This window comes from Nycticebus coucang, chromosome 10, assembly GCF_027406575.1.
Source record: "Nycticebus coucang isolate mNycCou1 chromosome 10, mNycCou1.pri, whole genome shotgun sequence".
In the NCBI taxonomy this organism is placed as follows: Eukaryota; Metazoa; Chordata; class Mammalia; order Primates; family Lorisidae; genus Nycticebus; species Nycticebus coucang.
Window position 1 is genome coordinate 61,817,644 of NC_069789.1, and position 144,179 is coordinate 61,961,822.

The following is a 144,179-nucleotide window of genomic DNA, read 5'->3' on the forward strand; positions in this document are numbered from 1 at the left end:
AGCTCTCTCTCGGTTTTTATGTGTGCTAAGTTGCTGAGTTGTGTGTTTGATTTCAAGGGAATTAGGATGAGGCAACTATTAAGGTCCCAGTGTGCTGTAGCAAAGGTGCATTTGGAGGCTGAACTCAAAAAGCATTAGCACAGTACTTATTGTACACTGCAGGACTTAAACAGGTTAGTAATAATTACTACAGAAAAGCAGAGTTTTTAAACCAGAATCTAATTTTTAAAAAGTTTAAATTTTGTGAGTCTAGTTAAAAAGTGAAATGATCAGAACAATCTTTTAGATAGCTTTGAGTATCTGAATTTACAGGAAACTATATTTCAGTAAAAATGTATAAGGTTACAATGTAACCTCACTGGTTGGCTTAATTTGTTGGCAGCATGGTTTCTGTTCTCTCACTGTACTCACAGTAATCTTTCAGTGGTCTCTTGACCTTCTCAAAACCACATGTCCTGCCAGTGCTCATTTTAAATTTTATCGCATTGGGCATGGTTTGAAATCACCCTCTTTCAAACTCTTACTTCCTTAAAGCGGCAGGTGAATAAGATTGTGGTGGGGTAAAGAACCCTTAACTCACAGGCTCACTATGAGAATTAAGTGTAATTTCATATATGACATATCCATCAGGGTAGAAGCCAGGGTTAGTTCCTTGCCTTATTTCCTCCTCACTATACACTGAAACTCCTATTTTTTTTTTAACTGTGGGGGATTCATCAAGGATACGAAGAACCAGGTTACACTGATTCCATTTCTTAGGTAAAGTCCCTCTTATAATTGTGTCCCTCCCCCAAAGGGTATGTCACACACTGTAACCCCCCACACTCAAGCTCCTCTTACTTATTTTCTCTAAATCTTGACTCCTGGCCCCCGGCTTCTCATTCCTTAAGATCCTTCCCTTGGGGGCCTCTTCCTTGTCTCACATTTTTGTTCCTCTGTTATCTGGGGGGTACTGCAGTGCAGTGGTTTCCTTAATTACATATTTTACAGCCCAGAACATTAAACTTAAAAAAAAAAAAATTGGTCCCAGTGTTGCTAGTGTTTTTTTTTTTTCCCAATGAAAGATGTTACTCTTAAAAAGCTACCATTGAGGGTGGCGCCTGTGGCTCAAAGGAGTAGGGCGTGGGCCCCATATGCCGGAGGTGGTGGGTTCAAACCCAGCCCCCACCAAAAAAAAAAAAAAAAGCTACCATTGAATATCATTAGTTCAAGAAAGAAGAACATGTAATACAGAACAAGAAGGACATAGTTGCTGAAAAAGGACAGTTCTTTTTTTTTTTTTCAGTTTTTGGCCAGGGCTGGGTTTGAACCCACCACCTCCGGCATATGGGGCTGGTGCCCTACCCCTTTGAGCCACAGGCACCGCCCAGGGACAGTTCTTACTAAGAAAGGACACCAATGTACTGTGTAGTATTATAAAGTTTTTTTTTTCTTTGTAGAGACAGAGTCTCACTTTATGGCCCTCGGTAGAGTGCTGTGGCCTCACACAGCTCACAGCAACCTCCAACTCCTGGGCTTAAGCGATTCTCTTGCCTCAGCCTCCCGAGTAGCTGGGACTACAGGCGCCCGCCACAACGCCCAGCTATTTTTTGGTTGCAGTTTGGCCGGGGCCGGGTTTGAACCCGCCACCCTCGGTATATGCTGTGCCTTACCGACTGAGCCACAGGCGCCGCCCGTAAGTTTTAAACATAGATGTTTCTGAAAAATTATTATACAAGTCAAAGTTTTAATTGGCTCAAATAACTAATTATACATACTCTCATTTTGATCTACCGGTAATTGTATTTACAAGACAAAAGTCCTGAATTAGCTTTTTGATTATTTATTGAAGCAAACACCTTTTATATATCAAATACCTTAATTATAAGAGTCTTTTAAATTCTGGAATATTCAGTACTTAAAATACTTTTACTAGGGCTTGGCGCCTGCACAGTGGTTACAGTGCCAAGGCTGGCAGGTTCGAACCCAGCCTCGGCCAGCTAAAACAGTGACAACTGCAACAAAAAATAGCCAGGCATTGTGGCAGGCACCTGTAGTCCCAGCTACTTGGGAGGCTGAGGCAAGAGAATCTCTTAAGCCCAGGAGTTTGAGGTTGCTCTAAGCTGTGATGCCATGGCACTCTACCGAGGGTGACATAGTGAGACTCTATCTCAAAAAAAAAAAAGATACTTTTGATGCCATTCTATTAGAATTTCTAATACCAAGCACATTTTTTAAGAAACAACTTTCTTTAAACAATTCAAGGTGTTTTTTGTGTGTTTTTATAACATCTTTAGAGAACATTACCACATACTTAAACTATGACTCACTGATGAATTTAATAAATCTAAGCTGGATCTATGAACTGTCATATTTTCTGATAAAAGTGTTTTCTTCTGGCAGCTGAATATTATTCAAGGTTTGACCTATGGAATTAATACTAATCACACCTTACTGCCTCATTATATATTCTGCCCACCACAATCAATACAAAATTTGTTCCATAAACATAGGAATGGTACAAGAGGTAATGTGTCATCCAAGGTGACTTTCCTGGCAGCCACACGTAAACTGACTCCAGACAGATAGGACTGTTGTTTTCTCCAAGGCATACTTAAAATGATCCCAGAGGCTCGATGGCCAAAGTGTGAAAGCCATCCGATGATAATTAAGTAAACACAGTTCTCTTGTTCTGCTGTTAGTATTAAGAACCTATTTTTTAGTTATGTTTTATAATGGGTGCCATGTGTGGTGTTATTGGACAAAATTACAAATAAAGCAAACAAGTGTTTGCTTTTGCAATATGTTTTAACATAATTTATAAAATGTTTGCAAACAGTAATGTTTTAAAAATGAATTTTAGCTTTGAAAATTTTGCACATTGCCTTCATTTGTCTCATTTCATCTCAGAAAGATAAAGATTTGGCAAAGCTGTTTGCAAATAACTAGGGTCCAGGTATATCTCCATCAGTTTTGTTTTTAATTAGGGCAGATTAATTACTACTCTAATCTTTAGCTTGGCTCATCTGTAAAATAGGTCTAAGGTTCTCTGCGTTCTTCCCAAATCTACCATTTCCAAGCTTTGTACTTTTATTTTTATTTATTTATTTATTTATTTTTCGGCCGGGGCTAGGTTTGATCCTGCCACCTCCGGCATATGGGACCAGCGCCCTACTCCTTGAGCCACAGGCGCCGCCCTTTACTTTTATTTATTTTTTTCTTTTTTTTGAGAAAGATTATCACTTTGTCGCCCTTGGTAGAGTGAGGTGGCATCATAGCTCACAGCAACCTCAAACTCTTAGGCTCCAAGCCTCAGCCTCCCAGGACTATAGGCGCCTGCCACAATGCCTGGCTATTTTTAGAGATGACTTCTCCTCTGGCTCAGGCTGGTCTCTAACCTGTGAGCTCAGGTAATCCACCCGCCTTGGCCTCCAAGAGTGCCAGGATTATAGGTGTGAGCCACCACACCTGGCCCCATGCTTCATACTTTTTAATCCCTATCTTCGTGTCTGGAATTTGCTTCAGAATAATACGGGGTTTGGAGTATGAATGACACAAGATTGGCGAAGAGTTGAAAATTATTGAAATCAGTTGATGGGCACATGCTGACCAGCTATTTTTCGGTTGCAGTTGTTATTGTTTAGCAGGCCCTGGCCAGGCTCAAACCCACCACGTTTGGTATATGTGGCCGGCACCCTACTCACTGAGCTATGGACGCTGAGCCACTATTCGGTTTTCCTTTTCCTTTTTTTTTTTTGCAGTTTTTGGCCAGGGCTGGGTTTGAACCCACCACCTCCTGCCACCTCCCCCACCATCTACTCCTTTGAGCCACAGGTGCCCCAGCACTATTTGGTTTTCATTTAATATATTTGAAATATGTCATAAAAACTTTTATAATCTCTGATTCCATCCTTTCGCTTGTGCCCTAGCTACATATCTTTAACTTTTCCACAGAACTTTGTCTGAATTCAACTCTAAAGCCAAATTTATCATCTTCCTTGTGGAAAGCCTAATTTCTCCTTCCTGACTTCCGTATTGCCTATGGAGCTGCCAGCTCCCACTCAAAGTGTGTCATTGTTGACTCATTTCTCTCTCTAATCTCTGTATTTGCTTACACACCAAATTCTATCTCTTTTTTTCTTTTAAAATGTCCACGTTTTCAAGCTGGCACTGAAGCCCAGGACTCTTATCAAAAATCTAAATTATATTTGTAGCCTCTGAGTTTGCTGCTCTAATTCTAGATCCTTCTGCCACTCAATATCCTCCAATCTAAAGCACAAGTATGTATGTGTGTGTATTGTATATATAGATTTTTTTGAGACAGAGTCTCATTCTGTCGCCTTGGGTAGAGTGCCGTAGCATCATAGCTCACAGCAACCTCAAAACTCTTGGGCTCAAGTAATCCTCCTGCCTCAGCCTCCCCAGTAGCTGGGACTACCGGCACCTACTACCATGCTCCACTAGTTTTTCTATTTTTAGTGGAAATGAGATGGTAGGGGGAATGTCTCACTCCAAGTTCAACCAATCCACCCACCTCAGCCTCCCAGAGTGCTAGGATTACAGGCACTCAGCTGAAAATATTTTTAGAGTATAGTTTCACTGTAGTAAGTCCTCACTTTCTCTCCTTGATAGGTTCTCAGAAACTGCAAGTTTAAGCAAAATGATGTGTAACAAAGCCATTTTTACCATGGGCTAATTGATAGAATAATAGTTAAGTTCCTGCAGCATATTTCTGGTCACAAAAACATTACCAAACTTCTAAATAAAGACCAAAATACTCCTAATATTCAACATTAAAATCAATGTGAGCTATACATAACATTTAAAAATGCTTGACAAAAGTAAGGTAATTACTTACCAGTAATTCCAGTTCTGGGATGGGCTATTAGCCCATCCCAGAAGCTAAAGGGGAAAGTGGGAACCCACCCAAGACAGGATGCCATCCCATCCCAGGAACACTCAAACACACGCACACCTTCATTTACTCAGGACTAGGACCCCATTGAGACAGGCCAATGAATCTAACCTCCTCATCTTTGGGATGTGAGAGGAAACCACAGTACCTGGAGAAAACCCAAGCTGACAGATATAGGGAAATGTATAAACCCCACACAGTGGCCCCAAGCTGAATATGTCATAACAAAACCATGTTATTCAAGGTTCTATTGTACTTCTCTGATGTTTCCTTACTCAGAAAATTTTAGCTACTCCCTGTGGACAGCTTCATCATCAAATCTGAGTTCTGCTTGAGGTTTGAATCCCTCCTTCACCTGCGTCCACTTTACAGCTTTCTTCCCACTGCTCTCTAGCTGGAACCATCTGCCATGGAACAATGCAGAACATCATTACTGATGGATATTAGACGGTTCATTAGCACTTCCATGAAGACATTCACAATACAAATAACTGCGGGCAATCAGGAACTGAGGTGTCACTGATGAGCTCTCAGACACCCAACACAACTAAAAGAAAACAAAGAATCTGCTAATAGAAGGATAATTTTAATTAGGGAAGGATTGTTTTTAACTTTTTTTCTATTTAGAATCTTGGTGACATTTGCATTGGAATTACAGAGGCTGTTAAGTGCTAGCAGTCAGGAAATGATAGTAAAGTGGACTCTGAAATGAGGGCAGCATTTTAGGTATGACAGATCTGAAGTGATATGTGAATTAGGCAACTGAGTGTATTTGATTAAATGTAGTGCTTTAGGGAAAGGAGATTAGGGCATTTATAAACAATTGTTATGATTTTGGAGACATTTTACATCTTTTACAATGGTTTATGACTTTTATGAATGCAAAATATAAAAATGCAGAAAATTCCTGGCTGAAAACATTTTACATAAATGTGTATATGTATATGTACACACTCACACACAGAAATGTCTTTAGAAGGATAGTAAAAAGCCAAATGGAGAGAGCTGGGAGACTTTTACTACATATCCTTTTAAAATAATGTTCATAATTCATATTTATGACAAATGGTTGCTCAATTTTCTTTAAATTCTTTTGGATTTGGGGGTGGAGGGAAAGTGTAGAATTTTGTGTGTCTGTTTTATAAATAATACATTTTAGTTTTATTTGGCGGGGGGAGAGAACTTTGCTTTAAGAAATTAGTTTTGTATACCTGAATTCTCATTAATAGGTATTAAACAGTACATATAAAATTATAATTTCTCACATCTCTAGAAAATTAAAATAATTTAATACTAGTGGAGAGGTATTGGGTAGGGAAGCATTTGGACTTTTTTTTTTTTTTTTGAGACAGAGCCTCAGGCTGTCACCCTGGGTAAAGTGCTGTGACATCACAGCTCACAGCAACCTCCAACTCCTGGTCTCAAGCGAGTCTCCTGCTTCCGCCTCCGCAGTAGCTGGGACTACAGGCGCCCGCCACAATGCCTGGCTATTTTTTGGTTGCAGCATCATTGTTGTTTGGTGGGCCCGGGCTGGATTTGAACCCACCAGCTCAGGTGTATGTGGCTGGCTCTTTAGCCACTTGAGCCACAGGTGCTGAGCCAGCATTTGGACTTTTTTTTTTTTGCAGTCTTGGCTGGGACTAGGTTTGAACACACCACCCTCAGTATATGGGGCTGGTGCCCTACTCACCCAGCCACAGGCTCCATCCCCAACATTTGGACTTTTTCAAAAGTGCTATAGCTTGAGTGCTATAGCTCAAGTGGCTAAGGCACCAGTCACATACACCAGAGCTGGCAGGTTCGAATCCAGCCCAGGCCAGCCAAACAACGATGACAACTACAACCAAAATAAAAATAGCTGGGCATTGTGGCGGGGACCTGTAGTCCCAGCTGCTTAGGAGGCTGAGGCAAGAGAATCACTTAAGCCCAGGAGTTGGAGGTTGCTGTGATCTGTGATGCCAAGGCCCTCTACCCAGGGTGACAGCCTAAGGCTCTGTCTCAAAAAAAAAGAAGAGATCATTGTAAATGATTCAAGGAAAATTCATATGAGTTTTAAGGGCCTGTGGCTCAGTCGGTAAGGTGCCGGCCCCATATACCGAGGGTGACGGGTTCAAGCCCGGCCCTGGCCAAACTGCAACCAAAAGATAGCCGGGTGTTGTGGCGGGCGCCTGTAGTCCCAGCTACTCGGGAGGCTGAGGCAAGAGAATCGATTAAGCCCAGGAGCTGGAGGTTGCTGTGAGCTGTGTGAGGCCACGGCACTCTACCGAGGGCAGTACAGTGAGACTCTGTCTCTACAAAAAAAAAAAAAAAGAAATACTCAGAATAAGATGTTCCTGGGTGTAGTGGCTCCCAGGTGAAGAAGGATTAATAGGTTTGACTTTTTATATCATCTTCTCCTAGCATTCATGTGTCCTGAAGATGATAGTAAAATCTTGAGCTGTATGCTTTTGTTAATCTAGAGAAGGGGATTTTCAGGATTTCTATTTGTTTTATGTGTATTTGAACCTTCCATAATTTTTTTTTTTCAGGCAGAGTCCCTGTTGCCCAGGGTAGAATGCTGTGGCATCATAGCTCACAGCAACCTCAGGCTTGTGGGCTCAAGCTATCTTGCTTAGCCTCCCTAGTAGGTGGGACTACAGGTGCCTGCCACAACACCCAGCTAGTTTTTCTGCTTTTAGTAAAGACGGAGTCTCTTGCTCAGGCTGGTTTTGAATTCCTGAACTCAAGCAATCCACCTGTCTTGGTCTCTCAGGGTGTTAGGATAACAGGTGTGAGCCACTGCGCCTGGCCCATAGCTTTTCTTGATTGATTTTTAAGTGTGTTTTCGATCTTTTTTTTTTCTTTTGTAGAGACAGAGTCTCACTTTATCACCCTCAATAGAGTGCTATGGTGTCACAGCTCACAGCAACCTCCAGCTCTTTGGCTTAGGCCATTCTCTTGTCTCAGCTCCTGAGCAGCTGGGACTACAGGCGCCCTCCACAATGCCTGGCTATTTTTTTGTTGCAGTTTGTCCAGGACCGGGTTTGAACCCACCACCCTTGGTATATGGTGCCAGTGCCCTACCCATTAAGCCACAGGCGCCACCCAGATACATAGTATTCTTAAAGAACGAATTAAGTTATTAATTTTCATTTTGTTTTTGTTTTTCCAGTTTCTTCACTAACCAAAGGCCTAGATAGGCTTTGCAAGATTAATAAACTCAATATATTTATGTTTTATTAAACTACAGTATCTGCTCATAGATATAGTCTTAGGATAGCTACTTTTTCCAAAACCAAAATATAGACACAATCTTATAGAAATTTTCCCTGATATATAAATGGATTTATATGGTCAGTCTTGCGCAGGTTTAAAATCAATCGTATTTGTTGTTTATTTATTAGATTGCCAGAAATCTAGGCCATATTATTGCTGCACAGGACTTGTATGTTGATGGGCTCTGAAGGTGCATCTTGTGATATTCCAGATCTTTTGACCCTTGGTGGCCATGGTTAACATATGCAAATATCGTCTACAAAAAGTCAGGCTTCTTGGATCTGAAAGCTTCCAACAGCTTTTGAAAGCAGAGGCTACATCTCTGAGGTTATCTTCAGCTTTCATTCTTAGCTTTCCAAATCTTGAGAAAGTGCTGGTCACTAGAGGGTTCTAGTTAATTGCATTCCTTTTTTTAGTCTCTCCAAAAACTAACCAGGAAGATGTAGAAGCAGAAGGGCTAAGGAGAGATACATGATGAACAAATGAGAGCGAGTTTGTAGAGCTGCTGGGCAGCATGATTATGTGAATGGCGCCCCCTTGAGTTGTGCAATGAAGTGTCTGCAAGTTTTAGGGTATTTGTGAGATCTGGAGGGGTGAATGTTAGCCGAACCACATTAACCCTCCACAGCATTTGACATAGTTGGTAGCAAAGGTGATGGCAGGAGGCTGGGGAAGCTGTAATTGGTCTTTAGCCTCCTGTGGCCTCTTTAAACTCCTTGGTTACAGTTCTGTAAACCCTGACCGTTTAGTATTCAGGGTGCATCCTGCCATGCTAAACGCAGCACAGAACACTGTGATTCCCTGTGGTCAGTGGTGGGTATGGAAGGGGCAGAACCGGACAATAGCTAAAGAGAAAAATGTAGTTTTTCATGATTTTGTGAGCATCAAGACTTGATTGTGTGCTCAATATTTCTATTTTATGAAAGGAAGCAAAGCCCTCATAATTAAATATAAAGACTTTTATTTGGCTGAAAGAGCAACAAAATAGCCACATACTATAAAATTTTAGGCTGTGATGGAGGAATAGTATCCTATTACATGATTACATTTAAAATAAACATGCTACAAAGTAAAGTGGTAATTATGAAAATGCAACTGTGAATTTAATAAAATGTTAATAATAGCAAATAATCATTGGTTAAAAGTTTGGTGACCAGGTTCTGAGTTTTGAATAATATGTAATAAAAGCAATTATATAATTATTTTTGTACTGGTTTAGTCGATGAAAGTAGAAGGTAAGGGCGGCGCCTGTGGCTCAGCGGGTGGGGCGCTGGCCCCATATGCCGAGGGTGGTGGGTTCAAACCCAGCCCCGGCCAAACTGCAAAAACAACAAAAAAAATAGTCGGGCGTTGTGGCGGGCACCTGTAGTCCCAGCTGCTCGGGAGGCTGAGACAAGAAAATCGCTTAAGCCCAGGAGTTGGAGGTTGCTGTGAGCTGTGTGACGCCACGGCACTCTACCAAGGGCGATAAAGTGAGACTCTGTCTCTACAAAAAAAAAAAAGAAAAAAAAGAAAGTAGAAGGTAAATGAAGAAATAATCAGAGGTCAAGGAAGGTAACACTATAAAGCAATGAAACCAATGAAATGAAGATGACTGATAATCTTTTTATTGCTTTTTCTCACTTGCACTAATAGAGAGGGGAAAACAAAAATATAAGCCTAGAAGGAGCTGCAATGGGCTGAAGAAGGTTGAGGTAAATTGCACTCTCTTAAATAGACTGGTTATTATTCACAATTTAAAGCTACTGGGGATGTTAATGATTAAATTACTCCTAAGATAATAGAATTTTTTTCTTACTAGATAATATGTACTGTTTCTCTGACAAATGAAAAGGAACTATTGTAGATCAGAAATTTTTAGTGACTCTTTAAGGAACAAAATAATAGCCGCAACATTTAAACAGTTTAACAAAGGCAATGAGTAACTAACAGTGCTGTAGCACTTCCTGAGTATAAGTCAGTTTTCTAACCACTTTTGATGAGTAACTCATTTAATCCTGACAAGAGCCCTGTGAGATAGGTACTATTTCTGATTATCATTTAACACATTTCAGAGGAGTTACCGAAGGTGCTCAAGGTAAGTGGCAGAGCCAGGATTCAAACCTAGGCAGTCTGGGTCTCGCATCTATGTACAGAACCACTTCTCAGGGCTGCATTTTGATACAGGTAAAAGAATATACAAGTTCCTTCCTCTGCACCTTGTGTATTCCCATTTCTATTCAAAACCGTAACCATATCCTCTATTTAGAAATAAAATATTTCTCAACTTCCATGGCTCATTGGAGAGCTGGGACAGCCCAGGCCTTTTGACTTCTTCTATCCCATCATTCTGCCTACTTTACTAGTACCTCCAGAACATTCTGTGCTAGGCTCTCAGTGAATGCTCAGACAGTATTTAGTGTACAAATAAAATAAAATAAAATAAAACATGTAAAACATTTATATATTAATAAAACTTATGGAGTTTGAACACAGGGTCTCACACCTGTAATCTCAGTACTTTGGGTGGCTAAGAAAGGAATATTGCTTGATCCCAGGAGTTTGAGACCAGCTTGGGCAACATAGCAAGACTCCACTTCTACAAAAAATAAGAAAAAATTAGCTGGATGTGGTGGTGTGTGTTGGTAGTCTCAGCTACTCTAGCGGCTGTGGCAGGAAGATTGCTTGAGTCCAGTTTGAGGCTTCAGTGAGCTATGATTGTACCACTGCCTCCCAGCCTGAGTGAAAGAGCAAGACTCTGTCTCAAAAATAAATTAATAAAATTAAATAGGCTGGGCGTGGTGGTTCACGCCTGTGATCCTAGCACTCTGGGAGGCCAAGGCGGGTAGATTGCTTGAGCTCACTCACGAGTTCAAGACCAGCCTGAGCAAAAGCAAGACCCTGTCTCTAATAAAAATAGAAAAACTGAGGTAAGAGGATCGCTTGAACCCAATAGTTAGAGGTTGCCTCAAGCTATCACGCCAAGGCTCTCTACACATGACAACAACTTGAGACTCTGTCTAAAAAAACATAAATTAAATTAAATTAAACTTACATAAAGTAACTTACACTAAAATATTATAAATAATTTATAGTATTTTTAATTATGAAATTATGTCATTAAAAGGAAAGCAAAAATCTGCAATATTTGGCAATATATAGAGATCACCCATAAAACTGAATTCAGGATTATTTTTCCCTAAAATATTAGGAAGAGGACAGGTATGGAAACTTAGTCTAGGTTTTCTAATTCTCTGTATTTGTTGAAATACATGTATAATTCAGAAATTTATGAAAGTTAAATTCTCAGATTAAATTTGACTACTATTCAGCAAATGGCCATTTTAATTCACCTACACCCTGGAGGAAATATACATTTCTGCCCCACTGATTTGGGGCTTGGCCTTGTGACTTGCTTCAGCCAATGGGATGAGAGCAGATGGGACAAGAGCAGAGGTTTTCTTTTCTTTCTTTCTTTTTTTTTTTTTTTTGAGACAGAGTCTCACTCTGTGGCCGTGGGTACAATGGTATAGCACCATTGATCACAGCAACCTCAAACTCATGGGCTCAAGTGATCCTCTTGCCTCAGCCTCCCAAGTAGCTGGGACTACAGACACCTGCCATAATGCCTGGCTATTTTTAGAGATGGGGGTCTCGCTCTTGCTCAGTCTGGTCTCTAACTCCTAAGCTCAAGCGATCCACCTGCTTTGGCCTCCCAGAGTGCTAGGATTACAGGTGTGAGCCCCTGTGTCCAGCCCCAAAGCAGAGATTTTAAAGGAGCCTAACCTGGGTAGCCTTTGCCTCTTCAACCTGCTTCCAGAGAGACACAAGAAGTTGATCTGAACCTCACCAGCAGCCTAAAGTAGAGCTGTCCCAGCCTATCACAGACCTAGGACTGAGGAAGTGAATACTTGTAAGTCACTGAAATTGTGGACTTTTGTAATGGAGCATTATTATAAGAGAAACCTGACTGCCATGGACATTTTTATAGTGGTAGAAAAAGAAAATCACATTACTAACAACCTAATATGTGTCAACTGGTCTGTATTTATTAAACCATATAGTCCTTACAACAACCCCCTGTGGTAGGAATTTTCCCAAGAGCCCATTGCTAGTATAGTGAAGCATGGATTTAAACCCAAGTCTATGTGGTTATAAAACTTGTGCTGTTTTTTCACTACTACTTCATATATTATTGCATGATTCTTTAAGTCCCAGCTATAGAATGAGAATTTTTAAATTAAAAAAATTTAAAATAGGGTGGCGCCTGTGGCTCAGTCAGTAAGGCGCCAGCCCCATATACCGAGGGTGGCGGGTTCAAACCCGGCCCCGGCCAAACTGCAACCAAAAAATAGCCGGGCGTTGTGGCGGGCGCCTGTAGTCCCAGCTACTTGGGAGGCTGAGGCAAGAGAATCGCGTAAGCCCAGGAGTTGGAGGTTGCTGTGAGCTGTGTGACGCCATGGCATTCTACCGAGGGCCATAAAGTGAGACTCTGTCTCTACAAAAAAAAAATAATAATAAAATAAATAAATAAATTTAAAATAAGCCTTGAGCAGTGGTTCATGCCTTATAATCTTAGCACTTTGGGAGGCTGAGGTAGGTGGATTACTTGAGCTTAGGAGTTTGAGACCAGCCTGAGCAAGAGTGAGACCTGTCTCTACTAAAAATAGAAAAATTAGCCAGTCATGGTGGAAGGCACTTGTGGTCCTAGCTACTCAGAAGACTGAGGGAGGAAGATTGCTTGAGCCTAAGAGTTTGAGGTTCCCATGAGCTAGACTGAAGCTATGGCACTCTAGCCTGGGCAACAGTCTCAAAAAAAAAAACGTATTTTTTATTTTTATTTATTTATTTATTTATTTGGCAGTTTTTGGCTGGGGCAGGGTTTGAACCCACCACCTCCAGTATGTGGGGCTGGTGCCCTACTCATTAAGCCACAGGCGCCACCCTAAAAATTTTTTTTTAAAATAATAGACAAAACAGTATTATTATTCCTCAAACAATAAAATTTTTTGGAAAGGAAAATACTCAAGAGAAGATAGAATATTTAATTCTAAATGTTTAATTTTGATATTAAACATTAATTATGAGAATAGAGACTCACGGAAGGTGGAACAAGCTGTTAAAATTCAGATACCAGTAGCTATATCCAAAGAGAGAAAATGCTTCTTCACAGGCATTAGTAAAAACCAAACACTGAGCAAGAGTGAGAACCTGTCTCTACAAAAATTAGAAAAAGTATTAGTTGGGTGTGGTGCTATGTGCCTGCGGTCCCAGCTGCTCTAAAGTCTGAGGCAGAAGGAACTTGAACCCAGAAGTTTGAGGTCACAGTGACCTGTGATGACACCATGGCACTCTAACTCTGTCCCAGGCAACAATGCAAGACCCTGTCTCAAGGCGGCGCCTGTGGCTCAAAGGGGAAGGGCACCTGTCCCAAATGCTGGAGGTGGCGGGTTCAAGCCCAGCCCTGGCCAAAAACTGCAAAAATAAATAAAATAAATAAATAAAATAAGGGCAGCGCCTGTGACTCAAGGAATAGGGCGCCGGTCCCGTATGCCGGAGGTGGTGAGTTCAAACCCAGCCCCGGCCAAAAACCACACACACACAAAAATAATAAATAAATAAATAAAATAAAATCTAAAAAAACAAAACAAAACAAAAAAACCCCTGTCTCAAAAGAAAAAGCCTAGGGGGACTGTTTTGAAGTTTCTAGGAACAAGGAGCAAAGCAGTTATTCTATTCTGTATTATTGTGACAAACTGTACGTACTTGTCTTGAGAGTTATTCATTCTCTTACTCATCCAAAGAAGCCTTAGGTCAGAGCCCACTCCAGCAACGACCCTTATGGCTGCTGTGGCAGGGAAAGTCTGTGACATGTGGTTTCTGCCCTCAAAAGACTTAGCATTTCATTGGGAACCCCCAAAGTGGATTGAAGCATATGGAGTAGCTCTTCCACCTGCTCCTGTTTACTTCTGGTGGAGGGTGATGATGGAGGCAGAAGGCCCAAGCCACGGGGGTGCTGGCCACAGGGCCCTTTATTCCATTTTCTCTCAGCTGCCCCTGCTGATCTTCCTCACTCTCTTTAGAGAACAGGTCTGGTTGCACTCCTTGCTGCCCCGTTACCTTACCTCCTGGGAGAGCGAAAGGAGGAGGACGGGGCAGCAGAGACCTGTGACCACTTCTGCCGGGACCTTCTTATGAGGGTGGGGAGGTGCGGAGGAAGCTGAGGTAACCTTGGCGACACCCCTCCTCCTTCTAAGCCCATCTCTCCCTCAGGCAGTACCACCTTCTCTGCCCCTTTCCTGAAGAGGCTGGGGTCCTGCTACTGTGGCCTGACTGCCCAAATCCAAGCCCCTTCCCCAGGGCCTGCTTCCTCAGCAGCACCCATCTCTCCAGCCTCCATGTCACTGAAGTTTGCTCTAGCTTGCATCAGACCAACTCTGATGAGTTCATTTGTACCCTGAGTGTAGCAAAATGGCTTACTTTTATTTTCCCTGTATTTTATTTTTTTCTTGAAGAAACAATTAATGTACTGTTTAGAGAAACTATTAATGGTGGGATTTTAGGAACCAAGAAATATGAAATGATAATAGCTAAGTGCATCGTAAGCTATGTTTCAGGCAAATGCACTATCTCATTTAAGCCTCATAACAACCCAGTGAGGTAGATACTAAAGTTAACTCTGTTTTACATATGTCTGTCAGACATCTGACAACTTGTTCTGTGATCTTAAAGTGTCAGCCCATCACTTCCCACTTCTTCACTCTCTACTACAAAATCAGTGGCCAAGTTATAATTATCCTCAACCTCAAACTGTCTATCACATTAATTGTCTCGTTTCTGCCCCTGATTCCAGTTGGGTTGCTCATTACCTCATACTTGAACCAATACCTTATCTGGCCTCTCCGCTTCAGACACTTTATCTGCCCCCATTTCTCAGAATCTTGCACACATGTCTGTAATCTTCCTCGAAGCTTGGCTTTTATTATGAGTGCAAACGTGGGAGGTAAACATCTGGATTCAAATTCCAGTTTAACATTCTATCAGTGAACAGACTCAGCAATGGTAGTTAAACACAAAAACAGGGGAGTAAAAATGGTGAGGGGTTTAAAAGCTCCCCTTGTGGCAATAAATAGGGCAAAGGCACCAAGCTACAGTTCTGGGCCAATATTGGCAACCTTACTAAGTCAAAATCAGTATGAGAGACATAACCAGTTATTAAACTCTGTACTTTTGTCTTTGCTCTGAGCAGGCAGGGTGTGAGGAGAAAGAGAAATACATAAGGGCTTGGGTGGGATGGGGAGGAGGAAGGGAATCCCCACTTCCGCTCTCTGCCTATTTAATTTCTCAATGACAATGTCTGCTCTCTCTAGAAATGGAAGCAGAAATGAAACCTTAGGCAGAGTCAGACCCACGAAGACTGGGATTAGGAGAAAATCCTGTTTTCGAATACGAAAACCAGTCTCCTCTTCTTACAAATCCAAGGCACAGAGTTGAGAGCACCAGGGAGCATGGATCAGAGAGGCAGGACCAGACGCCCCACCTTCAGATGCAAACCCAGTCCCCTAGAAAAACAGGACCCCTGCCCTCAGTGTGCCACTGCAATAACTCCATGTTAGTTACCTTTAACACAAAGGGAGAATTGAGTTCGTTGTGTCCTCAGGTGAGAAGCTAAGTTTTCAGATGAGTCGGTGAACAAAGAGTATCAGTTGCTACATTCCAGGAATGGACCAGATTACCAAAGATTTCAGCAGTTTAGGGAAATGGGCAGAAACAAGGCTAATGAAATTCAGTCTCACAAAGCTGGAAGGTCATGCATCCAAGTAGAACTCATAACACACTTAAATAGAGCCTTAATAGGTAGAATTACAGAAAATAATGAGGAAAGCGCCCTAGGGCTAGATAACAATGCCATCAGGAGTCTAATTGCAAATGGGGGATTTCCTTTTAGAGCAGGGGAAATAATGGTTCCTCTCTGTAAATGGTTTCTCACACCTCATTTAGAGTCCTGGGTATAATTCTGGCCTTGTACCTACCCAGAAATTAAGAATTGTGTTAAAAAGGGAGAAAGAGGGGATAAAGGTCTGAGGTTCAGAAACATGCAATAATATTTTTTAAAGCCGTCTCTTATCCTTTTCCTGAGTTGAGTACAAGAAGAATCATTCTTAAAAAAAAAAGGCCGGTTCCTGTGGCTCAAGGAGTAGGCACCAAAACACGGCCTGGCCAAAAAACTGCAAAAAAAAAAAAAAAAAAAGAAAATTAGAAGAATCATTCTTTAAACTCTGGCTGAGGAGTCATGAGTATAGGATATAGATCCCACAATTTTTATGCTTTTGTTCTCATCCTTTTGCTGACTTGGCACTTTTCATGGACAGATATTTCCGAGATAAGGCTTCTAAATTAATTATAGGGAAAGAGCAGGGGATTTATTTATTTTACTTTGTCACCCTCAGTAGAGTGCCTTGGTGTCATAGCTCACAGCAACCTCAAACTTTTGGGCTCAAGTGATTCTCTTGCCTCAGCCTCCCTAGTAGCTGGGACTTGCTGGGTCTTGCTCTTGCTCAGGTTGGTCTCGAACTCCTGAGCTCAGGCAATCCACCTGCCCCAGCCTCCCAGAGTGCTAGGTTATAGGCGTGAGCCATCATGCTGGCCAAGACCAGGGGATTTAAACTAAGAAAAAGGAAATGAAATAATTTTGCAGTTAGCGTTGATTTGGGTATAGTCAGGTCCATACATGATCACATTATTGTAGAACCAGCCGTTTAGGGTTGGTTCCAACTTTGTGAAATTAGAAGCAGCCTTGGGCGGCGCCTGTGGCTCAGTCAGTAAGGTGCCGGCCCCATACACCAAGGGTGACGGGTTCAAACCCAGCCCCGGCCAAACTGCAACCAAAAAATAGCCGGCGTTGTGGCGAGTGCCTGTAGTCCCAGCTATTCGGGAGGCTGAGGCAAGAGAATCGCTTAAGCCCAGGAGTTGGAGGTTGCTGTGAGCTGTGTGAGGCCACGGCACTCTACTGAGGGCCATAAAGTGAGACTCTGTCTCTTAAAAAAAAAAAGAAGCAGCCTTAAACCACAGACCTTCATTAGCAGAAAGCAACGAAAGCCCAGATTATCAGAGAGGTAATGAAGTTTGTGGCCAGAGAAAGAGAGAGGGATCAGGAGCTGTAGAATTCCATCCTTTTTATCCAGTTAGAATGCAATTCTCTTATGATTGACTTAATACATTTTGAACCCATATCCTAGGACCCCGTTTTTCATTTCTATATGCAATGAGAGACGGCGACAGAGAGAGATCCCTTCGACCAGTGCTGTCTAATATTGTAGCCATTAGGCACTTAAAACGTGGCTGGTTCTGTAAATGCTGTACGTATAAAAATATATACTAGATGCTTAAAACATGCAAATTATCTCAATAATTTTATGTTGATTATATATTAAAATGATGTTTCCAATATATTGGGTTAAATAAAATACGTTGTTAAAATAGACTGCTGCTTTTTGTTGTACTTTAATGTGGCTACAAGAAGATTTAAAATCACATGTAGCTCACATTATCTAAAGCCCTGCTTTAGGCTTCCAAATAGTTGAACAGATTTCCAGGGTAGCAGGTGCCATTCCTCTAGTTAAACTTCAGGGAAGGAGGACTAAACTCATAAACTCAGAGTTTGTTTTCATTTTCTTTTCTTAGGACTATAATCTCAAACTGCTCAAGGCCAACTGTTGTCAGTAAGAGTGGGTAGTTGGGTTCAATGAAGACTTGTGGTACAGAAACTTAATAATATTTTAAGAAATACAGCTGGGAGAAGTAAGGAATACAATGAACAGACTAATTATTCGGGCACAATTTCATATGAATTAAATTAAATTTATAAAATCAAAAAAACCCAGCACCAAGGCTTGTGAAAACACTGTTCATCACAGAAGATAGAAAAGTGCCATCCTTTATTCATCTTTGTGTACTAGAGGAAACTGAGAAAATGTTAGTCCAAATAGAACACTCATCTCTCTGTTGCACCCAGGCTGTTGTATCTGGGAGAAAAAAAAGCAGAGCACTTTCTGATGGTGCATTTTTTTTTTTTTTTGAGTGAGTCAGAGAACAGGCTATGGTTTAAAAAAAAAAAAAAGCCTTATGTAAACGGGTAAAGGCATGTGGATGGGTGTGGAATTATTCATGAAGCTTACAAGACTGAAGAAGTACTCCCTTTTCTCCCCTCTGAAAAGAGTGATATGATGTATAATTCTCGAAATCCAGGTGGCTGCTTACTTGACAGCTGGCTTTTTACAAGAAGCAGTTTCTTGGCACAATCATTTTTTTAATGCTGTTTTTTTAAATTATAAAACTTACGTGACTACGCAAACTAAAAAAATGATTATAAAAACACGAAATAAGTATAATTCTAGGCATCCTACACTTAGTATTGATGTTTACCAGTAAAAAGAAATGAGATTATAAACTATTGGGGGGTTAATACAACTGAGTGATCTGTACGCACTCAACATTCTTACTGAGATCACCTAATATTTCTTTTTAAATCTGTTGAAAGGTGAGTGACTCAAGATTTTTCATTCTCTGCTGTAGAAGGAAACAACTACAATTCTAACTGGAGGAGTCAGCAACATTTTCAACAGAATATAAGAAATGACCCTGGGCCATGTTGGCAAAGCACAGTGGGAAGAAGATACATAATTGAAGGTTAAACTTGGCCTTAAAAAAAATTGTTCTTCCTAATTGAACCTTTGTGTAAGGCTCAGAACTTCCGTTATTTAAAAATGTTACCCAGTAGGCTTTGGGGCTGACAGTGGTTTTTAAATCTTACTAATCTTCCCTGGAATGAAACTAGCATGATTCAAAGAGAAAAAGAGCTGTCTGTAATATTTACTAATCCCTGGGTTCTTTTCCTTATATATTAAAAAGGATTACTAGCTTAACATAATTGTTTCTTTTAAAATTACTGGCAGTACGCTAAATGTATTTGGATTATTTTACTGAGTGCCTGAAACTGAATTCATAAAGATTTTATTCATCAGATCAGATCAAAAAGTATAAACATATAATAGTGCATATGTGAAAGACTCTTAGTTTAATATACATTAGAAATTAAAAGAAAAGTATAAAATATGTCAGATTAAAACAAATTATTTTTAGGGCTCAGCGCCTGTAGCTCAAGCAGCTAAGGCACCAGCACATACACCTGAGCTGGCGGGTTGGAATCCAGCCCGGGCCCGCCAAATAACAATGACGGCTGCAACCAAAAAATAGCGAGGCGTTGTGGTGGGCGCCTGTAGTCCCAGCTACTTGGGAGGTGGAGGCAGGAGAATCGCTTGAGTCCAGGAGTTTGAGGTTGCTGTGAGCTGTGATGTCACAGCACTCTACCCAGGGTGACAGCTTGAGGCTCTCAAACAAAAAATAAAAAAATAAAATAAAAAAATTATTTTTAGGTTCATGGAGTTTTGCTCTTTCTTTTTCCTTTTTTTAAAATCTGAGTTTGTTTAACTCAGAACTCTTGCTATAAAGTCATGGAAATTTGAGAGCCAGAAAGACTCTTTGTGAAACCAGTTGTACAGGGTAGTGGTACAGAGCACAGGCAATGGCACTTACTTTCTTGGGTTTTAAACCTGACTCTGCAACTTACCAGGCATCTATCAGGCAAGTTATTTAACTCCCTGGAAATTCAGTTTACCTCATGTGTAAAACAGCAATAATCATTACAGTGGTACCTATATTACAAAGTTATGAAATTAAATGAGATGATGCAGGTATCTTATGCTAAGAAGACATGATTATTTAATCCAGTAATTTCAATTCCCAAGTGAGGGGATGGCAGTAAGATTTGTCTGTGGTCTCACCATTGTCGTGGCAGCTGCAGCAGGAATTCAAGTGTGACATTCTTATCACTTCTCCACAACTTCTGCTTTGTCTTTTGGACTTTAAAATTATTAATTTCCATAGTCCTATTGCTCCCTTTTGTTACAGCTCCCAATGCAACTAAATAACAAATCCTACAAAGCAGTAAAATACATCCCACATGTTAATACTTAAAAAATGTAAACTGACTAATTAATAACAGATCCGTATCTTAAGAGACCATTAACTAGCATGAGTTAGTCATTCTTTTAAAATTTACATAATCTAGGGCGGCGCCTGTGGCTCAGTCGGTAAAGCGCCGGCCCCATATACCGAGGGTGGCGGGTTCAAACCCAGCCCCGGCCAAACTGCAACCAAAAAATAGCCGGGCGTTGTGGCGGGCGCCTGTAGTCCCAGCTGCTCGGGAGGCTGAGGCAAGAGAATCGCTTAAGCCCAGGAGTTGGAAGTTGCTGTGAGCTGTGTGAAGCCACAGCACTCTACCGAGGGCCATAAAGTGAGACTCTGTCTCTACAAAAAAAAAAAAAAAATTTACATAATCTAGGCTTCAAAAGTGCTGGCTTTACTTTTGAACCCCTTCCACGTTTCCTTTCAGTTTGTCTCCCTCTGGTGGATTTAAAAAAAATCCTTGCTTTTATTTTCAGAATCACTCTATCGATTATTTGTGATAGGTTTTGTTCCAGTTAAGAAGAGTTCATCTATTGTCAGCCTGGTTGAGACTGCAGAACTTCTTGAAAACTGTTGTTTTGCCTGAATGGGAGTCTTTGCAGAGGCTCAGTTCAGGGAGTATAGAAATAGGCCCAGGGCATCTGCTCCCTAGCAGCCATGTGAGCACCAAGAAGCACATGTAAAGACATAGATGGTACAGTTGGAGAATTATGAATCCTTTTAAGTGGTTGAGCATAAAGTATAAGAGCTTAGGGGGAAAGGCTTTGAGAGAAGATAGTGTATAAAGGTAAGCAGGGGCCAAATCATGGGGCCTTTTAAATTCTATTTGAATTTTCTTTTTTAGGTAGATAATGGGAGTTGTATTAGTTAAGATTAGGCGAAGAGAAAAAAAATAGAAAACCAAAATAAGTGGCTTTTTAAAAAGAGAGATGTTTATTTCTGTCTTATGTAAAAGAAATCAGGAAGTAGAAAGTCTAGATTTTAATTTTTATTATTATTATTTTTTTATGTAAGCTTCATTAGGATAGGAATTTGTCCTTTTTCCTTTGTTTTTCAGTTTGACCAGGGCCGGGCTTGAACCCGCCACCCTTGGTATATGGGGCCGGTGCCTTACCCAGTGAGCCACAGGCAACTCCCTGAAAGTCTAGATTTTTATTTAGAGCTCCCTGTCATCAGGGATCCAGGTTCTTCCATCACTAGGGTATGAGCCCTTTGTCCTCATGATCCAAACTAGTTGCCAGAGTTCCAGCTATCACATACATTTATCCAGGTGGATGTCTATTTTGGCATTTCAAATTCAAATTTTTTCTGAAAATAAATTTACTTATTTCTACCTCCAAACCAGTTCTTCCCCTTTGTTCTCTAGGTCCTCCTTTCCCTGGAAGAAAGAGCAATGAAATGAAACTGAAAAGGAAATACAGGAGACTCGGGAGCTGAGAAGAGTAAGGGCCTCAGAAAACAATAGAAGAGTGCTTGAAATGCTGCAGAAAGGTCAAGCCATATAAGGTCTGAAGGTCAGTCTTTATTAGAGCTAGTGAGTTTTTTTGGGACCTTGGTGAGGATGTGTCTGCACTATTCTTGTGGAGCAGGACCCTGTTTAATGTGGAAGCTCATGGACTAGAATTGCACCTTTCTTGTCTCTCACTGTTATGGTAATGGTGGAATGGCAGGCGAAGAAGTTAGCTGGCAGTGAACTGAGAAGAGAAGGGAGGCAAAAGGGAGCAGAGAGGGTGTTGGCCTTCAACAATTCTGAATGAAGAGAGCAGTGTCTGGTTCTTACCCTGTCATGTTCTCAACCCAGCCACACACCAGTATGAAAGAGCTGTGAACATCTCAGTTGCGTTCATAGGAAAAGTCCCAGATTCTTTTATCCATTTGTGCCTTAGTGCTTCTCTTTTAGCTTCATTCCTGTGTATACTGGAATCCTGCTTATATTCTGGGCCTTACTGGCCCCTGCTTTCCTCTTGGTTTTAATGATAACCTTTGCTTCTCAGCATTTTCTTTAGGACATAGTATTGTGTTTTCCTTCTGGCTTCTATCGCTTCCAGCTGTCCAGGTTAGTATCCCTGACCAAGCCATTCCTGCACAAATCCATATTGCCTCACACCCCCTCTAGACTTGGCATACCCTTCTCTAAGGGGACCTTGAACATGAAGCAAAATAGTGCAGGAAATAGGAGAAAGAAAGGGGCAGCTATTCCTTTCTTATTTTTTTTCAGATAAGTGAGATGCTAAAGAAGGAGGGAAGATAGGATATTTGAAGGTGCAAAATGTGAATCCAGGACACAGGTGTGGGACTGGCCCTAAGTCTCAAGAGGGACATCTATTTTTCTGGGACCAGAACTAAACAAAGGCTAAATGAAGGTAAGTTTGCAGATCAGGTGAATAAGACAGGAAAAAAGGTAAAAAACAAGTTATCTTAGGTGACTGAAGATTCAAATGATTCTGATTGATGGAGTTCCTTTCAATGTGGTTGGATGGAGTATAAGAACATTGTTATATACATTACCTGTCTTCATATAGATTATTTTAATTCTCACAAATATTTGAGAGTTAGCTCTATGTAGTCAAGACGTATTGACTTAAATTTTTTAAATTGTTTCACATATATTATCTAATTTAATTTTTCTAATTTAATTGTTGATATATCATCTTTTCATTTTACAGGTAAAGAAACCAAGAGTCAGAGAGGTAAAGTAATTTGAGTGGCAATCATGTATTTTGACTTTAATCCCCCCAAAGAACTATTATTTCCTTATAATAACATAAGGACTCATAATAGTTTAAAATGAGTCAAGTTTGACAGCAATTTTGAATATACAGGACGCTTAAAACAGTTGCTATGTTGGCAGTAACAAAGCACTCTCTCTGCCTAACCTGGAGAGCAGAGCTCTGATACTGCAAGCTGCTTTCAGGTGAGTCAGGTGGGATGCGAGCCACCGACTCAGAGGAACTAGGCCTTGAAATGCAATCAAGAAGCATTAAGTGTCCTAGGAACTTTGTGTTGATTAAATCTTTATTTTCCAGATTCCTTTTTCTTGTATCTCTTTAAAAAGCATACAAGATATGAATTTCTAAAAAATTTAATTAAATTGGAGCAAAATAGGGCGGCGCCTGTGGCTCAGTGAGTAGGGCGCCAGCCCCATATGCCCAGGGTGGCGGGTTCAAACCCAGCCCCGGCCAAACTGCAACCAAAAAATAGCCGGGCGTTGTGGCGGGCGCTGCTCGGGAGGCTGAGGCAAGAGAATCGCGTAAGCCCAGGAGTTGGAGGTTGCTGTGAGCAGTGTGATGCCACGGCACTTTACCCGAGGGCGGTACAGTGAGACTCTGTCTCTACAAAAAAAAAAAATAATACTAAAATAAAATAAAATAAATAAATTGGAGCAAAATAGAGATTAGTACTACTCTCCCTTAGAGATAGTGTTTCATTGTTCTCGCTTGGTTTTTAATAGAGTACAGCGAGTCCATTACAGAAGGACTCACTATTGCATCTTAATGGTTATTTCTAGGGATTAAAGCATAATCCTTATCCTTCATAAAATAAGATGTGTCATTATCATTATAACAGAGAGCCTGTAAAATGCACCATTCCAGTTCCTCAGCTTGAATAGGGCTTTTCAGTGCTTTGGAGAGTTATTATATATTAGAACTGTGAAATTCAGTAGTTAACATTTATTGAGCATTAATCCTGTGCCAGGTTCTATGCTAAGCACTTTGCATACATTATCTAATTTAATCCTCATTACAGCTCTTCAGAGTAGATAGTATTGTCTTCTTCAATTTCCATATGGGGAAGAGTCACCCAGAGGTTGAGTGATTTTTCTCGGCTTGTCAGCTGCAGACAGGATTTGGAGAGAGAAGCACCATCTCACTGTAATGAAGAAAAGATCAAAATCCCTCTGTACAACTAGGAGGTGGCTCATAGGTTGCCCTGATTCTATGGAATATTAATCCTGTGGTTAGAACTAAACTGGGAGTTGGGCGGCACCTGTGGCTCAAAGGGGTAGGGCGCTGGTCCCATATGCCGTAGGTGGTGGGTTCAAACCCAGCCCTCGGCCAAAAAAAAAAAAAAAAAAAAAAGAACTAAACTGGGAGTGTCTAACAGAAAAAAAAAAAAGAAGAGGGAAGTGTGGCTAATGTTATATAGTGAATCCTCTGGTGATTCCGTGCCAGGCACTGGGAAAACAAGGGTGAGACAGACAAGGTCCTGCTCCCTCTTCGGCTCATACTCTGGTGGGGCAGATTATGGTTTGGTTTATAGGCCAGGCATTCTCTGGTCCTATTTAATTCATAATTATAACTTTAATGGACACTTCATAGTTTGTTTTTTATTGTTTTTTTTTTTTTTGAGACAGAGTCTAATTTTGTCACCCTGAGTAGAGTGTCGTGGCATCACAGCTCACAGCAACCTCCAGATCTTGGACTCAGGCGATTCTCTTGCCTCATCCTCCCGAGTAGCTGGGACTACAGGTGCTCGCCACAATGCTCAGCTATTTTTTTGTTGCAATTTGGCTGGGGCCAGGTTCCAACCCACCACCCTCAGTATGTGGGACCAGCGCCCTACCCACTGAGCCACAGGTGCCGCCCGACAATTCATAGTGTTAACATAATTTATTATTTCTTCTTCATGTTTAAACATATAAAGCATTCCGTCACAGTTGGGTGGGTAGTTAAGATTTTTTCCAGTTTGGGGCTAATATGGATAGATGACATTCCTGCATACTTTTTGGTTTCTACAGAAGTATTTTCTTTTTTTTTTTTTTTTGTAGAGACAGAGTTTCACTTTATTGCCCTGGGTAGAGTGCCGTGACATCACACAGCTCACAGCAACCTCCAACTCCTGGGCTTAGGCGATTCTCCTGCCTTAGCCTCCCAAGTAGCTGGGACTACAGGTGCCCGCCACAACGCCTGGCTATTTTTTTTTTTTTTTTTTAACGCCCGGCTATTTTTTTGTTGTAGTTTGGCCGGGGCTGGGTTTGAACCTGCCACCCTCGGTATACGGGGCCGGCGCCCTGCTCACTGATCCACAGGCGCCGCCCTCTACAGAAGTATTTTCTTAGAATAAATTTCTATAGTGTGGTTACTAGGTCAAAGGGTATGAATACCTTTATGATTCTTGTGATATATTTTCACTTTGCTTGTTAGAAATGTTTGTTATTTATTCAATAAATATTTAAGTTGGAGGCAGTTGTGTGGGACCAGAGTCTCAACCACTTAGGAGTCTGAGATTGGGAGGGAAGGTGCGACACCTTGAGTTCGGGATTTCAAGTCTAGCCTGAGCAATATGGTAAGACCTTGTCTCTAAAAAATAATTAAGTAAACCCCCCCCCACAAATATTAATGGAGCGTCTACTATATAATCAGGGCTTATACTAAGCATGATGGATATGGTATAAACAGATATTGTCCCAGTCCTCAAGAAGCATACCAATTTATAACGCTAGAAATATATGCTTTTGGGCGGCGCCTGTGGCTCAAGGAGTAGGGCGCCGGTGCCATATGCTGGAGGTGGCAGGTTCAAACCTAGCCCCGGCCAAAAAAAAAAAAACAACAACAACAAAAAAAGAAATATATGCTTTTGGGCGGCACCTGTGGCACAGTGGGTAGGGCACCAGCCCCATATACTGAGGGTGGCGGGTTTGAACCCGCTCCGGCCAAACTGCAACAAAAAAGCTGGGCTTTGTGGCGAGCACCTGTAGTCCCAGCTACTCCGAAGGCTGAGGCAAGAGAATCGCCTAAACCTAAGGGCTGGAGATTGCTGTGAGCTGTGGTGCTACAGCACTCTATCGGGGCGACAAAGTGAGACTGTCTCTAAAAAAAAATTGAAAATGGTCTTATTTATTTATTTATTTTTGTAGAGACAGGGTCTCACTGTACCGCCCTCGGGTAGAGTGCCGTGGCGTCACACGGCTCACAGCAACCTCTAACTCTTGGGCTTACGCGATTCTCTTGCCTCAGCCTCTGAGCAGCTGGGACTACAGGCGCCTGCCACAACGCCCGGCTATTTTTTTGTTGCAGTTTGGCCGGGGCTGGGTTTGAACCCACCACCCTCGGCATATGGGGTCGGCGCCCTACTCATTGAGCCACAGGCGCCGCCCCTGAAAATGGTCTTTATATCTGTCATTTTAAATGTATTTTTCTAGTAATCTTACATTTTGTTTTATTATTTTGAATTACACATAAATTTAAAATTTTTATGTATTTAAGTTTGTCATCTTTTCCTTGGCCGTATTTTGCTTTGCTTCTAAATTGAGTGATGACTTTCCCATAAAGCTGATAAATATTAAATCTTATTTTTCTGTAACTTAATTTTAATCGAATTTTAGAATGAATTTAATTAATTAATTAATTTATTGAGACAGAGTCTCACTGTGTCACCCTCGGTAACTCACAGCTCAGCGCCCGCCACAATGCCCGCCTATTTTTTGGTTGCAGTTGTCATTGTTGTTTAGCTGGCCCTGGCCGGGCTTGAACCCACCACCATTGGTGTATGTGGCTGGAGCCCTATTCACTGAGCTACGGGCGCCGCCTAGAATGAATTTTTTTTTTTTTTTAATAACTCTTTATTTTATTTTTATTTTTTTTTTGGATTTTGGCCAGGGCTAGGTTTGAACCCGCCACCTCTGGCATATGGGACCTGTGCCCTACTCCTTGAGCCACAGGCGCCGCCCGCCTAGAATGAATTTTAAAGTAAGTTTTAAAATAACTACTTTATCACACATTGAGTTTGTCTACATAGTTGGACGCACTTCTAGTTTCTTTCCATTGGAATGTGTATTTCCATTATCTCAGATAATGTGATTTCTATTACTGTAACTTTGTGTCTATTTAAAAAAATTGTTTCTTTATAAAATTTACTTGGTGAGAGTCTTTATTTAATCTGATTATTTTTCAGAATGTATTTTTGTTAATTTTTTTCACGTTTCAAAATATCATTGAAACATTTATTGAAACGGAGTCAAATCTTACGGCAACTTTGGAGTTGTAGTTGTCAGATCTTTCACAAGTTTATTGACTCAAAACCTGTTCCTCATCTGTAACGGAGAATAATATTAATACCTATCCCACAGGATTAAACTTTAAAAATTTGATGTAAGACATTTAGTACATTTCCTACCTCCATGACTTGCATAGGAAAACTATTATGCAAGTGGTATGATTTTTATGATTAACTTGGGGGCAAACAGCCATGTACAATGTGAGGCCTTCCATGTCAGCGGGATAGACTATGCTTTTATACTGAAGATCGACAAGGGCCTCTCCTTTAACACTCATTTCAGTGCAGTGCGGACTTGAACTCCAGAGCGCGCCCTCCTCTGGTGGGATTTAAAGGCGTCCCAGTTTTACCCTTCGGCTGAGCCGAGAGGCCTGGGCGGGAGCGTTGCCTGGGAGATGAGGATGGGGCGGGTCTAGAGTTTAGACGCAGCAGCCAGAACCCAGCAGCCCACGCTTCCGGGGGGCGGGGGGAAGCGAAGACGCGGCGCCGGTCGCGACGTTCTGCAGCCAATCAGAGGGCGGGGCGCCCATTCAAATTGCGGCCGTAGCAGTAGCCGGTGCAGGCGGAGGTGAGTGGCGTGGGGGTGGTGTCTGGGGGGTCTCGGAGGCGGCTGGCCCTGTGGAGTAGCTAAGCGTTGGTGCGGGAGGGGGCGTGCAGTCGCTTCGCCTGCGAGCGACCGCTGTAGTGCCGGCCGGTGGTCTTAATTATGGTCACCCCTTCCATTCCCCAGAATTTTGGGTGAGCGGCGAACGCGGGTCCCCGAAGGAAGGGTGTCAGGCGGTGCCTCTGCTGGGACTCACAAGCCGGACTTCAGGACCACTTGGCCCACAGCCCTCCTCCACCGTGCCTCGCCGAGTCGGTTGGCATTAAGAGGTACATTCTCTGTCACAGCCCCTCATAGTGACTTGCTGAGGAAAAGCGGAATCACCGGATGTTTTGGTTCGGGTTGTGACTTAACTTTCCTCGACTCTCTCCAGTCCTCTTTAAAATCTGATGGTGAAATTACCCAAACGGACAAAACCTGTATTGATTTGTGTAAGTAGCAAATAGTTTTTAGTTGCAGTAGAGTTTCCAGAATCTTTTCTTGCCTGTAAATACATTCTATAAGAGGAAGATTCAATACTTTATTCATTTATTTATTTTTGAGACAGAGTCTCACTATGTCGCCCTGGGTAGAGTGCCGTGGCGTCACAGCTCACAGCAACCTTAAACTCTTGGGCTTAAGCGATTCTCTTGCCTCAGCCTCCCAAGTAGCTGGAACTACAGGCACCCGCCACAACGCCTCGCTATTTTTTGTTGCGGTTGTCCTTGTTTAGCAGGCCCCAGGCCGGGTTCAACCCGCCACCCTCGGTATATGTGGCTGACATCGTAACCACTGTGCTACGGGCACTGAGCCTATACTTTTAGTTAAAAGGTTGATAGGAGATACTTACAACCCCACAGGTTTTTTTTTTTTTTTGTAATGATGACTTATTTATGGTGAAATATGAAAGACTCGCTTAAAGGTTAACTGCTATTGATTATTTCCTGGATAGCAATAATCTCTGCAATAGTTTGAGCCAGTGTCATTTTACAAGTTAGAACCAAGCATGCACATTTGAGGACTTGTTTACTTGTAAGGAGTTTCTTGCAAACTTGACAAGAAACCAGATCTCTTAGCTTTTACTACTGTTTTTCTTTTAAACGTTAATGCCTATTAGATATTGTTGACATATATTTACATACCCCCTGTATAATTTTTTGTCTGATTGCTATAGTGTCTACTTATCTAATCTTCCATTGTTTTTCTCAACTCACTCAATTAAATCATGGGGTTTATCATACTTACTGTCTGTGGTACTTATTTGGGAGTGATCTCCCAGTGACTCCAATCAATTTAATCTCCTCTACAGGCATTCCTGTATCCAACATATATTTAGCAGCTATTTCTAAAAATATATGCTCCATACTCTGATGTGGGTACTAGGATTTCCTTTAATCCTCTCACTTCCCAAAATGAAGATACTTTAAAAAAAAAATCTATGCTGACATGCACTTTTTTTTTTTGAGACAGAGTCTCAAGTTGTTGCCCTGGGTAGAGTGCTGTGGTGTCATAGCTCACAGAAACCTCATACTTGGGTTCAAGTGATCCTCTTGCCTCAGTTTTTCCATTTTTTAGTACAGACAGGGGTCTCACTTTTGCTCAGGCTGGTCTTGAACTTGTGAGCTCATGCAGTCCACCTGCCTGGGCCTCCCAGGGTGCTAGGATTACAGGTGTGAGCTACCCCACCCAGCCTGACATGCACTTTTCACATCTTTTAAGTCATTTGACAAATTTGATTTCATGTATGGGTTATTTGTGTATTTCTTCTAGACTAGACTAAGGAAATGAGAAAACAGTTCTTTTTTTTTTTTTTTTTTTTTTTTGTAGAGACAGAGTCTCACTTTATGGCCCTTGGTAGAGTGCTGTGGCATCACACAGCTCACAGCAACCTCCAATTCCTCCAACTCCTGGGCTTAAGCGATTCTCTTGTCTCAGCCTCCCAAGTAGCTGGGACTACAGGCGCCCACCACAACGCCCAGCTATTTTTTGGTTGCAGTTCAGCCGGGGCCCGGGTTTGAACCCGCCACCCTCGGTATATGGGGCTGGCACCCTACCAACTGAGCCACAGGTGCCGCCCGAGAAAACAGTTCTTGTCTTTGAAGTCTGTAATATCTACTAGCAGGCCTGGTACATGTGGAGACTTAAATACTTATTGAATAAAGATTGTAAGCTCTTTGAGGGAAGAGATGTGTCTGAAGTTGCTTGGAGGCAACATCTGAACTGCAGATTGTGATTTTTTCTAATGTATGTCTCTAGAAATTATACAATGGGATGTTCTCTGTATTATTAAAGCTTGTATAGTCTGTGCATTCTAAATCCTTCTTTTTTTTTCCAGTTTAGTGGATATTTTTAGAAACAGATGCATGAGAAATGGCTGGAAATCAAATGATTATCTAAAGAAGAGCTTAGATACTTCAGCAACATTCTTTTTAAAAATAACTTTCTGCCAAAATGTCAGAACACACTGTTCGTAGTAGAAATAACAGCAAGATCCTTGGTATTCCTTCTTCTCCAAAGAGTTCCTCACTCAGTACCCTCACCCTTAATAGCAGACGTAAGCTGCATTTGGAGTCAGATATATCAGAATGTGAGAATGATGATCCATTATTGAGATCTGCAAGTAAAAATAGAGATATAAATAGCACTTATGTTATCTCTGCCTGTAAAGCAACAAAAGATATATCTCTTACCTCTACCCCTGAAGGTAAATTGGCACTTCAGAGAAGAACTACAAGGAACAAAGAATCATCTTTGCTTGGTAGTGAACTGGGAGATACAATTGAAAAAACGGGTGAAAAATGTCTTACATTACAACGTCGTACTAAAACAGATTCTTCAGAAAAGAGGAAAACAGCTAAAACAGATTATGTCCAGAAGTGGAAAACAGTGCAGGATGTGGGAGGCAAAACAGAAAATAATTGTGCTTCCAAGGAAACTAGTGCGAATGTAAAGGTTGTAAATAATGATAAAAAATCTTTTGTTGCATCTTCTGCACCATTAACTAAAGATCCACCAGACATTGAAATGATGGCTGATGAGAAATACAAAGAAACTTTTTCTGCCCTCAGTGAGGCAAATGAAAATGTTACTCTTAAGTATTCAAGTACTAGAGCACCCATTGGTTCCCTGAGCCAAATCGAAGTTGTTACATCAGGACACTTGGCTGCAAAACCTATTCAGAGCAAACTGGATATGAAAGTGTTAGGAACAGGAAATGTACATCATAGAAGTATTGGGAAGGATGCTATAAAAACTTCAAATAAATTTGGAAGCTTAGAAAAAACAACACCTGTGAAATGTGTAATAGAACACAAATCGATACCAAAGTGTGGCATGCCTCCACTTAAGAGTCCATCTGCCTCAACACTGAAGAATAGGATGCCTAATCCTCAAGTTAAACAAAGGCCAAAAAGTTCTTTTCTTGCAAATACAAGGGAAATGTCACAAGAAAATACACTCCCTCTGGAAGAAGAAACTGCAGTTCAGATCACTTCTACAGAAACAGACCCCTTAAAAATAGAAAACAGTCAAGTGACAGTGGCAGTACGTGTAAGGCCTTTCACCAAGAGGTATGTTACACCTTTAAAGTCTAAAGCCAAGACAGTAAGGTGTAGTCTGTCTTTAATTCCTCTCTGCCTTTGGAAAGTCAGCATATTTATGTACTTTCAAACTTGTTGACAATATTTTTTATGTAGAAAGAACTTTTAGTTGTAGTATGTTGACAATTTTTGGTGATTGACTGTAAAATAAAAAAACCCCAAATCACCATATATGACATGTGTAAGTTTCTCTAGGTATACTACTTTTAAAAAGCCTGAATATTTTCTTGTTTTTGGAATTACTGAAAACTAAAAAAAAATAAAGAAATGAAAAAGGAAAAAAAAAAAAAAGCCTGAATAAGTCATTTAAGTCTCTAAAGCAGTCTGCTTTCAGATCTGCAGTATATGCTGGGATCTTTTACCTTTCCCTTAGAGAGAGCCATGATGGGTTACTTGTTCCCCAGAGAGGTCCTTTCAAAACACTTTCCAGAGTGGTGATGGTCATCATCATCTCTGATTAAAATATAGTGGTTATATACATGCAGTGATTTACTAGATTTGATATATGGCAAAAAAGCCACTGTGGGTAGGACAGACATAGAGTAGGGATAGCGTTGAAAAGGATGTGCATGACGCAATGTGAAACCCAATTAACTTAAAATATTTTAAGGGAGTAGAGTGAAAAACTTTTGAGAGGGTCAATAGTGTTTAACTTGATGCTGTGTGTTCAGGTAGTAAAAGAGGATGTGATGACCACTGCACTGGAGAAGGAGCCTCCAGTTTATAAGTTATAAGACATTTCTAGTGAAGGTGGGTTAGTAATAAGTGGAGAGAATTGAGGATGGGTTAATTTGAGAGAGTTGGGAAGTCAAATAGCAAAGTCTAAAGCACCATAATAGTAACAGAAGGAACAGAGATGGTAGCAACAAAAGCCAGGATGGATGACTACCCAAAAAGAACTTGCCCACGTGCCTGATTCCAGACTCATCAGACAAGCATTGAGAGCAGAGCTGGGGTGGATTGGCACTTGTCAGATTGCTGAGGGAAATGATAGGATATATTCTAATGTACAGCAGAGTCTTAGAGTAGGGGGCGCAGGGGAAAGGGAATGGGTATTGTTTTACTACAGATCTAGAGTAGGTGAAAGATTTCCACCTAACTCTGAGGTGGAAGAATAGACATGAACATTCACAATTTTAAAAGAGAAAAGATAGAGCGGTGGTTCTCAACCTTCCTAATGCTGCGATGTATTTTCATTATTACAAAGGGGTTGTGACCCACAGGTTGAGAACTGCTAATGTAGAGGAAGGAGAAACTATTGGAATAACAGTGACAACAACTAATAGCCAAAGAAACTTGTGATTCAAACTTATGAGTTTGTTGATATTTATATTTTATTCCAGCTTTATATAGATTGGTGCCCCCAAATTTGTATAATAATGATGTTTTTAGCTCTGAAGTGAAGAACTTGGATAGATTATAGTAGATGGCATGGGAAAAGGAAAAGAAGAAAAATCTTATAAAAGTAGGATAGGTTTTCTGGAGAAGAAATCTGGAAATATATTTTGCCTTTGAGTAGTGGCACTGGAATCCTAGGAAATATATTTTGGAAACCCACTAAAATTATGTTTGCTGGTCTGCATTTTCCACATAAAAAAACTAACTTGCTTTGGAAGAATATTATGTTTAACTAGTTCTCAGGTCCTTATATTCTGTGGGAATAATACCTATAATAATTGCAATAAATTGATTTTTTTCTTGGAGTTTCTTTCTTTATTTGTATTAATTTAAACTTAAAGCTCTTATCTTTGTTCTTGTTTAAAGAGAGAAGATTGAAAAAGCATCCCAGGTAGTCTTCATGAATGGGGAAGAAATAACTGTAGAACATCCCGACATGAAACAAGTTTATAATTTTATTTATGATGCTTCATTCTGGTCTTTTGATGAATGTCATCCTTACTATGCTAGCCAGACAACTGTCTATGAGATGCTAGCAGCACCACTCCTAGAAAGAGCCTTTGAAGGCTATAATACCTGTCTTTTTGCCTATGGTCAGACTGGCTCTGGAAAATCATATACGTAAGTTGTATTGCAAATTCATTTATCCAGAAATATATAGGTCTTCTTTTGTGAGAAGCAGCATGATGTAATAGAAAGAAGATAGTTTTGAAACCACAAGAGTTCTGGACTCAGATCTCATCCATTTTATATACTAGTTCTGCAAACTTGGGCAAGTTATTTAACTCAGTGCTTCAGTTTACGAATGAGACACAATTTATCTTGTATCAATGGCTTTATTTCTATAATTTATTTTTCTTGTGTAAACTGAAGCAAAGAGAATTTATCTTGCAAGTATTAAGGGATTTAAAAGTAAGGGAATAAAAAGCAAAGCATCTGATAAATAGTAGCTATGGTAATAATACCTATCTTACAAGGAAATACTCAGAATATTAATAGTTAGCCATTTATTGAGTTCTAGGTTCTGTGCTAAAGCTTAGCTTATATTCTCTCACAACAATTCTCTAAGTTAGGTACTTTTATTATTCCCCTTTTATAGAATAGGAAATAGAGGTTTGGTAAAGTCAAGTATCTTTTTTTTTTTTTTTTTTTTTTGTAGAGACAGAGTCTCACTTTATGGCCCCCGGTAGAGTGCCATGGCCTCACACAGCTCACAGCAACCTCCAACTCCTGGGCTTAAGCGATTCTCTTGCCTCAGCCTCCCGAGTAGCTGGGACTACAGGCACCCGCCACAACGCCCGGCTATTTTTTGGTTGCAGTTTGGCCGGGGCCGGGTTTGAACCCGTCACCCTCGGTATATGGGGCCGGCGCCTTCCCGACTGAGCCACAGGCGCCGCCCCAAAGTCAAGTATCTTGTCCAAGGTCACAGAGCTAGTAAGTGGTGGGATCTACATTTGGACTAAGACAGATTTGGCTCCAAAGTCCAGATTCTTATTAGATTTAGTTAACTTGCTCCTCACTCCTTCTCCTATCTATTTACCCCCAAATAATTAAAATCAAAAAACTAATTGGTTTTACCTTCCCCTTATTCCTAATGTGGTTTCCAGGATGATGGGATTTAGTGAAGAACCAGGAATAATTCCAAGATTTTGTGAAGATCTTTTTGCCCAAGTAGTGAAAAAACAAACCCAAGAGGTATGTTTTCATGATATCTGAAAGCTTCATATCAGACTAGCAAATGTCAAATCAAGTTCAAATCAGAGTCATGCAATTAAGGGCATATTTAATGGAAGATAGAATTCTAATTTCTAGATTGCTCTTCTTTGGAACAGTGGTATGGAGAGAGGGAGGTTGGAGACTCAGAATCAATTCCACCTGGGGGACAGTGGCATCATCTCTTCTTTTCTACTTTTCTTTGCTGTATTTCTTTTGTGTATACAGTAGCTTACGGTGTGGTAGTTATGTGCCATTATATGCGTCTTTGTGGTCAGACAGGTGCACCGACTTAACTAAGGACAGCAGGCATAAACTTTTGACAATGTGAAGCAGAAAGAGCAGTAAAGCTGGAGTTTGAACCTGTATTTGACTTTTAAAGTCCTGCTTTCTCCACTATTCTATACCTGAACAGGCTGTGTGGGCTTGCCTTTTTACTTACTAATTTATATAACATATTCAGCAAGTATTTACTGAGTATGTGCTGTTGCCAGGTTCTTAGACTAATTTTTTCTACCTCAAATTTGCTAATCCTAAGAATCACCAGCAATGTGGTGTGTGTGTGTGTACGTGTGTGCATGTTCATATGCACTTGCTAAAAATCTCTTCTGGAGATTGAGTCAGTTGGTTTGGGGTAGAGCTTGGGATTTTAAAAGTCTTATGCTTTTCCTCTCCTAATTCTTATGATAAGGGAAATTGGGGAACTACTGCACTAGATTAGGGGCATAGAGTTAAAAGGCCTAGTCCTTATAGTCAGGAGAGTATCACATGCTTTTTGGCCATTTGTGTATTCTTTGGAGAAATGTCTATTTTAGTTCTTTGCCTGTTTTTTTTTTTTTTTGCAGTTTTTTGGCCAGGGCTGGGTTTGAACCCGCCACCTTCAGCATATGGGGCTGGCGCCCTACTACTTTGAGGAACAGGCTCCACCCAAGTTGTTTTTTTTTTTTTGTAGTTTTTGGCTGGGGTGGGGTTTGAACCTGCCACCTCCGGTATACGGGGCTGGTGCCCTACTCCTTGAGCTACAGGCACCGCCTTCTTTGCGTATTTTTTAATTAGGCTGTCTTCACTGTTGGTTGTAAAAATTCTTTTTTTTTGCAGTTTTGGCCAGGGCTGGGCTTGAACCTGTCACCCTTGGTATATAGGGCTGGCGCCCTACTCCTTGAGCCACAGGTGCCGCCCAGAATATATTTTGGATTCCAGACCCATATTAGATATATGATATATCAGATATATGATTTGCAAAACGTGAAGAATTTTAAAATAAATTACATTCTATTTTTATTCCTACTAGGTCACGTATCACCTTGAAATGAGCTTCTTTGAAGTATATAATGAAAAAATTTATGACCTTCTGGTTTGTAAAGGTGTACATGGGCAGAGAAAGCAACCGGTAAGATTAAAACAATCTGTTATTTGTTATTTTCTGTTCTTATAAATGCATATTAATTATGAGTTCTTTGGGTGTTAATAGCTTAAATTGTTTTTTTTTTTTTTGGCCAGGGCTGGATTTGAACCCGCCACCTCCGGCATATGGGACCGGCGCCTTACTCCTTGAGCCACAGGCGCCGCCAATAGCTTAAATTTTTATAAAATTCTATTGTATGGTGGCAAATGCTTGGGATCTGTAGGGTAACTATATCACTATTTAGAAAAAAGGCTGAACATTATCATTAGTGGAAATTAAACAGGTTATTAAAATCCAACCCCTCCGTGGCGGCACCTCTGGCTCAAAAGAGTAGGGCGCCAGCCCTATGTGCCGGAGGTGGTGGGTTCAAACCCAGCCCTGGCCAGAAACTGCAAAAAAAAAAAAAAATACAACCTCTTTGTTTTAATCAAGAATTGTATAAAAGTTAAAATATTTGTTCCAAGGTTTACTTGGACCATATATGTCAAACATCAAATCCCTAATAGTCTGTAAGCCAAAAAACAGTATAAATTTTAAAAATTGTATTTTTATTATAGAATATTTCAGTGGACTATTTAGCAAATTGATATTTTATAAATCTGTGAAATAAATATTTTACAATTATGTAGCTTAAAAAAATTTTTAGAGGGAGGCACCTGTGGCTCAGTGGGTGACTTGCCTAAGCCCAGGAGTTGGAGGTTGCTGTGAGTTGTGACTCTATGGCACTCTACTGAGGGCAATAAAGTAAGACTCTGTCTCTAAAAAAAATGAAAAAAATTGCTATTATAATTTAAAATTTGTAATTTTGCAAAGGACCTTGAAGCACAAAAAAACAAAAAAAAAACTAATGAAGTAAATCGCCAGTTTTACTTTCTGAACATGGTGCAGTTTGCTATATAACATCAAGAAACTGAAGTAAGATTTGACATTTTCTTTGATGGCTTCTATATGCTTTAGAATTTCTGGTCACAGAGTTGAAGATGTGTAATAATAAAACAATGAAGAAAAATGTAAATATCTCAAATTTAATGGATGTGTTTTAGAGAGATTTAAAAGTGAATAAATAATAGCTGCTGCAAGATTTAAGAATAAAAAACAAGGGCGGTGCCTGTGGCTCAAAGGGTAGGACGCTGGTCCCATATGCCAGAGGTGGCGGGTTCAAACCCAGCCCTGGCCATAAAAAAAAAAAAAATAAAATAAAAATAAAGAATAAAAAACAAGGCTGGATGCCCGTAGCTCAGTGCTTAGGGTGCTAGCCACGTGCTCTGGGGCTGGTGGGTTTGAACCTGGCCTGGGCCTGCTAAACAAAATAAAACAACAACAACAACAAAAATAGCTGTAGTCCCACCTACGACCGGGGAGGCTGAGGCAAGAGTATCACTTGACCCCAAGAATTTGAGGTTGCTATGAGCTATGATACCATGACACTCTACTGAGGGTAGTGAAACTGTCTCAATTAAAAAAAAAAAAAAGAACGAGGCCTGGCGCAGTAGCTCACACTTCCGGAGGCTGAGGAGGGATGATCTTTTGAGCCAGGAGTTGGAGAGCGACTTGGGCAACATAGCAAGATGTGTCTCTTAAAAAAAAAAAAAGAATAAAAAAGTAGTAAGACCTATGATGCTACAATGTATGGTTGCATATTGTGTAACTATATATAGTTTTTGGTACTGAAGCAATTTCTTTTTTTTTTTTTTTTTGAGACAGAATCTCACTATGTTGCCCTGGGTAGAGTGCTGTGACATCACAGCTCACAGCAACCTCCAACTCCTGGGCTCAAGCAATTCTCCTGCCTCCGCCTCCCAAGCAGCTGGGACTACAGGTGCCCGCCACAACGCCTGGCTATTTTTTGTTTTTTTTTTGGTTGCAGCCGTCATTGTTTGGTGGGCCTGAGTTGGATATGAACCCACCAGCTCAGATGTATGTAGCTGGTGCCTTAGCCGCTTGAGCCACAGGTGCCGAGCCCTGAAGCAGTTTCTTAATGCCTTACATATTTCTTTTTTGTGAGTCTTTTTTTTTTCCTGAATAAAGTAAATATAAATCTCTTTACTTTAAACTCAAAATATAGAAAAAAATGATCATTTAAGATTGTATTTTATATGAAATGTCTGTCATACTCCTAATGATGCAGGTGTTTGCTTCTATCTAGCTGAGAGTAAGGGAGCACCCCATTTCTGGACCATACGTTGAAGCACTGTCCATGTAAGTGTTTGGCTCAGCAAGAGCAAGGAAAAGAAAACAAATGAATAGAATGAGTGCTGTTCTGCTATAATCCTTATTGTGTTCCCATGGGCCTCTCCAACTTTGAAACCCTGGATAACTGTTTAGCCTTCTACCCTTAATACTATCTGATTAAGTTTTCCCTCCCTTTCCATATAGCATTATCTCCTTGTTTTTAAATTTGTTCATATCTTTAGCAGTACCTATAAGGTATCTAGCATAGAGTATGATACTCAGTATGAAATAAATATTTGATTTCTTTCCTTTCACTCTTTTCTCTCCCCATTAACTTAAGTCTCCTTTTTCAACCTGCTTTTTATACCTATTATTTTAAGTTGAAGAGGGAAGAAGGTGCTAAAATGAATTAAAAGTTTAACAAATGCCAGGAGACATTTACTTTCTCTTTCATTCCAAATGCTTTTCTTAAAGAAAAGGAAAAGTGAAAGATATGAGTTCAGACCCACTTAATAAATCTAGGATTATTTTGGGGTCTATACACAGCAACACATACCTGTATCTATTCATTATACATATGTGTTAAAGTATATCTTTTGGTGTCATGATTTGGATTTAAATATTATAATATTAAAATGATAAGGGGATTATTATACATTATACACGTATTAAGAAAAATCATACTTTTTTGGTAAAATTAAACATTATTTCCTGGCTTTAAGAATGGGAAAATAAAAGATTCTGGGAGAATCAGTGTAATAATATCTGTGAATTAGCCCATTATGGCCTTCACACAGTAAGTAGGAGTAATTATGTAATTAAAAGGTTATTGTTTTATGAGAACAAAAGTATAATCATTAGTAAAATTGATTTTGTCTTTTTACTTGTTAAAAATAGGAATGTTGTCAGTTCGTACTCTGATATCCAGGTAAGATGGATTGTATTTTGTCTTCTTTTCACTTCAGTTCTTTAGGGGCTAAACCTAAATTTTCATTTGAATATTTCCTTAACTTAAAGTTTAATCAGTTAATTTATTATGAACTGATTTTTAGTTTAAGCTTAATCACAAGAATTATTCTTTTGACTAAACAATAAGTATTGACCATCATACATCTATCAGCTTTGAGTTATAGAAATAGTCTTTTTTTTTTGTAGAGACAGAGTCTCAATGTACTGCCCTTGGGTAGAGTGCCGTGGCGTCACACGGCTCACAGCAATCTCTAACTCTTGGGCTTACACGATTCTCCTGCCTCAGCCTCCCAAGCAGCTGGGACTACAGGCGCCCGCCACACGCCCGGCTATTTTTTTGTTGCAGTTTGGCCAGGGCTGGGTTTGAACCCGCCACCCTCGGCATATGGGGCCGGCAACCCTACTCACTGAGCCACAGGCGCTGCCCCTATAGAAATAGTCTTAAAGTTATTTCCTAATTCAGATTTCTGTAATGGGGGAAAAAATAGGCAAGAGAAATAGTTATTCATTTCATTTTATAAATTGATTATAAGGTGTGTATGCTACCAAATGTGCTATCTTAACTTTGTTGTCTCTTAATTTTTATTGCAGTGAATTAGAGTCTGCTGATTTGACCTTCCTTCCTTTTTTCTTGTTAGAGTTGGCTAGAATTGGGAAATAAACAAAGAGCAACAGCTGCTACTGGTATGAATGATAAAAGTTCCCGATCTCATTCAGTTTTTACCCTGATAATGACCCAGACCAAGGTATTTTTTGTTGTTGATGATTATTTTTGTAGACATGATAGTAAATACCTTAAGTTTCATGTTTTTCTTATTTTCTTCTTTACACCAGAATGTAAATGTATAGTCATAAATATATAAACTTAATTGGATTTTAGGAAATGCAATGATTTTGAATGACTTTTGGTATGCCAAACATTTTAAAAATTTATTAATTTTTAAAATCAATAATAGATGATTATTATGATACCATTGATATGATCATATCAGTATATGACAATATATTATCAATGACATGGCAGCCAAGTGTGGTTGTGCATGCCCTATAGTCTCAGATCCTTAAGAGGCTGAGAAGGAAGGGTTGCTTGACTCCAGGAGTTTGAAGCTATAATGAGCTATGATAGTACCACTGTACTTCATTTCAGCCTGGGTGACAGGAGGAGAATTTGTCTCAAAAAAAAAAAAAAAAAAACAGAAAGAAAGAAAGAAATAGAGAGTATCAGAAAAACATCAGAAAGTAAAAGATTTAAAAAAAATTTAGCCGTAATTTCTGCTACTCAGAGAAACTCCCCTAAACATTTGGTATATCATCTTTCAGTTGTTTTACAGTCCCACTTAAATTCACCATATCTGGAGAATTTCATGTTATTGAAATTCTTTTTTTTTTTTTTTTTTTTTTTTTTGTAGAGACAGAGTCTCACTTTATGGCCCTCGGTAGAGTGCCGTGGCCTCACACAGCTCACAGCAACCTCCAACTCCTGGGCTTAAGCGATTCTCTTGCCTCAGCCTCCCGAGTAGCTGGGACTACAGGCGCCCGCCACAACGCCCAGCTATTTTTTGGTTGCAGTTTGGCCGGGGCCGGGTTTGAACCCGCCACCCTCGGTATATGGGGCCGGCGCCTTACCGACTGAGCCACAGGCGCCGCCCGTTATTGAAATTCTTTGTAAAATAATTAAATAGCTATATAGTATTTCATTAACTGTTACAATTCTTCAAGTTTTTCTCCACTGCTGGGCATTTCTATTGTTTTGCTGTCATAATGCTAGGGTAAGCAATGTGTTCGTACAGTAAGCTTTTCCTTTGTTTATTGTTGTTTCTTTATTATAACTGAGTAGTTATGGATTTTAATTTTCTTTTTTTTTGGTTTTTGCTCAGGGCTGGGTTTGAACCTGCCACCTCTGGCATATGGGACCGGCGCCCTACTCCTTGAGCCACAGGCGCCGCCCGATTTTAATTTTCTTAAAGTTGTTTCTTTTATTTTACCACAATCCAATCCATATCAATGTATTCTTTTTAGTACACTTGAATTTTTGCTTTATAAATTATCATAGATTAAAGAAAGGATGGTTTTAAAAATAATTGCATGATTTGTAATTTTGTAAACTTTCCTGTTTTTAAAGAATTATATTGATGGGGAGCCCTAGATGAACTTAATTTACTTTAATATTATTTTGTTCCAGACAGAATTTGTAGAAGGGGAAGAACATGATCACAGAATAACGAGCCGAATAAACCTGATAGACTTGGCAGGCAGTGAACGCTGCTCTACAGCTCACAGTAGTGGAGATCGACTGAAGGTAAAGGGGACGCTTTTCTCCTTTTGATGAACTTTATCTCTGAGGGCATTATTTTAGGAGTACACAAACAGAATATACTTAATTTAAAAAAGTGTCCTTATCTTCAGGTTATAGATTGCATTGCTGTGGTTTAAAGAGAGATACGTACTTTTTGGTTATAATTACTTTTTAAAGAAAATAAATTTTGAGCCATAAGAAAGTTGGTGGTTTATAGAAGAAAGTATTCATAAGAATATGAGGGGAAGAAATATGTTTTGTGAAATAAATTTTTTGCTGAGAAGTTATTTTAGGTAAAAAATAATTTTTTTAAATCTTACAGGAAGGTGTGAGTATTAACAAGTCTTTGCTAACTTTGGGAAAAGTTATATCTGCACTCTCTGAACAAGCAAACCAAAAGAGGGTTTTTATTCCTTATCGTGAATCTGTTCTAACATGGTAAGTATCCTTTAAAGTTTAAAGAATTGTATAAAATATAGTGAATATTGTGGGGAAAAGAATGATAGATTGACTTCATATAACTTTGGGATAAAGAAGAAGTGATTAGCAAACAGTATGAATTCTAGAGCTAAACTACCTGGATTTGAATCTCAGCTCTGCATCTTATAAACTCTGAGACTTTGGGTAAGTCACTTAGTATTCTATCCTGCTTCCTCATTTGTAAAATAGGGATAATACCATTATCTATCTTTAGAGTTATGATGAAGATTAAATTATTAATGTAATACTTTTAATATGTAGTATGTGTTATATGAATATAACAACCATTGTTAACTATTATTTGTGCTTGATGTTTGAACAATACACACAGTAGTATGTTTGATAATACATATAAAGTGAAATTGAATAATTTTATTTGCTTAGGATACAGTGGCCAGTACATGGGTGGTCAGTAAGTATTTTCATTAGTGAATATATATTGAATTTCCAATGCATTTAATTCAAACAACATCTGAATGGATTTAACATTCAGTTCTGGTAGCACTAACATATAGTTATGATAAGGACTGAATCTCTACTTATCAGTTATTTATCCTTATAATTGGTTTATTACAATGTGGTTGCCCTCTTGAAACTTAAAAAGAGAAAAATCTGATTTTTTAATGTCCTTCGAAGGTTAAGAATAGTGAAATTCATTCTGGACTAATAAAAGATATGTTTTAAGTCTTATACCGTTTTCTTCCTCTAAAATAAAGATTTTACATATATTATAATACAGAATTTTTGTTTACATGTCCATTCATCATCTCAACATTTTCTGAGCTAAGCACTTACTTTAAGACATTGTGGTTGCACTGGAAATACAGAGATGACCAAGACACATAATTTCTTCCCTAAAGTAGCTCACAGTCTTATAAGGAGAGAGGGATCTTACTAATATTTTAAAACCTCTGTATGTGGCGGGTAAGGTGGTTCACACCTATAATCCTAACAACACGGCGCGGGGGAGAGGGGTAGGAAGGGCTGAAGTGAGAGGATTCCTCAAGCTCAGATGTTTGAGACCTTGTTTCTATTAAAATTAGAAAAAAATTAGGCGTCATGGCACATCTGTAGTCCCAGCTACTTAGGAGGCTGAGGTAGGAAGATCGCTTGAATGTGAGAGTTTTAGGTTACAGCAATCTGTGATGGGGGCACTATACTCTGCCTGGGGTAACAGAATGAGACTATCAAAGCAAACAAAACAACCCCCTACCAAACCCTCTTCTATACAGATTATTGCTTCATGACACACTGTAACAAGTATGAGAGAAGACTGGGTACAGTGACTCAGACTCAGCACATTGTGAGGCTGAGGCAGGATGACTGCTTGAGGCCAGGAGTTGGAGATCAGCGTAAGCTGACCAAGATAGCAAGACCCCATCGCTACAAAAAATAAAAAATAGGCCAGGTGTAGTGGCACATGCCTGTAGTCCCAGCTACTCAGGAGGCTGAGGTGGGAGGTAGTTTGAGCCCAGGCATTCAAGGTTACAGTGAGGTAAAATGAGCTGTGATCCCACTATTGTACTCCAGCCTGGGAGATAGAGTAAGACCCTGTCTGTAATATATATATATGAAAATAAAATGTTCATGGGATCTAAAAATAGCCACAAATACCAAAAACAGTTTTAAATGGTATTTGAGTCATTGAGTATAATACTATATTTTATAATTCTGTTGGTTTGTTTTGTTCTTTCTAAGTAATTACTGTTATTTGGTTGTTGTAGAAGCAAAGTCTAATTATGACTTTTTCCCTTGAAGGCTGTTAAAAGAAAGTCTGGGTGGAAATTCAAAAACTGCAATGATTGCTACAATTAGTCCTGCCGCCAGCAACATAGAAGAAACACTGAGCACACTTAGATATGCTAGCCAAGCCCGTTTGATAGTCAATGTCGCCAAAGTAAATGAAGATACGAGTGCTAAGTTAATTAGAGGTGAATATTTTTCTCAGAATTTAAAATTTATTTTGCCACAGTGTAGACTCAAATATTAATTCCAGTCTTAAAATATAATTTTTAAGAAAATCAAAGATTTGTTTTTCTCAAACCTATTTTTAATAGATTCTAGTCATCCTGTAGTCACGGAAGAAGGTAGGTAGGACAATGGGAAAGAGAACACGTAATAAGGGAGAAAACAATCAGAAAAAGAGCAAGCACAGTGTTGGTAAAGGAGAAACAGCAAGCATAAAGATTTATAGACTGAGTCATAGATGTGTGCAGCAAAATAGCAATAAAATTATTTATTATTTTTCTCTTAAGTCCTTTCCTCCATTGTCATTTTATTTATTTAGTTCACTCCTACTTAGTTCATTGATCCAAAAGCTGTTTGAGCTTGAATTTTTTAGCATAGGCCTAACTTGATTTATGCTAAATACAGCTTTCTACTTACCTCTCAGTAATCATCCATTTAGGATAGACTTTAATATGTGCAAGGAATCTTGATATGTATAATTTTATCTTTAACAATATGGCACTATCTTCTCTTCATACCCCTTTGTCCTCTGGCCCTTTTTTTTTTTTTTTTTTTGAGACAGAGCCTCAAGCTGTTGCCCTGGGTAGAGTTGCTGTGGCATCACAGCTCACAGCAACCTCCAACTTCTGGACTCAAGCGAGTCTCCTGCCTCAGCCTCCCAAGTAGCTGGGACTACACGCGCCCATCACAACACCCGGCTATTTTTTGGTTGTAGTTGTCATTGTTGTTTGGCAGGCCTGGGCAGGATTTGAACCCGCCAACCTTGGTGTATGTGGCTGGCACCTTAGCCTCTTGAGCTACAGGCACCGAGCTACTCTGGCCCTTTTTTTTAGCAGAAGAGGGTGATAAGACACTTTAGAGGTGTGAGAGCAGAATTTGTTTTTTCTGTCTTGGTCCAGCCTTTCCCTTTTGTGTCCCTTCTATGTTACAAATGGGACTGTTTTCTTTAAAAGCAAGTATTCTGAATTCCAGCTTGAAAATTTTTGATGATTAATGTACATGTCTATATGAGTGAGTTTTTTTTCTTTTTTTTTTTGAGACTGGGTTTCAAGCTGTTGCCTTGTATAGAGTGCTATGGCATCATAGCTCACAGCAACCTCAAACTCCTGGCTTTAAGTGATTCTCCTGCCTCCACCTCCCAAGTAGCTAGGACTACAGGTGCCTGCCACAATGCCTGGCTATTTTTTTTGGTGCAGTTGTCATCGTTGTTTTAGCTGGCCCGGGCTGGGTTCAAGCCCGCCAGCCTTGGTGTATGTGGCTGGTGCCCTATTGGGAGCCTCCATGTATGAGTGAGATTTACCTGTGACAATCCCAGTTCATGTCTGTTGTCTTAATGTAATTTAATCTCTCAAAACTATTCTACTATGGACAATACGTGATGGGGCCATTCTACTTAAGGAGGTATGGGAGTACTTTTTCAGGTTAAGGCATTTAGACTTTAATCTGAAAAAAATCTAAAGTTAAAAAAAAAAAATCTATAAATAAAGTAAATCTAATGTCACCAAATATTTTATTTAGTAATACTATATTTAAAACTTCAAATGAAATAGAAGATTGGAGGATTACTATTATGGGAATTATTATATGTTAAAAATGCTATTAATCATGTATATTTTTGTACATCTTCAGAATTGAAAGCAGAAATTGAAAAGCTAAAAGCTGCTCAGAGAAATATTCAGAATATTGACCCTGAACGATATAGGCTGTGTCGGCAAGAAATAACATCCCTGAGAATGAAGCTGCATCAACAAGAGAGAGACATGGCAGAAATGCAGAGGTGGAATGTGGTTAATATTTTAAATATTAAATGTGTTGCTGTGGAATCATAGCGGTAGTAGGGGTTATAAGAGGATAGTAAGTCTATCTTTTCCCCTACCTGTCATATGAATTGAACAACCCAATTCCAGAATAATTTGTATTTTAAATATTACAAAGTAGTTCCCTAATTCTCATTGATTGTCTCTTGATTCTCATTCTTATATATACAGATGTTTTTAATTCTATTATTTGTTTGTCTTTGGGTAGGGTTTGGAAAGAAAAGTTCGAACAAGCTGAAAAAAGAAAACTTCAAGAAACAAAGGAGTTACAGGTATCATTTCAACTTTCTAAACTGATTTGAAAATAAAAGAAACATGACAATAAATAAATTCTGCTAGTATGCCAGTTATGTAAATTTTACTTTTTTAAATACTTACTATTTATTAATTCTATAGAAACCAATTCCATATGGAGAATTAATACCAAGAAATATTGAGATCAAGATTGTGATCACATAGAGCCCATAAACCAGATGGAAAGTTAAAGTATAAACAACCTATCTTATTATATTCACTTTGATTCCACAAATATTTATTAAATGTTTATGTTGTGTAAGAAACAGGGAAGGCCAAAGAGATTAAATATAGTTTCATCCCTTAGAGATTTTGAGATCCACAGGGAGGTTTACAAATTCAATAAGTAAAAGACTGAAATGCAGTGTGATTTGATTAGTTTGAACCATATGAAACTACCATTTTTGTAGGTAAAAAAATGTTGAACACTGGTGGTTTCATGTGGTTCAACATAATGCAAAGTATCAAAAAGGTAGAGAGGCTCAGCACCTGTGGCTCATGTGGCTAAGGTGCCAGCCACATATACCTGAGCTGGCGGGTTTGAATCCAGCCTGGGCCCGCCAAAAACAATGACAGCTGCAACCAAAAAATAGCCGGGCATTGTGGCGGGCGCCTGTGGTCCCAGCTACTTGGGACGCCAAGGCAGGAGAATTGCTTGAGCGTAGGAGTTGGAGGTGAGCTGTGATGCCATAGCACTTTACCCACGGCGACAGCTTGAGACTCTGTCTCAAAAAAACAAACAAACAAACAAACAAAAAAAACAAAGGTAGAGAAGCAGGAGAGAGGAGGAAATAATTAACATTGGGGAAACTCATCATCAAGGAAGGCATTGAAGAGGAAGACAACTAAGCAGAGTTTTATACAAGGAACAGGAATTGGCTAGGCTAACAAAGGCAGAATTTGCTAAGCAGAGAAATACCAAGTGCCAAGGCATGGAGGCGCAACACAGTTGGGATGTCTAAAGAATTAAGTTTTGTATGGTTGGAAATTAAAGTTGGTGACAGAGATTAGACCAGAGAGAAGTGCAAGATTCACATTGTGACATAGTGAGGAACTTGAACTTAGGTAATTGGAAGCCTCTGAAGGTTTTTAATGGAAGAGGAGTGACATTAACAGACTTCTGGGTTTTTAAAATTTTTATTTTATTTATTTTTATTTTTTTGACATAGAGTCTCACTCTGTTGCCTAGGGTAGAGTGCCAGGATGTCATAGCTCGCAATAACCTCAAACTCCTGGGCTAAAGAGATCTTCTTGCTTCAGCCTGCCAAGTAGCTGGGACTACAGGCATGCTCCACAATGCCCGACTGATTTTTCTACTTTTTTGGTAGAGAAGGGAGTCTCACTCTTGCTCAGGCTGGTCTTAAACTACTGAGCTCAAACGAAACAACTGCCTCGGCCTCCCAGAGTGTGAAAATTACAGGCATGAGCCACTGCACCAGGCCTAGACTTCTGTTTTGAATAGAATCTTCTGGTGATAGTTTGAAAGATGGATTTGAGAGAGGAAAGGTACTCATTTAAAAAGCTGTTGCTGTGGTTAAGGTAAGAGTTGATGAGAACTTGGAGTATGGCAGTGATGATAGAAATGAATAGTGGAAGAGTTGGATTTAAGAAATAGAAAGGAGGTGAAATTGATAGGGTTGGGAGTTTTTATTTCAGATGTGGTTGTGGAGAGAAATGGAAGAGTTAAGAATGACTCCTAGGTTTCAGCAATGTGTGCATTTCATTGTGCAAGTGTAAGGTCACTGAGGCCAGAAAGAAACCAGATGGCAGTGGGTTGAGGAATGACTAAGAGGTAAGGAACTAGAGCCACAGAGGGACTTTTTCAAAGTGAGAATTGTAGAAGTCAGGGCTGGGGGGAGGCTTTAAGTTTGAGAGAACATTTGGTTTTCTGGTTTGTTTTTGTTTCTTTAAAGGATAGAACATTTTTTAGAGAAATCAAAATTCCTTAATATCCTAAAGAATATTGGAGAGGATGAATCAAGACAAAGGAAGTGGCTGCGGAAGCAATATTTCAAATGAGTTGAGGGGGGGAGTGCTGTAAGAATTCAGAAGGTGGGAAAACTCCTTGGTGATGGCCAGTCCTACTTCACAGAGGAGGTGGGATTTAAGTTGGGTGTTGAACCTTCTAGGATGGGGAAAATTGTATAAGTAAAGAGGAAAAACTTTAAGGTGTCCTCAGAAAAGGGTGTGTGGGGCGTCCCTTGTGGCTCAATGAGTAGGGCACCGGCCCCATATACCGAGGGTGGCGGATTTAAACCTGGCCCTGGCCAACCTGCAACAACAACAACAACAAAAATAGCCGGGCGTTGTGGGGAGCACCTCTAGTTCCAGCTACTTGGGAGGCTGAGGCAAGAGAATCACCTAAGCCCAGGAGTTGGAGGTTGCTGTGAGCCGTGATGCCACGGCACTCTACCAAGGGTAATAAAGTGAGACTCTGTCTCTAAAAAAATAAAAATAAAAAATACTCTGGGCGGTGCCTGTGGCTCAAAGGAGTAGGGCACTGGCCCTTTATGCCGGAGGTAGTGGGTTCAAACCCAGCCCCGGCCAAAAACTGCAAAAAACCCCACAAACTTTAAAATAAAATAGAAAAAGAAAAAGGTGTGTGGATCAATTTTTTTGGAACAAGCTGTCACAGGAAATGAAATGATAAAGAGATGCTATGATTAGTTTATGAAGAGCTTGATTTCTAGGCCAGAGAAATTCAGTTTTGTTCTGTAGGAATTGAGAAGCCATTGAATGTTTGACCAGGAAATTAACATTTTGAGAATACCCTTCAAGAGAATCTGGTAGAGGATGTGAAATGGATTGAAAATAGAAGTTGTTGACAGGGCAATCAGGAGGCTGCTGCAGTTCTTCCTGTGTGAGTTGATAGGGACCTGAACTAAGATGATGACAATGAAGATGCAGCAGAAGGAATTGATCCAGTCTGAAGATAATCAGCCATAATTTAGTGATGATGAATTGGTGTGTAAGTGGTCTGAGGATGTCGAAGGACAGCGAAAGATCAACGTAACTCTAGGAGTCTAAGAGTTTGATGATAGCAGTCATGGGGAAGCCACAAAGGAGAGATTCTAAAAGGAGAGATTCTAAGAAACTTTTATTGAATTTACATACAAAATTCAATGATTCTAATGTTTAATACAGAACATTCATTTTTAGGTGAATTTAACTATTTCATGTTGTGGTTAAGGTTAATTTTTTCTTCTTATTTCCTATCAGAAAGCAGGAATTACATTTCAAATGGACAATCATTTGCCAAACCTTGTTAATCTCAGTGAAGATCCACAACTATCAGAGATGCTGCTATATATGATAAAAGAAGGAACTACTACAGTTGGGAAGTATAAACCCACCTCAAGCCATGATATTCAGTTATCTGGGGTGCTGATTGCTGATGATCATTGGTATGTTAATCTTCTTTAAAAAAAAAACCTGTTCATTTTCAGTAGGAATTCCTAACTTGCTAATAGATGGTTTCCTTCATGTAAGATGTTCATTTATATTGATTCTTTGATACAGTTCTTCAAACTCATCTTTTACTCAGGAAAAACACAAATTCTGAGTATTTTATAAGGACCATAAGGTCAGTTGCTCTCAATATAAGGTACAATATAATGCTGTCAATATTGTTTGGTGTTTCAGTCTTTTTATTGAAGGATAATTACTTTTCTTGGAATTAGAATGATGGGCATAAAAGTAAATTTCTAGCTATCTTATACGGCAGGATTTTTGGTTAGATTGACAAATTTAAAAATCTTAACTATGTGAATTTTGTTCACATGAATGGAATGAAATTTGTATATATTCTTGGAATGATAGTATATATAAATGTTTTTGGCTCTGCCTGTGTTTTCAAGACTTATCCATGTTTATTTTGTTTCATTTTCACTGCTATGAAATATCCTATTGTATGAATTTATCTCTTATTCTCTATTAAAATCTACCTACTTTGTTGATAGACATTTGGGTTGTTTGTAATTTTTTGTTTCTATAATATTGCTGTGAGTTATCTTGTACGTGTCTCCTGGTACAAATATGAAGAATTTCTTAAGATAAGTTTCATAAGTGTAAGCTGAGATACTGATCCTAAGAGCTCTTAGGGTAGCTGGTAGTAACTTGGGAGGCTTGAGCTGCCAGATCCTAAGTGATAATCTTCTATATAATAATAATTTTTAAAGTGTAGGAAACACTCTTAAATTATGTGTATAAGATTAGGTTGAAAGATTCTGATTCTTCAGAATTTTTTAACTTTAGTAGGTAATTTCAAGTTGTTTTCTAAAATAATTGTTGATTTCTGCTCTCATTAGCATTGAGGGTGCTTAATACTGCACATCTTTGCTACCACTTAGTACTGTCAGATTTTAATTTATGCCGATCTGGTGAACATAAAGTAGTATCTGATTATGGATTCATTTTGCATTTCTTTGATTAATAATGAGGTTGAACATCTTTGCATGTAGCCATTGGCCATTTTTGTTTACTCTTACATGACTTGCCTGTTCATGTCTTTTATTCACTTTCAATCGAACTGTTTGTTTTTTTCTTAATAATTTGCAGGTGTTCTTTATACTATATTACGGTTGCCAATCCTTTGTGGGTTTATATGTATAGCTCATCTTTTCACTCTCTGGTACCTTTTGATTGATTAAAGTTCTTAACTTTATTGTAGTAAACTGGCATCAATCTTTTCCTTTATGGCTGTTTTTGTGTCTTGTTTAAGAAAGAATATTCTACAATCTACATAGAGATGTAGGTGTTTTCTTAATTTTCTTCTAGATCATTGGTTCTCAACCTTCCTAATGCCGCGACCCTTTAATACAGTTCCTCATGTTGTGGGGACCCTCAACCATATGCTACTTCATAACTGTAATTTTGCTACTGTTATGAATCGTAATCATAATGTAAATATCTGATATACAGGATGTATTTAGGTGACCCCTGTGAAAGGGTGGTTCAACCCCCAAAGGTGTTGCAACCCATAGGTTAAGAACTGCTGTTCTAGATGTTTTGAAGTTTTGTTTTTACCTCTAATCCTTAAAGTAGTTAAGAATTTTTTTATCTCGTGTAAATCACTGATAAGTTCATTTATTTCTATATGAATAACCAGTTCTCCCAGTACCATATATTAAATTGTTAATTGCTTTCTTTGTGATCTGAAATGTTCCTACAAAAAATTTCTAAAAATATAGGAATCTTCTTTTCACTGATACCTGATAATCTTAATTACTTAAGCTTCATAGTGAGTCTTTATATCTGGTAGGATAAATCCTCTTGTTCTTTAGGTCCTTTTGCTCTTTTATTCCTTAATTGTTTCTTTAATAAATAAATATAGTGTTATGTATACCAGTGGCATAGATATAGAACATGCTTCCAAGTAGTGAAGAGTCCAGTAGGGGACTAGGAAGCTCCCTGTTTTCCTTGAACTTGTACTTTCCCTTTAAAATATTAGTTAGTGTTTGTCTTATTCACTAGACTATGAACCTCATGAGAACTTGTTTCATGTCTGTTCACACATATTTGGCTCTTGAGGGCTCAATGAATAAAGGAATTTCAGTACTTATTAATTTTTATTGAAGTGTTAGATGAGTATTGCATACTTAGTGCTTAAAAGTAAAGAGAAGGGGGCGGCGCCTGTGGCTCAGCGAGTAGGGCGCTGGCCCCATATGCCGAGGGTGGCGGGTTCAAACCCAGCCCCGGCCAAATTGCAACAAAAAAATAGCCGGGCGTTGTGGCAGGCGCCTGTAGTCCCAGCTGCTCGGGAGGCTGAGGCAAGAGAATCGCGTAAGCCCAAGAGTTAGAGGTTGCTGTGAGCTGTGTGACGCCACGGCACTCTACCTGAGGGTGGTATGTGAGACTCTGTCTCTACAAAAAAGAAAAAAAAAAAAAAAGTAAAGAGAAGGAAAAGCTTCTTGAGGACTCAAACATTTAAATTGAGCCTTGAAAGATGGTAGAAACAAGGAAAGAATGTCCTATGTCAAAAGAATGACTCAAAGAAAGGAGGGAAGCTGATATTAGGCAAATTCAGGGTACTGATAATGATTGTTGGTGAGGTGTCGGTCTTAGGGGGCAATAGTGGCAGATGAGGGAGATTACCAGATTGTGGAGGGTTCAGAATGGTAGGCTGTGGATTTTTGATAACAAAATAGGCAGAAATAGAGTGAAAGGATCAGAACAAAAAGACATTGGGTAATCCTTCATCTGGTTAAGACACTAAACTGGTGAAAGGAGAGATACATTGCCTAACAGTAAACTATTTTTTCCAGATACTTTTTTCTAGGTGCTTTAATTGAACTATTATTCTCTAATTACATATCTTGGAACCTCATCAATAGCTAGACATCTTTGGTTAGGACTCAGCTTTTCCTGCAGTTTTTTCTTTTTTTCTATCCAGTCAATCCAAAGATGAATTGGACTTTGGAGTTTCTTTACTATTATCTGAATAAAAAGACTCAAAGGAATATGTAGCATTTATTGCTGATTTTCCACAGTATCATCTTATAGTTAAGGTCTAGTTAATTACATAACTAAGGGGTGTGCTTTATCATGCTTTTCTTTCCTCTGTGTTTCTCTGCTTTTTTTTGAGACAGAGTCTCATTATGTCGCCCTTGGTAGAGTGCTGTGCTATCACAGCTCACAGCAACCTCTAACTCTTGGGCTTAAGTGATACTCTTGCCTCGGCCTCCCAAGTAGCTGGGTCTTCAGGCACCTACCACAATGCCCAGCTATTTTTTTGTTGAAGTTGTCGTTGTTTAGCAGGCCCATTCCAGGTTCAAACCCACCAGCCCTGGTGCATGTGGCTGGCACCCTAACCACTGAGCTACAGGCTCTGAGCTGGTACTCTGCTTTTTATGAGGGTAAAAATGTTTGATGTTCTTTCCATTATTAAAGCTCATTTATAAAATCAGAACTTTAGAAAAAGTTTTTAAAAGCACTTAATACTGTTCCTTTTATAGGAAACTATTATCAATATTTTAGTGTTTTTTTTCCTTGAATTTGTTTTTTTTTCTTTCTTTCTTTCTTTTTTTTTTGAGACAGAGCTTCAAGCTGTTGCCCTGGGTAGAGTGCTGTGGCATCACAGCTCACAGCAACCTCTAACTCCTGGGCTCAAGCAATTCTCCTGCCTCGGCCTCCCAAGTAGCTGGGACTACAGGCACCTGCCACAATGCCCTGCTATTTTTTGGTTGCAGCTGTCATTATTTGGCTGACCTGGGCTGGATTCGAACCCATCAACTCAGGTGTATGTGGCTGGTGCTTTAGCCGCTTGAGTCACAGGCGCTGAGCCTGTTTTCATTTTTTTTTTTTTATTTTTGGGGAAGGGCTTTTTTTTTTGTTTGTTTAAAGAAATTATAGGGCAGCGCCTGTGGCTCAATCGGTAAGGCACCGGCCCCATATACTGAGGGTGGCGGGTTCAAACCCGGCCCCGGCCAAACTGCAACCAAAAAATAGCCGGGCGTTGTGGCAGGCGCCTATAGTCCAAGCTACTCGGGAGGCTGAGGCAAGAGAATCGCTTAAGCCCAGGAGTTGGAGGTTGCTGTGAGCTGTGTGAGGCCACGGCACTCTACCGAGGGCCATAAAGTGAGACTCTGTCTCTACAAAAAAAAAAAAAAAAAGAAATTATAATCAAAATAAATATATTAAAATTTTTTTCAACCCCTGGTGGATAGAATTGCTAGAGAGGCCAGACTTTTTTTACTATAGTTAAAAATTTATTTTAAGGAAAATAAAATAATTTTAAGTTCTTTTTATGTATTGATATGAACTTTAACACCAAAGGAATAACCCAAGCAGGATTATCCTGTTTTACCTTTTTCTTACATTTTAGTGTGTCCTGTAATTGTAACAATGTGCTTCTTATTTTGACAGTTCACTTAAAAATTTTGGTGGGACAGTGAGTATCACACCAGTTGGGGAAGCAAAGACTTATGTAAATGGAAAATGTATTATGGAACCCACAATATTACATCATGTAAGTTGATGGATGCTGCAATATAAGAATCTATTTTGATTTGGGGCAAGTCATTTGATTTCTTTGAGTCTCACTTTTCTCCTCTGTAAGTTAAGGGAGTTGAACTAGATTAAGGAGTTTTCCATTTCAAAAATTCTTTTTCCCATTAATTGCCTTCCTTTGTACAAGGATAAAATTTACATTATTATGAACTAGCACTTGAAGAACTGACCACTGACAGCATTGTTTTTTTTTTTTTTTTTTTTGCTGTTTTTGGCCAGGGCTGGGTTTGAACCTGCCACTTCCGGCATATGGGGCCAGCGCCCTACTCCTTTGAGCCACAGGTACTGCCCAGAGTTAGTCCAGAGTTGAAACCCTGGTTCTGCCATTGGCTTTGTGACCTTTGGCAAGTTATTTAACTAGGTGATTGAATAGTATTACCCAAGTCAGGGCACTTTTGGGAGCATTATTAATAATTACGACAGATGGGTGGTGCCTGTGGCTTCGTGAGTAGGGCATCGGCCGCATATTCCAAGGGTGGTGGGTTTGAACCCGACCCCGGCCAAACTGCAACAAAAAAAATGGCAGGGCATTGTGGTGGGCGCCTGCAGTCCAGCTACTTGGGAGGCTGAGGCAAGAGAATCGCCTAAAGGCAAGAGCTGGAGGTTGCTGTGAGCTGTGACACCACGGAATTCTACTGAGGGTGGCAAAGTGAGACTCTGTCTAAAAAAAAAAAAAAAATAATAATTATAACAGGAGAATAGACATTAACCAATATGTTGCAAGCAAACTTACACGTATCATCATTCGCTATATCTTACTTTTCTACAATAGTGGAGGATTAAACGAAATAGTAATTTGTGTATAGTTGTTAGAAATGTATCTGCAAATAGTAAATTATTATGCTTTGTGCTCTTTAGTTTCCTCATTCCTAAAATTGGGATAATAATATGTATCTTATTTGTGACCCATAGATAAGATAATACATGGTCATGCACCATATAATGATGTTTCGGTCAATGATGGACCACATATATAACAGAGGTTGCATAAGATTACAATACCATATTTTTACTGCACCTTTTCTATATTTAGGTATATTTAGATGCATAAACATTTGCGTTTGTGTTACAATTGTATATGGAATTCAGTATAATAACATGCTGTACAGTTTTGTAGCCTAAAAGCAATAGGCTATAGTGTAGTGTAGTTGTAGAGTAGGCTGTACTATCTAAGTTTATATAAGTATATGCTGATATTTGTACATACCAAATTAGGTCAATTAAGTTTGAGAACTCATCCTAGAAAAAGTGCTACATACTTTATAGCTGAATCTATCTTATAGTCACTTTCAAAATAGTGACACTAGTGCACTGACACTAGTGCACAGTTCACCCTTCAAAGCACTTTTTCTAGGATGCGTTTGCTAACTTAATTGTCAGACCTCATATGACAGCAGTTCTGATGGCCATTCCAGAAAAAGAGTTCCAAAATTGCTTTGAAGGGTGGACTAGGTGCTGGCATCAGTGCATCGCTTTCCAAGGGGTATACTTAAAGGAGATTGCAGTGATATTCAGCAATAAGGTATGTAGCACTTTTTTTAGGATGAATTCAAGAACTTAATTGTCTGACCTTGTATGATTATATGTAAAGCAACTAACATTTATTACTTTCCATACGTCAAACACTATGTTAATTGCTGTGATTTTTATGTTTATCATTAGTAATATTAGACTATTTCGATCACAATTATTTTTCACACATCATTTTGGTTCACATTTACCTCATGTAGTAACTTTTGTGTGTGTTTTAGGGTGATCGGGTAATTCTTGGTGGAGACCATTATTTTAGATTTAATCATCCAGTAGAAGTTCAGAAAGGGAAAAGACCATCCAGTAGAGATACTCTTATAAGTGAAGGTCCAAAAGACTTTGAATTTGCAAAAAACGAGTTGCTCATGGCACAGAGATCACAGTAAGTATTATTGTGGGTATGAAAATAGTAAGCATATGACAGAGGTCTGGAACAATAAGTTAATCACATTGTGCCAGTCCCTAGTAATTAGCTCTGGGTGCTGGTTTCTAGTGATGTGTTATCTTGGAATGTCCATTCATTCAGCAAACATTTATTATGCATCTGTTATGTGTCTGTCACTGTACCAAGTACCACCTCGTCCACCCTTCAAAGCAATTTTGGAAGGGATAAGAGGAATAATAATGGAAATTTAGCTCTTATGCTAAAGGAATTCATCATCTTATGGGACTGACAGGCAGACATTTATGACAGTGCTCTGACAGTGCACTGTGTGGTGTAGAAGCTTATGGGGTGACACTTGGCCCCCACCAGTGATCAGCAAAGGCTGCTAGAGGGTGAGACTATGTCTCCTAGAGCAGAGTCCCAAGAGATGATTAGAAGTTAGCGGAGGAAGTTAGTAAGGAAGTGTACTTTTGTTTTTCCTTTTCTTTTTTTGCCCCAATTCATGCAATATTGTAGTATTTCTGGCTTAAGCAGTATCTTTCTTGTAAACTAAGTGCTAAAATCTACATAAACAAAATGCTGAATAGTTTAGACTTTATCTTAAAGGATAAGGGAACCATTAAAAAAAATTACATAGAAATGAGACACTCAGGATCAGAATCACATTTTTGGAGAGATCACCATGACCCAAGTCTAGAGAATGGATTAGAAGTAGAGCAAGGTTACAGGCTGCAAATGCAATTAAGAAGGTATTGAAGTGAGGTAAGAATAGTAGGAGAGAAACATAAAGGAGATAAAATCAACAAGCCTTGATGACTAAAGAGAATGAGGGAGGAGGAATCAAGAATAACTAGTATGGTCTGGACTGACCTTGCTTTGCCACTTATGAAAAAAGCCCCAAATTTCTTTTGGCCTCTTTAAAAAGAAAAAAAAAAAAAATATATATATATATACATATATATATATATATACCAAGTACCACCTCGTCCTATATATATATATATAGGACCTCGTGGAATGTCCATTCATTCAGCAAACATTTATTATGCATCTGTTATGTGTCTGTCACTGTACCAAGTACCACCTCGTCCACCCTTCAAAGCAATTTTGGAAGGGATAAGAGGAATAATAATGGAAATTTAGCTCTTATGCTAAAGGAATTCATCATCTTATGGGACTGACAGGCAGACATTTATGACAGTGCTCTGACAGTGCACTGTGTGGTGTAGAAGCTTATGGGGTGACATATGCATCTGTTATGTGTCTGTCACTGTACCAAGTACCACCTCGTCCACCCTTCAAAAAAAAAAAAAAAATTTTTTTTTTTTTGAGACAGAGTCTCATTATGTTGCCCTTGATAGAGTGCTGTGGTGTCACAGTTCACAGCAACCTCAAACTCTTGGGCTTAAACCTTTCTCTTGCCTCAGCCTCCCAAGTAACTGGGACTACATGCATCCACCACAACGCCTGGTTATTTTTTTTTGTTGTTGCAGTTGTCATCGTTGTTTAGTAGGCCTTGGTTGGGTTCGAGCTCGCCTGCCTCAGTGTATGTGTCTGGTGCCCTAACCACTGAGCTACGGGTGCCGAGCCTTAAAAAATTTTTTATTGTAGTACAATATACAAAGCATAAAACTTAGCATTTTAACTGTTTTTAAGTTTATAATTTAGTGGCATGAAGTACCTTCATAATGCTCTGCGACTGTGCAACCATCACCACTTCCTCCAGAAATTTTTCATCATCCCAAACTGAAACTCTGTATTAATTAAATAATAACTCTCATTCTGCTTTCTTCCTAGCCCTGGTAACCACTGGCCCTTTTTCTTTTGCCATTCATGTTCTTTTTTTTCCAGTAAAATTGGGACTGGAAATTTCTATATAGTGCAATTCCTAATGCATTCATTTTGGGGGGAAGAAAGAAGCTTTTTAGCTTTCTATTATCATTGATGCTTTTTCTCCTGCATGTTGAAAAGTAACACATTGAGAAGTAAGCTAATTTTGACTTATCAAAATATCAAGTTATTGCAAATGGTTGAATATATGTGATACAATCTCTGATTTATCAGCTCTTACATGTTTTTAGAATCATTTCAGTATTTTCCTACTCTATGATGTAAACCTAAACTAAAAGTTATTCATATATGAAATATAATTTTTGCTCTAATGGTTGTTAGTTTAACATAAAATACCTGTATTTTGCGTTTACCCTAATATTTACTGCAGTGTTTAATATGCCATCATATTTTAAGCATTTGAAAAGTGTATTTAAATATTAGGTATCTGATAGTAACTAAGTTAGAAATAAGCACATTTTCATCCCCTTTTTGTGCATGTAAACTATTTCAGAGCCAACGAAAATTCTAATAACACTATTGGTTGTAAGAATGTAAGAAGTTAAGTTTTAAGGCTTAAATTTTCGTTTAATGGAAAAAATTTTAATATGATTATGAACTGTTATGGTATAGAAAGAATTCTTAACCTGTAAATATCTTACTACTTTGTAGACTTGAAGCAGAAATAAAAGAGGCACAGTTGAAAGCAAAGGAAGAAATGATGCAAGGAATCCAAATTGCAAAAGAAATGGCTCAACAAGAGCTTTCTTCTCAAAAAGCTGCATATGAGAGCAAAATAAAAGCGCTGGAAGCGGAACTGGTAAAAGGCAGACTGGGTTTTTTTTTCTTCCTTGCAGTATACCCCAAGTGATGAGTTAACTGCAAAATTGCTCATCCTGTAGGGAACTGGGGGAATATTGGAGATTAGAAAGTCAAAGCCACAGTGAATCTTGGCCCTGTTTAATTTTACTTTAGGAAGTAAGTTGTTAGTAGACAATGGCTACTAAAAGAAAAAAATAGCCTTCTGTCACCCAGCCACTTGAGTTGTGGCTCTCTGCGTGGTCTACTGGCTATCTTGTATTACCAGAAATCCATTTGGGAGAAGAGTACTCTAAAAAGCTTGACTAGTAGTATTTATCTTTAGTTAGATTAGTTAACCTGAATGAAATGGAGAAGCTATTGGGGAACTTACTAACTTATTAGTAAGTTATTTCTTGCACATTGATTAAAGAAAGGGAGTTGTACTCTTTTATAAGAAAGCTCTGATTTTTTTCTGAGATATTTTTTATTCTTTAAAGAAAGAAGAGTCTCAAAGGAAGAAAATGCAGGAAATAAATAACGAAAAGGCTAATCACAAAATTGAGGAATTAGAAAAGGCAAAGCAGCATCTTGAACAAGAAATATATGTCAACAAAAAGCGATTACAAATGGAGACTTTGGCTACAAAGCAGGTAACTTCATTTTATAGCTATTTTGCTGTTGTATTCTGAGGAAAAGCTGGATTTGTTTTTTTAAGAGGTTATGGTTTTGTTTTTTTTTTTTTTTTGAGACAGCATCTCACTTTGTCACCCTGGGTAGAGTCCATGGCATAGCTCAAAGCAACCTCAAACTCCTGGCTTAAGAGATTCTTTTGCCTCAGCCTCCCAAGTAGCTGGGACTACGGGTGCCCGCCACAAAGCCTGGCTTGTTTTAGAGACGAGGTCTGGCTCTGGCTCAGGCTAGTGTCAAACCTGTGAGCTCAGGCAATCCACCCACCTTGGCCCCCCCACATGCTGGGATTACAGGCGTGAGCCACTGCGCCCAGTGCCAAAATATCCCTTTTCTTCTGTCACCTTGGTATGACTAGAAGTGTCTGAGCAAAAAGCTTCTTGAGTATTAATTGTCACTTCTGTGATTTGTGTCTTGGCCTAATTGGGGGTCTTCTCTGATGTCTTGCTCTTGGACTGTTTTGATGGTTCCATGTTCTGTTTGTGTTAAAGATATAAATACCTTAGAGCAATAAAAGTAAAAAGTAAATCCATCCAATTAATGTAGTTAGTTAATGAAATAGTTTAGTTAGAAAAGTGCAAGCACAGCAAGTGCAAACAATGTAATTGTTTGCCTTTCCCTTACAAAATTTATGATTAGAACAATGGTGTATGAAATGAAAGTGGAGGGTGTTCAGTGGGTAGGGTACTGGCCCCATATACCGAGGTTGGCTGGTTCGAACCTGGCGCTGGCCAAACTGCAACAAAAAATAGCTCGGCGTTGTGGTGGATGCCTGTAGTCTCAGCTACTTGGGAGGCTGAGGCAAGAGAATCACCTAAGCCCTGGAGTTGGAGATTGCTGTGATGTTACGGCACTCTACTGAGGGCAATAAAGTGAGACTCTGTCTCTACAAAAAAAAAAAAAAAAAAAAAGAAAGAAAATAAAAATGGAGCTAGCCTGGAACAAGACACTGCATGTGTGCATGTGTGTTAAGCCTCATGAAGAAGAGCATGCAGACCTCCTGGCCCAGCTACTTCTTAAACTTTCTCTTTGTGTCTTATTTTTTCATTTCTTTTTTATCCTTTTGCTTCTGCCTAGCCACTGGGAGGGAATCCACAGCATACTTGGGGCTGGTACCCAATAGTTATGCATCTACAACTATCTGATCATCAGTCATGCGAAATAATGTAAATAAATGAAATAGTTTTACGGCATGATATTTAGAAGGAAGAAAAAAGGTACAGCTTTTATAATAGGTCACATCTTGATATCAGAATGAAATATTATCTGCCCATGGAAAGAGCAGCAACAGGCTATCTCCTAAGAGATCTCACAGGTAGGGCATTCCTTACTTTAGCCTTATGAACTTTATTTTGTCTCCTTTTGGGGACTCAGGTATCTTTCAGAGCTCAACTTACGTTAGCCAATTTCATAATACTGAAGGATCCAACCAGAATGTTAACATGTTAATACTTTCAGCCACCTTACTGTGAAAATTTTTGGCCATTGTTTCTCTTTATATTAGTGGTTCTCAAAGTGTAGTCTCTAGACCAGTAGCAACTGCATCATCTGAGAACTTGTTAGAAATGCAAATGATTAGCTGAGTGCAGTGGCTCATGCCTATAAACCCAGCATTCTGGAAGGCCAAGGTGGGTGGGCTTGAGCTTAGGAGTTGAGACCAGAATGAGCAAGAGTGAGACTCCATGTCTCCTAAAAAAAAAGAAAAAAAGAGAGAGAGAGAGAGAGGAAGGAAAGGAAGGAAGGAAAGGAAGAAAGGAAGGAAGGAAGGGAGAGAGAGAGAGAGAGAAAGAGAGAAAGAAAAAAAAGAAAGAAAGAAAAAGACTACTAGTCAAGCATTGTGGCAGGTGCCTGTAGTCCCAGCTCCTTGGGAAGGTGAAACAAGACGATTGCTTAAGTCCAAGAGTTTGAGATTATTGGGAGCTGTAATGCCAGAATACCCCAGGGAAACAGAGTGAGACTCTGTCTCAAACCCCCTACCCCCCCCAAAAAAACCCCACATATTCTTAGGCCAATTCTAGAACTGCTGAATCAGAAACTCTGGGAGGAGGGCCTAAAATCTATTTCACCAAGCTATTCAGGAGATCTCAATGAATACTAACATTTGAAAGTCACTATTTTGATTTCTTGTATCTTAATCTTAAGGTTTTACTCAAACAGCAATTTTATTTCTCTTTTTTTCCCCAAGTTTATAGGGTTGGGGAGATCAGAGAATGGGGCTGGAGGCAGAAGCAAATGCACCTAGTAATCCCAAAGTACTGGTACAGTGATTTAGTGAAAGGCACAAAGTATAATCCCAGAGTACAGGTACTCTAATATAGTGAAAGGCACCAAGTGTAATCTCAGAATTCTGGTACTCTGATACGGTGAAAGGCACACAGTGTAATCCCAGAGTACTGGTACTCTGATACAGTGAAAGGGCATACAGTGTAATCCCAGAGTACTGGTACTCTGATACAGAGAAAGGCATATAGTGTAATCCCAGAGTACTGGTACTCTGATACAGAAAAGGGCATACAGTGTAATCCCAGAGTACTGGTACTCTGATACAGAGAAAGGCACAAAGTGTAATCCCAGAGTACTGGTACTCTGATACAGCGAAAGGCACAAAGTGTAATCCCAGAGTACTGGTACTCTGATACAGCGAAAGGCACAAAGTGTAATCCCAGAGTACTGGTACTCTGATACAGTGAAAGGCACAAAGTGTAATCCCAGAGTACTGGTACTCTGATACAGTGAAAGGCACAAAGTGTAATCCCAGAGTACTGGTACTCTGATACAGAGAAAGGCATACAGTGTAATCCCAGAGTACTGGTACTCTGATACAGTGAAAGGCACAAAGTGTAATCCCAGAGTACTGGTATTCTAATACAGTGAAAGGCACAAAGTGGCTAGTGAACCACCTCAGAGAGTTTTAGGAGAAAAACATTATTGTTTAAATCTTGAAAAACAATATTAGTGGGCTATTATAAGATTTATTTATGCCAAACTAAGTTCCTTGTATCTTTTAAATTTAATTCCTTTATTTAGTCAACAAATGTTCTTGAATGTGGCTTTTTTGGAGCAGTTTTTCCTTTGTTTTTCCTAAAGATTTCTTACTTCCTATCAATGGGAAGCAATAGATTATGTCATTAAAAATTCCCAATGATTTTGTTGTGGGAAAAAATCATTTTATAAGGAAATTTTATAAATCATTTATAAAAGCCTTTTATGTTTAATAAAGCACATAAAACATGTTAACCATATATACTAAGTAAAACATGTATTATAAAATGAAGTTTAGTTATGGTGTGTTATTATCTGTTTTTTTAAAAAATAGAATTATGTATTTTTAAAACATACAATGTGATGTTATGGGACACATATAAGTAGTAAAACGGTCACTGTAGTGAAGCAAATTAATATATCCGTTATCTCAATCAGGCTTTATAAACTCTTTCTTTGCATGTTCTCACGTGTGGGTCTTTATGAATGAATGTCAATTAGGCTTTAGAAGACCATCACATCCGCCATGCAAGAATTCTAGATGCTTTAGAAACTGAAAAACAAAAAATTGCTAAAGAAGTAGAAATTCTACAACAGAATCGGAATATTAGGGATAAAACTTTTACAAGTGAGTATATGCTGATTTTAGGAAACATTTTCTAAAATGTAATTACTAAAATGTTATAGTTGCCTTTATATATTCAAAATGTTTTATTCTAGAAGTCATTGATTTTTCTGAATCTAAATAAATTTTTAGGAATGGCTGTCTTTAGAATATTCAGTTTTTAGTATATTTAATTATATTAGTGGTACTAAATGTTTATGTCTCCCCATAATATGTAGAAAATAGGTCACCAGGGCACAGCCCTCTTAAGTGAAATTAGTTCATTTATAAAAGGAATCCCAGAGAGTACCTACATCCCTTCTACCAAGTGAAGACACAGCAAGAAGATGGCAGTGTGCATCCCAGAAGGGCCCCTCACTAGAACTCAGCAGTGCTGGCACTCTGATCTCAGACTCCCAGCCCCCAGAACTGTGAGAAATAAATCTCTGTTGCTTATAAGCCACCCAGTCTATATAATTTGTTATAGCACTCCAACTAAGCAAAGGGTGAACAAAATTAAGTGTTATTTTGATGTACAACATGTTTTTGAAAATTTGTTTTATTTTAATCCTTAATCCTTCATTTATATTCATTCAGTTGTGCTTCATCATGGAGTGTTTTATTTTCTTTTTCACTTGGGCTTCTTTTTCTTTAGGAGACATCTTTTTCTAGCGTTATTGAGGTATAACTGACAAATAAAAATTATATATATTTAAGGTATACATGTTTTTATATACATTGTGAAATAATTACCATGAGCAAGCTGATATCCATCACCTCACAGTTACCTTTTTTCCTTTCTTATTATATTTCAAGTATATAATATAGTATTATTTATTATTAACTATAGTCAACTTGCCATACATCTGACCTCCAGAATCTGTTCATCCTGCGTAACTGAAACTTTCTATTTTTTCATGTTTTTTTTTGTTCTTTTTCTTTTTTTATTTTTATTTTTGCCTTTTTTTATTTTTTATTTTTTATTTTATTATTAAGAAACTTTCTATCTTTTGATTGGCACCTTCCTATTTCTCCCATCCTACAGCCCCTAGTAACCATTATTCTATTCTCTGCTTCTGTGAGTTCAACTGTTTTAGATTCTACATGTAAGTGAACCATGCAGTATTTATCTTTCTGTGTCTGGCTTATTTAACTTAACATAATGTCCTCTGGGTGTATCTATGCTGTTGCAAATGATGAGATTTACTTCTTTTATGGCTGAATAATATTTCATATATATAGATAGCATATTTTCTTCATCTATTCATCTGTCAGCAGGCACTTGGATTGTTTTGAATAAAACTGCAACAAAGATGAAAGTGAAGATATTTCTTTGAGAAACTGATTTCATTTTCCTCGAATATATATATATATACACACACATACATACATACACAGACACACACACACACACACACACACACACCCACAAGTGGTACTGCTGGATTATATGATAGTTGTATTTTTAATTTTTTGAACAACCTCTCTATACTGTTTTTCATAATAGCTGTACCAATTTACATTTCCACCAACAGTGTACAAGGGCCCCCTTTTATTCTACATCCTTGCCAACACTTATCTCTTGTCTTTTTGGAAATAATTATCCTACTATGTATGATGTATTACTTGATTGTGGTTGTGATTTGCACTTCCTTGATGATTAGTGATGTTGAACACCTTTTCACATACCCGTTAGCCATTTGTGTGTCTAATTTTGAGGAATGTCTGTTTAGGTCCTTTGCCCATTTTTTAACTAGGTTATTTTCTTGCTTTTGAGTTGTTTATGTTTCTTATGTATTTTTTATATTAATCCTTCAACAGATGTGTGGCTTACACATATTTTCTCCTGTTTCATCTGTGCTCTGTGAATTGTTTGTTATGCAGAAACTTTTAGTTTGATGTAATCTCATTCGTCTATTTTGCTTTTTTTGCCCATGTTTTTGGGATATTTCCAAAAATACCATTGCTCAGACCAATGTCAAGAAGCATTTCCTTTCTGTTTTCTCTTAGAAATTTTACAGGTTCTGGTCTTATGTTCTGGGCTCATGTGGCTCTCCTGCCCCAGCTTCTTGAGCAGCCAGGACCACAGGTGCATACCACCATACTCAGCTAATTTTCCATAGAGACCAGGTCTTGCTGTATTGCTCAGGTTAGTCTCAAACTCCTGGACTCAAGTGATTCTCTGTCTTGGCCTCCCAAAGTACTAAAATTATATGCGTGAGCCACTGTGCCTGGCCCTTTTTTTTTTTCCTTTGTATCTATTTTTTTCTGGAGACCAGGTCTCGCTGTGCCAACACCATTTATTGAGAGACTGCTCTTTCCCCATTGTGTAGTGTATTTTGGGCAACCTTGTCAAAGAGCAGTTGACCATAAATGTGTGTATATTATTTTGGGGCCCTCTATTCTGTTCTATTGGTGTATTTGTTTTTATGCCAGTACAATGCTCTTTTGATTACTATAGCTTTGTAGTGTATGGTATTTTGGAATCAAACAGGGTGATACTTTTAGTTTAGTTTTTTTTTTTTCCTCAAGATTGCTTTGATTCTTTGAGTTCTTTTGTGGCTCCATGTGAATTTTAGGATTGCTTTTTCTATTTCTGTAAGGTATGGTAGGGGAATTTTGATAGGGATTGCACCAAATCTGCAGATAGCTTTGGGGAGTATGGATAATTAATATTAATTCTTCAGTCTATGTACATGGGATATCTTTCCATTTATTCCTGTCTTTAATTTCTTTCACTATGTTTATAGTTTTTAGTGTACTAATTTATTTTACCTTCTTGGTTAAAGCTATTTCTTAGTATTTTATTGTTTTTTATGCAATTGTAAATGGGATTGTTTTCATTTCTTTTTTGGATAGTTCACTGTTAGTATATAGAAATAAAACTGATTTTTGTAGGTTGATTTTTATGTCCTAAAACTTAACTGAATTTATTTATTAGTTATAACAGTTTTTTTGTTGGCATTATTAGGGATTTCCATATATAAGATCATGTTACCTGTAAACACAATTTTACTTCTTCTTTCCTAATTTGGATGCCTTTTATTTCTTTTTCTTCTCCTATTGCTTTTGCTAGAATGTCCAGTACTATGTTGCATAGAAGTAGCAAGAGTGGCCATCCTTGTGTTCCTGATCTTAGAGGAAAAGCTTTCAGCTATTTGTTGGTGAAGATAGTAGCTGTGCACTTATCCTATGTGGCCTTATTATGTATGTTGAGGTACATTCCTTCTATACCTAATTTGTGAGAGTCTTTATCATAAAAGGACATGTGTTTTGTCAAATGCTTTTTCTGCACCTATTGAAGAGATCGTATAATTTTTATCCTTATTCTGTTAATATGATGTATGAGAAGGATTCGCGTTAGTTTTTTTTTTTTTTTGAGATAAGGTCTCATCTGTTGCCCAGGCTTAGAGTGCCAAGATGTCAGCCTAGCTCATAGCAACTTCAAACTCCTGGGCTCAAGTGATTCTCCTGCCTCAGCCTCCTGAGTAGATGGGGATACCATGATTCACTAATTTTTTCTATTTTTTAGTAGAGACAGGGTCTTATTCTTGCTCAGGCTGGTCTCAAATTCCTGAGCTCAAGAAACGCTCCCAGAGTACTAGGATGACAGGTGTGAGCAACTGCGCCTAGACAGCATTAATTCATTCATTGTGCCTTTTCTTTTCTTTCTTTTTTTTTTTTTTTTTTTTGGTACATTTCTGTGTAGAACTCAGCATTTTTTTAAGTGTAAACTTTTTTCATTATGGAAAATTTTAAACTATAGAAGTAGATATATTGCTACAATAAACCCTTATGTACTTTATTGAACAATTATCAACACATGTTCAACTTATTGCTGGTATACTTAATCCTCCTGCTTTTCTACTCTATTTTGAAGCAAATCCAAGATACCATGTCATTTGAGAGGTATATATTTCCTTGTGTAGCTCTAAATTAGATAAGGAATCTCTTTTCTCTCTTTTTCTGTCACTTTTTAAAGCATTACCATGATATTATCACATTTAAAATATTAATTTCTTAAACTCATCAAATATCTACTCCATATTCAAATTTCCTGGAGTGTTACATACATTTTCTTTTGAACACTTGATTTGTTTGTATCAGGATAAGACATGATCCAAACATTATGTTTGGTAGATGCGCCTTTTATTTTTTTATTTTTGAGACAGTCTCACTTTGTCGCCTTGCATAGAGTGCTGTGGCATCACAACTCACAGCAACCTCAAACTCTTGAGCTTAAGCTATTCTCTTGCCTCAGCCTCCCGAGTAGCTGGGACTACAGACACCCGCCCCCCACAGCGCCCGGCTATTTTTAGAGATGAGGTCTCGCTCTGGCTCAGGCTAGTGTCGAACTTTTATCTCAGGCAATCCACCTGCCTCGGCCTCCCAAGTGCTGGGATTACAGGCATGAGCCAACATGCCCGGCCTTAGATGTGCCTTTTAAGTCTCTTTTAAGCTGTGAATTTGCTATCCTCTTCTCTCTCTCCCTTCTTGTAATTCATTTCTTGAAGAAATCAGATTTTTTTTTTTTTTGAGTTTCCAGGATTCTGGATTTTGCTGATTATGTCTCCATGGTGCTGCTTAACAAGTTCTTCCATTTCTATATTCTCTAGAAAGTGGTAGTTAAATTTACAGGCCTGTCAGGTTCAGATTAAATATTTTAGCAAGAATACTTGATAGGTATAGTATGTCCTTCCTATAACTTGTATCTTAAGATATTTTTGAAAACATTAATACTCTTTATATCTGTTCCAAGAAATAAATATATTAGTAAATCTTTTTATTTCTCTGTTCACCTGAACAGCATTGTAAGGTGCTGTTCAGGGTATTTGTACCCCCCTGAACAGCACCTTACAATGATTACTTGATTTTTTTTTTTTTTTAAGTCATGTGAAGAGATTTATCCTTCAAGAAAATTATTTTTAATGGACTACTGGTTATAGGTTTGAGCAATAAAGGAAATATTCATGATAAAATATTAAATTTAAATTAGGAAAATGAAATTGTGAACTAAATTGTTTTCCTCTTTTATTTTAATGTTTTGATGTATGTGTGTGTATATGAAGATATAAAAGTAAACTTCATATATACTTTTTTTTAATTTTTGGGAAAATACAAAAGGGATGTAGTTCTATGTAAGTAAGGCTATAGTTTACCTGATAGCTAAATTAGAAGTTAGGAAAAAAAAAAAGAAATTAGAAAAAAAATCATTACAGATGTTAGAAGGAAAAACATTGTCTTTGGTGTTTCCTTTTATAAGTCCTTATCCTTTCTATGTCAACTTCAGTTTTCTTCCTTCTCTTTCACAGGCAAAAGACTTCATTTTATATGAAAAATATTTCATTTTACCAGTGAGGATTGAAGAAAAGTGATTCAAATGTTATTGTTCTACTGCAATATAGAGTTAAAAACCATTCATTTAAAATCAGTAATTTTTTTCAGGAATTTTTCTGCCTAGTGCAATATGTTACTACTCATACATGTATTTTGAATCTTCTCTGTGTGCTTTATATTAGTTCAGACAAATTGGAGCTCCATGAAACTCTCAATGATGATTCAGGAAGCCAATGCTATCAGCAGCAAATTAAAAACATATTATGTTTTTGGCAGGTGAGTAATTATCCTGATTATAAAAGTTTTTTTTTTTTGTTTTTAACTAGTAGACCTTCCTATAATTTAGTTTCTCTGAAGTGTATTCTACAGTGCCTGTCCAGGAAAGAGGTGTTATCAGAATCCCCTGTGACACTTTCAGACTCTTAATTAAGAGCTCACCCTGGCGGGGAGAGGAGAAGGGACAGGTGAAAACCTATGGGTACAGTGAACACTGTCTGGGTCATGGGCATACATACTTATTACCATGACTCAAGCATTATAAAAGCAATCCATGTAACCGAAAATATTTGTACCCCCTGAAATATTGAAATACAATAAAATGAAATTTTAAAAAAGAGCTCACTCTAGAGTGAAAGAAGATTTAGCAGTTAGCACAGTAGCATATTTATAAGCAGAACAATTTTAGTTGTAGGAATTTGCTAATTTTCTGTTAAGTTAAAAATTTATCAGTATTCCACTTTTTCAAAAGGCATGTACCTTATTAGAATTGTTGCGATTTTAAAAATTTTTATGAAAGTTATTTTTATATAGCATCTATTAGACATGATTATTATAATAAAAATATTTAGCTATGGAAAGATTAAATAAGTGGACTGAATTTTTGTTGTTGTTGTTTGGAAGGGCTGGGCTGGGTTCAAACCCACCAGCCCCAGTGTATGTGGCCGGCACCCTAGCTGCTGAGCTATAGGCACTGAGCCAGTGGACTGAATTTTTATGAAAATTATTCTGTTCCAGAAAACTCTTAGTGTAAATGGGTATTGTGTTTTAGGATAAGCATTTTTTTCTTTATTTGGTTTTTCTTTCAGACACGATGTATCAGATAAAGGTACTGCTGACACTTCTATTAGGGTTCGTAACCTGAAACTGGGAATCTCAACTTTCTGGAGTCTGGAAAAGTTTGAATCTAAACTTGCAGCACTGAAAGAACTTTATGAGGTTTGGAAGGTTATTAAATCTCTATAAACTTCTCAAAATAAAAAAATGTAAAACTGACGTATTCTCAGTAAAGAAAATTGGAAAAGGCAATCAATCAATTACCCAAACCAATCAATATTAACAATTATGTATATTTATTTTACTTTGCATTTAAATGGAATTTTATTGATTTAATGTAGTTATAAGCATAATAGAGAATTTTATTATTTTTATTTTTCAAAATAATTCTCTTAAACTACTTTATTATTATTATTATTATTATTATTATTTTTGAGACACAGCCTCAAGCTGTTGCCCTGGGTAGAGTGCTGTAGCATCACAGCTCACAGCAACGTCCAACTCCTGGGCTCAAGTGATTCTCCTGCCTCTGCCTCCCAAGTAGCTGGGACTACAGGTGCCTGCCACAACGCCCAGCTATTTTTTGTTGCAGTTGTTTAGCTGGCTGAGGCGGGGTTCGAACCCAGCACCTTCAGTGTGTGTGGCTGGCGCTGCAACCACTGTTCTATGGGTGCCGAGCCAATGTTCATGTTTAATATTTTATTGTCTTCTATTTTTTCAAATGAAACTCAAAATATGAACTTTTTATGACACTTTAATGCTTACTGACAAATTGCTTGCCAGAAATATTGCCATTTACCAATGTTACCAGTTTGCATTAATTTGTATTTTAGTAACTAGTGAACGTGAGGGTTTGACTCTGTTATCCTTCTGGGTAAAGTATGTTCGTGCACTTTAAAATTTTTGTTAAGTAGGCTCAGCGCTTGTAGCTCTGTGGCGAGGGCGCAGGCCACATACACCAGGCTGGCTGGTTCGAACCTGCCAAACGACGACAACTACAACCAAAAAAAAAAAAAAAAATAGCCAGGCATTGTGGCAGACGCCTGCAGTCCCAGCTACTTAGGAGGCTGAGGTAAGAGAATTGCTTAAGCCCAAGAGTTTGAGGTTGCTGTGAGCTGTGACACTACAGCACTCTACCGAGGGCAACATAGTGAGACTCTGTCTCAAAAAAAAAAGAAGAAAAAGAAATTTTTGTTATGTAGGGGGTAGGGGAGAGGAAAAAAATTTTTGTTAAGTGACATGTGGGTAGTACATTAATATATCTGTATAAGTTCTTTATATATTTTGATAATAAGCTTTATTTTGTATATAACATAACATTTTTTGATTACACAATCTTTCTTGGATTCATTTTGATATATAGGCATTTTTAATTTGGTATATTTGAATCTATCTGTTAACCCAGAGATCTCACTAAAATATTGTCCAACCTCTGAGTTTTCTTTTAATTTATAAAGAAAGTGCTTACAACTTTGAATCACATTGGATTTATTATGGTGTTTTGTGAGGGGTATGAATTTGAAGTCAATTTTTCTTATTATCTAATTATCCCTAAAATAGTTGCAGCACATATTAAATTGTTGCATTGGTACTTATTGTCAAATATACTACCTTTAAGTAAGGTGACTCTATATGGAATTATATTCTGTACTACTTAATTACAGTGATGAAGATAGTTTGTGTAAAAACTTAAGAAGATGCTGCCAAGTTATAGCCTAATGTTTGAATTGTTTAATAGAAAAATGATAATAAATATTTAATTCAATCCAGAAAATATTAAAATAAAACTAAAGAAAGCAATTGAATGAATCATTATACAATAAAAACAACAATAAATTAGAAATTAACAAATCTAAGCTCTGGATATTTGAAGAGATAAACGTGATTTTAAGAATGAAAAATGGGGCTCCTGGATCTGTGAGACCCGAAGATTGACAGTGTCTTCGCACCCCAGAGGCAGCGCCAGGCCACTCTGCAACTGTTATCATGCCAGAAAATGAATATATTGAATTACATGTAAAAGCTATGGATATCGTTTGGATTACCATGAGAAAAAGAGAAAAAAAGAAAGTTGAGAGTCTCATAAATGGTCAAAGAAGGCAAAGATGATTGGTGTGAAGGCTAAGCTCTACCATGAACAGCGCCATGCTGAGAAAATACACATGAAAAAGACTATCAAGATGCATGAAAAGAGAAACACCAAATGAAAGAATGATGAAAAGACTCCACAGGGAGCAGTACCTGTCTGTCTATTGGACAGAGAGGGATAGTCCTGATCTCTCCTGTATGATTAAACAAAAGCGAAAAGAGAAAGTGGGAAAATGGGAAGTCCCTCTGCCTGAAGTTTGTGCCCAGGGAGAAAAAGAAGTATTAAAAGTTATTCCAACAGGAAAGTGAAAGAAGAAGGCATGGAAGAGGATGGTTACTGAAGTCTGCTTTGTTGGAGATGGCTTTACGAGAAAACCACCTAAATATGAAAGATTCATCAGGCCAGTGGGCTTGTGTTTCAAGAAGGCCCATGTAGCACATCCTGAACCGAAAGCCACCTTTTGCCTGCCAATACTTGGTGTAAAGAAGAATCCCTCAACCCTACCATTTACAGCTTTGGGTGTTATTACCAAGGGGACTGTCATTGAGGTCAATGTGAGCAAGCTGGGCCTTGTGACACAAGAGGGCAAGGTTATTTTGGGGAAAAATGCCCAGGTTGCCAACAATCCTGAAAATGATGGATGCATAAATGCTGTCTTACTGGTTTGATAACCATTTCACACAAGTGACTTCTTGTTGAAGATTATACACCAATTGAGAAAACCAGCATTACTGTGATGTTTCTGAATGCAACCAAACAGCCTTACATGTCTGCAGTCATTAAGAGAACTATTTATTAAATTGTACAAAACATTAAAAAAAAAAAAAGAAAAATGGAGAAGATGGGGGATCATGGTATGTGACATACCTTTTGGGGGAGGGACACAACTAAAAGAGGGACTTTACCTAACAAATACAATCAATGTAACCTGATTCCTTGTACTCTTAATGAATCCCCAACAATTAAAAAAGAAAAGAAAAAGAATGAAAGATGGTATTTAAATAAAGATAAGAGGCTTGATGCCTGTAGATCAGTGATCAGGGCATCGGCCATATACATCAAGGCAGGTGGGTTCGAACCTGGCACAGGCCTGCTACACAATGACAACTGTAACAGAAAAATAGCTGGGCATTGTGGCGAGTGCCAGTAGTCCCAACTACTTGGGAGGCTGAGGCAAGAGAATCGCTTAAGCCCAAGAGTTTGAGGTTGCTGTGAGCTGTGACACCATGGCATTCTACCAAGGGTGACATAGTGAGACTCTGTCTTTAAATAAATAAATAAATTTGACAAATTTTTACAAAGAAAAGACTTCCTAGAAAAAGATAAATTATGAAGGCTGACTTACTAAATGAATAGCCTTGCAATAATTAGAAAAGTTTATTTGCAAACTGGCCTCAAGAAAAAAAAGTGGAGTTAAAAAAAGGTGCTGGTCAGGCAGCGCCTGTGGCTCAAAGGAGTAGGGCACCCGCCCCATATGCCGGAGGTGGCGGGTTCAAAACCAGCCCCTGCCAAAAACTACAAAAAAAGAAAAAAAAAAAGGTGCTGGTCTCAGTTTTATTGGTAAGCTCTTTTAAACTTCCAAAGAGCAGCTAAATCTTATTCTATTCTAGAATGTAACAAAAAATAGAAGGTGTCACAGTTTATCTTTTGATGCTAGAATAACTGATTAAAAACAAAACAAACAAAACCCACAAAAACTGAAAAGATGATTCAGAAGAGAATTACCAACCAATGTTAATATCAGTATAGCTTTAAAAATCCTTAATGAAATGTTGGTAAATCAAATCCAAAACTATATTTAAAGAATACTTATACCACGACAGATAAGGTTTATTTCAGGAATGGAAGGTATTTTCATAATAGAAAATACAAAAAGACTAAGAAGAATCTTATCAAAGCATTGATAGTGTTTATGTCGAAATGATGGTTTATGAGTGGTTTTTAATTTTTTTTCTATGTTCTTATATATATTAATAATTTCTAAATTCCCCAATGAATCCCCAACAATAATAAAAAAAAAATAATTTCTAAATTCCCTACAGTGAATGTGAATATGTATTTTTAAAGTTTTATTTTATGAGGTGGGGTCTCACTCTGTTGCCCAGGCTGGAATGCAGTGGCATGATCAGATCTCACTGCAGCCTCAAACCCCTGAACTCAAGGGATCCTCCTGTCTTGGCCTCTCAAGTAGCTGGGGCTGCACATATATGCCACCATGCCCGGCTAATTTTTAAAAATTTTTTTAGATGTGAGGTCTTGTTATGTTGACTAGGCTGCTCATGAACTCCTAGCCTCAAGCTGTGTTCCTGCCTCAGTCTCCCAAGTTGCTGGGATTAGAGGCATAAGCCACCGCACTTGGCTGCTTGTGTATTTAGAACAAACAAACAAAAATAGTACTGAGGTCATCTGACAATTCTTATCTGAACATGTACTTTAAAACTTAGTCGTTTAATTACTCTCACTGTTTACTTCCTACTTTCAGCTATTCTTTATAATTCTTTACTTATTTTTCTATAAATTACACTGTCTTTGAATCAAGCTCTATATAATATTTGCTAGAATTTTAATTAGTAATATTTTAAATATGTAAAATATTATAAATTGTTATCATTATCAATACATAGGTCACTATGAACGTTTTGACACAGACCATGTTACGGTCCACTATTTCACTTCAAGAAACAAGCATCCTTTGATAGCATCCTTTCTGATTCACCTATGCAAGCTTCATCTTGCTTGACTAATCAGTGTTGCTGGGAGGGCTTCATTTGTTTTAAATTTCATGATTTTTGTATACCTCAAAACTTTTGTAATGACCCCATATTTATTGTCAGGTTATTCTTTAATTTCTTTCCTGAGAAATGTATTGTTTTTATTTATAGTATATCGTCTAAGTCCCAAATTTATTATTTTTGGATTATTTAATGATTTCTGTTGATTTTAAAAATGGATCTCTTTTAATGCTACACTCCCTAACATCTTATGATTGGTTTTTAATTTTATCAAGAATGTGATTTTTGGCTCAGCACCTGTGGTCAAGTGGCTAAGGCACCAGCCACATACACCTGAGCTGGTGGGTTCAAATCCAGCCCGGGCCCGCCAAACAACAATGATGGCTGCAACCAAAATATAGCCAGGCCTTATGGCGGGTGCCTGTAGTCTCAGTTACTTGGGAGGTGGAGGCAGGAGACTCGCTTGAGCCCAGGAGTTGGAGGTTGCTGTGCTGTGATGCCACAGCACTCTCCCCATGGCGACAGCTTGAGGCTCTGTCTCAAAAAAAAAGACAGACTGGGCGGCGCCTGTGGCTCAGTGAGTAGGGCGCTGGCCCCATATGCCAAGGGTGGTGGGTTCAAACCCAGCCCCGGCCAAACTGCAACAAAAAAATAGCCGGGCGTTGTTGCGGGCGCCTGTAGTCCCAGCTGCTAGGGAGGCTGAGGCAAGAGAATCGCGTAAGCCCAAGAGTAGAGGTTGCTGTGAGCCGTGTGATGCCATGGCACTCTACCCGAGGGCGGTACAGTGAGACTCTGTCTCTACAAAAAAAAAAGAAAAGACAGACTTTTTTAGACTTTTATTAGATGACCTGTAATTTAAACAATTTTATGGTGTAAATGAAACAAAATATTTAAACATTTTTTTCTTAGTTGCTAAACCTTTTTTTACCCCTAATTAATGAAACTGTATATGATATTTTTTCTTAGAGTAATGGTAGTAACAGGAGTGAAGATGTCATTTGTGATCCTGAGGATGAATGGGAACCTGACATTACAAGTGCACCCGTTTCTTCATTTTCTAGAAGGAGGTAAAGGTGTTTTTGTCACTGGCTTTCTTATTTTAGAGAGAGAAATGTATACTATAATTTCCTTATTTTACAAAGATTGCCTGTTGTCATAATGGATATGTCTATGAAGGGAACTCAGAAATTTAAAAAGAATAGTATGTTAGTGATTAAATTACAGCATTTAGGACATTAAATTGTTTATTAGTCAGAAGAGGAACCAAAATGTTTAGTATTTCATCCTTAAGTGCAATTTAGAGTAGCATAAATCTGATTTCCTATAAAAAAAAAGAACAGTATTTTTTTACTTTTAAATTACCTTTTCTCAAGAACTTGGCACATTCTATGATATTTTATTGTAAGTTATGGAATTTTAAATGTGGTCAAGTTAGTATGAACACCACGAAAGAATAAATCTTGGTGCTAGAGAACGTCTATATATGACAAATATTGTTTATTAACTCAAAACATAAATTTCCAAAGTGAATAATAGATGCTTTTCAAAGAACAAATAGTTCTGCTTAGACCTCAGATGCTTACATTATAGACAGCAAAATGGTATCATGGAAAGGCTTTGGTCTTGGAAGGAATTTAGCCCCTTACTTTTTTTTTTTTTGAGATAGAGTCTCACTATGTTGCCCTCGGTAGAGTGCTATGACATCACAGCTCACAGCAACCTCCAGCTCTTGGGCATAAGCTATTCTCTTGTCTCAGCCTCCCAAGTAGCTGGGACTATAGGCGCCCGCCACAACGCCCAGCTATTTTTTTTTTTTTTTGTAGTTATCATTGTTGTTTAGTGGGCTCAGGCCAGGTTCGAACCCACCAGCCCTGGTGTATGTGGCCAGCACCCTAGCTGCTGAGCTACAGGTGCCAAGCCCTTATTTTGGTTTTAAAACAAATATTTCTGGGGATGATTGCTATCTGGCTATGCTCTGAGAATACAAAGATAAATAAAAATACTCCCTGTCCTCAAGGACCAGAATTGAGGAAAGTAGAAGCAGGAGCAGTTGACAAAGACTTGAATGAAGGCCAGGCAGAAGGACCCGAGAGGAGAGTCAGATTTTATGTATATAAAAGTCCAGATGCAGAGTCACCTGGACTTGGTTAGTAGTTATGGGATTGAAGGTATGAAAGGAGGGAAAGATGACTCCTACTTTTAAGTTTGGTGACCGATGAGAGGAAAGGTGGTATTCACTGAGATAGAAGGTAATAGTTTACTTTTGAACATGAGGAGTTTGAGCTTCCCAGGGGACATCTAGTTGTTTATTTAGATCTAGAACTTTAAAAGAGGGAGTTGGAATTTTCAGGATGTAAGGGTCAATAGTATTCATCCATCAACAGAAGCAGCATCATTTTCAAGAACACTGATTGAATGCTTGCATCATCTTATTTACTCGCCACAAAACTGTGAATAATAATAAGGTATAATTATTATTTCCATTTTATAGATGAATAAACTGAGAGGTTAGAGAGGTTAAGTAATTTGCCTAAGGTTACAGGGCTGATAAGATGAAGAGCTGTATTAACTAGGCGTTAAGATGCACATCTGTAGGCCAAGATATTCAAGAGGCTGAGGCAGGAGGATCACCTGAGCCTAGGCTGTGGCAAGCTACGATGATGCCACTGCACTCTAGCCTGTGCTACAGAGTGAAACCCTGTCTCAAAAAAAAAAAAAAAGAAAAGAAAAAGAACTGGTACTCAAATCTTGGTTTGGGTTACTACAAAGCTTGTGATTTTCTTAACTGCTATGCCATATTGCCTTTCTATTTCATATGAAATAATAGTAGCTTTTTGTTTAAACTAATCTTTTTTTGGGTAAACTTCATTGTGTTTGGCTGCAGGTCAGAATCCAGTTGGATTTCCATACCTTTTTAGGCCTCTCTTGTTGTTTTTGAGTCAGCTTATTTTAAACTCATTTTTTTTTTTTTTTTTTTGAGACAGAGTCTCACTATGCCACCCTTGGTACAGTGCTGTGGCATCACAGCTCACAGCAACCTCAAAGTCTTGGGCTTAAGCGATTCTCTTGCTTCAGCCTTCCAAGTAGCTGGGAGTACAGGCGCCTGCCGCAATGCCCAGCTATTATTTTTGTTGCAGTTGTCATTATTGTTTTAGCTGGCTTGGGCTGGGTTCTAACCCACCATCCTCGGTGTATGTGGCCCATGCCGTAACCACTGTGCTATGGGCGCTGAGCCTTTAAACTCATAATTTTCCTTGAAGAGATAGATAGAATAATTTATAGTGACATTTTCTCTATGATTTCTGCTTTATTTACTTTGTGCTAATTGCTAAGCTACAACAAGAAATTACTAAGACACAGCAACCATTATCCTGAATGAAATACAAAATGTATTATCATTATTATTATTATTTTTTTTTTTGGCCGGGCCTGGGTTTGAACCTGCCACCTCCGGCATAGGGGCCGGCGCCCTACCCACTTGACCACAGGTGCCGCCTACAAAATGTATTATTTAACAGAAATGAACTCCTAGAGGGTAGGGAACATATCTGTATTCTTCACAGTGTAGTATAGTGAAAAGGTCACAGCCTCTGTTGTTAAGAGTCCTGAGTTCTAATCTATGCTCAGTATGGTCATGGGAAAGTGACCTTACATCTATCTCTAGGCTTCCGTTTTCTCATCTGTAAAATGGAGTCAGACATATATACCTAGTATATACTTAGTATATAAATCCCCTACAGGGATTTATTGTTAAAATTATATGGTGTAGCTACTGCTCCTGCTGCTTCTACTGTGAATACAATGATCTACAACATGGGACTGATGATGATGTTGCAGAGTTGTTAGAGGGCTTAGAGATAGTATATATAAAGTTCCTACTGCAGTGGGTGGAAACTGCATTAAGTCACAGCTCTGATTATTATTACATACTTAATATGTAATGAGTAAGATTAAATCTTAGAATACAGAGAAGGGATGGCTTCTGGTCTAATACAATAAACAGGTAATGATATCTTCAGGTGATGTGTCTTAAGGACTCATGATAGAGTTTGGTGCTGGTACTAAAGAAAGCCAAAGATGGGTAGAGCTTAGGGTACGTAAGGCAATGTAGAGTAACATAAATCTCCCCCAAATTTAAATCAGACTATTAAGTTCGTTAGGGAATGATATATGAATGCTTTTGGATTTTAGGATTACTGGTTTCTTAATATTTTTATTATAAACAGCTTTGTGTACTTAGAGTTTAGATCGCAATATAAGCATTAATGATTAATGAACCCTAAGATCTTTGCCTATTAAATGATAATTTACATCTTATTTCCTGCCGATTTTTAGGTTACTAATAAAGGAATCAACAGAAGTTTAAAATGTTAACAAAAATCAAAACATCTCTTAGTATTTTCTAGGATTTTGAAATTGGGTGTTTTCATTTGGTAGAGATATTTGGGGGAACATCTATAATTTAAAAGTATCATATTTTTAAAAAATGAATTGCTCGTAGTCGGAGACCTTGTGTATGAAGTCTCAGCCTTGTAAGAATGTTTATGACAGAATTGCAAACTCTGAGAATGCCTTCAGGTAATGGAAACACTGACAGATTCTTAATTATAGAACTTCTACTGGGCAATGATATGCCACAGTTATTCTGTAATAAAATGGACTGGTTTGGCTGCCTATAAATTTTGATATGTGCGGTTGATAGTTAAAAATAAATTTTCCCCTGAGTTTGAGTAAAAGCTCTTTAAAAGGAATGTGACAAGCATTTTCTTTATTTGGGTTTAAACATTGTTTAACCATGATAGTGTTGAAATAATAAGTTTTCCAGTTTAGACTTACTATAATAATGTACCCTTTTTCTCACCCCTGAGTAGAAAAACCATAATATTTGAAAACTGATATTTTTTTCCCTTTTTATCAGTAATATTTCTGTGTTTTTCTTGTAGGAATTCATGGGGAGAAATTTTATATTTGAAACATTTAGGCTACTACTGATACTACATAGAATGCTTTTGCTTAACAATCTTCAACAAATAGTATTTTTCTTTGGCCAACAGCAGTAGAGAGTTCTGATATGGAAAAACTTCAAAAGATGCACTAAATTTAGATCTAGATCACTGCTTGATTGGTTTTATTGACATAAAGACCTGGAGTTAGAGTTTAGAAAGTTGATAGATGAATGGCAATAAGTAAGTAGGTTGCTTTTTCCAGTAGGCTTCTTGTTCAAGAAGCAGTTGTTACAGAAAGAAAGCGTTAACAGCTGAACAGCCACTCCAGGCAGAGATTTGAGCGTTTAGTAGGCTGAGGGAAAAGACTCAGTAAATAGAGTAATTGGAGAGAGAATGATTTCTTCCATATATGCTGCTGCTAAACTTCACATGTATTATGCTTCGCATACACTGTAGCAATACTTAGTGAAGTATTTAACTACATCACTTCACTGTTTAAAACTCTTTCTAGATAATTTGGTCAGCGAGAAATCCAGGCTTCCTTATTTAGCACATAAGGTCAGTCCCAAGCTGGCCCCTCGACACCTCCCAGTCCCATCCCTTGCTTGTGTCTGAGACACTATTCTCTGGTTCCCAAGCCTGCCCCCTATTTGGCTAACTTGTATTCATGCTTCAGGGTCATTGCTCTAGGAAACTCTCCTGACTACTTGGCCAGGTCAAGTTCTACCACAACACTCATCACTTTATTGTAAATAATCGCCTAATTGCCCTCTTTTGTTCTGAATTTTAAGCACAGTGAACTCCCAAAATATGTTTGCCATATTTCATCACAGTATCCAGAGCCTGTAAGTAATACTCAAGAAGTATTTATTGTGTTTAATTAAACATATGCTTAGAACAATGCTTGTAAAAAGTAACATTCTTACTCAGAGAAATTAATCTAGTCCTTGATAAAAATTTCTCATGGAATACAAACATAGCTTTCCGTTTTCTTTACCGGATTTAAAAATAAATATTCTTAATAATATTCCACATATAACTATTAATCTTATGATTGGTCTTTTTTCAGGAGCAGGAGTTTGATGAAGAATAGAAGAATATCTGGTTGTTTACATGACATACAGGTCTATCCAATTCAGAATTTGCATTCTTCACAGTCATCAGGTACTTTTCTTAGCAAATTTTCTGTATTATGAGAAAAGCAGCAAGTCCTGGCTATTCCATTACTTTGTTTCATGTCCTTGCGCAAATCATTTCATTTCCTAAAAGCTTCATTTCCTCTGTAAAATGAGGAAGATGGAGTGGATGGCCCCCTCTACTTCTAAAATTCTTTGTTCTGAGGTTTATTTCAAAGCCTTTTAGTAGAATGGCTAATTCAAATGAGGAAGACATGTATTATGTTCAGAAATGTATGCAAATATTCTAAGTGGGAAAAAAAGCAAAATGTGGGAGATTATGTATTATATCATTTGTATGAGGAGGAGAAAAAAGAAGATGTGTATGAGATAGATGCTTGTAAATGAGTAAGATATCTCCAGAGAATTACACCATAACCCACAAGTACTAGTTGTACATGGGAGCATGGGAGATGGGGACAGCCCTGGAAGGAAGCCTTCCTTTTCATAGCATACCCTTTTTTTCTTCTGAATTTTATATGATTCATGTATCATCTATTCCACAATAACTTTAATAAAAACAGTTTAAAAGAAAAAGCTATAGGAATTATTCCTTTGAGTAATTATTTTGTACAAATATTTGTGATCATAACGTTAATTTACCTAGAGAAGGGGAGAATATACTGTTAATTTGTATGTGTAACTATAATAATTAAAATTTAAAAATTACCACTTGCTAAAGAAAGAATGACTGATGTACATATCAGCTCGGATGAATCCCCAAAACATAATGTTGAGTGAAAGAAGTCAGATACAAAAAAGTACAGACTACATGATTCTGTGTATATGAAGTTATGCAAAACTAATCTATGGTAACAGAAGCCAGAGTAGTTCAGAATTGAACACCTCTTTTGGGTGTTATCAACTGAGAAGAGGAAATCTTTTGGGATTCGATGATGGAAATGCAGTATGTATATAGTACGTTCAGCTAAGTGGAGGATACACATACACGTGTGTGTACATACAAAACAAATCATATACTTAAGATATGGCCTTTTATAGTATATAAATCATGCCTTAGTAATCAAAAAGTTTTACAAAAAAAAAAAAAAGTTTTACAATAATTATATAATAATCTATTTGATAAAGATCCTAATGGACTATAAACAGCCATAAAAAAGGAATTATATCTCATCTTGACTTTATTATTTTTTTAATTTATACTTTAATTTGATTTTGACTAAAGTATATAATTTGAACAATAATTTTTTGAGCTTATGATTTCATGTATCTTTTATTTTTTTATTAAGTCTTTTGTACATAGATCATAAATATATTTATGCCATTTTCAGTGTGTTGATTATTTGTACAAATTGGAGTGCTTACATCATACTAATTAACATAGCTTTCACCTCATTTATCCAATTATAGCATTAGGACATTTGTGTTCTACACATGATCGATCCAACTTGTACTTGCAATGTGCTCCATAGTTGTGGTCCCCCTAAATATCCCCTACTATCCCTCTCACCCCATCCCCTTCCCTCTCCCTCCCTTTCCCTCCTTCATCCTAGGCTAAAGTTGTATTTCATTTTTCATATGCAAGTGTGAGTTATTATAAATTGGTTTCACAGTAGTGCTGAGTACATTGGATACTTTTTTTTTCCATTCCTGAGATACTTTACTAAGAAGAATATTTTCCAGCTCCATCCGTATAAACATAAAAGAGGTAAAGTCTCCATTTTTTTTTTACTGCTGCATAGTATTCCATGGTATACATATACCACAATTTATTAATCCATTCATGGGTCAAAGGGCACTTGAGCTTCTTCCATAACTTGGCAATTATGAATTGAGCTGCAATGAACAATCAGGTGCAAATATCTTTATTGCCAAATGATTTTTGGTCTTTTGGATATACACCCAGAAGAGGAATTGTAGGATCAAACAGCAGGTCTACATTTAGATCCCTGAGTGTTCTCCAAACTTCCTTCCAAAAGGAACGTACGAGCTTGCATTCCCACCAGCAGTGTAGAAGAGTTTCCCTTTCTCCACATCCACGCCAACATCTGTAGTTTTGGGATTTTTTTCCTTTTTATTTATTTATTTATATTGTTAAATCATAGCTGTGTACATTAGTGCAATCAAGGGGTACAATCTGCTGGTTTCATATACAATCTGAAATATTCTCATCAAACTGTTCAACGTAGCCTTCATGGCATTTTCTTAGTTATTGTATGTAGATGTTTGTATTCTGCCTTTAGTAAGTTTTGCCTGTACCTGTAGTTTTGAGATTTTGTGATGCGGGCTACTCTTACTGGAGTTAGATGGTGTCTCAGAATGGTTTTGGTTTGCATTTCTCTGATGATTAAAGATGATGAGCAGTTTTTCATGTGTCTGTAGGCCATGTGCCTGTCTTCTTCAGAGAAGCTTCTGTTCATGTCTCTTGCCCACAATGAAATGGGATCACTTGTTTTTTGCTTAGTAATAAGTTTGAGTTCTCTGTGGATTCTGGTTATTAGACCTTTGTCAGAAATATAACTTGCAAAAATCCTCTCCCATTCTGAGGGCTGTCTATTTGCTTTACTTAGTGTGTTCTTGGCAGTGCAGAAGCTTTTTAATTTGATCAAATCCCAGTAATGTATTTTTGATGTTGCTTCAATTGCCCGGAGTGTCTTCCTCATGAAGTATTTTCTCAGACCAGTTTTTTCAAGCGTTTCCCCTGCTTTCTCTCTAAGAATATTTATAGTTTCATGTCTTAAGTTTAAGTCCTTTAACCAGTGAGAGTCAATTTTTGTTAGAGAAGAAAGGTGTGGATCCAGTTTCAGTCTTCTACAAGTTGCCAGCCAATTTATCCAGCACCATTTATTGAATAGGGAATCTTTCCCCCAATTTATATTTTTAATAGGCTTGTCAAAAATCAAATGACAATAAGTGTCTGGGTTCACCTCTTGGTCTTCAATTCTGTTCTATACATCTACCTCTCTATTTGTGTGCCAGTATGATGCTGTTTTGATCACTATCGATTTATAGTATAGTCTGAAGTCAATAGGTGTGATTCCTCCCGATTTGTTTTTATTTCTAAGTAATGTCTTGGTTATTCGAGGTTTTTTCTGTTTCCATATAAAATGAAGTACTAGTTTTTCCAGGTCTTTAAAATATGACAGAGGTGCTTTAATAGGGATCACGTTAAATCTGTAAATTGCTTTAGGTAGTATAGACATTTTAACAATGCTGATTCTTCCCAGCCATGAACATGGTATATTTTTCCATTTGTTAACATCTTTGGCTATTTCTTTTCTCAGAGTTTCATAGTTCTCTTTATAGAGATCTTTCACATCCTTAGTTAGATACACTCCCAGATATTTCATCTTCTTTGGCACTGTTGTAAAGGGAATAGAATCTTTGATGGTTTTTTCCCCTTGACTGTTGTTGGTGTATATAAAGGCTACAGATTTATGAGTGTTAATTTTGTATCCTGAGACCTTACTATAATTCTTGATCACTTCTAGGAGTTTTGAAGTTGATTCCCTGGGGTTTTCCAGATATATAATCATATCATCTGTGAAGAGTGACAGTTTGATCTCCTCTGGTCCTATTTGGATCCCCTTGATTGCCTTCTCTTGCCTGATTGCAGTGGCTAAGACTTCCATTACAATGTTAAAAAGCAGTGGAGACAGTGGGCATCCTTGCCTGGTTCCTGATCTGAGTGGAAATGATTTCAATTTTACTCCATTCACTATAATATTGGCTGAGAGTTTGCTGTAGATGGCCTCTATCAGTTTAAGAAATGTTCCTTCTATACCTATTTTCTTAAGCGTTCTGATCAAGAAAGGATGCTAGATATTGTCAAAAGCTTTTTCTGCAGCAATTGAGAGAATCATATGGTCTTTGTTTTTTAATTTGTTTATGTGATGTATTATATTTATGGATTTACGTATATCGAACCATCCTTGAGACCTTGGGATGAAACCCACCTGGTTGTGGTGTATAATTTGTTTGATGTGTTGTTGGATTCTGTTTGCTAGGATCTTATTGAATATTTTTGCATCAATATTCATTAGAGATATTGGTCTATAATTTTCTTTTCTTGTTGGATCTTTTCCTAGTTTGGGTATCAGGGTGATATTTGTTTCATAGAATGTGTTGGGAAGTATTCCTTCTTTTTCTATGTTTTGGAAAAGATTAAGTAATATAGGTACTAGTTCCTCTTTAAATGTTTGGTAGAATTCTGATGTGAAGCCATCTGGTCCTGGGCTTTTCTTTTTGGGGAGATTTCTCATAGTTGATGCTATTTCAGAGCTTGTTATAGGCTTCTCATCTTGACTTTAAATTGAAGAAGTTTAGAGGAAAAGAAAGAAATTTTATTTTTTTATTTTTTATTATGTTATCCTCGATAGAGTGCTGTGGCATTGCAGCTCACAGCAACCTCAAAGTCTTGGGCTTAAGTGATTCTCTTGCCTCCCAAGTAGCTGGGACTACAGGCACCCGCCACAACACCTGGCTATTTTTTTTATTGCAGTTGTCATTATTGTGTTGCTGGCCCAGTCAGGATTCGAACCCACCAGCCTTGGTGTATGCGGCTAGCGCCATAACCACTGTGCTACGGGTTTTTTTTTTTGTAGAGACAGAGTCTCACTTTATCGCCCTCGGTAGAGTGCCGTGGCCTCACACAGCTCACAGCAACCTCCAACTCCTGGGCTGAAGCGATTCTCTTGCCTCAGCCTCCCGAGTAGCTGGGACTACAGGCGCCTGCCACAACACCCAGCTATTTTTTGGTTGTAGTTCGGCCAGGGCCGGGTTTGAACCTGCCACCCTCGGTATATGGGGCCGGCACCTTACCGACTGAGTCACAGGTGCCTCCCGCTACGGGTTTTTTTTTTAATTATCAAATTATGTTTTGGGAAAATGATTATGATCCTAGTACTTATTTAACCTAAGGTAGATAAAAATATGCTGTAGGGATTTTTTTGTTTGTTTTTTTGTTTTTGAGACAGAGCCTCAAGCTGTTGCTCTGGGTAGAGTGCTATGGCATCACAACTCACAGCAACCTCCAACTCCTGGGCTCAAGTGATTCTCCTGCCTCCGTCTCCCAAGTAGCTGGGACTACAGGTGCCCACCACAATGCCCAGCCATTTTTTGGTTGCAGCCGTCATTGTTGTTTGGCGGGCCCTGGCTGGATTTGAACCTGCCAGCTCAGGTGTATGTGGCTGGTGCCTCAGCCTTTTGAGCCACAGGCGCCAAAAACCAGGAAAATAAAAAGATATGTATCTGTGGTAGTAACTTACTTATTCAGTATTGAGAGTAAGATGTTTTACAAAAGTAATTTTAAAGATAAGTCAGATATAAGAGGTCTTTGCTTTCTTGCAGTTTTTAAAAAGAGAGTGGAAACTTGGGTGGCGCCTGTGGCTCAGTGAGTAAGGCACCGGCCCCATATACCAGAGGTGGTGGGTTCAAACCCGGCCCCGGCAAAAAAAAAAAAAAAAAAAGAGTGGAAACCCACATGTACCCTTAGCAGGAAGCTGTCTGGGTGACTGTGAGTGGTGGATGGAGGACCAAGCCTGGGGGCTAGACAGGGGCTAAATCCCAGCATCTAGCAGTTTTCAGCTTTGGGAAATTGAGTGATTATCTTAATTTTCCAAATTAAAAGCCATATTTTTAAATTAGATTTTTGCAAGTCTTTCTAAAATGTTGATGTTATATTTTAGAATGCATTAATACAATTATCTTCTTAAACAGTGAATAGTTAACTGTTAGTGACTGTAATATGTGTGTAGCCATTATTCATTATTATTCTGTAGCTTTCCGTTTCACAGCTTTTCTTTTTTCTCTTCTCAAATCAAAATCTTATCTTTATTCAAGACTTTTAACATTTATTCCTCACCCTATGCCTTTAGTCTCCCTTCCTTTTGGTTCACTGCTTCTAATCACCTGTGGACTGGACCAGAAGACTAATATTTAAATGAGAATCATTATATTCACATATTAGCACCCCAAGTTAAAGTTATTTCTAGAGGATCTGAGCATTCTTTCAAGCTTTTCCATTTACTTCTGGTTTGAACAGTGCTTAGAAAATTATGCTTTCTGAAAGTCTATCTCCCAGAGATACTCTGTATTAACTGTAGATAATCAGCTGGCTTTGGCCTGTGTTGATTACAGTATACCTTGAGAAGGAACTGTTATGAAGTAAAGATACTGACACATTCCTTTTAAGATAGCTTATTCTTGTCTAGTTTTCCAGTTTGTGAATTGATCAAATTCCTATCTTTATTTTATGTAACTGTCATTGTTTTCACCAATTCACAGTTTCTGAGGTGTTAAGAGAAAATGAATCCCTACCAAAAAGTAAATAAAGTAGGAGATTAAACCAATGGTTATATGGGATATTTGGATTATTTATATTGCAGTTAGGAAACTACTTTCTATGGATTAATGCTGTTGGGAGGTTAATTGATCCCTGCATGGAATTGTGTTTTCACTTTGGCATACAGAAATAAGGGTGAGTTGAAAATAAGGATAGCTGACTTCAGATTTTTTGACCAATGATTTTATAATATGCTTGCTTTGATGTATTTGTTTGACAGTATATGCCTGAAAATGAGGCTTAAGCTAGCTATTTTTTGTTGACATAGGCTTAATGGAGAAATCAAGCACCATTTACTCAAATTCAGCAGAATCATTTCTTCCTGGAATTTGCAAAGAACTGATTGGTTCATCATTAGATTTTCTTGGACAGAGTTATGATGAAGAAAAAACTATAGCAGATAGCCTGATGAATAATTTTCTTAAAATTTATAATGGACTACTTGCCATTTCCAAAGCTCATGAAGAACAAGATGAAGAAAGCCAAGATAACTGTAAGCAATCCCACTACTTTTAACTCACATGAATGATTATTTTCCACATATTATACTTTGTTTTCAATGATTATTTGGCACATCTGGCATAAATCTTTTGATCATGTTAAAGTGTTTAATGACAATCATATTATTTCTTCCAATAATTTTCCTTCTTTCGAAGTGTTTTCTTCTGATCGAGCCACTCAGTTGCTTACTGTCCAGATTGCATCTGCTTTTGAGCAGCTTGTGGTGCTAATCAAACATTGGCTGAGTGACTTTCTACCTTATACCAGCACAGCAAAACTTGAGGATGAACTGAGACAAGAAATTAAAAAACTGGGAGGCTACTTACAGTTATTTTTGCAGGTAAATTGATTTCTTACTATCATAAGAAGAATTCATATTTTGGTATTTATTGACTTTGTCCTGTCTGCATCTTCCTCAAAATTAGATCTGTAAGATTTTCAAAGGTGCTGTCTGTTTTGAAGACTGTGGATGTCTATAATTGATTTATTGAACCAAGACACATGGCTGTCTTTGTACCAGTGGTTCCAAGTGATTGAAAAATGTTAACTCATTTAATACTAATAGCAACCCCAGAAGTGGGGACTATGGTTATCATCATTCTATACATGAGGAAAAGGAGGCACAGGGAAGATAAGTACCCCATCCAATGTTACATAACTAGGAAATGGTAGAGTTGGATTGAACTCGGGCAGTCGTGGCCCAGGGTTCATGCTCTCATTACATTGTGCTGTTCCTCAATAAGGGGCTTGGGGAAGAGCGGCAGGGTCTTGCTCTGATTACATAGAGATTGTGTTTTAGCTTATGCTGAATTATTCACAAGCTTGCTGACAATAGTGAGAAGGAAAGTAATTTTGTTTACCTGCTTATATTAGGTTAGGTTATAGATTAACTTTGGCTATAAGGAAGAAGTAAGATAGAAGCTTATTTTCTCTCACCTAAAATCTGGAGGTAAATGTGCTCACTCTTCTCCACACAGTCCTCAGCCTCCAGGTTCCTTCTCGCCCTTCCCTCTGCAGTGGCCAAAGTGTGGCCCCTGATTTCTTGGTCTACCATAATAGAGCCCCATCTGAGATCAATGCAGCAGAGTGGAAGAAGTGACAAAAAAGGAAAGGGGTGCGGCTTCTTTTAAGAGAAGTGTCTGGAAATCACCATATGGCACTTCTATTTATGTATCTTTGGCCATAACTTCATCATCTGACTACATCTAGCTTCAAGTATCATGGGAAAATACATTTTTAAAATTCTGAATACCTATGTGCCAAGCTGAAAATCAGTGGATCTATTACTATGGAAGAAGGGTGGAATTAATATTGGAGAATACCTAGTTGTCTGTCATGTCAGCAAATTCCTCCATAGAGGTCCTTGGATATACAAGGGAAATAGATAAGAAAATACCACGAGGGTTAGGTTTCACTTTTTAAAATGGTAATTATGGCCAGGTTCAGTGGCTCATACATGTAATCCTAGCACTGTGGGAGGCCAAGGTGAGAGATCATCTGAGTTTAGGAGTTTGAGACTAGCCTGAGCAAGAGTGAGACCCCATCTCTACGAAAAATAGGGAAAATTAGCCAGGTATTGTGGTGGGCACCTGTAGTCCCAGCTGCTCAGGAGGCTGTGGCAAGAGGATTGTTCAAACTAGGAGTCTGAGGTTGCTGTGAGCTATGATGATGCCGTAACACTGCAGCAACAGAGTAAGACTCTGTCTCAACAAAAAATAAAAATAAAAAAAAATATTAGACTTCATAGCAAAATATTCTAGAATATCTAGACAAATCTTATGCTATAGTGCCTACCAAGAGACTTTCTGCATTCCATTATTGTAATAGAATTTTTGTGTGTCAAATACTTACTGAATGAGTTATCTACTAGTTGAGATTTAGAAATATTTAATTGACTATTCTTTGTATTAAAATTGAAATAAAAATGTTTTTTTCCTGAACATTGTTCTCCCTTATGAGGTTTTTTTGATCTCCCCAAAACTTGGTTAAGCACCTCTCTTATTTGCTTCTCTGGTAACTCTGGTAACTCTGGACTTTACCCATTACGCCTTTTTTTTGAGGCATTCAAATTACCACAACTCTTTTCTCTGAGAAAAGAAAATATCTTTATTAACCATTTAGCAAATGGTTATTGGGACAGGAAAAGTTCAAAAGCAAAGGACCTATTTTATTCCTTTCTTTTGGCATTCAATTATTGATTCTGTCTTATATCTAGTTGATTTCATACTTGCCTTATGTCTCCTATTTGTGTGGAAGGTCTTAGAGGATAGAGACTATATCTTATTCATTTTATCACCTTTCTTAGATATAGGTCTGCATGCTTTTTGGTTCTGACTGAGACTTTACGAAATGAGGTTGCTGTATCAGCAGATGCAGAATTTATTTTCCTTTTGTCTCTTGTCTCTTCTTTACCGCCCCATATAATCTCATATATCCGATACCCTGGTCCGTTTTTAATTTCTAGGGATGCTGTTCGGATATTTCATCAATGGTAAAAGAAGCTCAAGAGAAAGTGATCCAAATTGTACAACAAGCCATAAAGCATGTGGGACAGTTAGCAATTCTGAAAGGGAGCAAGCTACATTTTCTGGAAAACAGTAACAATAAAGCTGCCAGCGTCCAGGTAATTTGACACTAACATTTCAAAGACTTTGTCTGAGGGAACATTAGACTTCTGATAATACTACAATATCACTAAACATGATAAACAACTTCTTTTTATTTTTCAAAGGAACTTGTACTATTAATAGTTTTGGCAATAAGATTTAAAACTTTTCCAGTCATGTTGGTTAAGTGTAATATCTGATTTTGCAAACTTTACCTCTCATCTTAGCTTGATGATAACCATCTATTATGAAGGGTTTTCTTAGCCAATTAACACATGAAAAATTGTAATTCTAAGGAATGTATATTTGCTTCTTTTAATTAGTTATGCTATTTAAAACATAGCATTATTTTGGAGTGTTACTGTATTCTGTATAACAGTTACTGTATCCTGCCTAAGGTGGTAAACATTATTTATATGTTACATTTGGAGAGCTATAGATTCGCTAATTTTATTTCCTAGTAGACTTCTTATTCCAGCTTTAATTGAATTTAATAAACTTAGAATATAGTAGAGTTTTAAAATTACCAGAAAATATAACTTAATTACTTGATAATTAAAAAAACTCATAAAACCCAAATTTACTGGTTAATGCTAAAATACTTTTTTCTAGGAGGAATTCATGGGTGCTATTCGTGACGGTGTAGGCTTAGGAATGAAGATCCTATTAGATTCTGGGCTAGAAAAAACAAAAGAACTTCAACATGAACTCTTAAGTCAGTGTACACAAAATGAGGTAAGATGAATAAAAGAATATTGTGTATAGTACCAGACAATATTTTAACATTGTGATATCTTCCCAAGTTATTCTTAAGTTACAACAGCTGTAACTTAATTATTAATTAAGTTACTAATATTGTTACTAATAAGTTACTAATCTGTTGTTACTAAAATTTTGCTAGATTGTAGCACAGCTATTTTCAAGGAGACTTCAGTCTGTAGACAAACTCCTAAGCAGAGAGCAGAGTGGGCCAGTGACACCTAGTGTTCATTTTCTGCTTGGGTTTTTCTTCCTTACCTTTGTTTAGGTCTCTTTTTTGCTTAATAAGGAGACTAACATTTATTGATCCAGTAACTTAAACTAACATATATATACTTTTTTGAGACAGAGTCTCACTTTGTCACCCTTGGTAGAGTGCGGTGGAGTCACAGCTTCACAGCAACCTTAAACTTTTGGCCTCAAGAGATCCTCCTGCCTCAGCCTACCAAATAGCTGGGACCAGAGACACCTGCCACAACGCCTGGCTATTTTTATTTATTTATTTTTTTTTTGAGACAGAGTCTCACTTTGTTGTCCTTGATAGATTGCCATGGCAGTATAGCTCACAGCAACCTCAAATTCCTGGACTCAAGTGATCTCCTAGCCTCAGCCTTCTGAGTAGCTGGAACTACAGGCACCCACCACAATGCCCGGCATTTTTTAGAGATGGGATCTCACTCTTGCTCAGGCTGGTCTCGAACTCCTGAACTCAATCAATCCACCCACCTGGGCTAGGATTATAGGCGGGAGCCACCACTCAGGGCTTAAACTATTTTCCCGGGGACATTCACATCAAGAATTTCAGTCAATGAAGATTTCAGTGACTTCCTAAAATATGCTTCCTTCTCTCCTCTAGCTAACATTAAAGCATGGAACCAATGCTGTCTTAGGCGTAGTACATAGTATTTTAGGAAAGGTCTGGGTTTTGATATTAGGACAACTGTGTTTGAAACCTGGCTCTATCACTTTCTGCTGATAGTCACTTAATCTTCTGACCCTGTTTCTTCACCTGTCACTTGTGTCACCTTCGACACAGGTTGTAATCTATTTATTTATTGGCATTTTCTGTGACAGTTACTGGGCTAGGTACTTTACATATAATGGTGGAGCATAGGAAATTCCCACTTTTCAGCATAGGAATTACTCAGAAACTCACCTGGAGTACCTTGTCCAGTTACTAAACTGTGAGGCTGTAGCCAGGATTTTGTATTCTGCGTAGCTCTAAAACTCATCATGCCACACAAATAAGTTTTATGTGCTAAACTTTAATTTATGTTAAACGTTAATTTATGAATTAATCATTCATGTATTAATTTTCTTTATTGAAAATTACTATTAGTGAAGTAGGGAGTAGAAAGAAGTTCAGATCTGAGTTCAACTTCTGAGACTTGTCTCTTCCAGAATCTTATTGTAAAAACTTATTATTAAAACCGTTCCTGTCCACTGTCTAGTTTCTCATGCTGGAGTCAGGTGGCTGGGACAGAGCTAGATTTTTAGGGTCCTGAGATCTTACCTTCGGGATGTCAACTCGTTTACATACCTATTAATTGCTCTAGAAAAATAGACCTTAAAGGACTATTGGCTTCTACCCTGCTGGCTGGTGGTTTTCAGGAAGGCATGGAGTAAGCAAGTTTTTTTTTCCTTTTTAGAGCAATCTTAGCAGAAATGTACTTTTATTTCATCTTAGCTGAGTGGTAACTATGTAAGCCACAGGGGTTCTCCATCTCTTTCCTCATACTATGGGTCTATATAGATTTATTTCTGCCCAAACTCTATCTCAGAACTGGGGAAAAATATTGAACATTACATTGCTCTCCTACTTTCTATGTAGCCTTGAGTAATTTATATAAGCTTCAATTATTCCATTTTAAAAATGGGGATGATCAGCTGGGCAAGGTGGCTCATGCCTGTAATACTAGCACTCTGAGAGGCCGAGGCAGGTAAATTGATTGAGCTCAGGAGTTCATGACCAGCCTGAGCAAAAGTGATACCTGGTCTCTACTAAAAATAGATAAAACCGAGGCAAGAGGCTCACTTGAGCCCAAGAGTTGGAGGTTGCTGTGAGCTATGACGCCACAGCACTCTACTCAGGGTGACAGCTTAAGACTCTGTGACAGGCTGAGAAAGGAAGTTTGCTTAAATCCAGGAGTCTGAGGTTGCTGTGATGCCAGGGCACTTTACTTATGGCAATAGAGTGAGACCCAGTCTCGAAAAAAAAAGAGAGAGAGAGAGAGAAAAGGAAGAGAAAAACAAAAAAAAGAAATAATATATATGAAAATGCTAAGAAAAGTGCCTGGCAAATCTTAAGTCACTCTTCTCGAGTGTACATGTCCTCATTCCTCTGTATGCACCTGCTTCTCTCACTTTGCTTGTTTTTTTTTTTTTTTTTGTTAGGAGACGAGTCTCACTCTATTGCCCAGCCTAGAGAGTGCTGGCTGTCCAGCCTAGCTCACAGCCTTGAACTCTTGCCTCAGCCTCCTGAGTAGGAGGGACTACAGGCACCCGCCACCACACCCAGCTAGTTTTTCTATTTTTAGTAGAGACAGGGTCTCACTCTTGCTCAGGCTGGTCTCAAACTCCTGAGCTTCAGCAATCCATTCTGCCTTGGCCTCCCAGAGTGCTAGGATTACAGGTCTAAGCCACCCCACCGCACCTGGCCTGCTTGTTATAAAACATAAAAACACATTCAAAAGGTGCTTATAGTGTCACTGAATTAAGGTTTTGAGGTTTAATCCTGTTCCGATAGACATGAGGCTGATTTTGGTTCTATAATGCAGCTTTGAAGAAAGGGGCATGTTGGACTGTTAGAGCTCATTCAAACCACTCCTGGCATATCACTTTTGGTTTTGCCCAGGAGCAGCACTGTTTATCACTAAACACTTGATCACTATTTGCAAAGAATCACTATTTTTGCAGTCTTTCACTATTGCAAAGAATTTCTGCTGGCAATAAGTGCAAAGGGGTGTAATATTAACTAATGAAAAGTGGAGATGAAATAATCTATGTGAATTTGCTTAGTAGGCTGTTGAAGGAGGTGCAGGTGTCAGCTTTGGTACCGTTTTGAAATAAACAGCAATAGGTTAGGCCTATCCAGTATATAATTTCCACTATCTGTATCTTCTTGCAGAACTCTAACATCCTTCCTTTCATTTTATTTATACAGTATGTGAAAACCATACTTTGTTATTCACGGTTATTTAACTTTTAGCTTATCATATTATTTTAAGTTAAAACTCATATAAGAACCTACAGGAAAAAAAAAAATCCCAAGAAAGAGAAAATAGGCTCAAATGCAAGTTACAATTTTAAAGCTGGAGTCAGAGGGGAAAAAGAATTTGATTGTTCCTTTTTTACCACGTAGAGCAAATTTGAGTTTGACATGGGGGGCGAGTTTTATGGGTAAATACAATTAAATAAGCAGAATCCCCTTGCAGAAATTAAGCCAGAAAGTACCATAGGGGGCAGCATTCAACTGTATAAAAACAGAGCCTTAGGATTTAGACTTAGGTTTCCACCCTGGTTCTGAATTTTAGGTGTTAAGACCTAAAATTTGTTTTTTTATTTGCAAAATGAGGGCAGTACCCCATGCAACATAAGACTGTAATTGAGAATAAAACAGTAAAGGTTTGTTAAATCTAGTGTACAACATTAGTTTGATAATGTTACTTACCTCACCCCCTTCCAATGGAAGTTTTAGAAATTTCATTTCAATACATATTAAATATAAGACAAATGTTGTCATTATAGTAAATGACTCTCTGTCATTTACTCTGTTATATAAATCAGTGTGTAATTTATTTTGAAAGAAATTCTACTTATATGATTTAGATTCTCTTGGGCTATTTAATTGCAAAAATAGAACTCAGGTTTTCTGGCTTCTAGACTAGAACTTTTTAAAAATCTGGTTCCAGGGACTTTACCTAACAAATGCAATCAGTGTAACCTGGCTTATTGTACCCTCAATGAATCCCCAACAATAAAAAAATAAAAATGGAAAAAAAAATCCGGTTCCATATACTAAAATATTTTAACATTATGTATAGGTTACCAAACAGATGAAAGCTAATGCCATGGGATTGATAAGATCTCTTGAAAACATCTTTGCTGAATGGAAAATAGTAAGAGAAGCTTTAAATTGTTTTTGGTGAATTTTGTTTAGTGTATTTTATCAGTTCACTGGTAGATATTTTAGTTTTCATCCTTTGTGCATGTTAAATTGAAACTTGTACAATAGCTCTTTCACTACTTCCTCTTGGATATCATAACTTACCAGTTTTAGTAGTAGATGAGGAATTGCATAAAAATGATTCATGTTAACATACTTGTTCCTTGCTGCTACTGTTTAGTCACTGTAGTCTAAAAATTCGTGTTTAATAATCTACTCAAAGATTTTAAATTATAACTGAATTAGACAAATTATTGTATTCCTATGTCATAGGTAAATAGAAAAATATGCACTAAGCGTATAATGGATGTGTTTAAAAAAGGAGAGTAATTACCATGGCTTGAAAACTTTTTAAAATAAATAAATGGAAGTAAATGAAAGATGTTATAAAGTTGAACTCTTAAAAATTAAATAAATTTATCTTCTATGGTATTAGGTAATAAATGGTACTGTTTTTTTAATTCCATTCTCATGTAATAGGACAATAAGACTTTGATTTAAAATTAATTGAAAATTATTATTTCTTTTGAAAAACAGTAATAATTATATTTTACTTTAGTCTTGCTCAGAGAAATAGAGTTAAGTAATAGTGAGGAAATTAAACTCTCTTTATTAAAGATAAGATTCTGGCAATTGAAATCATATTGACTGAACCTTACTGCCATGTAACCTGTTATGTATTTTCAAAAATTATTAACTTTTTAAAAATTGTTAACTTTATTTTTACAGAAAAGTTTCAGAACTCAAATAGAAGAAGAAAATTTTGGATACCAAGATTTCAAGAAGATGATTAATCTTGCTCCAGAATTCTTGAAGTTAAAACATTGCTTAGAGCAAACTATTCAAATTATTATGTCTTCACTGAGAGGCATGTACTACAAATGGAATTAGTAAACAGAATTTTGTAATTTAAAGCAGCAGTCCTCAACATTTTGGCACCATGGACCAGTTTCATGGAAGACAGTTTTTCCACAAACTGTGGGGAATGAGAAGGGTGGTTGTAGGCTGATTCAGGTGCATTACATTTACCACAGATCCTCAGGTATTAGATTCTCAAAAGGAGAGTGAAAACTAGATCCCTGGCACACATGGTTTATAGTAGGGTTCCCACTCTGAGAATCTAATGCCACTGCTGATCTGACAGGGGTGGAGCTCAGGTGGTGATGCAAACGATAGGGAGTGGACATGAGTACAGATGAAGTTTTGCTCACTTTTCCAGCCACTCACCTGCTGTGCAGCCTGGTTCCTAACAGGCAGGACTGACTAGTCTCAATCCAAAGCCCAGGGGATTTAAGGAATCTTAGACATCTTTTTTTAGACATTTAGACATCTTAGACATTTTTTTTTCATTTCTAGCCCTTTCTGTTTTTAGTCATTAACTAAAGCCTATCTAATTAATGATATTAATTACTAATATACGAACTTGTACAATCAAATTCCCACTTAATATTTCTGCCTATATAGTTAGATCGTAATAAACCAGATACTTATCTAGCAGGTAAGCATTTTGGTTGACTAAATCTTACATAGTTTGGAATTGTCTTGATAGGGTCATTTTGACTAAAAAGATATCTAGAGTCATATAAAAGTAATATATGACTGGTATACCTGGTAAAAACTAAAAAGATTAACTTTCCCCTCTTCCTCTTGCATAGGATGCAACAATGATGTAAATCTTCTCAAGAATAGTGTCGAAAGTATCTGCAACTTGGCCAGTGATTTTCACGGTGATTTCAGTGTGCCCTCTACTCCTGCTGACAGCTGTGAGAACAAAGTACCTCCGGTTGGCCACAAGGAGCTGGAATCTGTAGCTAAGTCACTCCTCTTACATTTTGAATCTGAGGAAAGACCCAATTTGTTGAAACCCCGGGAAACTTGTAATCAGAATCCCACAGAAGAACAACAGTCAAAACCAAGCAAGACTGACTGCAGTAAGAAAAAAGGGGTAGCAAAGCGTGTCTATGAACTCCATGGCTCATCGGCAACAGTGACCTCAGAGGGATACACACCATGTAGGATTCAATGGGTGTGAATATCGATGCGTAGGCTCTTTATGACTAGCTGTGAAAGAAGAACACTTGGTAGGCAATTTTCCTTGTGCAGGAGAAATCAGCATAAATATTTCAAAGAAGTCTATGCCCTTGGTTTTGGGGGCCTTACATTGAGTATGGACAATATAAGTGTTATGGAATTTTGGTTTCAAAGTGCCTGCCTGTGCATGTAGAAGTTTCACAACAGATAATTTTAAATGGGATATTTGCCATATTAGAACAGTAAGGCAACAGAATAAAATTAGGAATTAAGGACCAAGTGAATGTTCATGTCTCTAGATTCATATTGCCTTAAATTTTACATTTTTTAAAACAGTTTTCTAATGTTTATCTTTAGCATTGATATGCAACCTCTGATTGGTTCCTTAGTCTGTTTGTAAGTGGTTATTTTCTCATGACTAGAAACTGGAACAATTAGTTACCTTTCTGCTGTGCCTTCTCTCCCCTGCAGATAGCCAGGACTAGGTTTATGGTGAATTGCCTATATAAATTTAACTAAGACAACGGATCTGGTACTGTTAACGCTAAAAACTCTTTTCTCAAAGGATTAACTGGTTGCCATTTTGAATAATATGTTCAAGATTGTAGTTTCCTGTTTGTTTCCAATTTATAAGTAGCTACCTAAATATAATGTAATTTTATCCTAATTATATGGCTTACTGGCATAATAGTTTACTATGTTATCTATGTTCCATAATGGGGACTGTATGAATATAATTTAAAATTAATTAAATGTTGCCAGAATCATACTCAACTATGGCATGGGGTTGGGAGATCATAGGCCAGACCTTTTCTAGATGATGCTTGTTTTGTTAAGGGCATAATGAAAGACTTTGTGTATGATTTGATGAAGATCAAAGATCCTTATATGTCACAGCTTTAAAAAACTTTATCTGTGATCAAGGAATAAAGACATGGGCGGCGCCTGTGGCTCAGTGAGTAGGGCGCCGGCCCCATATGCCGAGGGTGGCGGGTTCAAACCCAGCCCCGGCCAAACTGCAACAAAAAAAATAGCCGGGCGTTGTGGCGGGCGCCTGTAGTCCCAGCTGCTCGGGAGGCTGAGGCAAGAGAATCGCGTAAGCCCAGGAGTTAGAGGTTGCTGTGAGCCGTGTGACGCCATGGCACTCTACCCGAGGGTGGTACAGTGACACTCTGTCTCTACAAAAAAAAAAAAAAAAAAAAAAAAAAAAGGAATAAAGACAGTATTCTACTTGTGGGATCTTATATTAAGGAAGCAGTTTGACATTTTGACCTTAAGAATACATATAATTGGAAAGATACTTAGTAACTTTGCTTGGGTAAGCAAGTTCCTGGAGAATAATTCTTTTTAATGACCTGATCCTTTCTTTTGCCCTTTTCACTTGCCGATACCACCTGTACATTTGGCATAACTAGTTGAAATTGGTTGTTAATACCATGAATAAATCTGATAATCTCCTTGTTAGGGAGAGAGGTTGTTAATAAATACTGGTCACTGTAGTCAGAACAATATTAGTGAACTATGTGTGGTGTTTTTAGGTGCTTTAAAATGGTGCTTTCATTTTCTTCTCTTTTTTTTTTTTGGCATTTGAGCTTGAATTCTTTCTGAAGTTCCATATATATTTTTATTATTCAATGCTCTGGCAAGTAGCACTTTTTATATCAAGTTTGATGATAACGTGAAGATGTACATAGAAAGATTTTTCCTGAAGGTTGTACTTTGAAGAACTCCATAAAGTTATCTGTATGGTGGTTTTTATCTCAATTTTCAGTATTTAATCTTAGTTTTTACTTTCTAAATTCATGGCTTTATTGATCAAAAACTTCTTAGGGTCCTTGTAACATTTTGTGTATATATATATATATTTATATTAAATAAATTGTTATACTGTATTTGAATGAATGGTAAAAAAATATTTGCAATTGGAATCATGTGTACTAATAAGAAATATTATAAAAAGAATACCTTTAATAAATCTTCTCAACTTTAGTACTGTTTCTGGGTCTAAGGTTTTTTATTTTGTTGATTTTCTTTGCTTACTTTATTCTCGATTCAAAATTGTTGTGATAGCTCTGCTTTGATGGTAGCTATCCTAGTACTGCAAATGAAATAATTAGGGAACACTGGCCAGGCATGGCGACTCACGCCTGTAATCCTAGCACTCTGGGAGGCGGAGGTGGGTGGATTACCCCGTAGTCCCAGCTACTTGGGAAGCTGAGGCAAGATAATTGAGCCTAAAAAGTTTGAGGTTGCTGTGAGCTGTGAAGCCATGGTAAAAAAAAAAAATACTACTAATAATTAGGAAACACTAAACAAATATTAATATTGTTATGACAAGTACTTAGTTGTTTGTTTATTTAACATTTTTCTGCCTCTCTTTAGTTGGTTTTGCCTAGAATAGATTTATCCCCATGTGCTGCATGGAAAGAGCATGAGCTTTGGAGTTTGACCTATTTTTCACACATCTGGAGTGTGATTGCAGGTAGGCTGCTTAGTAATTACATGACCTTAGACAATTCCTTACTGTCTTTATGCCCATTTCTTCATCTGCAGAAAGTAAAGTAATACCTACCTCGTGGACTATCTATATAAACATTTAAAATGAGAAAAATGTAGGAATAACTTACTGGCAAGTCTGTTTGTAAATGTTAGTGTCCTTTTCATTACCAGCTACAAAACCCTTTTTATCTCTACAAACTCACAGTCGTGCGAGCATAGGCCACTTAGAACATTCTGCCAATGGACCAAATTGTACTGCAATCCTTCAAACTTGGCATATTTGAAAATATATCTGCCATCACTTTGTTCCATGCTAGTAAACTGGTAGTAAAGATGAGATCTTAGTGCCCGTATGTAAGGAATAATATGAGTGTGTCCATCAGGCAGGGTCCATCAGAAAGTTTTCAGCAAATATTGTTTTGTCTAGTTAGCTAACCAGCACACTTGAATTTGCAGGGCCTAACTTTATGCCAATAAGCATTTTGAGGTCTTGCCTAAATATGGAAAGTAAGAATACACTCACTGCAGAGGAGGAGAAGATAACTTAGTTATAAGAAGGACGACATGCCCAGCTTCCTGTGTATGCTTCATCAGGTAAGGGTATCTTCAGGATTTTGCAAGTTACAGTCATTGCATGCTAAATCAAGACTGAGTTTTTTAAAAAAGTCTTTCTTTCTGTAACCAATATTAGTTTATGGAACTTTTAGATGTGGAGTATGGGCATTTAATTTGTTTAAATATCATCTGATAGCTAGGTTCATCCAATCATTCCAACAATTATTTACTTAATGCCGGATATGCGTTTGGTACTAAGTCATAGAAATCTGAAAAAGATTAGATAGCCTCATATTATGGACTTTTGAAAGCGCCCCCTATTGTATCCCTAGTTGTACCTTAATGCAGAAGGCCTCTAACCACACTAAAGTCGAACATACACAACTATCAGAGCCTTGCTGATTTATTCAGGACAGAAGTTAGTGGTAAACTATTTTGATTAAGCAGATGGCATCTGGAGACTCTGCATTTTTCCTATTGCTCAGTGGCACTGAGCTCAGAGAATTATAGATTTTTAAGAATTTAATAGCTGTTCTGAGGAAATACACAGCTTTTCTGAGAATAAACCATGCTTTTGTTTCTCTGGCTAATATTTCATGTAAACCTCTAAATGTGTCTAGATAGCAAGCATCTGCACTTTAGGGGACCTCATTTTCAAGATGCACAGATTGAGCTGTCCACTAAGAAGACAGAATTTCTAAAATTTTGAAAATGGATATTGCTTCCCACGGTTTCTCCCTCTTTTTAAAAAAATTTATTATGTTTTATTTTTTCCAATTTTATTAAGGTATAATTGACAAATGAATATAGTTGAGGTGTACCATGTGACAATTTGGTATATACACTGTGAAATAATTACTGCAATCAAGTTAACTCACATCCATCACCGTATATATGAGGTCTGACAATTAAGTTTGTGAACTCATTCTAGAAAAGGTGCTGTGTATCTCATTGCTGAATATCACTATGGTTGCCTTTGAAATACTCTCCTTAGGAAGCTATGCATCAATGCCAGTGCCTAGTCCATCCTTCAAAGCAATTTTGGAGCTCTCTTTCTGGAATGGCCATCAGAGCTTATTACTCTGGGTCCTGGATACCATCAAAATGTCTTCCTTTCAATATTTCCTTTATCTTCAGGTAAAGAAAAAGTTGTTTGGGGCCAGATCAGGTGAGTAGGGAGGGTGTTCCAATACGGTTATTTGTTTACTGGCTAAAAACTTCCTCCCAGTGCTATGTGAGCTGGTGCATTGTCATGATGCAAGAGTCAGGAGTTATTGGCCAAGATTTCCAGTTTAGATCTTCCTGTTAAGTCTATCGATGTTTACTTGGTCTGCTATGCTTCTCACAGTCAGCCGATGGTTTTGACGCACAATTTGACTAATTTTTGCAATGTTTTTGTTCTGCTCATTACTGGCCACTCTGATGTCTTCATCAATAACCCTTTCTCTCCCTTCATAAAAATGTTTAATCCATCTGCACACTGCACATTGACATTTACCTTCTGGCAAATACAATCATAGCTAACACTTCTGTGAACTTACACTGTAATTTACTGAATATTTACACTGGGCTTAGTGTTTTACAAATGTAATCATTTAATTTTCACAATATGTTCAAAATAACACAATGCCCCAATTTACAGATTAAAAAATTAAGGCTCAGAGATGTTAAATAACTACCGCAAGATCACACAGCTAGAGGAGGCATGAGGATCTGTGTTTTGGTTTGTTGAAGACCAAATCCTGTACTTTTTGACTCTACCTTACATTGCTACAGTTCATTATTTGTATTTATGTCCAGGTCTGCCTCCTGCCCCTTCTGTTACTTATAGAAGGAAGAATATCGCTTTGCAGACTCCTTAGGATGGCATGGGAGTCTAGTACTAGTGTGCAATTTTTGCCTATTCAGAGACAATTCCTTTCTCATTCTCTCAGTTTCCATATCTTCCCTAACTACTTAGGATATCACATCCTTGGATTATCCTGAGGCTGAGGGATTCAGAAATACAAAGAACATTTCCCATTGCCAAGTTTACGTTGGCCCACAATACGCAACCAGAAACTTGTCAAATGCTTAAGCACTCAGGTAATAATCCACTCAACTTAGATTATGGGAAATTCCATCTGAAGTAAAATAAAATGTGTTAGACTCTAATGGGAATTTGCAGAAGCACAGCCCAACAACCCATGTGCCAATCAGCAAGGATTTTCCAAGTTATTTGCAGAGCGGTGCTTTCCGTAGGGTCTTCGCAAGAAGAGTGAATGTTGTCTGGACGTTTTGATTCTCCTTGATCTGTCTGTGGTTTTAACTAAACGTTTTAATGACACCTACCCTTCTTCTGCTCCAGCATTCCTCCCCTGCTTCTGTTCTTCACATACTGCTCTGCCTGCCTTGTCTCTGACGCTCTTTCTCTTGTCCCCAAGGCTTGGGGCTTCACCTCCTACTAGTCTTTACTCACACTTTCCCTCAGGATCTCAAGAGCTTTCCTGTCTGTGGGTTCCACGTGTCTCAGCCCAATGGGCTCCCACATTCCAGTTCTCATCTTTACTTACCTTGTCAAACTCATTTTTCTTCCCCAAACTTCTTTCCCTCCTGACCTCTGTGTTTATCACTATCTCACAGTTTTAGAATCTTGGTCATCACTCCACCTCCCTTATGTCTCCCATCATCTAACTGGACACCAACTCTGTTAACTGTTGCTCCACAAAGACTCTCACATTGCCCCAGCCCTCCATTCCCACTGTTATAAAGTCTAACCTTGCGGCTAGAGGCTGCTAGTTAGCCCTGATTCCCCTGTTGATTGTACCCTGCTTTACCTTTCCATGAGAGCCTTTCTAAGTCTCTGCCTTTATTCCTCTACTTCTAGTCAAGAAGTTTCAGGCCACGTGTGGTGACTCATGCCTGTAATCCTAGCACTTTGGGAGGCCAAAGTGGGAGGATCACTTGAGGCCAGGAGTTCCACATCAGCCTGAGTAAGATCTTGTCTCTATAAAAAGAAAGAAAGAAAAATTAGCTGGACACAGTGGTGCACACCTGCAGTCCCAGCTAGCTACTTGGGAGGCTGAGGCAGGAGGATCACTTCAGCCTAGAAGTTTAAGGTTGTGGTGAGGTTGGACTCTAGCCTGGGCAACAGAGCAAGACCGTGTCTCAAAAAACAAAACTTTCCATGTTTGCTTTTGCCTATAGAATGAAACCCAAATATGAAGCTTGACATTTTATTCTTTCTACAACCCCAAATTATGACCTACTCAATGTCTCCCAGATGGACCTTGTTCATGCTGGCCTCCAAGTTTTGGCTGACATGAGAAATATCATCTCCTTGCCAGCTCATCTGATCTTACCCATCTCTCACACTCCGTATGAAAATCCTGTAGCATAGCAGTTTGGGGGCACTGAGACATTGAGAATATAATGGCTTGTCCCAGGAAGCTCACAGTCTAGGGCAGTGATTTGCAATCAGTGTACCGTGACAGGATGTTAAGTGTGCCACACAAATCTTCAAAGATCATTAATTAATTTTGAAAGAAGTTCAAAGCACAGTAAATTAGTCTTTTTACTCTTTTTTTTGATCAACATAATTTAAGTGTGCCATGACAGTTTATAGGTTCAAGAGATAAAAAAGGTTGAAAAACACTGGTCTAGGGGGAAGACAGACAAGTCAGCAGCAAGGCTTTAACAGAAGAAGCATGGGCAACACCTGACCCACAGGCTGTCACATTATATGCAAGGTCAGGCCTAGAGAACGAAGGGAAGGCAGCTAAGTGGGGAGGAGGAAATTGAGTATCTCGGCAGGGAGAGCAACACAGGCCAAGGCCTGGAGGAGAGACAGAGCCTGGGGCATGGCCAGTGGGCCTGGGACTGATGGCAAGAGGAGTGAGTCGAGTGGGGAGACTGAAGCAGGAGATGTCCTCGGGACCATCAGGGAGTCGTGTTAATTGCTTAAAGGACATTGACCATGGAAGGGTTTTAAGCCCAGAAGTAATTTTGAATTTAGATTCTAGGAAGATCCCTCTGTCTTTGGCACAGAGAATGGGTTGGAGAGGGGGCCAAGTTGGAAGGCTATCTCTAGGTAATCTGAAGTAGGATCATTGTAGGGTGGATGGAAACAAATGTATGGGTCCTGGAAATATTTAGGAGGGACAATGGACAAGATGTGGTGACTTGGTGAAGAAAGGACAGAAAGGAATGGAGGGAAAGGGTTGATGCCCAGACATTTGGCTTGAGCTACAGGGAGATGGTGGTGCAGTTCGCTGAGATAGGAAATACTGGAGAAGGGGGGTAAGGAGGACCACCAGTCATGACCATTACCACAGGTTGGGGGGCTTACATAACAGGTTGTTTTCTCAGTTCTAGGAGCCAAAAGCACGGAATCAAGTGTTGGCATGTTTGGTTCCTGGGAGGATCTGTTACAGGCCTCTCTCCTGGGCTTGTGTTGGTGGCTGTCTTTTCCCTGTCTCTTCACAATGTTGTCCCCCTGTGCGTGTCTGTCTCCCAATTCTTCCCCCCGCCTTTTCTTTTTTGTGACAGAGTCTTGTTATGTCACCCAAGGTAGAGTGCCGTGGCATCACAGCTCACAGCAACCTCCAACTCTTGGGCTAAGTGATTCTCCTGTCTTAGCCTCCCAAGTAGCTGGAACTACAGGCACCAGCCACAACACCCGGCCATTTTTTGTTGCAGTTGTCATTGCTGTTTAGATGGCCAGGGTCGTGTTCGAACCCACCACCCTTGGTGTATGTGGCTGGTGCCGTAACCACTGGGCTATGGGCACCAACCCCCAATTTCCCCCTTTTTATGGACATCCATCATATTGGATTAGGACCCGCTGTAATGCTGTCATTTTAACTTAGTAACAGCTGTAAAGACCCTGTCTCCAAATAAGGCCACATTCTGAGGTTTTAGGGGTAAGGTGTCAACATAGGAATTTGGGGGAGGACAGAATTCAACTTCTGAGGGGACATAGATGAGGGGGGTGGCACAGTGGCTCACAATTCAAGCCTCAGTAATTCAAGCACTCTGCAATGGTGGGAGGTGGGAGGATTGCTTGAGGTTAGAATTTTGAGATCAGCCTGAGCAAGACCCCCATCTCTACAAAAAATAGAAAAATTAGCCAAGCATAGTTAGTGGTGTGCGCCTGTTATCCTAGTCTCTGGGGAGGATGAGGCAGAAAAATCGCTTGAGCTCAGGAGTTGGAGGTTGCAGTGAGCTATGATGTGGAAGGCTCTTGGCACGTCCAAGGAGTGCTATCCAGGAGGAAGCTGTGAATACAGTCTAACGTGTGAGAGGATGCTGGTTTACAGGTCCATACCATCTCCATCTGACTGCATAGCTTTCCCTTTTTCATATAGGCTTTCTCACTCCAGTAAGTAGGTGCATTGCCTGAGAGGAGTTTAATGCATCATTTAATTCTCATGGTAGCTTTATAATAACAAGCACTCTTCCACATTTTGCAGAAGAATAAGTAAAATATTTAGAGATATGAAGTATTTGTCCACGATCATTTAGGGAGAAAGAACCATTAGGTCTCAAATACAGGTTTACAAACTCCAAATGCTACACTGCTTTATAAATCTTGGTGGGTGGCGTGGTGAGGTAGGAAGAGAGGGTTGAATGATGCGTGGAGGAATAGGTGGGTAGACAAGTGGGCGGTGGTGTGGGTGGGTGGATGGATGAATGGGTAGACAGGTAAGAACAAGTGCTCACATTCATTGAACATTTACTATGGGGCAATTAATAAGCTAAGCAGAGTACAGGCAACTGCTCATTTAATCATTAAACAGCTCCACAAAGGAGATACCATTGCTGTCCTTACCAGCCTCGTTAAAGAAACGGAGGCTTGAAGGCAGTGGGTAATTATCCTAGATTATAGAGTCAGAAAGTAGGTAGGGCCCAGATTAGAACCCAGCTCTGCTGGAGAATTTTGACCCTTTTGCTAATTAATGCAGTACTCTGAGAGTACGGGTACCACTCCCAGACTCAACTCCTCTCTGGTTTCATTTTATTATATTATTAGTCAGACGAGCAGGACTAAGTCCCCGAGAGAAGCCCCTTCCTTTCTTTGCCCCTCCGAGGGTCTGTGCTGCTGTCACTCTTTGTCTCATCATGAAATCATGTATGTGCTTACCATGAAATTTAAGGCATTCATGGTTTGGGGGGGCATTCATGTTTTAAGTGTCTCCTTATTCTTAAATGTCTTCGTATATTTTATCTCCCCTTGGCATGACACCCTACTTGGCATGTTCGGTTTTCTTTTTAATGAAGCACCACATCAGTGCAGGTGCTACCCAGAGAAAGCATCACAAAACAGAAGCCCTCCTGATGCCCGCTTCTGGTCATTGCTTCCCAAAGGTGACCCCTACCTGCCTCCTAACACCCTGGGTAGTTGTCATTTTTTTTTTTTTTTTTTGAGACAGTCTCACTATGTTGCCCTTGGTAGAGTGCTGTGGCATCATATCTCATAGCAACCTCAAACTCTTGGACTTAAGTGATTTTCTTGCCTTAGCCTCCCAAGTAGGTGGGATTACAGGCACCAGCCACAACGCCCAGCTATTTTTTGGTTGTAATTGTCATTGTTGTTTAACAGGCCTGGGCCAGCTTTGAACCTGTCAGCTCCAGTGTATGTGGCTGGCACCCTAGCCACTGAGCTACAGGTGCCGAGCCCAGTAGTTGTGACTATTTTTGTGATTTATAAAAGTAGCATTCCTATGAATTATCCTGTGTTCAACCTCTTTTGCTCTCAACATTATTTTTGTGAGATTAAGGTTGTTCTGTCTAGCAGGAATTCATTCATTTTCACTGCTGTATAGTATTCTGTTGTATGACTATCACAACTTACTCATCTAATAATAAATTATATTTATTATTGCATTAATAATAAATGGAGATAAATTGCATTATTGACCACCCTCTCCCTTTCCCTTTGTCATGTAAGTTTTCAGTGACTTCCCACTGTGGGCAGGGTGCAAATCCAGGCCATGGCTTTGGCCATGGGATATTTGGCTAAAAGGACATTAGCCCAGAAGTGGTGTAAACTTTGGGGGAGGGGAGTATTCTGAAGATTGGGCTTTACTTTGAGAAATCACATTGGGAGGATTGATTGAGGCCAGGAGTTCAAGACCAGCCTGGGCAATGTAGCAAGACCCAGTCTCTACAAAAAAGTTTTAAAAAGTAGCTAGGCAGAGGCGGAGCAAGATGGCGGCCAAGTAACAGCTTCCTTGCATCTGGGCAACGTGAGTCTGGGGAGATAGGACTCCAGGCATCTCTGGCTGGTGGGATCTGCCTATCATCACCCCTGTGAGGATACAGGGAGCCAGCGAGACACTTCTGGACCCCAAGAGGAGGACTAAAGCATTGGAAAAACATCCACAGGCACGAGAACTTGAAGAGCAAGAGGAAGTGAAAGGAAAATTAGGGCAAGGAAACAGATAAAAGAAATCACTCATGAGGAAGAATCAGCAGAAAACTCCAGGCAACATGAAGAACCAGTCCAGAACAACCCCGCCAAGGGACCATGAGGTAGCTACTGCAGAGGATTCCACCTATATAGAAATGTTAGGAATGACAGAAAGGGAATTTAGAATACACATGTTGAAAACAATGAAAGAAATGATGGAAACAATGAAGGAAACTGCTAATAAAGTGGAAAATAACTAAAAGGAAATCCAAAAACAGAATCAAATCAGAGATGAATGATATGAAGAATATAAAAAGGATATAGCAGAGCTGAAGGAACTGAAACAGTCAATTAGGGAACTTAAAGATGCAATGGAAAGTATCAGCAACAGGTTAGACCATGCAGAAGAAAGAATTTCAGAGGTAGAAGACAAAGTTTTTGAGATAACTCAGATAGTAAAAGAGGCAGAAAAGAAGAGAGAGAAAGCAGAACGTTCACTGTCAGAATTATGGGAATTTATGAAGCGTTCCAACATACGAGTTATAGGAATTCCAGAAGGGGAAGAAGAATGCCCCAGAGGAATGGAAGCCATACTAGAGAATATTATAAAGGAAAATTTCCCAAATATCACCAAAGATTCTGACACACTGCTTTCAGAGGGCTATCGGACCCCAGGTCGCCTCAACTCTAACCGAGCTTCTCCAAGACACATTGTGATGAACCTGTCCAAAGTCAAGACAAAAGAAAAGATTGTGCAAGCTGCCAGGAGTAAGCGCCAGTTGACCTACAGGGGCAAATCCATCAGATTGACCGCAGACTTCTCTAATGAAACTTTCCAAGCAACAAGACAATGGTCATCTACTTTTAATCTACTTAAACAGAACAATTTCCAGCCCAGAATTCTGTACCCTGCTAAGCTAAGCTTAAAAATTGATGGAGAAATCAAATCATTTACGGATATACAAACATTGAGGAAATTCGCCACAACAAGACCAGCTCTACAGGAAATACTTCAACCTGTTCTGCACACTGACCACCACAATGGATCAGCAGCAAAGCAAGAACTCAGAAATTAAAGGACAGAACCTAACCTCCACACTGATGCAAAAGATAAAACTAAGCAATGGACTCTCACAAAATAAGACGAATAGAATACTACCACACTTATCAATTATCTCAATAAATGTTAATGGCTTGAATTCCCCACTGAAGAGACATAGATTGGCTGACTGGATTAAAAAACAGAAGCCATCCATTTGCTGTCTGCAAGAAACACACCTGGCTTCAAAAGACAAATTAAAGCTCCGAGTCAAGGGTTGGAAGACAATTTTTCAGGCAAATGGAATTCAGAAGAAAAGAGGACTTGCAATCTTCTTTTCAGATACATGTGGATTTAAAGCAACTAAAGTCAAAAAAGACAAAGATGGTCACTATATTGGTCAAGGGAAAAATACAACAAGAAGACATTTCAATTCTAAATATTTATGCACCCAATTTAAATGCTCCCAGATTCTTGAAACAGACCTTACTCAGTCTGAGCAATATGATATCTGATAATACCATAATAACAGGGGACTTTAACACTCCTCTTACAGAGCTGGACAGATCCTTTAAACAGAAATTAAACAAAGATATAAGAGATTTAAATGAGACCCTAGAACAACTGTGCTTGATAGATGCATATAGAACACTCCACCCCAAAGATAAAGAATATACATTCTTCTCATCACCCCATGGAACATTCTCCAAAATTGATCATATCCTGGGACGCAAAACAAATATCAACAGAATCAAAAGAATTGAAATTTTACCTTGTATCTTCTCAGACCATAAGGCACTAAAGGTGGAACTCAACTCTAACAAAAATGCTCGATCCCACCCAAAGGCATGGAAATTAAACAATCTTCTGTTGAATAACAGATGGGTGCAGGAAGAAATAAAACACGAAATCATTCACTTCCTTGAGCATAACAACAATGAAGACACAAGCTACCAAAACCTGTGGGATACTGCAAAAGCAGTTTTGAGAGGAAAATTCATCGCTTTAGATGCCTGCATTCAAAAAACAGAAAGAGAGCGCATCAACAATCTCACGAGAGATCTTATGGAATTGGAAAAAGAAGAACAATCTAAGCCTAAACTCAGTAGAAGAAAAGAAATATCCAAAATCAAATCAGAGATCAATGAAATTGAAAACAAAAGAATCATTCAGAAAATTAATGAAACAAGGAGTTGGTTTTTTGAAAAAATAAATAAAATAGATAAACCATTGGCCAGACTAATGAGGAATAGAAAAGTAAAATCTCTAGTAACCTCAATCAGAAATGATAAAGGGGAAATAACAACTGATCCCACAGAGATACAAGAGATCATCTCTGAATACTACCAGAAACTCTATGCCCAGAAATTTGACAATGTGAAGGAAATGGATCAATATTTGGAATCACACCCTCTCCCTAGACTCAGCCAGGAAGAAATAGAGCTCCTGAACAGACCAATTTCAAGCACTGAGATCAAAGAAACAATAAAAAATCTTCCAACCAAAAAATGCCCTGGTCCACATGGCTTCACTCCAGAATTCTATCAAACCTTCAAGGGAGAGCTTATTCCTGTACTGCAGAAATTATTCCAAAAAATTGAGGAAGAAGGAATCTTCCCCAACACATTCTATGAAGCAAACATCAACCTGATACCAAAACCAGGAAAAGACCCAAAGAAAAAGGAGAATTTCAGACCGATCTCACTCATGAATATAGATGCAAAAATTCTCAACAAAATCCTAGCCAATAGATTACAGCTTATCATCAAAAAAGTCATTCATCATGATCAAGTAGGCTTCATCCCAGGGATGCAAGGCTGGTTTAACATACGCAAGTCTATAAACGTTATCCACCATATTAACAGAGGCAAAATTAAAGATCACATGATCCTCTCAATAGATGCAGAAAAAGCATTTGATAAAATCCAGCATCCTTTTCTAATTAGAACACTGAAGAGTATAGGCATAGGTGGCACATTTCTAAAACTGATTGAAGCTATGTATGCCAAACCCACAGCCAATATTTTACTGAATGGAGTAAAACTGAAAGCTTTTCCTCTTAGAACTGGAACCAGACAAGGTTGTCCTCTGTTACCTTTACTATTCAACATGGTGCTGGAAGTTCTAGCCAATACAATTAGGCAAGACAAGGAAATAAAGGGAATCCAAATGGGAGCAGAGGAGGTCAAACTCTCCCTCTTTGCTGATGACATGATCTTATACTTAGAGAACCCCAAAGACTCAACCACAAGACTCCTAGAAGTCATCAAAAAATACAGTAATGTTTCAGGATATAAAATCAATGTCCACAAGTCAGTAGCCTTTGTATACACCAATAACAGTCAAGATGAGAAGCTAATTAAGGACACAACTCCCTTCACCATAGTTTCAAAGAAAATGAAATACCTAGGAATATACCTAATGAAGGAGGTGAAGGACCTCTATAAAGAAAACTATGAAATCCTCAGAAAGGAAATAGCAGAGGATATTAACAAATGGAAGAACATACCATGCTCATGGATGGGAAGAATCAACATTGTTAAAATGTCTATACTTCCTAAAGCAGTCTACCTATTCAATGCCATGCCTATCAAAATACCAACATCGTACTTTCAAGATTTGGAAAAAATGATTCTGCGTTTTGTATGGAACCGGAAAAAACCCCGTATAGCTAAGGCAGTTCTCTGTAACAAAAATAAAGCTGGGGGCATCAGCATACCAGATTTTAGTCTGTACTACAAAGCCATAGTGGTCAAGACAGCATGGTACTGGCACAAAAACAGAGACATAGACACTTGGAATTGAATTGAAAACCAAGAAATGAATCTAACATCTTACAACCACCTAATCTTCGATAAACCAAACAAGAACATACCTTGGGGGAAAGACTCCCTATTCAATAAATGGTGTTGGGAGAACTGGATGTCTACATGTAAAAGACTGAAACTGGACCCACACCTTTCCCCACTCACAAAAATTGATTCAAGATGGATAAAGGACTTAAATTTAAGGTATGAAACAATAAAAATCCTCCAAGAAAGCATAGGAAAAACACTGGAAGATATTGGCCTGGGGAAAGACTTCATGAAGAAGACTGCCATGGCAATTGCAACAACAACAAAAATAAACAAATGGGACTTCATTAAACTGAAAAGCTTCTGTACAGCTAAGGAGACAATAACCAAAGCAAAGAGACAACCTACACAATGGGAAAGGATATTTGCATATTTTCAATCAGACAAAAGCTTGATAACTAGGATCTATAGAGAACTCAAATTAATCCACATGAAAAAAGCCAACAATCCCATATATCAATGGGCAAGAGACAGGAATAGAACTTTCTCTAAAGACGACAGACGAATGGCTAACAAACACATGAAAAAATGTTCATCTCTATATATTAGAGAAATGCAAATCAAAACAACCCTGAGATATCATCTAACCCCAGTGAGAATGGCCCACATCACAAAAATCTCAAAACTGCAGATGCTGGCGTCGATGTGGAGAGAAGGGAACACTTTTACACTGCTGGTGGGACTGCAAACTACTACAACCTTTCTGGAAGGAAGTATGGAGAAACCTCAAAGCACTCAAGCTAGACCTCCCATTTGATCCTGCAATCCCATTACTGGGCATCTACCCAGAAGGAAAGAAATCCTTTTACCATAAGGACACTTGTACTAGACTGTTTATTGCAGCAATCGCCAAAATTTACAATCAATTTACAATCGCCAAAATGTGGAAACAGCCTAAATGCCCACCAACCCAGGAATGGAATAACAAGCTGTGGTATATGTATACCATGGAATACTATTCAGCCATTAAAAAAAATGGAGACTTTACATCCTTCGTATTAACCTGGATGGACATGGAAGACATTATTCTTAGTAAAGCATCACAAGAATGGAGAAGCATGAATCCTATGTACTCAATTTTGATATGAGGACAATTAATGACAATTAAGGTTATGGGGGGGGAAGCAGAAAGAGGGACAGAGGGAGGGGGGTGGGGCCTTCGTGTGTGTCCCACTTTATGGGGGCAAGACATGATTGCAAGAGGGACTTTACCTAACAATTGCAATCAGTGTAACCTGGCTTATTGTACCCTCAATGAATCCCCAACAATAATAATTAAAAAAAAGTAGCTAGGCATGGCCACATACATCTGGAGTCTCACTCTACTTGGGAGGCTTAGGTGGGAGGACCGCTTCAGCCCAAGACTTAGAGGTCAGTGAGTTGAGCCACTGCACTCCAGCCTAAGCAACAGAATGACATTGTTTCTTAAAAAAAAAAAAAAAAAAAAAGTGATTGGGCTTTCTAGCACTTGTTTCTCCCTCATTGGTATGAGATAAGCAGGTGTAGGTGGTCCTAGAAGCAGGATGAGGGTCACATGGACCTTCCTGCCTCCCGCCTCCTCTTCAACCTTCCTTCCAGAGCCCAGCCTAGAGCTGCTGGACCTAGGATCATGAGCTAAAAAAAATGCTGTTGCTGTTTGCTGTGGGGATTCTTGTGAGCCTAGTTAATTGACACTCCATTCTACAGCTGGTGGATCATGGTGTCATTCTTTGTTTTGGTTATTACAGTAATACCCACATGAACATTCTGTATATATATCTTTCGATGCACACATCCACAGTTTTCCTCATTGCCCAATAATTTAAAATGAGTAAAATGGATATTCTTATGCATTTCCTTTATTCATTTTATTATGAAATATACATCCAAAAAGTAAAAACATCTATGTGTCTTTATTTTCTTTTAAGCTTCTGGAGAGATTTATAGTAATCGCAGACAATCGTTTCTAAGGCAAAAAGTGGTTAAGACACAGCTCTTTAACTATGTGTGCCAATGTTTGCTTTCCTGCAAGGAGGGGGCCTTGTGAGGCCAGTGGGAACATGGCCTGGTGGGATCCAAATTGTGCTTCTCTTTGCGTCCACTAGCTAAACCGAGGCCACTTTGAACTTGCTTTTTCCCAGTTGGTGCCCCTGTTAGGGCCGTACATCACTAGGGTGCTTCCACCAGACAACTATTTCAACCATCCATCATCCAGGTGAGCTGGGGCTCTCCTAACGTATTGCTCTTATACATCAACAGAGTGAACCTCGGCTCCAGTAATCTATTAGTGTAATACACCACCAGGGTGAGGCATATTGATAGAGCAAAGCTGGTCCATCTGTGAATTGTGGATATCTAGGAGTTCAGGTCAAGAGAGTAAGGCAGATTTCAGATTGGATTGATGTGGCTATGAATGGTATTTTATGATATAAAGTTTACTTCTGATTTAGAAAGTAATTTAATGTGGATGACAGCTCAGGTTTAGGCTAAGAGAGGTCGACATAGGTATCTGTAGCTCTCAGAAGATGTATTTCAGGAATAAATTACTGTTCTTGATACTTTTATTTCATTTTGCAGTATGTCATTGGGGGCACCAGAAAATTGGCCTGGGAAGAAAGTTTTGCACATGAAGCAAAACGGGCTCATTCTGCTGCCTGCCCTGTAAATAAATATGAGGGGAGCATGGCCTCTGGAAGGCTCCATTGCCATCTGTTTCTGTTGCTTGAAGCTGAATTCTCAGGGTCTTGCTCTTGACCTAATGTTTATGTAACAAAGCAGCAGTTGCAATGCATAAATTGTTAATTTCTGCAAGATGTTGGAGATCAGAAGAAATGCAGTGTTTAGGGAGAGGACGAAGGGGCATAGAAAGTTCAAGGACCAGTCCTCAATAGGTGGTTCAAATAAATTAGGACTCAAATCAAGGGACATATAGTTATCTTTGCTGCTCAGGACCAAAGAGGCTGTGTTCTGTACCATGCACATACCTGACAGCTTCTGAGTAGACATGGGAAGAATTTTCTGGAGACTCTCAAGGATTGTCCACACTTCATTAAATATAAAAACAGTGATAGCCAACACTTACTAAATAATTATCCATTAATTCACAACAGCCTTATGAGTTAGGTACAATTATTATCTGTCTTAAAGTGGGGAAAGTTAAGCACAGAGAGGTTGAGTGATATTTCCCAGTTGTCACACAGCTGGGAAAGGCAAATGATGAAGATGCGATGAACCCAGATGCTCTGGATCCAGACATTCTGCTTTTGACCACCAAGATCAGAGTCCTGAAGATTCCTAAAGAGTCCCGGATGTGCACCAAGAGTCCTGGATGTGCACATCAGTGTCACCTGGGTAGATTTTAAAAAATACCAACACCTGAGCTCTGACTCCCAGAAATTTTTGATTGAATTGGTCTGGGTTAGGGATGGTGCATAAATGTCTTTAAGGCTTCTTAGATATTTTCTATTGCACAGGAAAAGCTGAGAATTAACTTTATATCCATCAATAAATGGTATTTATTTTTATTATGATATTTTAATGCAAATGCTCCCCAAACCAGCAGAAGTTAATTAGCAATAGAGCCAAGAGTGCCACCTACAGGCAAAGAAGACAACTGCAGGGGTTCTTGCAGAAACCCTTAACATTACCACACCCTGCCTGATTTAAGACCTTAGCACACCAACTACCACACAAGGCCTAATATAGGTCATGGGTCCCTTTTTAAAGTGGAAGATGTTTACTTTTAAACCTACCACCAATTTTTAGAAAGATTTAAAAAATTTCTCCTTATCTCAGAGGCAATAAGTATTTTGTTCCAACAGAGATTCCTTTCATAGTTCATAGCAGTCATGACAAACAGAGCTTGTGTTCTGTCATTTCAGGCAGCTGAGACAGAACCGTGTGCTGTTTGTGAGAGAGCTCCCTTCCCTCTGGTGTGCCCGGCCGCCTCTGGGCAGGGATCTTAATGCTGCCTTTGTTCTAGTTCTCTCTGGGTCAGAGCGCCAATCAACACTGCAGGCCAGATGAAAAATGGCACAAAAATCAACCCATTCGCACATCCACCCGGCATTTGCAACAAAGATCAGAAAACAGGGTCATTCTTCCAAGGGTTTCCTATTTTGTGATAGCAGAATGTAGATAAAAATTAACATCCTAAAAAGAAAAAAAAATCAACATCCTAATATTGCAAGTTCTTTTGAACAAAATATTAATGTTCCTATGCAGCATAAGCCAGTGATATCACCTGAAATTAACTACTAAACTTTTCAACTCCAACATGCAGTGCAGAGCTTTCTGAGAAGTACTTGATTTTAGCACAAAGCTTTTAACCCTGTTAACATCAAAATGCTGACTGAGGCTATAAAATACACCTGTAGTTTTGGAAACTGAAATAGATACATTTTTAAAAATATAGCTGAATAAATCTAAAATGTCCATGAGATCTTAATTTCATAACAGTTCTGTTAGGTATTGTACTATATCTTATATCTGATAATGATGACTGCTACAGAGACACTCAAGATCACAGGGGGACAGAAAGCATCAGGGTGGTGAGAATCAGGGTTGCTATTTTATGTAGGCTGGTCAAGGAAGACCTCCCCGATGTGGTGTAAAAGCACAGACCTTCAAGAAATGATGCAGGCAGCCATGCAGATGCCTGGGGGAGAGAACTGGAGGCAGAGGAAACAGCAAATACCCAGCCCTCAGGCGAGTGCTGTGGTACTCAGGTTGGTGAGTGTGGGAGTGGTATATAGCAGATAAGAGTTTGATTAGCAAGATGAGAGTGCGGACGTGGAGGGCCTAAGAGACTTGGGATTTAACGCTGGGTAGGGAACCACCTGGAGGGTTTTAACTAGAGGAATTACGGGATCTGATTTAAGTTATGGAAAGTTCACTCTTTCTGTGGTATGGGGAATGGACTGTTGGGCATGGGGCCATTAAAGAAGTCAAAAGACCACCCAGGGGTCATTAAAATAATCAAGGGGAGAGAGGGGGGGTGGTCATCAGGTGTTGTCCTTCCACAAAGTCGACCAAACTACTCTCCAGTTGGTCAGGACCAAACTCAGAGAGTTCATAAAAATGAAAACTTTGGCACGAATGCTATCCCAGCACTTAAAGTAGTTCACGTGCATCTTTGGGGGTGGGGTGGGGGGAGCAGTCAGGAAATCTTATCTTGAGGCTCTGGTTGGGCTAAGCTTAAACAACCATAAGATATTAGAAAGGCTTGACTTTTGTAGTTTCTAAGGGGTAATTACAGAAAAAGGGGTAGGAGAAAGTCCACCAAACTCCAGTGAAAAGAAAAGGAACCCCTCCACATCCTTCCTTCCTCTCCCCACTCCTCCTCCCGGGCCTGGTTGATGCTCTGGCTCTGCCCAGCGGAGGGAACGGGCGGAGGAGTGGGAGGCTGGGGCTCACCCCTCCCAGAGGCTATGAAAATCCTCAAAGATGAAGACACTTGAAAGCTGTTACGTTCTAGGGGAAGGAAAATCTGCCAAGAGTAGCAGCAGACAGGACTTGAAAAAGAGAAGAGAGGACTGAAGGGAAGGGCCCTTTTGTCTGGCTGCAGGAGGCAGACTAGGTGCGAAGATGACTCGCTGCTGTGCCCAGACACAAAGTTAGCACCGAGTGTCACCTGTGGCAACTTCAGCTTGCTTTCTACTCACTCTCTCACATACCCCCCGCACACTTGCTCGCACACGAGCAGATTCCACTGCGTTGCCTTCTTCAGCTACAAGCCTTGACTCTCACTTGATTGTCAAGGGTGACACGGGCCAGGTGCGGGGCCTTTCATGCCCTCCCTGGGTTCTCCCTGGTAAAGCAGCCGGGAAACCCATCCCTCCAACCTTCGCAAAATGTAACATTTCTCTTCTTTGGGGGTTCTGGCTTAATGGAAGCTCAATTCCACTTCACTTTGGAGGACGTGGTGGAAATGGGGCCCCGGTGCTCTGAGCTGGCCTAAACAAGGGAGGTCAGGGGCTGGAGAAAGGGCCACAGCTGCCCTCTAGGGGCAGGAGAGGGGGTACGGCTGCTCCGCTGAGAGGCTTGGTTTCAGGCTCTTTATCCAAGTAAAATATGGCTTGCTGACAGATTAGAGAACACACCTCACTTCACACATAAACCAGCACTGACATGTTAATCTGTTTCTGTAAGGTTTGCAGTCACCCAATGGGGTTGGGTTTACAGGGTGGCCCTTCAGCTTCTGCTTTTTTTCCTTCCAAGTCAAGAAGACTGAAATTCCTGTTGCAAATACCGAAGGCCCTCACGTAGGAGAGGCAGAAAGGTGACAGAAAGCACCGACCCAGCCCATGCAGCCTGCACAAACGACAGTGTATGGTTTAATTTCTCATGACATATGACAAATGCGCTTAAAGAGATGACCACATACATACTGCTGGGCACCATTCATTAATTTTTACTAGAGTCCCTTAATTTCACCATTTTATACGTGGAGGAGAGAATAAAGGTCACAAAGCTAACAAGTGCCAGGGCTGGGACTTGAACCCAGTGCCCTCTGGTGGGAAATCTCCCTCACCCTGCATACCATCCTCCCTTACAAGATTTGCGGGAAATGACTACACTTAAGCAAGATCTCCACTTAGCAAGATTTGCAGGAAATGACTACATTTAAGTGAAACACAAGTCGGATCACTTTAGACTCTTATTAGTCATTTTTTATTTCTGCCAGTGGTTAAGATGATAACTTTCAACACAAAATGAATCCTATCCTCTTAGGAGGAACTTTACTAACTTTTGAAGTGATCTAATGCAGATAATAAAAGAAAGATTTCACAATTAACTTTTTAAATATAACATCATATGTGCAGTTTTGAACAAGGTTTATAAATGTTAAGTTTCTCCCTATAATTACCAAGAAATCAGGCTACCTCCCTTCTCTGACCTTTCAGAACAAACAAAAGCTGGCTTGCTTTACCCTGGTGCCTCTAATTACAACCGAGGGGTCCTGTTCCTCCGGCTGCCTCTTTGAAGCCTCATCTTACTGGTGGAGCTTCCCAGAGTTACTTTTGCTGTTTCAAGTTATATGCAGTTTGGTTTTTTTTAAAAAACCTGATTTTCTGCTGACTCTTACGGTTTCTTACAGCAGCTTTGCGCCTCTCTCTTTTGAACTGGAGGCAGGGACGGATCTGCCAGGCATCTTGTTCTCAGCTCCAGCCTTGGTCTTTATTCTTTGAATGGTGCTGTCCCGTTCCCATGGGCCAGGACAAGGCAGGGGACTGTCCCGGGCTGGGACAACCATTCACAGCTGTGTGATTCATGCACTCAATTCAATCTAGGCATAGCCCAGTGACTGGGACTTTCATTATTGTAGAACCAGCTTAGTTAAGGACACCCAGAGGGCTCCTTTTGTAAAGGCAACCAAGGAATAAGGCAAGCAGTCCCACACTCTGAGAGTATCGATGGAGTTAGCTTCCCAACTCTTTAAATTTGTAAGTGCAATTTACACAGACTCAACACAGTTCGGTGACAGCATTGTCCTAATTCCTTTTGCAAAGACCACACGACATCTAGGACTGATGAATCACTGAACAGCAGCATAGCTGGAAAGGACGTGAAAGTCACGTGCTCCACTTCTATATTTTAAAATACTCAAAGTCACACAGCCAGCTGGCAGTCCAGCCTGGTACAGTGGAATGCACGCGTGATTGGCTACAAATGCGGTGTTCTAAAAAACAGTGTGAGAAATTACAAAAATGCCTGCAGGGGGCGCAGGAGGAAAGCATCGTCTAAATAAACAACTGATCCTCAGGAGGCCGGGCTTCAAAAACTACGGCCCGCAGCCGTCAGCCAGTCTCCTTTGGTGTGTCTAATGAGGGTGTTCTGAGCGTCTCTCTAGGCCTGGAGTGCACGTCTGTGCAGGATGTTTTCCCTTCGAGATTGATACTGGATGGTCGTGGTGGCAGAGAGAAACTCCCCAGTGTCTTACAGTGAAAAGTTACTGTCACTAGACCTACCTGACGTGTGTGCGCTTCAGAGTGGGCAAATGGGCAAGCAGTCCAGTAACAGAACAGGGTCCACCCAGCCCCACTTCCGTGTGGTAGGAAGCTGCCAGGCTGCAGGGTCTTCTCTGAAGAGAGTATCTTAGCTGGATCAGGGAACAGCATGGTGGCCAGGGTGGAGACAGAAAGGGGCATGACTCTGCTGACATCTTATCCAAGGAAAGGTGTTGGGTGAGGGAGTGCTCTGTGGGGAGAAGGTGAGGCCTTGTGACTTCTAGTGATTCCTCAGTCTCTTGGGGAGCCCAGGAAAACAGACAGGCTTTGATTTCTGGAGGCTTCCCTTTCAGACTGGAGTGGAGGTGGGAGTGGCAGAGCTGTGGGGGTGCCACGCCTCTCCAGACTCCCCGGCTGATTCACAGGTACATCACTTCCACCAGCTTTCTGTAGGTGGCCAAGCGATGGGCAGTCAGCCAGCGGAGGGAACAAACACAGCCTGACTTGTCAGGCTATTTGTGGACCAGAGGAATGTTTCCATTGCCTTTTCTGTTGCAAAATGCACCTTTAACCCTTACCCCTTGGCATCTGACACGGTGTACATGTGTTCCTTGGCCCTTTGTCATTGTTTTACACTGGGGCTTGGCATTTCCCTGCAACCCATTGTCGAGAGGAATGCTTTTTTCATTTAATTGCTTTAGATCACTGTAGGGATGTTCTGATACTTATGGGAATTACCTCCTTGCAGGTCTAAAACATTAATCAGATGACTCTTGCAAACACATTGCTAGTTTGGCATTGAAGAGCTGTTGATGCTTCATATGTTTTTTACCCATGAGCCAATGCTCAAAAAACAATGCTGGGAAATACATGCAAAATGTCAAACTGAATCAAAGTTCATATTGGTATTTCCAAAAAGCAGTCAGTAAGTGAGCAACCATGTTTCCGATGACTCCTAGATAAAGCTGGACCTTGTTGGTGATGTGATCAGTTGACTGGGATGGTCATAACTACATGAGTGCTTCTCAAAGGTTCATGTCCTTATGGGTTCATGCCTATATGTTTGACATATGCTTAGGATTTTCCTGCTTATCCTCTTTATCTCTGAAGTAGACATGCAATTATCAGAAAGTTTATTGGTTTCTAGAATGCCATTAGTTCATGTTTCTGTGGCTCTTTTTTTCTTTATTTGCATTGAGTCGAAGAAGGATTTAGAGCAAGCACAAGAGTGTGAATGAAGCTGACTCAGTTGTTAGAATGCTGACTTCTCAGTGACTGGTTTCCTTGCCTTATTCTTTAGAAGAAATTGAAGTATTGAGGGTGACACTTTTTAATCTACCAGCCCCCAAATATAATCCTCGTAGTAATTTTTGGAAAATGAACAGATTGTGACGTAATAGATTTTTTTACTCAGTAGGTATTTTCTAAATCCTCAGAGCCAGAGTGGGTCTCCTTTAAAGGTCTTGTGATTTATACAAAGAGACTTGGCTCCTGGATGTCCCTTGAGCAATAATCACACAGTATTAAAAAGCCATTTGGGGAAGAAGTCGGGGGAAGTCATCTTTGCAGGGATTTTTGGCAATGTCGAGAAGCCCTTTACTTATAAGAGCACACAATGGGAACCGGAGAACTCCAAAGGTTTCCTTTCCTTTTTTTGTCTACACTTCTAACTTCAGAATAGATTTGTGAAGAGAAAAGGCAGGGCCCTAGTTAATGAGGCACAATTTATAGATGAGCAATGGTGTTCATGGTGAGGCCTGGAGTGCTTGGTGTTTTCCTTGTTAAAGGTCCTTTGTCTCTCCTGGACTCACTTCACTGCTCCTGAAGGTGTTCTTCAAAAATCCTCACTTCCAGCTTGCCAAGTTCAAATGTGACAGGTTCTTGGCTGACACATCTTGTTGCAGCTGGATGCTGACTGATCAGAGACCATGTCCCCTGTGGTGTGATCACTGGGGATCAGGAAGGTCTCCCTACTCCTTGAATATTGAAGTGGCCTCTGTTAGTTATGACTTTGGGTCAAAATTTAGGTCCGTAGCAGAGGTTTGGCCAGGTAGAATACTAAAGTGAAAAAACCCATGCATGCGTTGGGGGTGGGGAGGTGGGGGAGAAGGTTGTCACAGTGTGTCACACACCTCTTGGGGGTGGGACACAATTGTGAAAGGGATTTTATGTAACCAGTGCAGTCAATGTAACCTGGTTCTTTGTACCCTCAATGAATCCCAACAATAAAAACAAAAGCAAAAACATGCATGCAGAATGGGGTTTTGTTTTAACGTTAGTTTTTATGGGTCCAAGATAGTTCTAAATTATGGAGTTTTATACAAAATTAAAGGGTAAATAAGCAGATTCCAAGGTCTAGAGAAAAGTCAAAGCTTTTTCCATTTTGTTCTATCCTCACACCCAGCACAGGGACCTCCCTTGCACCCTCTCAGAAGCTGCTCTGAGCTCTACGCATCTGCTCTTTTTCCTCCAGTGATCTGGAGCCCACTTGCTGTTAAAGGAACATCAAGGAGCAGGTGGGAGTTAGAGGAAACTCTGGAAAGTTCTGCTGAGAGTGTTCATGAATTGGCTGGTGTTAACTCACTCAGCTGCGGCGCTCCAACCTGGGGAGGCAGAGTGACCTGGGGCTGAGTAGGAACTGCAGATTCAGGAAGGAAAAGTCTGGGCAGAGTTGCTGGGGTCAGTGAGGGAAGCAGCAACTCGAACTTTCAAGACCTGCCCAGCGTACAGTGAAACGCCCTGCTGGCGATGTTGATGCCGGGGTTACGTGAAGTCTCCATTATACTCTTTTTGCCCTCCATTCTGTGTTTGTTGGGGCAATGGGAAAAACAGATCAGGACAACTTTAATCTAAAAATGGCATAAGACAGGGAGGCAGTAATCTGGGCTCTGGTTCCAGCTCTGTATCTTTCTGAGACATCTGAAGCAAATAATGTGCCCTCTCAATTACTCCACATGACAGTGTTATTGTAAGGACCACCGGAGATGAAGTTGCAAAAGTGCTTTGAGAGGCTACTTTATGAGATCTGCTATTTGGTGCTTCTCACAAGGCAGCGTGTATATGAATCACCTGGCAATCTTGGTAAGCTCAGATTCGGTTTCAGCTGGTAAGTCCTGAGCCTGCTTTTCTAACAAGCACCCAGGTGATGGCAAGGCTACGGATCACACCGTGAGAAGCCAGGATTATATATTAAAGGTTAATGATAGGCGAGGCACATAGTAAGTGCTCCAGAGGTGGTAGTTATTATTCATAGTAATATTCAGATTAGCTTTACTCTTATTTTGGTTTACAGAATTGCTTTCATGTTAACTTCCTGCCTCTACCACTAATCTAGATTATGATATCATTTGCAGCTTGAAGAAAATGTATAGCTTGAGATCTTTTTCTTGAAGAACTCCCTTTTTCACAGCCCCTTGAGAGTGAGAAATTTCATGATTATATTTTTTGAAGGTTTTTTTATTTATCGCTTTTCCATTATCTCTCCTTTTTGAATGGGTTAAGATTTACCATATCTAGTTTTCTGTAAGGCCCAAGCTTGGACTAAATCCTATGCCACCTCCAGAGGGCACGCTAGAGTTTACCAAGTTGTACCAATCACAGAGATCTGCTGAGATGGAAGAAAATGTTAATTTTCTGTAAAATCTTCTCTATATTTCTATAGTCCAGTCAACATCGCTGTGGAAAACGTGGCTTCTTGTAGTCAGACATAAAATAAATAATACTTGTAAATATGTTATAGAATCTAGTAACCTCAAGGAACTCAAAGAAGTCTCTTGAGGTGTCTTTAGGTATGAGGTATTCTCTTTATTCATGTTTAATGATGTTTTTAAAGAAAATTTCACATTTACATTAAATGTGAGAAAGAAAGATCTGTTGTGGGTAAAGTAGAAAGAAACATTGTTGCTTGTCTGCCTCCCTCAGACAGATATGGTTCCCATTTTAGCTTAGTTAACCCTTATAGCATACCTCATTCCACTACCATGTCATAATAAAATGAGCCCAATTAATTTTATTACCATCCTCCTTTTACAGATGAGGAAACTGAGGCTTGTGCATTCAGGTGGTACAACAATGGTTGATGTCTGTCAGTTGACCAAGAACATAATTCCTTGACGGCAGGCGTTGAGTAGACAGAGCTGGGGGATGTGAGATTCTGGTTCCCACCAGAAGAACTGGTGTTTGTTCTTTCTGGTGCTTCCATTGTTAAGGGTTGTAGGCCTCCGCCTTTTTCCTTAATTGTCTGGTGATTAGTTGTTTTTCATCTATATTCCTTGGGTAAAACTAACTTCAGAAGCTCTGAGCTTCCTGTCCATTTGGCTCATGCGCTACTAAACAACTGTCACTTTTCACTCCAGAAGAGGTGACATTTCTGTAGTGGACAATGTGTCCACAATATGTAATTTATCTGTTAGTTTATAAAGCACTTTAAGGTCTTTGGGGATAGCAGAGGCTGTGTAAATATGCTATTTATTATTCATCAACTTCATCCTCTTAATGGTCTCCCCTAACAAGTCTGAATCAATTGAAAAGCGTCAGGTTGCAAGAAATGCCACACGCCCTCCTTTCTTGGCGAAAGGCTTGGCCACCACTCACACACTTCCACAGGGTGGGGTTTTGTTCAAATAAGCAGCGAACCTCAGGTGCTCATGAGGTCCCTGCAATGAACTCTGGTTATCACAAAAATGTTATTTGAAACACGAGGATCCTCAATTTATGGCTGAACAGGGGAGAGCAATGGTCTAGCAAATTGAGTATTTTTGTTTCAGCCCTTCAGAATGGCTGAAAAATCTTGCCAAAATTAATTGTTCCTACTTCATGCCTCAGTAGAACACACTAAATGCAAATATGTGTCTCTAAAAATGGGATTTTGTGTCTGATTGTGAAAATATTAAAAAGCTCACTTGTAAAAAAGTATAAATGAAAAATCAAAGAAGTTTCACCAATAATTCTTATTGTACAGAAATAACTGCTTTAGAATTTTACTTGCTTTCCTGTCTTTCTTATATACACACATACATCACGCGGCATCTTGCTTTTCCCATTTAATATTTTATATTTCACGAACACTTGTCTGTGTCAGTAAATATCTTTTCAGAATATGATTTAAATGCCTTCATATGGATGTATACAAGGAGGTCTTTCTTTGGTGGTTCAGATCTTGCAATGTCTTAGAGTCACCATCCAGATTGTTTATTTTTTTGGTGATGTAAAAGGGAAGGTGACCCAGGTGAGGATGAAGTGTCACCGTAAGGTACACTAAGCTCAGTGTATTTTAATATACCATTGAAAAAAACATTTTTTTTTTTTTATTGTTGGGGATTCATTGAGGGTACAATAAGCCAAGTTACACTGATTGCAATTGTTAGGTAAAGTCCCTCTTGCAATCATGTCTTGTCCCCATAAAGTGTGACACACAAGGCCCCACCCCCTCTGAAAAAAACCATTTCTCATAATAAAGGGGTTTTCGCCCTGTTGCTGGAAAAGAATAAGAATCCTAGTTCCCTGAGCAAGAAGCAAGCAGTGATGTTCATTCAGACTGTACTAATGCTCCATTACTGGCCATAATAAATTCACAAAGTCTTCTGTCTTTGGCTCCATGATCTGTACTCTCTATAATCTGGTGACATCAGATGGGAAGTCCCAGACAAGAGGTCTAATGTTTCCTTCACTACTTCTATTCTTATTCCTGTTGAGACTATTCAGATTCATGTTCACAAACCCACCTACTACATTCTTTTTAGAAGTACAAATTTGAACAGGTCAAGTGTAATGGAAAGAAAATAAACTTGAAATACTTCACAACATGTGAACACACAAGAGCCCAGAGGGAGAAGCAAGGCAGGGCAGAGTTCAGTTCTGGGCAGCAAAGGCCAAATGTTTTCAGGGCACCACCCTGACCCTACTCTGTGTCTGTCCGTCATTGGCTTGGGCCCCTGCTCTCACTAAGATTTGATTCTGTCCTGAGTTCCTAGTAGGCAGGGGCCGTATCTGTGTAAAGCACTTTGTACATCCCCTAGCCAAAATCCACTCAAAACATTACCTAATAAGAGCTTTTAATTCCATTTACTCATTTCCTGAAGATGTGGTGTATTCATGGGGTTTAAAATTCAAAGGCACAAAAGAGTTGCAAAAAAAAGCCTTCCTCTCCCCGCAGGCAGTTTTATCTGTTTTCTTAAGTGTTTTTCCTTCAGTATTTATGCATTTATAAGCACATACATATATATTTTTCTTTTTCACCTTTTAAATTAAATCTTACATTCTGTATACACTCTTTTCTACCTTGCTTAGTTCACATGATGTCTTAGAAATTGTTTCAAAAGCTATTTCTGAAAAGCTTCTCCATTCTACTTTACAGCTGCATAGCATTCTGTTGTTTATGCTATAATATAGTTAATCTATCTTTATTTATTGACATTTAAGGCTTTCAGTTTTTTTGCCATTACAAACAATGCTTCCACCGGTAACAGCGTGATATGTCATCTTATATACACGAGGGAATAATGTATGCTTTGGCATCTCTCTATATGGATATGAAAACTTGAAAGGTTCATGCCAGGCGCGAGGGCTCACGCCTGTAATCCTAGCACCCTGGGAGGCCGAGGCAGGTGGATTGCCCTGAGCTCAGGAGTTTGAGACCAGACTGAGCCAGAGTGAGACCCCATCCTTACAAAAAAAGCTGGGCATTGTGGTGGGCGCCTGTAGTCCCGCCACTGGGGAGGCTGAGGCAAGAGAATTGCTTGAGCCCAATAGTTTGAGGTTGCTGTGAACGATGATGCCATGGCTCTTTACTGAGAGCCACAAAGTGAGACTCTGTCTCAATATAAATAAATAAATAAATAAATCTTCAGAATGATTTGAAGCAGATGTAATTTTATGTTGACGTGAGTAGGAAGCCAGTATATCTACCTCTTTTTCTACTGAAAAGGAAATTAACTTGCCCATATAAATATCTACCAAGGTAAACAGTATTAATTAGTATAGTATAGAAATGACTAAATTCTAATGCTTAGCTCTGTCTGCTATTTAGGTGAAAAGCAGCTGGCATTATGTACTTATGTTCTCCAAGAATTTCTCTTTTATCCCCTCTCCTCACTTGATCTCAATTTCTTGTATATTTAAGGAATCACGGAGAATTGTCACTCATTCTTTTTTTTTTTTTTTTATTGTTGAGGATTCATTGAGGGTACAATAAGCCAAGTTACACTGGAATTGTCACTCATTCTAAACACCAGAACTTGGAGTGCTAGTCCTCTGCCTTTCCTAAAGAAAATTGAGTCTCCAGATATCTTTTAGTTCTATTTCTTTTTCTTTCCTTCTTTTCTCGTTACCTACTTCTTTTCCTCTCTTCCTTTTATTCTTACATCAACCACCACCTAACCAGCCTTTACTAAGTGCCTACCCTACCCAAGGCCTGTGCTCAAATCTCAGAAGAGGAAGAGAGAGCAGTCATTATGGCTGCGTAGTTTGAAGGAAACTTCCTGGAGGGAAGTGGGCCTGGAGGTGTGGAGATGATTTCATGGGAGAATTGAGGTCAGGGATGCAGACAGTGTTCCTTCCAGGTGGAAGGACCAGAACAAATGAGGTCCAGAGTGGGGAGGGTGCTCCTAGCCACAGAGAACATCGCAGTAGTGCTGGGGAGAGGTAGCAGGTGAGGTTCAGAAGGGTGGTTGGTGTCAGATTGTAGGTTTTCCAGATACTGGACATCAGCAGTTGTGTGAGCAGGTGGGTGAAGAGGTAAGAGCTGGAATGACATCCCTGATGTACTGAATAGATTGACTGCTAGTGTGGATTGAGGGGCAGGGAGGGTAGCATCTTAGGAGGCCACTGCAGAGGTCCAACTGGGAAGTAGGAAGGGCCTTCGGTAGTGGTAATTGGGGAATCCATAAACTGATGGATGGCATCAGGTGGAGGCATTTGAGGGCATCAGGTGGAGGCATTTGAGGGCTCTAAGTCGAAGGATCTGGTGATGACCACACTGAAGCTTTGGGCCAGGGTGGCTGAGAAGTTGCTGGTGCTATTAATAGAAATAGAGACATCACAAAGAAAAGTTACTCTTAAGAGAAAAATAAAGCAGTGAGTTTTCCTGGGTTAAACTGGAATTGTAGGAGAACATTCTAGTGGAGATATCAGGAATGCAGGTGGACACACAAGCCTGGAGATCAAGAAGAGGATGGGATGAGAGCCCAGGCTGCTTGAGTTTGGTCCAGCACTATTCACGGCATGTTTGACCTCTGGCAAGCCATTAGACCTCTCTGTGCCTCAGCTTCCTTATTTGTACCACGAGGAGAGGAGTGTTCCTCAAAATGTCGTGGTGAGGCTCAAATGAGCTGATATTGATACTAAAATATTAGTAATGATTCAGCTTTCTCATCTATGTATAAATGGGGGAAGAAAAGAATATTCATCATCCTAAGTTGAAAGTATTGGTGTATTAATAGATTAAATGCATCAACATTAAAATGCTTGAGTATCTGGCACACAGTAGGTGCTCAGTAAACAGCTCTTCACAGTTGAAGGCCATTCCTTTCTTGCAGTTTCTCAGGCCAAATGTCTTGCAGTCACCCTTGCCTCCTCCGGCCCTCACTCCCAGTCTGATCCAGCAGCAAATCCTAAAGGCTCTGCTTTATTCAATATCCATTTAGAGTCTTGTCACTTCTGCCCCCCTCCCCTGACCGTACCTGGGTCCCAGGCCCCATCATCTCTCACCTGGATCAATGCCGTAGCCTCTTAACTCAGCTTCCTGCTTCTCTTTTTAGCCCCCCCACCCCCCAGGGAGACCCATTTGAAACTTAAGTCAGATGACATCAGTTCAGAGGCTCCCCTCCATTCAGAGGCCACCAAATCCCCCCACTGCCCACTCCCACCTCTCTTCCCCTATTCTGGTTGCTCCCTCAGCCAGGTTCCCTGGCCCCCTAGAGGACCCTGGCAGTGGCTCCTCACCATCCTCACCTAGAGTCGCTTTCTCAGGGAGGTCTTCCCTGCCAGGCTATTTGAAAGGAAAAATAACTCTCCCTGGAGTCCTCCCAGTACCCCATAATCCCCTCTTCCCGCCTTTTTCCTTTTCATAGCACTTACCCCTTCTTCTTCTTTTTATTTTTTTTGAGACGAGTCTCACTATATCCCCCTCTGTAGAGTGCCATGGGTCACAGCTCATAGCAACCTCAAACTCTTGGGCTTAAGCAATTCTCTTGCTGCAGCCTCGAAAGTAGCTGGGACTGCAGGCACCTGCCACGACGCTGGGCTGTTTTTTGGTTGCTGTTGTTATTGTTTGGCAGGCCCAGCTGGATTCGAACCTGCCAGCTCTGGTGTATGTGGCTGGTACCCTGGCTGCTGAGCTCCAGACACCAAGCCACACTTACCCCTTCTAACATGCGGTCTCATTTACTTCATTACGTTGGCTGTCACTGTGCCCCGCGCCCTGTTAGAATGGGAGGTGCCAGAGCAGAGTCCTTTGTCTGCAGGGCTCCTGCTGTGCACAGGTGTCGTGCCCAGGACAGGCGCTGTGGCCAGGTGCACGCAGAACCAGCAGCGCTTGGTCCTCCAGTTGCAAGCAGTGCTGCGTATGATAAAATGCCCACAGACGATAATCATTTGTTCTCTTAAATTTTAGTTTACTATTTTTTTTTTTGAGACAGAGTTTCAAGCTGTCGCCCTGGGTAGAGTGCCGTGGCGTCACAGCTCCCAGCAACCTCAAACTCTTGGGTTTAAGCGATTCTCTTGTCTCAACCTCCCAAGTAGCTGAGACTGTAGGCGCCCACCATAATGCCTGGCTATTTTCTGGTTGCAGCTGTCATTGTTGCTTAGCAGGCCCAGGCCAGGTTCAAACCTGCTACCCTAAGTGTATGTGGCCCGCGCCCTGCCAACTGAGCTATGGGCCCTGCCTAGTATTCTTTTCTATTTATGAAATCATGACATTTAAAATTTATCTTCTTCAGAAAGCGATATTGATCCCAACACAGAAGTCTTCATTGCTGCCCACTGTTTTAGCCTCCCAAATTCCTTAGGAATTGGTGTTGAGAGACTCACTGGGGAGGAAGGGAGATGAAGCCAGACTTCTCTTTCAGTCTAGTACCCTATCCAGTCTCCTCAAATCAGCATATATTAACAGTAATGGCAAAGTTTTCCAGATAGGATGGAAATTATTTTTGAAATTGCTAAATATCTTTATTTTTTGAAAAGTTGACTCAATAGGGAGGCACCTGTGGCTCAAGGAGTAGGCCACCGGCCCCACAGACCAGGGGTGGCAGGTTCAAACCCGGCCCCTGCCAAAACTGCAGGAAAAAAAAAAAAGTTGACTCAATATACTCTGTCAACTAAAATAAATCTCTTTAAAAATTTTCCCATGTGTACTATGGATACGATGTCATAGACAATGGAAAGAGGATTTCCTGAAAATGCCAGTTGGATGTTTTTGAATAAGAATCATCTGAAAAAGAATCCCAAGACATTTGAACTCAATTTCCCACATATATTAAAGATCTCCAGGATCTTGAAGGAACTTTAGACACACAGATACCAATAGTATTTTAATGTACTTTTTTTATTTGTAATAATTAAATACTGCTGTAGAAAATTTTGGAAATGTAGAGAAGTAAAAAAAGAATAGGATACTCATCTACAATTCTACTTTTCAGAGAAATTATGTTAACATTTGGGAGTCTTTTTATACTCCTTTAGGTGTTGAATGTTTTATATATTTATATACACACACACATATATAGACGTATATATGCAAATTTATACACATATCCATGTAACAAGCACCCTGCTTTTCTTTACTTATTAACAGCGTTTTCTCATGGCATTCAATATATTCTTTAAACCATCATTTTTTTTAATGATAGCATAAATCCATTTCTATGAACACACCGTAATTTTATTTAATCATTCTTCTAGCTTGGGAGATTTGTGTTGTTTCCAATTTCTCACTAGTACAGATAATGCTTCAGCAAGATTTTGGTACATAAATATTTGCATCTCTGATTATTTCTTTAGGATATACTCATAGAAGTGAGATTATAGTCTCCAAAGGTATGGAATTAGCAAAAAAGTTGAATATGTATTAACAAATTTATACTTCCATCACCTGTATATGAAACCGTCAGTCTCAGCATAGCCTTATCAATAATATGAGTATTTAAAAAATTTTTAGGCCATTTGATAAGTGGAAAATGACATCTTATTTCTGGTTTGCTTTAGTGCTTCAATTATTAACAAAATCAAACATTTTTTCCATGTGTTAACTAACTGCTTAATTCTTTCCTCTTAATGAAAACATTGTTCATGTCTTTTGCTCATTTTTCTATGAAGACACTGGTGGGTCTTTGTTGGGTTTTTATTTTAGTCTAGATTTTTCATGTGTTTTTATGGCTTATTTATATTAAAGAAATGACATTTTAATCACATGTATTTATCAGGCATTAGCTAATGCACCCGGCCAGTAGTTAACAATTTTTAAAAGCATCTTACACTCCCTCCCTTCTTTATCGATTTGTGATTTTTAAAAAATAAATATAGAGGGTGGCGCCTGTAGCTCAGTGGATAGGGTGCTGGCCCCATATACTGAGGGTGGCGGGTTCAAACCCAGCCCCAGCTGAACTGCAACCAAAAAATAGCCAGGCATTGTGGCGGGTGTCTGTAGTCCCAGCTGCTCGGGAGGCTGAGGCAGGAGAATCATGAAAGCCCAAGAGCTGGAGGTTGCTGTGAGTCTTGTGACATCATGGCACTCTACCGAAGGCGGTAAAGTGAGACTCTGTCTCTGCAAAAATAAATAAATAAATAAATAAACAGGGCACGGTGAGTCTGGGGAGATAAGACTCTAGGCATGGAGGGATCTGGCTGGTGGGATCTGCCTATAATCATCCCTTTGACGACACAGGGAGTCAGCAAAGGACTTCTGGACTCCAAGAGGAGGACAAAAACAGTGGAAAACTGGCAAGTGGTTGCGTGTGTTCGATTGACCTAATCCCGCCAGCAGATGTACTTACAAGCAGCAGTGAGACTGCAAACCAGAAAGGCCTTACCTGTGAACTGTTTCAGTGTTTTTGGACTTGGCACTCAGTTGAACTGCCTTGGGGAGAGCTTGAGCAGGAGTGCGGAGAACGTTGGGCATTGTCTAGGGCCCCAGACTGAGCTGCTGAGCCGGATGGAGCTAATAGTGTTTGGCTGTGGGCCGCAGGGAGCCATTGTGAGAGAACTGCCCCAGCAGGCTCCACCATCAGGGTTGCTGAGCAAAGATCGGGCAGGAGCTAGTAACCTAGTAACTGAGCAGCCTAAAGGCGGGGACTGAGGTGCCTTACAGCCTTAACCCTCAGGGGCAGAGTGAGACTGGTTTTGGCACACTGGAGCCTTGGGCTGTTGCCCTAGGTAGAGTGCCGTGGCATCACAGCTCATAGCAACCTCACACTTCTGGGCTTGGCGCTGCCAAGACCTCCATAAGAGCTGTGCCGCAACCCCCGACCCCTGACCTGTGACCTGCACCCACCGGGCCTCTGCATGCCCTGATCAGGAACTGGAGAGCCGTGCAACCCGGCGTCCTCCCTCCTGTACCCTCCCTCCCTCCACACTGGCCCGCTCGTCTGGCCAGGGACTGTGGTAGCCACATGCCCTCTGGAGCCCTCCCTGCCTCTGCACAGAGCCCTTCTCCTGGCCAGAGACTGCTAGAGCCTTGGGCTCTCTGTGCCAAAGTCACTGGGCACCAGGCACTCCCAGAACTGTGGGCACCACCTCCCGCCCTGTTCCTGGATCCAGGTGTGTCACACTCCCAAGCTGCTTCCACAACCAGAACTCCCTGGCTGGGGCAGATCCAGAAGAACTACACAGGGTCACTCCCTACAAAGATCCAGCAACAATAGAGTGATCCCACTGGGATCTAATCTTGGAGAGACACCTCCCCAACTCTGAGGACGGCCAGAAGCAATGGTGAAAAACAATCATGAGGTGAAATCAACAGAAAAACTCTGGCAATATTAATAATCAGAGTAGATCAACTCCCCCAAGGATCAATAGGGCAGACACAGCACAAGATCCCATGCACAAACAAATAGCTGAGATGTCAGAAATCCAATTCAGAATCTTTGAATTAGAATTCCAGGCAGTAACCCAAAAGATATCTCAAGAATTCAATGAATTCAAAGACCAAATGACCAAAGATACCAACACATTGAGACAGGAAGTTGCGGCCCTCAAAGATCTGAGAAACACAGTAGAATCCCTCAGCAACAGAATGGAGCAAGCAGAAGAAAGGATTTCTGACATTGAAGACAAAGCTTTCGAATGCTCCCAAACTCTCAAAGAGGAAGAGAAATGGAGAGCAAAAACAGATCACTCTCTCAGAGAGCTCTGGGACAATTTGAAGAAAACCAATATTTGTCTTATAGGGATCTCCGAAAGCGACAAAGTGACTTCACAAGGCACAGAGTCTCTTCTCCATGAGATTATGAAGGAGAACTTTCCAGACATGCCAAGAGATTCTGAAATTCAGATAGCAGACAGTTTCAGAACTCCAGCACAACTCGACCCAAATGAGACATCCCCCAGACACATCATAATCAATTTCACTAAAGTTAATATGAAGGAGAAAATTCTGAAAGCAGCCAGACGAAAGAAAACCATCACCTACAAGGGCAAGCATATTAGAATAACTGCAGATCTCTCTGCTGAAAGCTTTCAAGCTAGAAGAGGATGGCCATCGACTTTTAATCTCCTAAAACAAAATAACTTTCAACCCAGGATCCTGTACCCAGCTAATCTGAGTTTCATTTATGACGGAGAAATTAAATACTTCAATGACATTCACATGTTGAAGAAATTTGCCATAACTAAACCAGTTCTCCAGGATATTCTCAGACCTATCTTCCATAAAGACCAGTGTAATCCTCCAACACAAAAGTAAACCCACCCAGAAAAGTCTGATCAAATTCCACTTCCACAGTCCTAAAAGGATTAAAAATGTCCACTGGACTCTCAAAAGGCTTATCAATATTCTCAATTAATGTGAATGGTTTAAATTGTCCTTTAAAGAGGCACAGGTTGGCTGACTGGATCAAAAACTCAAGCGAGATATCTGCTGCATACAAGAATTGCATCTTACATTAAAAGACAAATATAGACTCAAGGTGAAGGGATGGTCATCTATACTCCAGGCAAATGGAAAGCAGAAAAAAGCAGGCATTGCAATCCTATTTGCAGACGCAATAGGCTTTAAACCAACCGAAATAAGGAAGGATAAGGATGGACACTTCATATTTGTTAAAGGTAATACTCAATATGATGAGATTTCAATTATTAATATTTATGCACCCAACCAGAAGGCACCTCAATTTATAAGAGAAACTCTAACAGACATGAGCAACTTGATTTCCTCCAGTTCCATAGTAATTGGAGATTTTAACACCCCTTTAGCAGTGCTGGATAGATCCTCCAAAAAGAAGCTAAGCAAAGAAATCTTAGATTTAAACTTAACCATTCAACATCTGGACTTAACAGACATCTACAGTACATTTCATCCCAACAAAACTGAGTACACATTCTTCTCATCAGCCCACAGAACATACTCCTAAATTGACCACATCCTAGGCCACAAATCTAACCTCAGCAAATTTAAAAAAATAGAAATTATTCCTTGCATCTTCTCAGACCATCATGGAATAAAAGTTGAACTCAATAACAACAGGAACCTGCATACCCATACAAAAACATGAAAGCTAAACAACCTTACGCTGAAGGATAGATGGGTTATAGATGAGATTAAGAAGGAAATCATCAAATTTTTGGAACAAAACAACAATCAAGACACGAATTACCAGAACCTCTGGGATACTGCAAAGGCAGTCCTAAGAGGGAAATTTATAGCACTGCAAGCCTTCCTCAAGAAAACAGAAAGAGAGGAAGTTAATAACTTAATGGGACATCTCAAGCAACTGGAGAAGGAAGAACACTCCAACCCCAAACCCAGCATAAGAAAGAAATAACCAAGATCAGATCAGAATTAAATGAAATTGAAGACAAAAGAATTATACAACAGATCAATAAATTCAAAAGTTGGTTTTTTGAAAAGATCAATAAAATAGATAAAACTTTGGCCAACCTAACCAGGAAAAAAAGAGTAAACTCTCTAATTTCATTGATCAGAAATGGTAACAATGAAATAACAACAGACTCGTCAGAAATTCAAAAAATCCTTAATGAATACTACAAGAAAATCTACTCTCAGAAATATGAAAATCCGAAAGAAATCGACCAACACCTGGAAGTACACCACCTACCAAGACTTAGCCAGAATGAAGTGGAAATGTTGAACAGGCCTATATCAAGTTCTGAAATAGCATCAACTATACAAAATCTCCCTAAAAAGAAAAGCCCAGGACCAGATGGCTTTACGTCAGAATTCTACCAAACCTTTAAAGAAGAACTAGTACCTATATTACCAAACCTCTTCCAAAATATAGAAAAAAAAGGAATATTACCCAACACACTCTACGAAGCAAACATCACCTTGATCCCCAAACCAGGGAAAGACCCAACAAGAAAAGAAAATTATAGACCAATATCACTAATGAATAAAATCCTCAATAAGATCCTAACAAACAGAATCCAACAACACATCAAAAAAGTTATATACCATGACCAAGTGGGATTTATCCCAGGGTCTCAAGGCTGGTTCAATATACGTAAATCTATAAAGGTAATTCAGCACATAAACTAAAAAATAAGGACCATATGATGCTATCAATTGATGCAGAAAAAGCTTTTGATAATATCCAGCATCCCTTCATGATCAGAACACTTAAGAAAATTGGTATAGAAGGGACATATCTTAAACTAATAGAGGCCATCTACAGCAAACCCATAGCCAATATCGTATTGAATGGAGTTAAATTGAAATCATTTCCACTTAGATCAGGAACCAGGCAAGGTTGCCCATTGTCTCCATTGCTCTTTAACATGTAATGAAAGTTTTAGCCATTGCAATTAGGGAAGAAAAGGCTATCAAGGGTATCCACATAGGGTCAGAAGAGATCAAACTTTCACTGTTCACAGATGATATGATCATATATCTGGAAAACACTAGGGATTCTACTACAAAACTTTTGGAAGTGATCAAGGAATACAGCAATGTCTCAGGCTACAAAATCAACACACATAAATCTGTAGCCTTTACATATACCAACAATAACCAAGCCAAAAAAACAATCAAGGACTCTATTCCTTTCACAGTAGTGCCAAAGAAGATGAAATATTTGGGAGTATACCTAACAAAGGACGTGAAAGATCTCTACAAAGAGAACTATGAAACTTTAAGAAAAAAATAGCTGAAGATGTTAACAAATGGAAAAACATACCATGCTCATGGCTGGGAAGAATCAACATGTTAAAATGTCTATACTAGCCAAAGCAATATATAATTTTAATGCAATTCCTATTAAAGCTCCATTGTCATATTTTAAACATCTCGAAAAAATATTTTGTTTCATATGGAATCAGAAAAAACCTCGAATAGCCAAAACATTACTCAGCAATAAAAACACAGCAGGAGGAATCACGCTACCAGACCTGAGACTGTACTATAAATCCATAGTGATCAAAACAGCATGGTATTGGCACAAAAACAGAGAAGTAGATATCTGGAACAGAATAGAGAACCATGAGATGAATCCAGCTACTTACCGTTATTTGATCTTTGACAAGCCAATTAAAAATATTCAGTGGGGAAAAGATTCCTTATTAACAAATAGTGCTGGGTGAACTGGCTGGCAACCTGTAGAAGATTGAAACTGGACCCACACCTTTCACCATCTACTAAAATAGACTCTCATTGGATAAAAGATTTAAACTTAAGACATGAAACTATAAAAATACTTGAAGAAAGTGCAGGGAAAACTCTTGAAGGAATTGGCCTGGGTGAGTATTTTATGAGGGGGACTCCCCACACAATTGAAGCAGTATCATAAGTACACTACTGGGACCTCATCAAACTAAAAAGCTTCTGCACAGCCAAGAACATAGTAAGTAAAGTAAGCAGACAGCCCCCAGAATGGGAGAAAATATTTGCAGGTTATACCTCTGATAAAGGTCTAATAACCAGAATCCACAGAGAACTCAAACATATTAGCAAGAAAAGAACAAGTGATCTCATCTCAGGGTGGGCAAGGGACTTGAAGAAAAACTTCTCTAAAGAAGACAGATGCATGATCTACAAACACATGCAAAAATAATCCTTAATCCTTAATCCTCATAATCCTTAATCATCAGAGAAATGCAAATCAAAACTACTCTGAGATATCACCTAACCCCAGTAAGAGTAGCCCACATAACAAAATTCCAAAATCAGAGATGTTGGCGTGGATGTGGAGAAAAGGGCACACTTCTACACTGCTGGTGGGAATGCACACTAATACCTTCCTTTTGGAAGGATGTTTTGAGAATACTTAGAGACCTAAAAATAGACCTGTCATTCTATCCTATAATTCCTTTACTAGGTTTATACCCAGAAGACCAAAAATCACAATATGACAAAGACATCTGTACCAGAATGTTTATTGCAGCCCAATTCACAATTGCTAAGTCATGGAAGAAGCCCACGTACCCATCGACCCACGAATGGACTAGCAAATTGTGGTACATGTATACCATGGAGTATTATGCAGCCTTAAAGAAAGATGGAGACTTTACCTCTTTCACGTTTACATGGATGGAGCTGGAACATATTCTTCTTAGCAAAGTATCTCAGGAATGGAAGAAAAAGTATTCAATGTACTCAGCCCTACTATGAAGCTAATTTATAGCTTTCACATGAAGGTTATAACCCAAATATAGCACAAGACTATGAGGAAAGGGCCAAGGAAGGGGAAGGGAGGGGGGAGGTTAGGGTGGAGGGAGAGTAATGGGCGGGGCCACACCTATGGCGCATCTTAGAATAGGTACAGGCAAAACTTACTAAAGGCAGAATACAAATGTCTTCATACAATAACTAAGAAAATGCCATGAAGGCTACGTTGAACAGTTTGATGAGACTATTTCAGATTGTATATGAAGCCAGCACATTGTACCCCTTGATTGCACTAATGTACACAGCTATGATTTAACAATAAAAAAAATAAAAGCAATAGAACATTAAAAGAAATAATAAAAAATAAATATAATAACCTAGCCTGATGTGGTGGCTCACTCCTATAATCCTAGCAATCTGGAGGTGGAAGGATAACTTTTTTTTTGTAGAGACAGAGTCTTACTTTATGGCCCTCTGGTAGAGTGCCATGGCATCACATAGCTCACAGCAACCTCCAACTCCTGGGCTTAAGCGATTCTCTTGCCTCAGCCTCCCGAGTAGCTGGGACTACAGGCTCCCGCCACAACGCCTGGCTATTTTTTTTTTTTTTTTTTTGGTTGCAGTACAGCCGGGGCCGGGCTCGAACCCGCCACCCTGGGTATATGGGGCCGGTGCCTCACCGACTGAGCCACAGGCGCCACCCGGTGGAAGGATAACTTGAGGTCTGGAGTTCTGGACAAGCTCTGAGCAAGACTGAGGCCCTGTTTCTACTAAAAATAGAAAAAGTTAGCTGGGCATGGTGGCCGATACCCATAGTCCTAGCTGCTTAGGAGGCTGAGCCAGGAGAATCACTTGAGCCCAGGATTTTGAGGTTGCTGTGAGGTTGCTATGACGTCATGGCATCCAGTCAGGGCCAACAGAAGTAGACTGTGTCTCAAAAAAAAAAAATAATTAAAAATAAATAGGAGGGAGGGGGGCGGGGCCTTGGTGCATGCCACACCTTCTGGGGGCAAGACATGATTGCAAGAGGAACTTTACCTAACAAATGCAATCAGTGTAACCTGGCTTATTGTACCTTCGATGAATCCCCAACAATAAAAAACAACAACAACAACAACAAAAAACTTCAACCTGAAATGTACAAAAGCAAATTGTGTAACCAAAATGTATGCACTCCTATAATATTCTGAAATAAAATTTTAAAAATTCATTTAAAATAAAAAAAAGAAAAAGCTGCCAACCTAGATGTCTATATCCAATAAAAAATATATTATAAAAGTAAAAAAAATAGTAAATAAATAAAATATAATATCCTAATCTCTTAAATATCCTAGGGTCTATTTTGGAATCATCTTTTATACTCCATGGATCTATTTCTTTTCTTTTCTTTTTTCTTTTTTTGAGACAGAGCCTCAAGCTGTCACCCTGGGTAGAGTGCCGTGGCATCACAGCTTATTTAAATTTATTTGTCTTTAAATTTTCTGTTTTTGGGATTGTTTTGAGTTTTCTTTTCTTTTCTTTTTTTTTTTTTGAGACAGAGTCTCACTTTGTCAACCTTAGTAGAGGGCCGTGGCATCATAGCTCACAGCAACCTTAAACTTTTGGGCTCAAGTGATTCTCTTGTCTCAGCCTCCCAGGTAGCTGGGACTGCAGGTGCCCACTACAACACCTGGCTATTTTTAGAGTTGAGGTCTTGCTCTGACTCAGGCTGGTCTTGAACCTGTGAGCTTAGGCAATCCACCTGCTTTGGTCTCCCAGAGTGCTGGGATTACAGGTGTGAGCCACTGCCCCTGGCCTTGTTTTGAGTTTTTTGAGACAGTATCTCACTCTGTTGCCCAGACTAGAGTGCAAAGTGATCCAATCACAGATCACTGCAACCTCGAACTCTTGGGCTGACATAATCCTTCTGCCTCAGCCTCCACAGTTGCTAGGACTACAGGCATATGCCACCATACCCTGCTATTTTTTTTTTATTTTTTGTAGAGACAGGCTCTCGCTCTTGCTCAGGCTGGTCTCTGACTTCTGGCCTCAAGCAGTCCTCCTGTCTTGCAAAGGGCTAGGGTTACAGGCGTCAGGCACTGTGCCCAGCCTAAATTGGTTTTAATATCTGACATGGCAAACTCTCCTTCACTGTTCTTCTTTATCAAAATTTTCTGACTATTCTCAACTTTCTATTATTTCAGATATCTGTTAAAATAATTCTGTCACATTAAAAAATGGTAGTATATTTGAATTTTCTAAGCCTTTCTACTAATTGAAAGACAGTATTCTTCCCTGAATTTGCCTGCCTCTTTTCTCAGGTTGTGTTGCTAATTCTAATCCAACATGAGAAAGCCTCTAAAAGTCCCTGGCAGATGACAGAGAGGAAAATTAGGGACAGTTAATAGCTCTCTTGGGTGACTAGTATTGAATATTATATATTTCCTTGTCAGAACAAGTAGAATGAAAAAAAAAAATCAGCAGATGCCTTAAAACCTACTGGAGAGTTAAGTGGGCAATTTCAGAAATGGAAGTTACAGGCACAAGAGAATTGCTACAGTTACGTTGCTTTACTCTGAAACGTTCCGCACCAGGTGGTGGAGAGCGCACACCAGAATCAACTCAGGCGCCACCATGTTTTGTGCCCCAACCCTTCCACTCTGTGGGTTGGTGTGTCCCCAAAGGAGTCAAGCATTATTCACTTAGCTGAGTCAGGATCAGATGCTGCGAATCTTAAAAATAGATGTGTTGGAGAGAAGATTTAGCTTTATTTCATGAAGCACACAGTCTTACAGGCTGCATACTAAACACTGTAGGAAGTTTTAGCATTTTAAGCAACTTGTGTTAAAATTCTCTCTCCTTTGGTCTAATTCAGCTCCAGTGGAAACCTAAAAATAAAACAGAAAAACGGATGGAGTAAACTCCTTTAACTTTCCTCTGATTTCATAAAGACTATTTAATTATGGTGTGATCTAATTATAAAAGTAAATCCAAAAATCTTTATTCACTTGTTCAGGGTTTGAAGTTGTAGCAATGTTGGATGTCTTTCTGGGACAGAGAATACGTGTAATTTCAAAAGGACTACCGTGGAGTTTTAGTAGTTTGGGTGAGTTGACTGCTATAAAAACCCTCACATTGAATGTCGTAACACAATAAAACTTTTTTTCTCATGCATGTCACAGTCTAATGTAGGTCAGTGAGGATCAGGGGACTCTGCTCCATGCAGGGATCCAAACTCTTTCCACCTGTGGTTCTATTCTTTTTTTGTAGAGACAGAGTCTCACTTTATCACCTTTGGTAGAGTGCCCTGGCATCACACAGCTCACAGCAAGCTCCAACTCCTGGGCTTAGGTGATTCTCTTGCTTCAGCCTCCCAAGTAGCTGGGGACTACTGGGTGCCTGCCACAACACCCGGCTATTTTTTTTGTTGTTGCAATTTGGCCCTGGGTGGGTTCCAACCCTCCACCCTGGGTATATGGGGCCTGCGCCCTACCCATTGAGCCACAGGTGCTGCCCCTCTGGTTCTATTCTCCTTGGGTTCTCGGAATACTTTTCTTTCAGCTAGCAAATGGGAAAAGAAAAGGAGGATCTCATGTAGGATTTTTTTTTTTTTTAGAGACAGAGTCTCACTTTATCGCCCTAGATAGAGTGCTGTGGCGTCACAGCTCACAGCAACCTCCAACTCCTGGGTTTAGGTAATTCTCTTGCCTCACCCTCCCGAGTAGCTGGGACTATAGGTGCCTGCCACATGCCCAGCTATTTTTTTGTTGTTGTTGCAATTTGCCCGGGGTCAGGTTTAAACCCAGACCTTCAGTATATGGGACAGGCGCCCTACCCAGGCACAGTCCAAGATTTTTGTTTGTTTTTGAGACAGAGTCTCACTATGTCACTCTCAGTAGAGTGCTGTAGTGTCACAGCTCACAGCAACCTCATACTCTTGGGCTTAAGAGATTCAAGAGATTCTCTTCCCTCAGCCTCCCAAGTAGCTGGGTCTACAGGTGCCTGCCACAAAGCCCAGCTATTTTGTTTTTGTAGTTGGCACTGTTGTTTGGCAGGCCCTGTTGTTGTCACTGTTGTTTGTCCACCAGCTCCATTGTATGTGGCTGGTGCCCTAGCCGTTGAGCTACAGGTGCTGAGCCTCCATGTAGGATGTTTTAATAGGCCAGGTTTAGACATAATGCTTCTGAACCTGGCCAGGACTTAGTCCCATAGCACATCTAAGTGCAAAGGAGACAGGAAAATGCAGCCTGGCAGTGTGCCCAGGAAAAAGAGAGAAACGTAGACATTGATGAGCCCTAGGAACTTCCTCCATAGGAAGTGCTGATTTATTTACGAACATTTATTGAACAGCTATTATGTGCCAGATGTAGCTTAAAACACAACAGTCCACAGGATTGCAGGGTGTCTACCCTCAGGAGAATATGGTCTTGGTTTTGAATCCTCATTTACTAGCTGTGGCAGTTCCAACTGTTTGCGCTGCTAGGTGTGGAAGAATAGAGTTTGTGGTGACCTTGAGAGGAACACAGGAGATGACATACTTGAAGCCCTTATCATGCTTTACGTACAGGGAGGAAATGACCTGTTTATGTGCGGGTCTTATCGTATGTCTTCAGTATTATGTATTCATGTCTTCAGTATTATGTCTTCAGTATTATTAAGACCTGGAATTACCACAATATGTGTTTCTGTGGATCTGTGCTCTTACTTTTCACTGCTTACAAATTAAATAGCTGGATTTTCTTTCTGCTCAAATACCATTTTTCCAAATATAAAAAATACTTAATTCTTCAACACAAATAAACTTGAGTTGGTTTTTATTATGGCCAATTTGTATTCTTAATATTGAGAAAAGGAAAATATTTATTTGGGAGCCTGGAAACTATCAGCAGCATAATCAGTGGGAGTGCTGGTAAGAAGACTTTCACAGGTTTGCTAAAGAAAAATTAGAATGTGAGGGTCAGTCATCTACTGTTGCGCTCACATTGGCCACTAGATGGCAGTGTGTCACAGGACTACGACTCACTCTGGGCCTAACGGGGTGTATTTGCTCTTGGACTCAGGTTTTATTTTTGTTTTTATTTTTGTTTCGTTTGTTTTCAGACAGTCTCACCCTGTCACCCTGGGTAGAGTGCTGTGGCATCGTATCTCACAGCAACCTCAAGCTCTTGGGCTCAAGCGATCCTCTTGTCTGAGGTTTTCTATTTTTAGTAGAGATGGGGTCTCGCCCCCTTGAGCCCACCGCCTCCGCTGCCCAGAGTGCTAAGATTACAGGCGTGAGCCATCTCGCCCAGTGGACTTTGGATCTAACTTCAAAACGAATTACATGTAAAAGAGAGATGAAAGGAACAGTACAAAAATATTGTATTTTTGTTCTTAATATTGTGAAAAGAAATATCTTTAAAAACTCTCAAAATGTTCTCTTGTAACATTTTATATTGATATTTTTAATACCTAGAGGCCAACAGAAAAAATGCAGTTACTGTATTTTATGAATTGTGTGTACAGGAGACTTGTAGATTTTCTGAGTTATTTTCTGAGTGCCCTTTGAGCCTGATTTCTGTTCTTATTTTTCCATGCACATTTGGGAGCTGTTTTTGTTTGTTTGTTTTTTTTAAGAGACAGAGTCTCACCTTGTTGCCCTCGGTAGAGTGCCGTGGTGGCACAGCTCACAGCAACCTCCAACTCTTGGGCTTAGGCGATTCTCTTGCCTCAGCCTCCCGAGTAGCTGGGACTACAGGCACCCACCACAATGCCCAGCTATTTTTTGTTGCAGTTTGGCTGGGGCCGGGTTCGAACTCACCACCCTTGGTATATGGGGCTGGCACCCTACTCACTGAGCCACAGGTGCTGCCCAGTAGAAACCTTTATAATAATAGTCATCATCCCAGAACCTGTCATTTACCGAGATACTTCTATGTGTCAGATGCTGTTCTAGGGGATTTACATGTATTATTTTATCAAATCCTCACTCCAGTCAGGTATAAAAGATACTGTTATTATTGTTACTGTACCACTGAGTCATAGAGAGATTAAGTAACTTGTCCAAGGTCTCAGAGCTAGGTAATAGTAGATTCTGCATTGGAAAGTAGGTTTATCTGAATCCAAAGCCAATTTTAAAAATTTGAGCCCTTTCTTCTGATATGTCATATTTGTATTGTTTTGTTGTTGTTGTTGTTATTGTTTGTTTGAACCTGCCATCTCCAGCATATGGGGCTGGTGCCCTACTCCTTTGAGCCACAGGCACCGCCTCTTTGTATTGTTCTTGTTTGATCCCTGCCCAGACATTAGGAAAGTGATGATGAATCATGTTGTTCATCCTTTCCACACCTGTCTGATACCCAGCAGGCCCTCCAGAACGATTTGTCACACAAAGAAACTTAAAGTGATCATGTTTTTAGAACCAAAATAAAGTCACATGATCCCCAAAGGGAATTTTTGTTCCTGATTTGTCGATTGACTTACATGAAGTCATGTAAAGGTAAAATATTTTATCACATTTTTATTGCCCTTAAGAAGTCCATATAATCAAATTGAAACTGCTGAAGTCAGGATGGTGGGGAAGACAGAGCTGAAAGCCAGGCTGTTGACTGGGAAGTCCACACACAGTGGCAGAAAGGCAGCCAGCCCAGGCCGTGCCTCGGGAAGGGGAAACCAGAAACTTCCTCTAAGTTCTAAGCCGAGAGTGGGCCTTGGGAGGCAGGGACAGAGAGTGTCAGCGGAAGTCTCAGAGTGGTGGTGGGAGGACAGGTGGATGTGTGTGGCGTAGAATGGGTGCTATTATTTTTACTAGGTCAGCAAGAGGGTGTTTGTTCACGCACACTCCTTCCACCAGCGGCCCCATCTCTGCTTTGACTCAGGTAGAAATAAGCACGACGTAGCTTGCACTACAACCTCTCTTAGAAGTTGCTAGTTCAAACTTTGGCACTAAATCTCAGCCTTAATGAGAAGCAGCTTTTGGTGTTTCAGCAATAGTTCTGGAGCCTCCTACTGCTGTCATGTTTGTGGGTTTCATTTTTGTGTGTGTAATTGGAAAATTCTCCTGTGAGACTGGGAAAAAGCATCAATGTCACTACAAAAATGGGCTCTCCATCCAACCTATGGGATTGGGCAGACTTTTGAAAGTGAAGCCCATCAGAGAGGTGAGGGTCAGGTGGGTAATTTCGCTCGAGGCTCAGTCAGACATTGGTCTTTGTTCTGTACTATAGGAAATGGCACCAGCCTGGGGACGATGAGGCCGTGGGCGGCAGCAGCATGGCACATAAAACACGTTTACGACACTCACAGTGCAGAGCTGGTGGCTGCTCTCAACATCCTCCAACAGGAGCAGCTCTGTGCTCCGCCTGAGCCACCACTGCAAGCTCCCCAAGGGGGCCTGGTGTTGCTAAAGTGATGCCAACCCCCAAGGCCAACCTGCAAGTCTTTCTCCTCCCACGTCTCACCACCTCCTTCAGTCTCCTTTATCTTCTTCTCTCCACCAAAGACCAGAAGAAACCACCTCCAAGTGTATTCTCTTTTATTGGTTCACCAAACCCAAATCTCTCTTGGTGATCCTCAGTAATGTTTTCTGGAAAATTCACCAAGAGAAATTTATGTTGCTTTTTAATGTCTCCATTGTTGAGTATTGTGCCTGCTCTATAAGCCTGGCCACATGCACGGTCTGGTAACTAGGACAGATATGCTTACAAAAGAAAGTAGCATTTGCATTTGCAACAGTGTCTCTCTTCTCTTCCACGTTCCTGCTTTTTAGTGAAGGGCTGTTTAGTTGCCAGAGACCCGTCCAGCATCACCTGTAGGG

General features: G+C 39.3%; 1 protein-coding gene and 1 pseudogene across 1 annotated transcript; both read left to right on the forward strand.

Moving 5' to 3' along the window:
* The first annotated feature begins 30,185 nt into the window (after positions 1–30,185).
* KIF14 (kinesin family member 14) lies at positions 30,186–97,281 on the forward strand. Its single transcript, XM_053605961.1, has 29 exons — positions 30,186–31,303; positions 33,098–33,352; positions 34,339–34,426; positions 35,736–35,834; positions 37,996–38,048; positions 38,919–38,949; positions 39,629–39,736; positions 41,173–41,289; positions 41,609–41,724; positions 43,525–43,697; positions 45,364–45,511; positions 45,760–45,823; positions 49,065–49,249; positions 53,709–53,811; positions 55,604–55,764; positions 58,270–58,417; positions 58,896–59,048; positions 62,569–62,695; positions 68,191–68,284; positions 69,094–69,223; positions 74,849–74,949; positions 79,898–79,992; positions 86,576–86,800; positions 86,964–87,148; positions 89,273–89,431; positions 90,027–90,149; positions 94,217–94,291; positions 95,068–95,206; positions 95,994–97,281. The coding sequence occupies exons 1-29, from the start codon at positions 30,186–30,188 to the stop codon at positions 96,368–96,370; spliced, it is 4,950 nt and encodes a 1,649-aa protein (XP_053461936.1). The 3' UTR covers positions 96,371–97,281.
* LOC128596302 (ribosome biogenesis protein NSA2 homolog) lies at positions 71,048–71,818 on the forward strand (annotated as a pseudogene).
* Positions 97,282–144,179: the final 46,898 nt, after the last annotated feature.

Coding starts and splice junctions, on each gene's coding strand:
- KIF14 (XM_053605961.1), top strand. CDS start 30,186: ATGTCAGAACACACTGTTCGTAGTAGAAATAACAGCAAGATCCTTGGT. Junction 33,353..34,338: donor GGCTCTGGAAAATCATATAC/GTAAGTTGTATT, acceptor TGTGGTTTCCAG/GATGATGGGATTTAGTGAAG. Junction 38,950..39,628: donor GTTCGTACTCTGATATCCAG/GTAAGATGGATT, acceptor TTTTCTTGTTAG/AGTTGGCTAGAATTGGGAAA.